General features: G+C 37.3%; 1 long non-coding RNA gene across 1 annotated transcript; it reads left to right on the forward strand.

The window, feature by feature from the left end:
* The first annotated feature begins 3,877 nt into the window (after positions 1-3,877).
* Positions 3,878-77,150, forward strand: LOC139828360 (uncharacterized). Its single transcript, XR_011739873.1, has 4 exons — positions 3,878-3,948; positions 35,355-35,405; positions 45,370-45,466; positions 77,082-77,150. It is a non-coding gene; the product is annotated as an uncharacterized lncRNA (long non-coding RNA).
* The last annotated feature ends 48,588 nt before the right edge of the window (positions 77,151-125,738 follow it).

Raw genomic sequence — 125,738 nt, forward strand, 5'->3', positions numbered from 1 at the left:
ATGCACAGGACAAAAGCCCCTAATACACACATCATTTAAACATTGACAGTCAATGTTTTATGTGTAGCTGCACATGAACATCAGAAAAGGTCCATGAGTTCAATCAGAAGGGTATAACAGGACCATTCTGCTTTTTCCCTGCAGAGATATATTATGTGATGAAAAGCTTACAGTAAATTAAATATCATCTTTGTCATAATACTTAAAGCATCAATTATATGTCTCTGGGTTTCCTACTATAAATGCTTTTATTTTTACTATTAGTTTGAATATTCTGAAGGAAAACAAGAAGTGACAAGAACTTCATGGGGAAAAAAGGAGAGGTTTTAATATTTATGAGGAAAACTTACAGTAGCTTGCAAATTACAATGCAGGTATTTATTCCCCAAAGACACATTGGTTTAAAAGGAAAGCTAACCACTGTCTTGCATTGATTTAAGTGCTTTGGCATGTCACCTTCCCAACTGTTCCATTCGACAGGAGAGTTCTCGGTAGTTGCTTTCTTTCTGAATGTAATCTTCTATTACAAAAATACCAACTGAACCCTCCCACTTGGAATCCGTTTTATGACCCATTTTACTTCACCTCTGAATGGAACTTGACAGGTTTGTGAAATGTACAGTTTCTGCATAGTAACTTCAAGTTCTACTAAGCAAAGCTAAAAACAATCACTAGCACAATGGGACTGACAGTTTTATCCACAAATTTAAGTTCAAAAGGTATGTAAATCCAAAGTCAAAATTGGTACTGAAATTTTATTACTGAAAAGGTCAACCCAAATTTATCAAATAAAAAAATCAATAGTAATATGAACCAGATACATAAAATTAGATCAATGGCCAAATTTTGAGCTAGATTTGGTCTCCAGTTCATATTGATATCACAGTTTATCCAAATTTACACTGGAATCTGCTGAAAAAATAGGCCACACAGAGCTGTAATGTGGTCAGGCACTTAAGCACCATATACATTTTTATAGTCCTCTGCTTCTTGATCACGAAATGCTGTTTCCATTATTAAAGAATTGAGTAAATACAAGACTTAACAGATCCTTGCAGTGCATTCAGACACACACCATGTTCTCCCACCAAAGCCGTTCTTACCAGTACTATTGATTTCTTCCTGTGTTAAGCAAGAGATTGTAACAGCAAAAATACCCATGCTCTAAAATACATTGTGGACACAGCACAGGATTAATATTTAAACTCCTAGTTATGGTTCCTACACTGAATCAGAAAAGATTTTCACAACAGTCAGTAGAGTTTTATTTACAATAGATTAAACACTAGACAGGGGCTTGCATTCTGAGCAAGCCTGAGCAAAGTTAATTGACATTTTCAAAGAAATTGACAATAAGGAATCTGTGTGCCATGATCCTCACAGCATCTATGTTGGGGGTGATAAAGAATTCCAAATTATTTTGAATATTCTAAGCAACACAGAACATATTCTCAAGGGAGGGAGAATGAAGTATATCCATTCCCCATGAACAGAAGTTCTCCATGACAGAGGAACTGATGAGACAACAAACATGAATGAGACAGCATCCTTGCACCTATCAATCAGAAATCACCCACTCGATGAGATTTACCTGCTTCCCATTACCTACAAGTAAAGCTGCTTACTACAACTGCAATGTAGTCTTCCTTCCAAGTTACTTCCATTGCATCCTGCATTATGCAATGTGATTTGGTGTATATCACAGAAAAGCAGGTGAGACTGTTTCTAGTCTACACTGGAAAAGATAGCTGGGGGAAATGGCATTTTCCAATCATCTCTTTTTTAAACAGAAAAAGGAGGGAGAGAGACAAGTTAGGTGTCTCTCTTCAGTGTATCAGTGTAATTTAAAATACTTATCACTAATATCAATTATAAAAGTTTATATTACTATTATGAACACCTGCTTGACATCAACAGAAGTGACACACCCCTCCAATTACTCTTCTTATACGATGGCATATTTATTTCACTCTCATGAGATGAGGTTTTTCTAATTTCCTGTATAACCACCCCCAACGCTCTGTATATCTCCCATTAAATTGTGAACAGGCTTCACACATATTTTTAGATGTTTGAAAACGGCAGGAAGAGCTTTTTGATGTTTCAGAACATGTTCAGTCCCAGTGTCTCAATAGTGTTTGCTTACTAAGTCCTCGAGCTTATGTCATCCATATGAATGGACTTTTGAGAAAGTTTACCATATCATTAACATCTGCCGAAACTGTTGCAGTCAGAGGCCTTTCTTTCTAATGTCAATGCCACTTTGAAAATAAAGTTCCAGGATTCCTCTATGTCTTGGAATATATTTAGAAGTCAATGCCTTATTTTCTATGATTAGTCTGTAACAATGTCAAGCGTGAAATTTAAATTAATGAGTATTTCACTTATTGAAATTACTTCAGCACTTTTGCTACTTTCATTGATTTCTATTTACTTTGGCAACTACTAATACGAAGAACATATTTCTAGGTGTGACTAAACAGACTAATAATATGCTAGTATAGAAGCACCTAGTGATTGAACATTACTCTTAAGCTTATTTTGAAAAATTAACATAATAGGAGAAATATATTATTTATAAAGCACTGCTCATTTCCTGCATTTCAGACAGTGTCACCTTTAAGTTATTTTCTTCCCACTCTCTCCACACTAACGATTGGCCTACACTACTGAAACAAAACAGTAAATATATAACATTACATCTCCATAGAATCAATTTAAGTTTGAACCAATATATTCATCATCCAGTAAATACCATCTCAGCAGCAGATAGTGCTGTAGCTAACCTTCAGGGTATTTTAGCCTCCTGATAGAGGCCAATTTGAAGGAAGAAGCCGCATTTGATTCAGAAGAGGTAGAGACACATGAAGAACTTTCCTTCCCCTCTGTCCTTCCCCACACATCAAACAATCATTTATTTCTTAAAAATCTTTAAACTCTTGCATTTCTTGCTAGTATCTAACAGAGTGCTATCAGTGGAAAAATCTAAAGAGATACTTGCACAGAAGAGAACGCCAAAGCCATGATACTCTGCCTATGTTTTGTTGTTGTTTTTTGTTTGTTTGTTATTTTATTTTTTGTTTGTTTGTTTGTTTGTTTTAAAGAAAAGAAATAGAGAAGAAAAGTGGAAAAGGGAAAACAAGTCTTCTCAAAGGATGCTCAATGTGTTTGTAATGCAGCAGGCGGCTTAGAGGCAGCATTGTGCCTGCCGGAACTCTGTGCATCCTCCACAATATAGGGTTACCCTTGCCCTCCTCAAAAAACATACATTTTTATGTGGCACAGCCAAATCCACAGTATTAAAGCCACATTCTCATGTCAAAGCAACACAATGAGTGAAAAAGAATAGAAACTGGCCTTCAAGCAACCGAATAATCGCCAAAGCAATTCCCCACTCTGTGAAATGGATGTCATATGCAAACATGGATTTAAAAAATAAACAAATATTAATACAGTAAAAGAATATGGAGGGGCTGAACTTTTTTTTTTTTTTTTTGTTAAAGCCAGATTCTGCAACCTCTTAAATTTCCCTAAGCAGCTGTAGCTACACAGATCCTTGCAAAATCAGTTATTCAGTCTCTCAAAATGTTCGTCTACTAATACAGAAACTCAGACAATGACCAGTGTGGCTGTGATCATAAACCTGAATCCACTTGTTCCTCTAGAATTGCGTGTGCAAGTCCAGTGGGCATCACTGGAAGATGAACAGTGCAGCATCACTTATAGTCTAGAAATTTCAAGGTGACAGTCTGTTGATGCAGTAGATTTATGAATTCTTCCATGTATGGAAGACTGTGCTATCATGGTCCTATTTGCTCCACTTTTCAGTTTGAGGATTGACTGATACCTCTTATTTTCTTTTGTTTCCATTTTGCAGCAAAACCTGTTGTGCCTGGAGAACTGCCCCTGGGGATGCTTGACCAGTAAATGTGACAGCTGTGGAAACAGGTCTCAATTTTCACAGTTTCTGCATCTCAGCTTATCTTTTGTGCTTCAATAATTTCTATCAATTTAGTAGATCAAGGCCATAATTTTTGGAAAGGACCAAATCTGAAATATTTCCTATTCAAATTCCCAAATAAGCCTCCTTCCTCCAGACCCTGCCTGTGATCCAAATCCCTCAGTTATTCTCAGACAGAGTGCTGCAGCATGGTACCAGTATATGAGGGACTCTAACACAGTAAGCTACTTTTTAAAAAATGTATGTTTAAGAGCAAAAAGGCCTTTTGTTACTTCAGAAAATATTATTCATATAGCTATGACTGTACAGGAAGAATGACGTGTTCTTATCAGAACTAGAACTGCTTCTTGCTCTAAGAAACATGACAGAGACAAAATTAGAACTTTCTAGCAAGCATCCTATACATGTATATCTGTAAGTGTTCCTGCTTCCTTCTCTGCAACCATGACTACACATGATGGTTTCCACTGAAATTAGAAAAGCATGTGAATCCATTTTGGCTTCATGGTTGCACCTTAGTCTGACTATCCAATTACAGAATAACAACAGCAGAATCACAGAGCCATTCATTTATTCAAAGATCCCCAAAGATCCAAGTAAAACGTGAAACCTTTCCTGATGTTTGCATCCAGATTGGAACTAATTTCTTGGTTTTCACTCATTTATGAAGACCTTCTGAAGCTCTACAGAAATTCTGAATTAATATGCCTCCACAACAGCCTTTTTAGTGTAGAGAAGGATGTGTCTGAGCCTTGCACACTGAAACCAGTCATTAAAGCTGAAGGGTATAGAAAAATACAGTTTCGTGAAGGACGACACAAGCTCTTTAATGAGCTTGTAAAGAATTCTGGATTCACTATTTGTGGACAGTGTCACCAAAATAGGTCAGATTCAGGTCTGATTTTCAATAAATTTCAGCTATAAAGGTAACACTAATAAAGGTAATGCTATTTTTCTGTCATTGATATCCTAAATCAATATTAGAAAAGCAAGTAAATCAAAAAAGCAAGTAAAATTAACCATGTGGTTTAATGGAGGAATGCTTTCTCTCCATTTGATACATACACTCTCACATGAACAAGCCTCGTCATCAGAAACAGACGGCATGACAAGACTAAAGGCGGTTCTGCAAAAAGCAGAACACTCAACTGTGTAACTACCAGCACAGCTTTGGGGCAAGCACTCATTTTCAAGCAATGAGAAAGCGATTTCTTTACTTATTGCACATGTGGGGATGTGGAGAAGAGAACTGCTGTACAAATTGGCTGTAATGTCATTTTACAGGCATATAAGGCCAAAATCAGTTCTTAGTTACAGAAATCTGAATTTACTAAGATCAGAAAAGATAGCTATAGTTTTCTAGGTCTTGCATTGCATTACAAAAGTCTGCCAAAAGCTGCCAGAAGAGCTGTAGACTTTAATGAGAACAGTGAGACAGAATTTCCCAAATTTGATTCTCCTGTTATGTTTGATAGAGAAGCCAGTTGTTGCCCCATACACCATGCTGCCACTTTCGCCTGTACTGATCCCCCCAGTGCTCAATTTTGAGCTTTATGACAAGATTACAGTGAGATTATTGCATATTGAGAAGTATATCTAAGAGGGTAAGGGATCTTCTGATGAATTATGGAGAAACTCACATCGCTTATACTGGGAAAAAAAAAAAAAAGGCAAAAAAAAATGGCAGGTGCAGATGCAGAGGCAAAATTAAGCCAGTCATAGTTGTGCAGGAATACTCCACAGACAGTGCTACACCTGTACTGGGAGGAACCAGCAGTTCTTGGACAAGAGCTTTGCTGTGAGAAGTTACGTGAGCTCACCTGGTACAATGAAAACATGGCTAAACCAGAAGCCAAGGCTCTTTGGTGTCTCAGAACGTATTACTTTTGTTTTTAATGAGCTGTCTTGTGAACTCAGTCCACCACCACCCCAGTGATCCAAGAACAGTCTTCGCTAGGTCCTTTCTATGCCTTCTGACCCTGCAACAGTCATAAAACTAAACACTTAAGTGTTTTGAGAGCACTGAGACAGGTGGCATTGAAGTATAGACACTTGGCATTTTACACCTTACAGCAGCAAAGTCAAGAACCTGCAGTTCATAGAAGTACAGAGTAGACACTGCAACTACTCAAAGTTTAAAGGACAATTTGGTACTAAAATGGTATTAGTCCACCATTATTTTACCTCTCTCACTGTGCTACTTACTTGGAAATACATACATTGATTGCTGTCATTAAATAATTGTTCTGCCCCACACAATGCAGTGTTTTGCATATTTGCTGATGTTTCCCCAAAAGCACTGGGGGAATGAATCATTACTGAAACAATTTACTTTCAGTTAGTGCATGAATGCCTTCCCATAATGCTTTGATGCTTTGTTTGTCCTCCTATAAAAATTATTTATGACCTGAGTGTGATCTTTTAAATCAGAATACTTATTCAGAAATCAAAGCTCCAGTGTGTTAATGCAAGTAGAAGCCCTGCCTAATTTTTCAAAGCCACGTTGAATATTCAAAAGCTAGAACTGAAGGAAAGGAGTTAACATTAATTAATATTTGAAGCAGTAAAATAAAAGCAACAGTGAAGCTAATTTTGCAGGACAATTAATCATGAGTCTTGCTAATTACACATGGGATTTTGCAAACGATTTTTTTCTCAGGTAGCAGAGTAAAAATGATAATCCACTACCCATCAAAATCATTGGCTCCTCACCAATGTCCCCAGCAAGAGCAATTAGTAGGAACAGCAGAGCCCTGGTAATTGCATGTCAAGAGAGGAGAATGTTAGAAATTTAATTGCTCCGAATAAAGACCACTTGCTCATCCATACACCTGACTGCCCAAAACCAATCTGCAAGCCAGAGCAGGTACATAACCACTTCCAGGTGCCTGCACAAAAATAACTCTGTGGGAGAAGTCCTCTCTAAGCAAGACATGCAGTTTCTGGAAGAAAATATCAATATGCACTTATATGCTGAACTGCAGTGTCATCACTTGACTATAAGAACTGGGAAAAAAATATATCACCCACTTGGGAAAAATGTGCATATTCTTTATATTTGTCAAATATTTATTGCTGACATTTTTTGAAGAACTTTAACTATCTTCAGGGTGCCAAGGGCTTCAAATTTACTGAATTTTAGGATCACCAATAAAATGTTTTTAACAAGACATCTCAAGAGGGCATAAAATAAAAAATTACCATATTCATGAGAGCAAGCCTGTAAGATTGCAATGCTATAAACTGGATGTCTATAATTTGCTTGTGGCTTTCTTAATTAAAAAAAAAAATCCAAACCAAACAACTAGTAATTAGAGACTACAGTTTCAGTTCCATTTTTGCACTTTATTTCAATCGCTGACATGTTACTATTACTTTTTTGTTTAATATACCTACACATGGATGCACACAATTGCAAATAATCAATAATATTTAAGTATGTGTCAAAGATCTAAACGATGATGGATATATTTAAATATTGCTTTCCAGGAAATTATTACTTTACTGGTCATGCAGTAACTTTAAAAATGTATAGGTTAAAAGAACCCCCTGCTTTTTCCCTATTTCTTTTTAAGGTATTCACCATTTACTCTCGTTTTTAAAGCAAATGGCTGAATTGCCTTCCAAGTACTACTAGCTCCTATTGTCTTTTGCTGTCTCCTTCCATTTCTGTGTATACCATATTGAGGTGCTAAACCACTTACTTTCTGCTGTTAGCTTTGTTAAGCATTAAACCAAGAGTAGTAGCCTTAACTTGTCTAAATATATTCTTCCCGTGTTCAAAATCACTGTACACTGTTTATTATACCATGACTGCTTGAGAGAAAAAAAGCAGGTCACGCAGAGTGCTGCTTCCTTTCCTGAATTACCAGCAGATCACAGGTGTTTATCAGGCTCCCGGAGGTGATTCAGGTAATAAACACCAGGATGGCAGTTTAAATGGTTAGAAGCTTTTCCATCAAATACAGTCCTTGCAGTCCTATCGTTTTGCATATATTGCTCACAAATGGCAAATTATTTATGCAGCCTCCTTAAGTGGTTCCTTATGGTTTTTGCTTTATTTTTCCAAAGCAGGAACCTTTTGAAGATGTGTGTTCTCATGACAAGGCAAACTATCATTCCATCTGTAAGTCTGACTCATTTCTTAAAGCTCACTGTAGATATATAATGCCAGTGACCTTGTTTTGCCCTTCTGCTTAGCTCAAATGTCTCCTTAAAGAAAGCACCAGTGTCACAGCAGAAGTCACTGTTCTGTGTTTGTACAAGGAGACTAAGAATAAACTGCATGCAGTAGAAACTGACTTTTAAAATAGGAAAAGCTTTTTCAAAGATTTTCTTGTGAAAATAAAATTATAATGGGCACTGACTAATGATTGCTACTTCTAATGCAGGTTTTGGAAATTATAATAGGATGTAAATTATAATAGGATGAGGTTTTCGAAACAAAATGTTTAAATGGAGTTTATTTTTGTCTGAGCAACTTCAGAGATGAATTTATGTAAGTTTATGCTACTATAGAATGTTACTGACTGAGACATATCTGTAGCAATTGCCCATTACCTGCTAATAACTGGAATTTGTTTCATGGTGCTAAATCACCAAGCTCATATTTAATGCCAGAGTTGTCACATGAACCAACTTCCTACTATGCAGATTACCTGCTTCTTCCATTCTTGACAAACAGCTCTGCAATAATCACTTAGAAATTCCTTATATGCAGAGTAGATTTCAGGAGGGATTTATGGTTGTTGAACATAATTTAGCACCAGGATAGAAAGAAGAAAAGCCAGCACAATATGAAGTTTCTAAGAATCACCAGGTCATAATTACTGCACCAGCGGTACGATTTCTGTGGATCTTTTACAATTTTATCAGCTATGTCCTCATCTTGTGAGATAGCACTGATTTCCACAGAAGGGATATGGAGTTGAATGTGTTAGGAAACACTCAGGATATCCAAGATTAGTTTCTGCTATTTCTCTAGAGTTTAACAGATAACCTCAAGCCACAGACTAAAGATTATGGCTGCATCATACGTATAGGCTAAGTATCCCCAGTTTGATCATGGTGGGTAAGAGTAAAGAGAAAACAAGTATTACCATTTCTACTTTTTTTATAATATGAGAATCAGACACACAAAATAAGCAACTTGCCCAAGAACACACAGTAAACCAGCACCAAGCTAAAACCTCAACTGAAGTCTACTAAACACTAAGTCCTACTAACCTCACAACTCACCCCCCCTTTGCGATTGAATCTCACAAATAAATGAACTATTTTATAATCAGTACTTTTTACAGCGTAATGAAAGCTTACTCAGAAGCTAATATTATATATAATGAGGAATGTCAAATATGGTGCTATCCAGTATGAAATGCAGATTGAACTCCACTCCTTTCCTGTTGCCTATTAGAGGCCTCGGCAGTAAGTTCTCTAGCACTGTCCATGTTTTTGTGCCGTTTCAGGCTGTCACTGCAGTAAACTCGACCTTACCTCACCTAAACCTGATCTTACCTCACAGTCAGTGAAAAACTCTCACCAATGTATGTGAACAAAACAGAGGATGGCAGAAAATGCCAGTAGGTTGAAAGTAGACAAGAAAGATTTTCTGTGACTTCAGTTCCAGAATTCCAGACACTTCAGAGGACACTAAGTTTCAGAAAAGGGGAAAGTGGTTTGACATGCCAGCTCTGTTTTAAAGGAAAATAAAACATTTCAAAATGAACTCATGCCATAGGAATGTCCCATGTGCATTAAAGAAGAATCCCAAAAGATTGGCCTGCCCATGGAACTTGTTTTTTTCTAATTGAAAGAAAAACATGAAAAAGTCATTTAACTTCAAGGAATTATGACCTAATCAAAGCCAATGAAGAAATAGGCTATTATAAGAGGTGAAATATATTTTTAGACAAAAAAAGTAGGTTGGATCATTGTAACGAAAAATAAATAAAAACTCTGCAAGTCAAAAATTCAACCTTCATGTAATCTCATGACTTCAAGATCCTGACATCACGAAGTCTTATTACATTTTGCTCTCTTGCATCGACCTTTCATCTTTGATAAAAACATAATATCCCAAAACACCTTAAGCAAAGCAAGTTAAACAACTGGTACTGCATATGGTATGTAAATTACAGATGGGTTAAATAATATACATACAGTGCAGCTGTTTTTTAGCTGGCAAACAGGTGCTAGATTCTGGAATTGCTGACTAGCCACAATTTTAATGACTTTTCAATGAGAGGTGAAATGGGGACCTGGGGAGTCTTCCATTCATGCTTCTCTAGCTATTTTGGTTTTTGTTTGTTAAAAAGTTTCAAAAGAACATAATATATGAGCATATCACAATACTGTTCCTCAGAATATCTTAATCTGAGTAGAAAACTGGCACTTAGTAAACTAATATGCTTAGATACTGGAGAAAAATATAGCAGGTGATGTGGCAGAAGTTTTACACACTTCAAACTGAAAGATCAAGACATATGAAAGTGCTGTGCATCAGAGAAGGTACTTTAATTTTCTAGCTAAGAATTCGCCCCTGTGTATTCAAATACCTAAGAAGATAGCTAAGCATCAAAGACATGAGGTTCTCCCTCTCTTGGGTTTGGAGGAATAACAATGCAGTGTAGTTTCTGTATCTGCTCACAGGTTTCTCTGGTTCATCTCTTAGCTCTCCAGTATGTTATGGAGCCATATTTTTAAGCACTTCAGGGTAGGAGGGTTTGATGTCTTTTTGCCTGCAGAACAGAATGACTAGACAGACCCATAGTGATTACTGCATGGAGCACTAACACTTCTTCCCTCCCTACAAGTACGATAACTGGTGCATTGCTATGCTACAAACTGTGAGGCTTTTCAATATAGTGACCCACAAAACAGACATGTGAAATCTGGAGCACAATTAAAGATACATTGATATTAAGTAAGGATTAATATTTGGTTTGGATGCCCAACACTGAGGTGCAATCTAAAAGAAGACACTGTCAGTAAATTCAGAGCTTAACTATGACCTTCCTTTTTCAGGGAATGTAGAGTGTCGAAGTGAGTCCTATCAAAACCAATGGCCAGAAAGGACTATCAGAGTAGTAATCTAAACTGAATTAAACACCTGAACAGATACTACTGAGCAGGATCATTAACCAAATGATTAGACAAAGCTCTTGGGTATCCTGCTTATCCCCTCAGTTATAAAGAATAGTAAAAATATTGCTCTACTGAGCACAAAGCAAGAAAACAACATTGTTTTTGAAACCAGAGAAAACTCTGACTGGAATAGAAACTTGCTTAAGGTTAATACAATTGTTCAGTTTCAAGTACTTTAAAGTCCTTCTACAATATATCACGGCACACTTGCACAAAATGTCATCACAGTAATCCTGCCTACCCATTAATTTTGTGATCAGTCACCTATCTTAAACACAGTATAGCTGAAAAGGAACTGCAAGATGCATTTTCTGTTCCTCAAGGCTTTTTACCTTGGCCCCGTGTCTGTTTTAAGTTTGCATTCGTGTTCCTCTTCTCCTACAGTCTGTGACCTATTTAGCCTGTTATTTGGCCTTCTTTCAAACACAGAAATCTAAAAAAAATGTACAGTGAGAGATAGAGAAGAGAGACAGGGAAATAACCCCAATTCCCAGAATCAACAGGATGTTGATTTAAGAGATCCAGAAGTTCTTTCCTACCAGACAGATCAATGAACAATTATCTATAAAGCATAGGACTAGGCAGTAGGGTTCAACACCACTCAGAATTATTTACTTCTCCTGCAATTTTAAAAACTATTCTCCTTGCCCTTCAGTGTGAAATATATGTATGGAGGGGCTCTGAAAGCTGAAAATTCACTAGATGAACTAGGGACGAACTAATAAAGCAAGGTCTCTATAACACTAATAAGTTGCAGGGAAAAAACTCACCCTCCTACAATGCACCTGCATATGACTATAATCAATCTGCTGTTCATCACAGTAAATATTGATACAAAAAAAAAAATCCGCCAGAAGTCACTTTTCATTAGGGGATACCCAAGACACAAGACAAAACACCCACTTGTACAACCTGGATGACACTTATTTCAACCCCAGCACGTATCCCAGAAAATATCGTGGCCTATTTGTTCCACTGTGTCCTTGTGGCCTGTGAAGTACCACCTCCAGTCTCCAGTGCACTACACAGATGGCCATATTAAGATAGAGGTTATTATAAGTTGCTTGCATTGTACTCTTTAGAGTTGCTATCTGGGCTAGAGATGAAGCAATAACCTTCTTTCTATTTAGCCATCAACACATGGGTTCATGCTTTCAATAATCTGCCCCACAGCTGTGATTGCTAAGATCCACTATACCCAGATGTCCTGGCAGAAACACAGGCGAAACTAGGATTGGCACCAGATGATAATTAAATAGCAAAAGGAGACCTACAAGAGTGAAGCCAAAGACTGGGGGGAGGGAGGATGATAGCTGTAAGCTGCTACAGAGAAGCAAGATGGCATATGACCCTCTTGGCCAATGAATTCAAGGATGGGGAGCCCATCAGAGAGAAGCCTGCTTCCTTTGCCCCAGCTGCCCCCCTTCACACAGGAGCAAGTACAAGTCAAGCCCCAGGGAGAGTCTTTCTGCACATCTTTGCCTAAGCAAAGAGAAGGGAGATGGACTCATCCCTAGAAGAGACTATACCACTTAGTCTTCCGGCACCAGCTATGAAAAGAGGGAAAAGGCAAGAACTGATGTTTGCTCCTACAGTGACAACTTGACATGAGCGCCCTCATGCTTGCTATATAGGTATGAAGCACTCTTCCCTGAATGGCCTACAACATTGAACTCCTAATGCAAGGAAAGAAACAGCACAGGCAAATGCCACCTGCTAGCCACTTACCTCCTGGCAGGCCTTGCACCCTTCCAGTGATGAACATGCAAAACAATGGAAGTCCTACATGGTGTTTTCTCAACGGAATTACATCAAGTGAAGGGTGAGACTAGCACAGACCTGGGAATTTCTCACTATCCATTTAGAAGAGAATGAGGTCTCAAAAGGCAGACTTGTGGCTGCTCCAGAAAGGACTCAGAAGGACTTACAGCAAGCACTGGACATAGCTTCTCTAGAGTTTGGACAGCAAGGCAGATCACTACATCAGCAAGTGTCTGTGGCCCCTAAGAACACTTGTCCGCGCTGAATGCACAAGCAGCAGGATAATGAGCAGCTTCAGGTACTCCCATGGAGCTGAGTTTGTGATCCTATTCACCAGCTACAAAGAAACGCTCCCAGCATGACTGTGTTTGTTCCTACACCTCCTCCTGCCGCTGGAAGGAAAAACGTGCCTGGAGACACAGTGCAATCGAGCCCGGTGGAGGCGGGAAGGCACACCCCAACTGACATAATGGGCCTGGCTTTGGTGGAATAAGGATGAGACAGCATCAAGTTAGCAGGAAGGCTGGCAACTACAGCCTGCAGAAAACTAAAATACATGTTTTATAAAAGTGTACTTCGGACACAGCTTATCCAGTTCTTGGGCAGACAGCTCATAGTCTGGATCCAAGATCTGAACTTCAAGACCTGGGAGTCTCATGCCTCTTTATTTTTGTTTATATTGAAAGATACAGCTGACTGCACAACAGCGCTGTCAACTTCCTACTTAGTTGTTTGTGCTCCTTGTCTTTGTCAGGGTGAAGTAGCCCAGGCTCTTTTGATGAGACTCGAAGGAATTCCAGATGGCCTCAGCAAGAGACCTCTCTTCTAGCTTCCTATAAAAAAGCTTTGATTCATCTTTATGATTAATCATAAATAGTTTGTTTGGAAATATTCAGTGGAAGGTGACCTAATTGGACCTAATTAATCCCACAGAAAGGCTGGGCCCATGTATGAAGTCTCTCTGGTATTTTTTCTTCTGTTCATGAGGCAGTCCCTGTGTGATGTCTAAACTGTGCACTAGCTTTCAGGGTGTTCCCTTTGCCAACAGCCTCTTCCTGTGAGGACAGCAAGAGATTTTCTGATGTTTGATAAGCTTTTACACATCAGTAGCGAGTGCTTTCCTTCTTGACTCTATTCTCACTGCAAGATTCTTAGCTTTGAAGTCTCCTCTTGCTCTTTTCCCACACTGAATTGCTGTGTTGCAACCTGGGAGGTGTTCAGTACAGCTATCTTCCCAAGAATGACACTTATTTCTGCTCTGGAGCTTCTGCCAATTCATCATACAAAAACATGAAACTGGTCTCCACATTCGGAAATTAGCAGCCCCCTTCACATCTAGAGAACAAAGTAATCCTTCTAACAGGCTGCAGTGATGCCAGGCAGATTGGAGCAACACAACAGAGTTCCAAGACATCAGCCTCCAACACCTGTGCCATGAGCACAATGTGTTGGAAAGAGTTCAACCCGAGTGTGGTGCCAGGGCCAGTTGCACAAGCATGGCACCTGCTATGAACGTCTCTGCCAGGATGCTTGACCAGGAGCCAATACCTTTTTCCAAAAGAGGTGTTAACTCATAGATTCACGGTCTAAACACCTGCAAGAAACAGAGAGTAGATGGAGACGAAAAATGATTTATAAAGTAGATCTACCAAGTGCACTATCTCTCTTAAATCGTGTTTTGCTTGTCTACATAATGTAGAAAGTCTCTGCCAAACCGCTATAGTTCTGTATGCAGAACTCTGTTAGAGAGAGAGAATTTAGTCTTCATCTGTGTAAAGGTGACTGGAGATAATGGAGCAGGTTGTAATAAATTTCTTTCTTTAATTAATGCCTCTGAATCTCAGAAAGGGGAAGTATGCTCTGTAATTAGGTACGTGTTAAGTTTTACATCAGTCAGGCTCTCCACTGCAAAGTAGCATATCTCATCCTAGTCTCAGAAAGAACAGGGTTTGTTTTGTACAAATATATCTGCATCTAATGAACATCATTTATTACTGAGCCTGTGACACAGGTTCAACCACACTCCGTAACACATACCTTTTCTCAAAGCATCAAAAGCTAAACTAGTGTTGTGGCTGTTCTAAAGCCACTCATAGCACCAATACAAATCACCAGTGCAATTTTTTTAACACTGAGAATGCATGGCTGCCCATTTTCCCCAGGAATGATTAAACAGGACATTTGTCTGAGTTGGACCTTGAATTGGTGGAAGGGATGAAGATGGAAGGAAGTTAGTTTACTCAAGGAAAAAGGCCATTGTGTTCTCTGTCAACACTGATGAACGGGAACATAGACAGCTGAGCAAATGCTTCAATACATCCACAGAGCTTCCTTCACCTTACTGGAACATTTCTTCTACTAGTTCTTCACTACCACCTTTACAACAGGCTTTCCCTTTCCACCACTTAATGTAAGACTATCATTCTCCTAACTAAAGTCAGTTCCTTTTGAGACAGTTCATATTCAAACCCCTAAGCTCAAAACATCTCTGTAATAAATCACTGACAAGGAAACCTGAATTTAACCCAGACCAGCTCTGCCTTCCAACACAGACCTTCACACCTATACTCTCAGAAGTTCCCTCCTGACAGTGGCAGTAGCACAGTGCATTTTTTCCCAGTAACATTCATGATATTACTCTAGCCATCATCAGATTAAACAACAAACATGGAATCTATTCTAGCCCCCTTGTTTTGGGCTTATGGAGGTAATTTTTAAATTACTGTAGTAGACCAGCCTGATTCTTAACAAAAATAAAAATTAAATGTTGAGAATACGGTCTACTGCACTGAGCAAATAAAGCCTAACTTCACCTTTTGGTAATAAATTACTTATCTAAGTGCTAAGTATAATTTCATATTAATAATTTATTATTATTATTTATGTTATTTAATAACAGCACAAGCATGGCCAGGAAAGGAGGCACCATGTCCCACCACTTTCTTAAGTGAACAAGTTCCTTCCTCTGAATAAGTATTCCGGCCCAGGGGTGCTTTATGTCAGATGAACTGTCCAGCCCACCTCTACTTTTTGCAAGGCAAGGAAGCTTCCAGCTAAAGGAAGGAACAGTCTTAAATATGAGGTACACAATGGTGTAGACCATAATGGCATCTAAAAGCATTTCCAGTAACAAAGAAAAATCTTTATTGCTTTCTGTATGCTTGTTAATTACATTAATCATGATGAGCTTCAATATTATTATCTATTAATAATCTTGTCTTTATACCAAGGTATAATATATACTACAGGAACTCCATGTTTGTCTTCATGAAGGATAAATGGAGTACATTTTTTTCATTATAGTTTCTGTTGTATTTTCTTCCTACACCCTGGATAAAGTCAATCATGTATTGCCATGAAAAGAAATCCATAACTCATACTGGTTTGAGGTCAGCATTTCCTATTTTGGGAATGGAAAGTTCCACTTAAGTAGAGACATAGAGGTTGTTATATAGCCCTGGTAAAAGGATAGCATAGTCAGAGATCTACGTACTTCAAACAAACAAACAAACAAACAAACACATTATGAATGTTACTATTAACTGCATAGAAGAAATTTTAATATGAAGATTAATTTATCATCCACTGCCAAACAACAGTTTGTATTGGAGTGTTGAGAAGAAAGCTATCTCATGAAACGGTCAGTGCCAATAAAAATGCTTAATACTGCTTTATATAAAAAGTACTTATACTTGCCATCGCCAGAGAAGATTGAGTGAAAGCTACCTAAAACTAAAATGTCAAAGAAATCCTTTGGGGAAAAAAGCACTGCAGAAGAGAAATGGCATTGACGGGGATGATAAAAGGACTCCTGTAATGCCTTAATAAAGAGATCCTTATCCCAAATACTGTGATAAGGAACTTTAAAACAATCAAACAAAAACTGGCATTGGTTTATTTTGGTTTTTGCCACTGCATTTCCATCTGAGTTTGGTATAGGGCATACCTACACTAAAGACCAAAGAAATTACCTCTGTGCTAGACAGCGAATGTGCAAGTAGATGCCAAACAACCAATTTCTCTCCATAATTATTACAATATGTTGTGCTGTGGACAGCTAAGACCCATCTCTGAAAACATGCTCACTTTTCACATTGTCCTAGACAGCCAGGCAGCCCCAGGCCTGCAAGAGAGTCTGAAGCTATTCCCATCATTGCCTTCTCACCTCCCCACCTGATTCTTGCTTCTTCACGACTTCTTACTCTTTCATCATAACTGTCACAACTTGGTTCTTTAAAAGACATTGAAGGAACATCCATGCTCTCTGCCTCTGCTCAGACAGCATGACACAAGGGCTCAGCATGGACTGAGGGGTGGCACTACAATGCAGAAGCTGAGCCATGCCCAGCAGGCAGTGATGAGAACCAGGGTGGTTCAGAATGCCTGACTGAGGCTATGAGGTCCAAGACATCACCTCTATCCTGCTTGCCCACATCCTTCTTCTCAGCACAGCAGGAATAGATGAGATACTCATTTTCCTCATAAAAATGGTTGAGAGCACCTAGAGGTGCTAGGGCTCAGCATCCTAGGCACAGAGGACACACATGGCCTCCCTGCTCTTCAAAGGCACAGCCGAGGTGAGTGACATGAACCCAAAAATCCCAACAGAACCTTTTCCCAGTAATATCCAAGCCACAAGACATTTCTCTTCCTCCAGTGTCCAGTGTATGGTCAGGGTCAGAGAAATACATCTCTTTCGCAGAAAACTGTAGCCCTGAAGCAGTTAGTATGATAAAGAGGGGTGCAGACAAAGGCATGCAGCTGCCTTGACTATCAGAGTCACAATAATGAAAGATTCATACATGGAAAAACATGTAGGCATCTTAATACATGCTAAGCAGTCTTAAGACAGTATTGAATCAGATCATTCTGCTGAAAGAGCTTTCTCAGAACACCCCCCTCTCTCAGTTTCCTTTGCTCCATTCCCTCACTCTTCCCATGTGCAGACATCCTCAAGCCACTGATGGCTGTGGACACCCATCCATTGATGACAGCCAGATGGATGTCAGATCCGCCCTTCTACACCTCCATCTATGATACTTGCTAGTCCCAAATCTTTATAAATGAAAAATTAATTCTTAAGAAAGAGGAGGACTTCTTTCTGATTCTGCAGAAATTTCTGTTTTGTTTTTTCCTGTCCCAAAAAGGCAACTTTCTGATTTATCAAGAGATTTCTACATTTAGTGGTCTTACACCTGGCTAAAGAGAGTGGAGAGATGAAGTAAATTCCTTACAGGCTTTCTATTGCACTCACATTTGGGAAATAATTTTATTTCTTTCCATAAGAGCTTTGCATTTCTGAAACTTCTTAAAACCAAAATATTTGGTCAAGTGTGTTGACAGAGCAGCCAGTAAGAAACAGTTGTTGCAATGAAGCGTATCCACTGCAGAAAGGGCCACAATAAGCAGAGGAACAAAACTGATCTGCCACGTTCCTGTTCTTAAATGGACGACACAGTGCTGAACAAAGTTCAGTTTGGGTTCAGTTTAATGGCCTTTGGGAACTCATTACACAGACTGTAAGGTTCAGCCCTGAGAATTTAGCTCTCCTTCCCCAGGCCTCCATCTCCTGAGAATCCTACCCTCAGTTTCAACCTCTTTGGCATCCTCACTGAGCACTGCTGTCTCTGTGGGTCACAGAAAGTTTATATACAATGCTGGCCAAAGACTACTGGCAACCTAAGACTTTCTGTTGAGTATTTCACACACACATTTGTAGAGCTCATCAAGCTGCAAGAGCTGTCCCTTGGCTATACTACACTCACGGCTCCCAGTCCTGGCCTGCATTAGCACATGTAATGTATGCAATACTTCTTCCTGCCCCAAACCCTGCACCTCAGCAGTGAGACCATCAGTACTGTGTCCACATTTCTCTGCCAGTCAATCATGCAGGTACAGAGGATACCTGTACTGACAGCAGAATCTCAGCCCTTCTGTACTTGCATTGCTGCTGCTGCTGCCTCTGTATGTCCACTGCTCTGCCTATCTCTCAGCACCCCATATTTTTAACTTCTCACTGCTATGTTGCTCTGACTACACAAAGGACTGGCAGCTTTTCAGTTACCAAAATAGTGACATTCCCACTAAGTATGCCTGTTACATAAATAGTTCTCTGATCTCCTTTGTGTCTGATGCTGCTGCCACAGTGTTTATAGTTCACACATGACATTCTTCAGAATACAAGTATTTCCACAGTATTAGAATGTCCAAACACAAATGCCATCTCAATCTCATCTCTCATTTTTATTCAGGCTTTCCTTCAAACCCTTCAAAACCAATCATAAGCACTTCAGAATGGACTGTCTCATCTAAATGAGCAACAGGTCATCTGCACATTAACAGTAACTACCACAGTGGATGCAAACCAAATCACAGAATGCTCTGCTCACCCCAAAACAGGAACTAGACCAGAACCAAATAAGAGCTGACACGGCCGCACAGAAATAAAAGGAGAACAGAGTCACTGCCAGACCTCCCTCTGTACAGTCTCTGAATACTAAAAGAACATTTGCATTTGGGTTCTAGTGGACGTTTTTTTAAATGTATTAACAGTGCTATGTTCTTTTTCAGTCACCTATGTGACAGAATCACATGAAGATCGCTCTTTTTAAGCTGGAAAAGTTATACAGCCCTCCTTAGGAAAAAGAAAAAAAAAAAGTGAGCAGGTAGGGAAAGAAGCCTGTGTTTGAAACTGAAGGAAAGAATGCAGCATTCTCATTCTTCCTTGTAAATTAATTTTATTGCACCTAAATCAAAATGTCAGCATGTACTTTACTTGCAGTTACTTTCATATACTGTATATTATGCAGCTGTGATTTCATGCGGCATTTCAAAAACACATTCCCACAAAGTGTATTTCTAAATAGGAGAAAATGTCACAATTGTTTCACCTGAAGACATGGGTAACACCTCTGGCCTAATGTCTTTCTAAACCATTCTAGCATACAAATTGCTGTACAATTCCATAACAGCAAACAGTAACAGAAATTTCAGAAAAAGTTGCAAGAAAGCCTGAAATGCTTTCTGGGTAGACAAAGAGTGTTTCTTCCTTCTCATCAGATAGATATGTCCTAGAATATGAAAATAACCTCGTTTTTTTTTTTTAATATATCCTATTTCTATAGATGTTACTTTTAAAAACAGCTCTTGCCTGTTGCATTGTCGCTGGAATTTTCAGATAGGTCTTGGAGACCTTGATCGTTTGTGGCTATGAATTTCCATGAATCAGGCCTACATTATCGTGAACAGGACCTCACAGATGCATGTGGCATTTTGTGAAAGAATTGATAGGTGTGGGATGCTATGATGTTTCATTGGCATAGTATTTTAAAAACCTGCATAATGTATTTCCTCAATAGTTCCAAGTGTGAGACCATTAAACCTATATAATATAGCATTAGAGTAAACAATCATATTACTTTTACATTTTTGCAGTATAAAACATGAAAACAGCACATATGCATGCAATTATAGGCATATGGAGGCTAGCTATTTATGTGTGAAATTTGGTAGCTTGTACATGTACAGTATTTTTACTATTGGTCTACCAGAGAATGTTGGTCTATGTGACTGAAAGGTCACTACATTTATATTTACGCTACAGAATGTATCAGGTTTGGGTAATTATGATATCATATCAGATACCACTCTTTTCAAAAGTACTATAATACGTATTTTCGTGGCACGGTCATCAATTTGCATTTAGAGAGTTTTTAAGTTAGGCATTGCTGAGGTTTTCCTTTCAAGTGCCTGGGTGCTGCTAGACACTGCAGGTGCTTTACAACCCGATCTCACCCTTCCATGGACCTACCAAGCACTGCAGGGCGCAATCATGTTCCACTGGCTCCAGAGTAATCATTCAGAGAACAACGGCAGATGCAACAGGGGACACAATAAAGGAGCTTACACAGGGCCTACTTTAAAACCTCCATTGAGTTAAAAATTGTGACATGAGGGCACAATGGTATTTAAGCACCTGGCTGACTTTGTGTTTAAAAAAAAGACATAAATAACACCTAGCTGAGAAAATGGTTAATCCAGACAAATTGTGAATTGAGCGCTACCTGCAGATGAACACGCACCATTAAATCTGAAAGCAGGCTTTCCATCCTAAACTCATTTCCTAATCCTGTAAAAATGTGTTTCGGTAACATCTCAGTACAAAATGGGCAGCATTTAAGTTCTGCAGCCAGTTTCAAAGACTGTTGCTTTTACCTGTGCCAAAAGTAACATTTTTAGAAGTCAAAAGTTGTAGCAGAGATATATCTAATGTAATGTTTATATTATGCAATGGCTAGATAAAGTTTCTTAAAACTACCTCTTCTGCTCCAAAAGAATGCCACTGCATTATGTAGCTACCTTAATGTTCATCCTGTTATATTGCTGGTTGCCATGGCAATATCCTCCTAGGTATTTGTAAGGTCACAAAAAGAAGAGCTAACCCTCTTACTCCCAGAATAACTAATGCAGCTCTGTTACTGGCTTGATGTAAATAGTCTCAGGTGACAGCAAACTGTACATATAGTCAATTACAACTGCTCAAAGGAAATGATTTGTTGTAAGAGCCACTGTTCAACCTCGGTGACATCAATGTTTCTATGGCAACAGTTGCCTCTTGCACTGCTTAGAATTGAGTATTGATCAAACTCCGGCCGGCACTATTTCAGACTTGCTACTTTTCTGTGTGGCAATTTACAATAGGAACTCATAACATCACTGTATATTTCAAGCCCCAAGGAACCAATTTAGCAGACAGTTACAGTAGAATATTAGCAGAGGTCAATAATGGAAGTCTGATTATAGTCCTAGGACAATTATTCAATGCTTTTGTTGTCTGCCCTTTCAGCATTCCACCAGCTATTAAAATTTTCAAATAATAATATTCATCCCCAAAGAAGCTGCTGAATTCATTCATCTTCTATTTTAAACTTTATTTTTCATTGTTATGTTACCTATCAATAAAATTATTCAGCTATATTAGCCAAGCTCTGACCTCTCAGAGGTAAATAACTATTGATCAAGAAGCGGAGCTCTGGTGGTGCACTGCAGGGTTTCCATTAATGGTCTCATTGGCCCAGCAGATAAGGTGATTCTGCAGGAAAGCAGCAAACAGCCCAGGGCTGTTCCCTTGGGCACAGCGCTGCTCTGCGCAGAGCGCGATGGGCTCCTCACCCCTTCTGCCAGCAGCGACACAAAAGAGCCCCCGCAAAATGCCTGTGCTCCAGAAACGGTGCTAAGAGCTGTTCTACACCTCACACACACTCCCTGCCTCAGGGCACTCTCTCCTTTCAGAGAGGATGAGGAAAGTTTTCATGTCACCTGCTTTCCTGTATGAGAACAGATAAGGCATGATTTTTCTGTGTGTGTGTGTGTGTGTGTGTGTGCGTGCGTGTGTTAAATGGCAAAAATGGCCAATCTCAGGATTAATTAAGGATTTGTGATGAGTAATAGTGTTGCAAATGTGAAGAGAATGACGTTACTTCAAGAATGTTTCTTCTTCATTTGTTGTGAAGGGTTGCACACTGAAGAGATTACTTGCTTCTTAATTTTAAAAATGTCACATGCAACAGCCTATGATTTGTCACTACTTTTGCTCCTACAGTAATTTTCTTTTATGCTTGAAATAGGAAAATGAACTAAAATTTTCTGTTTTGTTTACAATAATAAAGAATTTACTATGTTTGATTTGTCTAACTGGATCTATTGACAGGTGTTTGCAGAATTAGCCTATCCATTAACACGATGCACTTTAAAAAACACTTTCCTGTACCTCCCCACTATTTGCAAAATGAGATCTTAATGGGAAGCAAAGTTTGTCTTCTGTTCTTCCACCTAATTTAGTAGGTCAAACCAGAGATTTTAGTTCAGGCCCTTCTCTATGTAAATTGTGCCTCAGATGCACATACATTTTCATTCAAATCAATAGGAGTCAGACATATCAAAGGAGGAAATTATCCCCTTATTGAGTCTTCTTCTCCCGAGTAGATTTATGTAACTCCTACATAGAGATAATGCAGTTAATTACATGCCTCTTCTAGTGCGTCAGTGGGAAAATAGGTTCCAACCATCAGGACTGTTAAGTAAACAAATTCACCAAGAATTGAAAAAATGCCTTTTCTCACCTCCAAAAAGAGTGGGAGAAGCTTCCAAACTCAACAACACCTAAATAAAAAAGGTAGAGAGAATGAAGGCAAAATGAACGGGTCATTTAGGATGATAATAAGACTGTCAGTTTGTCACCATTCTCATTTATCTTGTTTGTCATTGTCTCCCCAAAGAGGGCCAAAAAGATCAGGCTATGATGTCACCAGGATATCCCCAGCAGCTTCCCCAGCTTTTTCCCATTAGGTTCAGGCCATGTTGTTTCCTGTCTCAATGTCTGGCCAAGTTTGGGGCCTGAATGAAACTGGTTTGCTGATACACATTCCAGAGCAGGCAGATGTTATACTGGAACCAGCAGACTGAAAAGAGGTGGAATACTTGTAACTACCTTGTCAGTAGAGGACCAGTTGTAGCAGCCTAAAAGTCTTTAGTGACTCCTCTCTTTTTGCTTAGCAAAGAAAACAAAAAAAGAAGTTGTAAGTGCCTTTCAAGTCTAGTATTGATCAAGGCTAACAGGAGCTTTCCATTACAGCTGCAAAAGTCACTCAAACACGTTCCTGTTTGATAGAAAACAGTCATATGAGTTGTATGGAAGTGTCTAAGGACACTCAAAATGTGGTAAATAAAATACAGAAATAATTTGTTACTGAACATATTGCAGAAAGTGTAGTGCAGAGACTGCCTCACTGCTTTCTGAAAAAGCAGTGTAAACAATTTGATTTGTAAAACAGCTCTCCTATAGTTTGGGATTTCTCTTTTTTTCGTGTGAATGGGCTATGGCAGCTAAAAACTGCCACAGTGTTCAAGTATATTGCCCATTACTTGCTGGAAACAAAGTGTATTAAGCAGAAGCATCAATGCAGCACAGTTTCTATTTTTTTTTTTTTTTTTTTTTTTTTTTACTTTTGTGGGGTTTTGCTTTATACAACCCTTTCTATTGCAAATTGAAGTAAGTTGTACCATTCCAACTGAAATGATTCTATGATTCACTACACGAGGTTAAAGTGGCTAAAATTACAATGGCTTTGTACTTTACATAGAAAATGGGATAGCAGAAAGACTAAAGAAAAAAAAAGTGACAAATTCTAACACTAGTTCAGGGTTAACACCAGCTGTTTCTTACTGGAACAAAAAGCTATATCAAGGCTGAGTTTTTAGGTTATTTTTCCATTCAGGCATAGTTCTTTTTGGCACCCTGAAATGGACCATGAAATGATCAAGTAAGAAACCGAATTTAGTGAATGTAGGGACAGACTTTCAAAGCAGTTCCATGTGGTTCTGATCAATAAGTACATGGTTTATGTTCTTGACTACAGCATCTTGATTTAGAGAGCTCTCTTGTAGCCTAAGACACAGTATTCCTATATTGGGATGAGCTACGGTGAAACAACATGGAGACCATGAGCTCACCTATCTATCATTTCTCACCAAAGTCTCCAGGTTAAAAATACAACACCTCATCCCTTTTATCTTTCTGTATATCACTGTACAATCGGCAGTACTTTCTTTTCACCAAAACCTACTTGATAGAAATCGTAAAATGTGAAAAAGCAGCAAGTCTTTCATGTTGCAGAAATATAAAACACATCAATTCCAGCCTTCATGTGAGCCAATCATCCAGCTGGAAGATACAAACTGTCAGAAGTGCTTTAGACTGCTTCTTGATGGTTTTGAATTTCATTGTGAGCTGACATTACACAATAACCATCGGTATCAGCATCAGAAACTAACGTCAGAGGTTCACCAAGAGACACCACTTCTGGATAAATTAAACTACCCACATGCTAGCAGTTTTATATTTGTGGTATTCAGTCCTGTTCACCAACTAGAAAGAAATAGTTTTACACTGAAAACAAAATCTGAGTTCATATTAGAAAGAGAGAAACCCTAACAGGTACAGCTGTGGAAGGATACACTTTCCACTTGAACAGCCATGCAAGAGAAGCAGTCAATCCTCTATTGTTTTACAATAAAGGTGACTCTTTACTCTGCATTTCAAGCCAGTATAACAGAGATGGACTTTTACCCTTTCAGCCTGTGCAACACAAGCACTATTCTTCTCACCTCTGAGCAGTTTAGAGAAACAGCATTTAAACGTCTGATAAAGAAATAAAGACCTGAACGTCTCTTATATGTTTGCTTGATGATGTATCAGAAAGGCAATATCCTCAACAGCAATAAATCAGAACATCCAACAGAATCAGAAGTTACCTTTGAAACATATTCCAAAACTTCAGCTTACAGAAAAGAAATAAGCAACATAACAAGGGAGCTTTTATATGCAACTATCAAGAAATATGAAATGGGATCTTATGAGCATAGTTGTCAATATCAGACTTCAAATATAGCTGTATCTTGAATTTCTACTGGAAGTTCAACAGATGTCAATTCCCTTGCAATTAACTGCTTATCATAGTACAAGGAAGCAAAAGAAACTGTTGTACCACACATTTATTTTCAAGCATTGTCCTTTTAAATGCTTATGTATTAAACAAACAAACAAACAAACCCAAACCCACAAACATTACGCCACTGCATCTCAGGAAAAAAGAGAGAATCTTGTTGAAGCCTGCCTTATAATCATTCAAGAATAAGCCTTCCCAACGCAAAAGCAATATAAAAACTCACAATTGAAATAACATCATTACTGAATTGTTTTAAGACCAGGGCTGGGGGGTGTGTGTGTGTGTGTTTGTGTGTATGTGGAAGTTTCTTCATCTATAACTAGACACAGTAACAAATTTAAGATGGAAAATCCTTGGGATATTCCATGTATTTGATTTCAAACATATTGTGTTTGTTACAACAAGTCCCTCAGAAATAAAAGCTACAGCTAAGACAATGCAGGTTCTGTAACATTAGAAGCTCCTAAAGGTCCAGCAATCTGAAGACTTTGAGAAAATCTCTGCAAGGCAGTTAGAAAAATCACCCTGATCAACAGATTTTTTTTTCCCCTCAACACTGAACTTGGCAAGGGATTAAGTAGTATCAAGTAGGTTTTTTTAGGGTTTCCAGACAACTTGTTTCTTTTGATTAAGGGATTTGATAAAATAAAATTTAAAACTGAACAAGCTTTCATACGCTAAAACCCCACATTCCTATGTTCCTCACTCTGGCTTTGCTAACATGGGTTAACACCCAATCCACATATTTCAAGGCCAGAAGGGACCACTGTGATCATCTAGTCTGAAGTGCTGCAAAACAGAGACCATAGCATTTCACAAAGCAATTCCAGTGTCTAGCCAAGTAATTTGTGGTTGAACTAGAGCATATCTTTCAAAAAGTTTGCCAGCAAGCTCTAAAGCATTTGTCGAATTTCACTTGCTTGAGTATGTTCAATTAGCTCACTTGAGTAGGCTTTAGAGTTTTCAGGGTCAAAACACCAGGCAAACAAAACTCAGCTGCCAAAACCCCCAAAGTTTTCCATTATTAGTGAGGGAAGGCATTGTTTTGATTCACAAAGTTCTTGGTCATTCTTGCAAGATAGAAGTTTTCTTGAATTTGATTGGATGTGGAATATTTGAACCTTAAAAAAAATCCATCTCAGCAATGGCAAAATCCTTTGGCTGACCTCACAGGCAAAGGCACACGCACAGATCATAATTTCCACAGATTTTGGAAAGAGGAAACACTTGCCAGACTCTCAAAAGTAATCCTGAAAGTGGGAAAAAAAAAAAGGGGGGGGGGGGAGGGGAGCAAAGAATACTCAACACATCTTTTGTCTTTGGATACACACATACAGCTTCCCCATAAATGAAGGGAAATCTCATTTACCTGCTTAGATCATCATCTAACCCTTTTTCACAGACTGAAACAACTTCATTTTATTCTGAATATTTATCTGCCTTCTCAAACTCTCATTGAAGAGGAAGAATCAAGTTATAAAATAGGTTACATTTCAGATAAACACTTCAGAAATTGAGCACAGTCCCAACTAAGTCTCAGCTCGAAGTATAATGGAGTTTCATTTCATTAAGTCAAGCTCTTACTTCTGTAGAAAAGGTTTCACAATAAACATGTCAACTTTTCCTGAAAGGCAAAATGAGGCCAATTTCTTTATGGAAAGAGTAGAAGCAAAAGAAGTACCAGTAGAATGACAAAGTACTGTAACAAGTCAAAAGATAGAGACAGGTTCTGAGTCTAATCCTGCTACCAGTGTGGAAAATCTCTTCCTTTTCTCCATATGCATTTCCAAAGTTTGTTCTGGAAATCTAATTAAAATTGCAAGCCTAATTGTAAGCTTTCCAGAGCAAATCCTATACTTACTGTGCTTGTTCTTGCATGACATACTAGTAAGTATTAGCACAAATATTTTAATGTTGTTTACTATTATGTGTTAGTGCACCAAGACAGATGAGAACAAAAGTGAGGAGGAAGGTGATAAAACCTTCTGAAATAAGGTAATTTGAAACATCTGAAGGAGTAGAAAGCTAAGATACTAAGAAGAAACAGAAAAGTAGGAAGGAGAAAAAGATGGGGAAAAAAGGAATGGTGTTAAAGACAAAAATGCTGAGTGGAGATTTTAAAATTAAAAAAAAAAAAATAAATTTAACCTTGAAGCCAAATACCAAAATGGTATTTCCTGACAGGGGTCATTTGCAACATGTTGCATCGCTGTGCCACAGCAGTAGGATGGATATTACATAGCTTAAACTTCGAAGACAGTGCTTGGCTTGCCAGTATTGAGCCTGCCTTCGCCTTTATTGCTGAAGGAGGATGTCTTTATTTGCCTAGTGCAGTGCATTACACTCATAAATTCCATGCACTCAGCAAGTCAAATTAATGCTAACCTACAAGATACATTAGGTACAGGTTTAAATCAGTCACTTTTTAAGATATACTGCAACATAGTTTCTACCCAGGTTTGCAATATATTCACCATTCAAAATACCCTGCAAACATTCTTCTAGATGCATTGTCTGTTGAGGCATCTCACCTTTGCCAGCAATGTAAAGATGTAAAGAATACAAGATCTGATTTGTGTTGCTCCATGATCCGTACTGACGAAACCACAGGCTGCAGAACCATTCCAGAGCCATGGGAAAATGCACCCAGCTGAAACTCGTTAGTCACATAATAGTAAAAACTACTACTTTCCAGCATGAGTAGTTTACACTTGGATTATGTGACAATGTGAAATCTTTCCAGGTGATAGCAGAAAGAGAAAAGTTGATTAATTATGTGCAAATCTTTAATCATGTATGGCAAATTACGGTCTACTTAATGGTGACTTGCAAATTTTGTCCGCTTCTCAAATACTCCTATTTTACATAAAGTTAAGCATTTGTGGGCATAATCAATTCTGTGCTATAATGTGTATGTATCAGTTATCAAAAGTAATTTCAAAGTTAACAGACTGATTCCTCTAGTTGCAGAGCAACACCTACTGCAATATTTTTAGATGAGAAAGGGGTAGCAAAGACAAAAGGATAAAAAAATAGCAGGGGAAATTCAGAATACAGAAGTTTCCCTAGAGGGAATGCAGGATGTAGACACATTCCTACAGCATGTGCCACTCCTTTGTCAATATTTACCCAGCAAGTGGAATGATAATGTGCAGTCATTATTAAGCTCAGCCTTCTAAAAGAATAATTTCTGGCTCTTGATACAGTTGCTCTGTGTAAATTATGCCAAGGATTGTGTTTGGATTGTGCCACTGGCATAGTTATTTCAGATCTATGTCTTGTTTCCAGATGGTTCATCTGTTTGTTTCCTTAATATCTTCAAGATTCATTGTGTTTGCCACAAATTTACACATTCTTAATGTTGGTTAGTCAGATAAATCTGATCTTAGACAAAGGATAAAGAGCTAACATCTGTAGGTTTTCATGCTAATGCTAACTTAAAAATTTCCCTAAACATTGAGAGCACAATAAAGTTTTTGAAAGATGAGCCAAACATTAGAGGTTTTCTTGCTCATCAAAGATTGTGGAAAGCAAAACAGATCTGCTCAGTTTTACCAAAAGATTACCTTCAGTGCAGGAAGCCAAGACATGCATGAAGCTAGCCATATTTTTCCTATCAAGTTTCAGGCTTTTGTTCCTATCCTTGAAACAGACGGTATTCATACAACAAGGCAGATTCACATAGTCATCCCTTGTAAGCACTTAGTGGCTTTACTACTGCTTTTCTGCAAAAACAGGTACTGCTTCCATGGACAGGGCAAAAGGGTAGAAAAAAACCCACAGGACTCAACTCCAAACTATGTTTTCATGCTTTCATACTGGAACTCTGTAGTGTCACCATATTTTCCCCTTGTAACTTCCATATATTTCTTACGAGACTGTTCACAACAGACAGAAAAGGATCCATTATTTCCACAAGAGCTTTGCATTTTTATCACATATTTTTAGGCACTGGAGATATTTAAAGTGTCTACTAATAAGGACACCATTGTACTGGCTACTGTCTACGTACAGCTTGGATTCCCAAGGCTCATGGTCTAGTTAGGCAATTGAGACAAATAATTCTTAACCCCAACATACAGGTAAGAAGTGGGCATAGGGAGGTGACATGTTCAGGTCAAAAGAGACTGTAGGAGACATTCAAATGGAGCTTAAGTCTCCTGAGTTCCAGTCCAACGTATCTTCCTTTTTCCTAGGTTGTACTACCAAAGGAATAGAAGTGTGAAAAGTTAAGAGCCTTCTCGGATAGACAGGAATATATTCGGTAAAAATGTAGAAGAAACAGCATAGTCTGAATGCAGAGTTTTGTGTTTCAAAAAAAAAAAATCCTGTTGTTTTACAGAAACTCAGGAGAGGGATTTGCATGGCATAGCTGTTTGTAGAAAACACTGAGCCATAAACTCTGATTATCAAGCCCCCAAGTTTTGTTTGCAGTGTGAAGTGACATTTATCCCAAAGTTGTAGCAATCCCACTCCTATTTCAATATTAACTAGCACTAAATGCTGATGAAGAAACTGAGCTCCATGTCCTGGCCCACAAGTCAGAGAAAGGATTATATTGCAGCAGAGACCAGAGGTTAATAGAGGTCGCTTCATAGAGAACTCCTCACATGCTGCTGCATTTTCATATATAGCTCCAATTCAGCCTTTGCTTATCAAGGTAGTGTCTCAAAATTTTAGCAATCTTCATGTCTTCATGCAATGTGTATTACTTTACGGAACATATACTAGCTATGGATTTCTACTCTGATGCTAGCGGCTCTCATAACTTATTTCCCTCTCGAAGCCCTATTACCTTACAGGCGACACATCTACTTGACAACCTTATTCTCCCTAGAGAAGTGCTACTCAGCAAACTATTCTGCCTGATGTGTAATCTCATAACTTTCCTAAACTTGCTACTAACCAGTTACTTGGTATCCAACCACTCAACCTCCTGTTTAAAAGCAACTGCCACTCCTTATCACCAGCTATTTACCTAAGCAGCAACCCCCAATGGAGAAAATCTAGGCTTCTCCTTACTGCTTTTAACAGAGTTTGAAAGTATTTCCATGACCAGGAAGTCTGGTCTGGTGTGGGAGCAATCAAAGAGGTTGGATGGTTGCTCAGCATTATCCAAGACTTTCTATGCAAGTTGCAAAATGATTATAGTAAAAGTTACCAAACTTACTAGGAAAGGTTTGCTGTAGTAGACATTTTCTGGATAATAAGTCTTGCTCTTCTGGTTATAAGCCACTAGTTTCAGAAGCACATTTTAATTGTTTGGGGAGGGGCTTGCTTGGTTTTGTGCTTATACCTAGAATAGAAGGACTTTGAAGTGGAGCTTGAGAATTATATCATTCCGAACTATTCTTTTCAGGTTAAGTGTTAAAGCCTACCCCGACTGAAGAACTGGAAATCCATGGATAGTTCACGTTCTGCTATTAATCCAAAAGTATAAACAACTTTTGCCAGCTGATCAAGAATCTATGGCCAAGTAGCATATAAAGTCAGCTAGGTTATTTCTGCAACTCCTATATTTTTTCAAATTACTAAATCTCAAGTCTTTTGTTGGAAGCACTTCAGAAAATAAGAAATAACTTAGCTTCTTGGAATCTCCATCTCCCAAGTCATACAAATAGTAGCAAATGTTGGACAGGGTTGTCAAAATTTCTTTCATACTCCTAAAGACCCCTTAGGTTTAACAGACACAACTATGTCTTTGATCTTCTAATGTGGAGTGGTTCTGGAATTTTAGAATCCTGTCAGGTTTGTCAGCTACAACAAAGTCAAAAGCTCCAGCCTAGCTGGAGAAGAGTAAACAGTTATACAAGTTAAGCAAAGAGGCCATACACTTGGGTTTCTGTCATCTCAAAAGCTTCAGTCACCCAGACCAAAACCAAAATGCCACACATTTGCAGAATACTTGTGGAATCTGTGCAAACATAGCTTTTTTTCCCAACAGTATTTTCAGGTCTATTTTTGAGATAAAGAAATAAGGCATAAAAATATCTTCAGCCTTTTAAAACTGCTAAACGTTCCTAGAGCTTATTTGTACATGCATATTATTAATCAGTGACATCATTAAGGGTTGCATATAAAGTTACACTTACAACTAAACTGATAAAGTTTTGGGTCAGTGAATGGGAGGTTAAATCAAGTGCATAGTAAAATAATTCAAGTTACAAAGAAAGCTTTGGACCCAAAACAATGAAAATTAAGCTCTCCCATTCCCCTTTCTTGGGCCTCAAACCCCAGGAATCTTCGCTCTGTACTTGAAAGTCTTTTTTTTTTCAAAGCTTAAAAAAAGAACAAGAACTATTTTTGCAGCCACAGAAGCATGTTCACTCTTCTCCAAACAGTACATTTGCAATCCATCAGTTAACACTCTGTGTTAGATAATGAACCATTAACTCTGTTCACCTGCCCTGTGACGAAAATGACATTGCCACTTGCCACTTGAATAAGGCAACAAAAGAAACAGAGCCCACATATGGTTTTAAATATCTATCTATCAGCTCACAGTGGCACGTCACAGCAAGAAGGCTTAACAAATATGCAAAAAACTGTTGTTTAATGGGGAGAAATACAGTAAAATTTTTATAGTGGGGCAGTAGGTTCTTATAGGCAAAGTAAATTACAAACAGATTTTTCAATGACACTTTAAGACTTGATATTAGATGCTTATATACTGTTCAAAAATTAATTTTGCTTGGAATTTCTGTGAGCATTCCATTATTAATAAAGCAGCAGGACGCAATCCTGGCTGCACTCTCACAACAGCAACACCTGATGGGGAAAAATGCTGCTCCACATAATCCTTGCTTTAAAGGTCTCAGTCCTGCTTTCCTTGCCCAGAAAAGCTCTACCTGGGACTGGGTCCTTATGCCACCTGTAATCAAAAGAATGTCAAAGGCTGGGGAGGAGCTGAATTATTGGTACAACCCTGCAGGTCTTCACTTTACCTGACTCAATGTAATTTAACTTCTATGGCATTGAATTCAACACAACCCTGTCCAATAAAATTAAAATTGAAATTCTCATAGAAACCCATTAGAAAAATGCTAGAGAATAATAATAATAATTTTTTTAAAAGTTTACATAGATACAGAATGGTTCTAAGTTATTTCCTATTTTTTATGTCATGCAAAGATGGTCACTTTACTGAACAAGTGACCTTTTTATCCAACACAGTCTGGCTACTGCATCTTTCCATATCATTTACGTATGTGGCGTGGTTTTGATTTCATGAGGAACGATCAGAATTGGGATATGTTTAACCTACCAATGTCATGTAATCTACATCTATCTTGAATTGCAATTCCTACTACTCATCTCATCTTCAATTTCTATATACCTGAGAGTATTGCAGATCTCACTTTAATTTAGGACACACTGAAGCACATGCTTGATTTTAAAAACATGTTTAAGTGCTTTCACAAATAGACCTGGAATGAGGTGTTCCCAGTGAGGATATGAAATGTAGAGCTAGATACAAAATACAGAAGATTAAAGTGCTTTAGGAAAGCTCGCAGATGGGTGATACTGCGTTGCCCCTGAAAAAACAACACTGCTTGACTGCCCAAGGTTTATGTGACCTGAGTTTTCTTACCTTTTAAATGAAGAGTAAAATGTTCTTTCCTACATTCAGTGAATTAACATCTGTGAAAGGAAAAAATATTTCCATACTGACCCTTAGGTTTACAAGTTAGTAATGAAAATTTTCTGATAAAGTCCATCAGAATAAGAAATTCGGCATACCAAAGACAAATCTCATAGACTAACATTATTATATAGTATATTAAATAATAGAGAAGTCTGTGTACCTTGATTGGCTAACAGATGAAATCTGAATAGTGCCTAATACAACATAATTCATTGTTCAGAATTTATGAGACTCATCATCATTTAATTAACTGTATAAATATTAAAAAACATTTTCTAATAAAATTTTATAATTGTAATAAGACACTCCACTATATGAATTATGGAGTATTAATTTACACCCAGTTCTGTTGAAACTGGGTATGAATGAATAGATCATAATTCACAACTTGTCATGTCCTAGTGCTGAAAATAAAAATGCAGACAAAATAAAATGGAATAATACCTCACAGAGACAAATCAGGTAAAATTCAAGTTATTAATATAATTTACTGCTCCAGCCGTTTATTAACCAGCTTCTCACATATTACATGATGCCTAATCTCACAGTCCCTACACATGGAAAATGTCTGCTTTAGCAGTGATGTGATGGTGATGACTTCAGAGATCTTCCCAGGAACACTAGTAGAGATGCTCAGATATAAGAACTTGGCTGATTAGCTTAATGAACAATTTTTCCTAGTGAAAGGACTCCAAAACAATTGATCTTAACAAGTAATTAGGCTGAGTGACACATTTTCATAAATTCAAATCATAAACTGATTTGTTAAAACTACAATTTAACCAGAATGCTTCAAGAATCTTAGTTGAACCAGACAAATATTTCTGATCAAAAAGGGGAGCAAAAAGAACAGAAAACTCAAAATGTCTTCACAGTTTCTAACTGGAAATTTTTGATTTTTCATTTCAAACTGATGTTTATTTTCGTTTTTTGAACACTTTTTAAAGTGTGTACATGTTAAATAAAATATTTCCATTTGTTCTGTGAGCCAGAATGTCAGGTATTTCCCAGTTCTGGTAACAACATGGAGGTGTTGCTCATGCATATTTAAAACACTCAAAATGCAAAAAGCTTCCAGAGGCTCAACTTGTATGAATTTTAGGGATGCTTGAATTTGAATCGAGGTAAGTCTTGAAATCAAGTATCCACTACTGGAATGGCTGATATTAAGCTCCATATAACTCACAATAAAAAAATAGTGATCCAGTCAGTTTTACTAAAGTTCTCAGTGTTCATCCCTTGTCTATGTGCAAGAAGGAATGTTGGAATGCTGTAAATCCAATACAGAGATTAAGAGGAATTCAAGCTTTATTCTGTTTCTCACTGAGTGCAACCAAAGTACAAGGATTCTCTCTCTGCTCCACATGGGCCACAAGAGAGATATTCTTTCAGATGACATGGACTGTTTGCACAATGCCTGTCAAGTGACCCAAGCATCTGCACTGATGCCCAGTGCCTGGACACAGGGCCATCCCATGGCAGACAGCACATCAGCCACATGGGGAGGGCATTGCCTGTTGAATCATAGATAAGTGTGTTGGGGCCCCTGGGAAAGAAATCAGACTGCAAGAACAATTCACATGCCTTGTAATCCACTTTCTACACATCTGAAGCATTCCAAGAAGGGCCTCACACAACAAGCAATGAATCAAACACCATTTTCCGTTGGACTAGATCAAATCATGACCCATAGACTATTAGAAAAGATGCCATGGACCCAGTTTCTCTGAGCTCCATATTGCACTTCCTCTCCAGTCCATGCTATAGTAGTTCTTATGGCATTACACAGTGGCCTCTGCAAAGTCTCTGAAATAACCGGCACTGCTAACATTTACAGACAACTCTGTGACTACTGTAACTGTAAATCTCTATCCCTCTCACCCGAAGCAAAGAACTTGACTCAAGCTAGAAAACTTGGAGGAAGGGATCACATTAATTCAGCAATAACTCAGTTCTTGCTCAAATGTATCTGAGGTAAGAGGAGAGAGAGCAAGAGGATAGGATGCTATTTCTCAACATTGGCTCTTTGTATTACTACAGTGGCTGAACATCAAGGACGAAATCTTGGCCTTTGCAAAATTAGTGGGAAATTTGCCACTGACTTCAATGGAGCCAAGATTTTACCCTGGGTGAGCACAGTTCCCATATGTGCTTCCATAATGAAAATTAGGAATTATTTGTCTGTTAGCATATGGAATCCATTTATGCATTATGAATAAGATTATTATTTAAAATGGAAATGTAAATTAACTACTATATTCATGCAGGCCTTGCACATATCAAATACAGAACATTGGAACAAGAATCCATTATATTTTCTTCTTTTTATCTCTATTAGATAAGAGTTTCAGAAGTTTGTTGGGGAAGAGACTTACAGGACAAGGGAAAGGTAAGCAGCAACCTATCAAATACTTTGCCAAGTTTCATAACGATACAAGTCGGGTTGTTTGGGTTCTGGATTTCCTGCTGCCTGTTTAGTTTAAATGGATCTTTAATGGCAGGTTTTCTGTTTATGAATTAATTTTACTATTAAAAGAAATATATTGGAAAGAATAAAAATGGAGAAAAAGCCAAAAAAGGGAATCTCATCCCTCATGGCTCTGTACTGCCTGACCTTTCCCACCAGAAAAAATATTCTGCCTCTTTGGAAACATGGCTCAGAGCCATCCCCACTGCAGACACGGATTCAAACTGCCTTGGAGTTGTGCCATGAGGAACCTCTGGCTTATTATACAGGATGGATGCCAGACAAACTGGATGAGGTGTGGTTGGGTTTTATGGACCTCCAATTTGAAAGTTATGCTATACATAATGTGATTAGATCTGACTGGAATGTTATTCCTTATTTGCTTTTATTGAAGTTTAATTGTTTCCTTATTCCACTGTCATCTCTCCATTTGACTAACACTTGTGTATCACTGGTAAGATGTAATACTGGCTTTGTCTTTATACATCACTGCACTGTGGACACTTTTATGTTCACTCAAAGAAGAGAAAGAGGGAAAGAGAAAGAGGGAGAAATTACTCAAAAAGCAAATTCCTTTTTAAGATTCAGTCCTAAAGTTTTTGCAGAAATCCTGCCTGTAGCAAATGTTTTAGCCAAAGGAGGATAACAAACAAAAGTCATCAATCATATAAACAGACCTTATTCTCACCAAAAAGCATACATTGTTTAGATGGCTATCACATTCATTTTTAGGCCACACTTGAGCATTCTGATCTGCATGAGTGGATTGCTGCACACATCCCATAGAACTCAGCTTCCTCTGAATAGGTGCAATAACTACACGGTTTGATCAAAAGAAAAGATAAGGACCTTCATTCACAGGTTTTTTATGTTAGGATCAAAATTACTACCATTTAGAGATTTTATATTTGCCACATACCATTCTAGCAAATTAGTTTGGCTAAACAGGCTTCTGAGGTGAATACATTAGCTTGTGCCGTTTGGTGCCCTGAACATGCTATGAGAAAAGAATATAAAAGATTTAAGGATATTCATAATTTCTAAGGTCAGAATGAGTGACTAATTGCAATGTCTTTGCCTAAGTCAAGTGTAAATTTATCTGTGCTCTTCCTACTCGTAGTGATCAATCGGACATACCTTCACATGGCATGGTTTGTCCTAAGGTGCACCACAGTCGTCTGCCTCTCTTACTTTTATATATGTCCTGTTCCATTTTACCTTAAGTTAAGAGCTTGCAAGGATTATTGACAGGTGATTCCCAATGGAAAATGTCTTGGTTTGGCCTAGCACATGCTGTCCACACTTCCAAAACCTTCAAACAGTAAGAGAAGTCTGCAGGCCTTGTGGTTGCACAATTAATCTTCAACTCTAAAGTTTATTCAGGTACATCTAAACTTGGAAACTTTTTTTCCCATAGGCATACATGTATCTCTTGATTAGTTTTTGGTAGAGGTGGGAGCTAACTGGCTCAATAGCTGTAAATAGGCAGGCTTTCCCAAAGGGGAGAAAAAGAAAGCTGATCAGATGTTATAGCACTGGTATTTAGTATTAATAAAATACCCAAACATGCAATTTTCTTTTATAAGAAGACAATAACATGAAAAAGCCAATATATGACTAAACAACTTCATACTAATGCCATTTTTACAGTGTCACTGGAACAGAAGTCATAGAAGAATCAAGTCAGGCTGTCCTTGACTGTGTTTCCTCAGGAAACTAGTCCTGAGTTGGGAGAGGGCTGGTGGGGAGATTACACAATTTTAGTTCTATTCCTATTTTTTTTGTTGTTTTAATTCAAAGATTTTTTTCATCTGTAGCACTACAGAGACAAAAATGTAGGTATTTTAAAGCCAAGCTGTATGGTTTTGTCATGAGTTAACATAATTACATATCATATGGAAAAATCAATTTATTAGAGGTGTTTATATATGACTGGAATGCCTTGTTTTGAACACTAAGTATCAGCACTAGCAAAACATGGGCTAATATTCAGTCCTTGCCATTGCTCAGTTCAATCCCTAATAATATTGTTCCTTGCCTATAATGTCCATGATTGTTATATCACTGCTTTACTCTTTTCCCCAGTGCTCTGTGATCTTGCTTTACTGCCCAACAAAGTAGAAGAGCCAGCAGGAAGCCTTCATCAGCAACAATCAATTCAAATGAATGTTAGCATTCCTATTTCTTGTCTGACCTGCACTGTCCCCCCACTCCCTTCACATATGATTTATTAAAATTATTTTGATTGAGTGCATGTGGACCCCTGCCTTCTGCTGGAGAGTATCAGATAGGTTCAGCTGTGTGTCATAAACCTCATTTTTCAGCAAATAAGAGAAATTCTCTAGTCTTTCTTGAAGAACCCGTCATGGTAGGGAAATAGAAATGTCTTTGCTGGGGCTATGAAGTTCCAAGAAGCCATGGTATGCAGCACAGTGTCAACACCAAAATCGCTACGAGGTCATGGATTTGTTAAAATAAATATTGTTTTCTATCCAAACCCTCAAGAGGCATTATGACAAAGTTTTACTGTTCTTGCTGTCACTTTGCATTAAAAGTCTTAGATCAGTGAAGAAAGGCAGAGCTGAGGAGTAGAGGACAAGTAGGGAAGTGCAGAGACACTGTGTTTGTTCATTTTTGGTGGCAGAGAAAAAATACTTCAGTGGCTGGACAAAGCAGAAGAACTGTAGATTGAACTGTAAACAATGAAGTTCTGTCTAGGCCTTGAGTGCACAACAGACATTAATTGCCCCATGTGGGGCCTCCACACTCCCCTGTCCCTGGGCTCAGAAGCTTCATTTAAGCTCAGGCCTGGGCACCGGCTCCTTGCCCGAGATACAGTGTAGGTCTGCTTTTCCCCACACCTGCACTGGAACTGTTGCTTGACTTGCTCAGACTGACTTTTGCCTTGACTTGTTACTTTGCTGTTGCCTTGTTCAACACTTGATTATCAATAGGACCTGTTCCCATCACCCTGCTCTGCTTTGCTGGCTCAGGTGCTGTATAACTTTAGCCTGTCAGCGAAGTCATTGTCTGGCCTCTATTCTGACCACCTCTGGCTTCACCCTTCCTGAGGGAGCATCTGGCCACCCCTGCAACAGAGAAGGGAGAGCTCTCCTTGGGGAATGCATCCTGGAGGAGAACCAACAAAGGAGTGCTATATATCAGAGAAAAGGAAGAAAAAGAACTGTACTTCCCACTCTTTTTCACTGTCTCCGGTCCCTCTTTAGAGACAGAAAGATCTTCCTGTAAGGATGTGAAACGTGTTTCATGAATTTCTGAAAGGAAGGCAAGGGCAATCATAGATTCTTGAAGTCTCCATATTGCTGGCTTTCACGCAAAAGAGTTGCTGGCAAACTGCATGGGAAAGCAAGTAGTAAATACATGCCAAGAAGTAAAAATAAAGATAATGATCGTTCAGACTTATTCAGTTTCCATAATATCAGAAATTTTAGCCAAAGAAACATCATTACTCACCTGATGTAGGATCTCCAGAGGCTTATCAACCTTTTAACCAAGTCTCTGTCAGATTTAACCATAAAATAATTACCAGAATTCCTGCATGTAGAACAACAAAAAACAAACAAAAACAAACCAAACCAAAACAAAAAAAAAGCAAAACCAAACAACAACAACAAAATCCACCAGCAACAACAACAACAAAACACCCACAAAGAACAAACTACAACAAAAAAGCCAATGGGCAACATGATTTGAGGTTCATTGCTCTCTCACAGAGGGAAGTGAATAGTCAGAAGATGTCAGAAACTGAAGCTGTATAAAGAACATATTCTTAACTAAATGACACCACATACAAACTGTGAAGAAGTCTTGAACTTGACAGTGTTGATAGTTCTGCAGTTATATTGTTATACTGAACAGGCTGACCATAAGTGAGCATGAGGATCACCATAGCTTACTATAGATGAATAAAAATAAGGCCCAAAAGATGGAAGTGATGAGAGAGCTCCACCTCTTTCAGCTCAAGCAAAGAGGCTCTACTTCTCTAACTGATGGTAGAACAGAAACAGAAAAACATTCAGATCACTTCTTAAGATAAAAAAGCAGTGTGGGGGAGGGGGCAGAAACTGCTTGAGTCTTTTGGCGCAGGTCAGGTCAATAGAATTCTCTTCCCAAAAGATGTGGAATGGTTGCACAACTACTCTGAAATAGCTTTTATAGCATATGGGAGCTGTTCTGAGGCTTACTTGCCTGAGGGTAGATGCTTAGGCTGTGGATTTCCACTGGCATGGAAATACTGGTTATGTCTCTCCTGGCCTGTCCTCATGACAAACATCCTACTATACATTCAAGTGACACTTTGTTCCATTCCATTATTTTGTAAAAGTCAAAAGCTTTGACCAGGATGCAGAAGGACTCTCTATTTTCATCCCTCTCAGATCTTAGCACACAATCCACTGGAAATAAAGAGCTGAAATTATTTATTTGCTTCTTCTATTAAAAATAAATAAGTTTGCTACTGTTGATCTGTCAGTCATTTTCTCTGTTAAATGTCAACATACGTCTGAGGTTACTAAAAGTGCCATATCCACGTAAGTTTTAAAATAAAAAATAGAAGGTGTGCATGTTTAACAGACAGCTGTGATGTATTTCCAGCCTCCTTAAATTAGCCTTTTTCCTCTCTCCCCAGATTGTTCTCTGTTGTTGTTTTCACTATCACCTGTCATTACAAACACAAGCCTTATTTCCTTTTTCACAGAAGCTAAAGAATCTCGGTTAAAAAGATATAGCTTCTAAAAACAGTACTTGCAAGGTGTACACAGTGCCTGTATTAAGAGCCCAGCTATCCAAAGCAAGAACTAATGTAAATGGCAGTGACAGGAAGATCCTTCTGTTCCCAGCTACAGCCCCCTTTTCCTACAAAGATAAGTAAACCAAAATGTTTATTATTGTTCTGATCAATATTTATTGCAAGAGAATGTTGTTCTGAGTGCACACTGCATATATAGCGATACAGCTTAGACTGTAAAATAGAAAACAAACAATTAAATAGCCAAGATGCTCATCTTTCAAAGAAACATATAGGAAAGATGTTCTAATACATTCTGTCCTCTGCAGCCACATTAATTGTTGTTTTGAAATAATGGAGATTCCTGGTAATTCCTGTGTAAATTCTTAACATATTCTATAAAACATCTGAAGTGTTTATCAGCTATGAAGGTGTTGCAGTGAGGTCTCCATTCATGCTCACCTGCTGGGAATATAAACAGTTCTGCATACGTTTTCTTAAGCACACTTATAGTAGATTTGTCACTCTGTTTAGTTTGTCTCGAACCAAGAAACATTGTCCAAGCTGTTTCTCGTGAACCAAGGTCATTTTGAGGTTTAGGACTTGCCACATAACATGCTTGCATTTGTGCTTTCAATTTACTGTGTAGTGATTTTAGTACTTAAATATTAGGCTATCTCAATATAGTTGTATGCATTCCCACTCTAATAATTCAAATCAGTCGGCCATATATTGCTTTTTCAATTTCTCCTAAAATGATTACATTTACATTCTACAAGTTCTTTAGTGGAACTCACAATAGCAAGAGATTAAGTAAAGAATTTGATACAACTAATGAAACAATGAAAATGAAATAATTCCCTCAAAGCATTGCATTTTTAGCAAAGTTTGTTCTGTGGTAAAACAAAAGTACAGCTGTCAAAAATATGGCAGCCTAACCCCTTAACAAATTTCAAAAATTCCATCTGCAGGCAATGCCGTGCAGATAAACAGATGTTGCAGAAGTACAAAGCCCAAAGAAGAGAAAATGGTTTGACAGTTCTAAGGTTAATATGTTTGAAAAAAAAAAAAAAAAAAAGATAACATGTTTCTCTGATGGAGAAAGACTGTGAAATGTAACAATCGCTAATGTTTATAAATAGTTATTGAATCACTAACACACAGTTAATACCTGTCTTCAGTATTGCTTTGAGTTTCCTAAAGAACAGTAAGTAGATCAATTAGAAAGGACTACAAGTTCAGCATCTTTCTGTGTAGCATTAGTTGTTAGTTTAGCTGGAGAAGGTCTCTACGCTATCTTTAATCTGCTTGTTGGGTTTTTCTTCCCCTGTGCAAGAATTCCTCTCATTAAAACAAACTCTTTTGAAATATGCAACACTGGCTAGCTTAGTCCCACTTGCTAATGGTTCTGAATTGATTCTTAATTAGTTGCAGTTTTGGTCAGAATGCCATTAAAACAGCTGAGTGCTCCAACAGGCAAGAAGGAACTGGCTGCTCTGCTGTGAGCTGCCAAGGCTGGGGGTGAGTGTGCAACCACCACAGCAGCTCCGCAAAATGCAGCGAGATTCAAATCACGCTCTGTCCCTGGTTTGAACACAAAGCTTCGTATGGTAATTTATCCATCTATAAAATATGATGAAGAAAGGCATCCAGATGCTGTTAGAAAAACTGCGTTCTTCCAATAATATTCTAGTCTCTTTGTAAGGAAAAGAAAGGATACTGATTCAGAAGAGTATGAAGCATTTTTGATAAATCACCATTTTTTTTTCTGTATAATTTTATTTGCTATATATTTTCTAATCTTCTGTTTATATTCTAGAAAGCCTCTGGGAAGCTAAAGATTACATTTTCATGTTTTTCTTCCAAATGACTGAGTATTTGCTATGAACTGAGACATATTTTTGTTTATGAAGGGAATCAGTGGTCATTGCACAGCTATTGCTCTATGATTTTAGTTTAATTATAGAAAAGTGAGATATGAAGAAAACATGCTCTTCTAAAGCACTATCTGGAGCAAGTGCCCCTGTTGTTAGGGGACAGTGATGTCACGTGAGCAGCTTTTGTATTCAGCAGTAATAATTCACTGCCTGCATGGGGGGATTGATCCCAGCTCTGGTATCCCCAAAGGAGCTTCCACTAGGAATGGGCTCACGTACTTTGATCTGCAGATTAACATGAGCAGGATCACAAGCCTTTGTCTCTTGTAAACATCGTATGTCCCTAAATTTGTATCCAGCAAAAGGCTGAGTCTTGTGTTTATTTGAGTAATGAATTGCAGTAATTAATGCACGCATTGATTCCTCTACTGACTCTCTCCTAAAGGCCATTTCCATTTTTAATTTATAGAAAATGCATACGATTCCTTTAATCAGAGTACAGCCTGGAATCTCAAATAAACACTCACGCAAAAATACAGTAAATAGAAGTGAGATTCCTGAGCAGAATTAAGGTAGGAATTTAGGTAGACAGAAGTTGTATTCAATACTGTATTAGAAGACAGCTACACAGCAATGAGTATAAGAATATGCATTTGGAATTTTCAGGGCAGATCCAACCCTGTGATCTGAGAAGCACAAATCTTACTCTTTCATTGAACAGATCTCCGCTTACTTCAGGGCTCAGTTTAGTCCCTAACATATGAATGTATATTTATGTCACATATTCCTATTACAAGGATGTTTTGATGTTATCTTTCTTTCAGTCTTTTATGGCTTTTGCATTAAAAAAGACCATACCATTCACTAAATATTCTTGAGGGGGGAAGATTCAAAGGAACAACACGTGCTTCCTTTGACTATTTCTTATTTACTAAGTGCCAAAACTGTACTCAGCATTGTACAAGATGCAAAATGCAAACAGCCTTTCCCTCATAGTCCTTCAGACCCAAAGCAGTTTCTAGCATTCCATATATTACCCTCATCTTAAACTGGAGCATTCACAAACAACATGGCTTCAGAACAAAGCAAAAATCAAGTGCAAACCAAATAACACAGTCAAAAAAACAATTAAAGAAAACCCCAAACAACAAATTCTAGCATATATTTTTAAATTCCTGCAGTACTTTCAGACATTAAGATTATATTTTTCCTTACTCAGGAAATGCATGTTTTGTATCATACAGTTCTTTGTATGTATTTTCCACATACGTATTGAAATGCGTGTAAAATACGCCTGGGGAAGTATGAAAATACAGCATTATAAATACACAGCAAGGCAGATGATGTGCTGAGGAATGCAATCTAATATTTTTCTAAAACATACAGGTAATATAAATTAGAAAATACCCCATGGCATATATGCAGCATAAAGGACACAAAAAGAAAGACTGATTTGGAAGCACACACAAACTAAAGGAATACCTGATTAACCTTTCACTGACTCCTGGGCCACGTGATGCAAAGCTTGCCTTCCTCCTAGAGTGATGGCTTTAGAAGAAGATGTTAAATTTAACCTCTGGCGCAATGATAAATTGACAATAAAAAATTCAATGGCTTGGTAATTACCAATCACTTTGGACATCGGCAACATTTTTCAGTTCTGTCAGTGCTCATTGGCACAAAAGCTTCAGCTGAAATTCTCTCGATCTCCCTCTTTTTAACTTTGTTTTCATGATGCAGATTAAATCTGCCACCCTATTACTGATTCATTTTCCTAATTTTTCATGTCTGCACCATGCCCCAGCTGCACTAGGCTGATAATTGTGGAGACCAGCCCTGATGATTAACATCAGAAGAATTAATTATGCCTGCCATTAAAATTCCAGGTTGCACATGGTGATCAAGAAAAATTAAGTTTCTCTAGGCCTCTAAATCATTTCACCTTTGAGGAGAATGATAGTGCCTCGACAGCTAAACTGCAGCTTGCGTTCCAGAAAAGGTCTAAACCACACACCCTTTGTGTAATTCACTAAATGCCTTCCTAGTTATTCTCGCTGGTTTATTCCACTTGCTAAAAGGATTTACTGCTCTCCAAATAAAGACAACTAAAGTATCAAGCTGATTGCTTGATTCCAATATAAGCCACCCTTTATCCTCCTTTCTGAGACTCTTTGGGGAGCATCTGTCATATTAAATTCCAGATTAAAGCATCACACAGAGAAGGAAAGATCAGGCACAGAAGTAGTTTCGCAGAATTGACAGATAATTTACTTTTGTCCCAGTTACAAACTGAAGGGAAATTATTATTTTAGTACTAGGTAAAGATAATGATATTTCTCAGAAATAAATTGATAATGAAACAAAATCAGATTCCCAAGATCTTTAGGCTAAGTAGTAATGAGGAAGGAAAAGCCTGTTGACTGACTCGTTTTGAAAAAGATTTTTGCGTGGGAAACTCAAAACGAATATGTTCTAGCCTAAGGTATGACATTTACTAGAGCCATAAAGAGTAAGATGATATGCATTCATCATGTTCTGCTTCTACACTATGTTTCATTTTTAAATTACCATAATCACGTATATGACTGGCTTAGCTTTAGAAGACTGTGATGAGGAGTCATATTTTGATGAACGGATGTAAATATCTTGTGTCAAATGGTAAATGTCACTCACTACCCTACGAAGAATATGCATAAACTCTGCAATGTATCTGCTTCCCTTGTTGTGTTTAGGCAGCACCACCATAGAAAAACTGTTCAGATGTGGATATTCTTGTTAGCTTTTATAGATGACAGATTTCTAGAATAAACTTAACAGAATCAAACCAAAGAGCAGCACAAGAGCAATTATCTTCCCCTATAAAATATGATATAAAATGGGAGGACTCATTGCATTTAGAGATTAACGTCTACGGGAAGTCATGTGCATGGCGAAATAAGAGGAAGACCCTTCAATTTAAAACTTAAATCCTTGAGTTTAACACGAACATCACAGCTATAGCTCAAGCATATTGTATTCTATATAAAATAGGCCATTTAGAACTTGTGAGGACTTTATTGCACTGTCTCACAAATGGTAACTAGCATAGTATTTGTGATTAAATGAACATTTATTGTATGTAACAGTATTCCAGGAATGCCATAAAATGAAGCATGAAGTCATCCATTTAAACATTTTTAAAACATGTCTTAACTGAAAGCTTCGAAAGTATCTCCTTACAAGACTTTCGGCTAAAGCCAAAACCTTTTTCTTTCTCCCCCAGGACACAAGTGATAACTCAAAGGCACCAAGATTTTTGGCAAATCACAGATGTCTCCCGAGAGAGTCAAGAAAACAGTCAAAACATTGTCAGAAATAAGGTGAGAGAACTCTGAATATACTTACTGGTCTTGCCCATTTCTAACACCCATGAAGACAAAGCAAATGAAGTCCTAAAATGGGAAGACATGATGAGCAGCACAAAGAAATGGGATTAAAACACTGGTGTAAGATTATCTCAAACATTTTCTGAGTTAGATCAGTATTCAAAACCATAAGTTGCATTATTAGCAAGCATGGCTATCAGTCAAAGTATTTAAGCGATAAAAAGTTTATCACAGATTTAATTTTAAGACTTAAAAACCCCAAATCTAACAGGATGGAAACAAACTGTACTGATGTTTGATACCCTTAAAACTTACTGCAAATAGATTTACTATGTAAATACATATAGGCGGTATCAGAATCACAATCAGCACAGTATGAGTTTTGGGAGAAGATTATCTTCACTGACTTGGGGCTTGAGAATACCAAAAAATAAAATCATTCATCTTGAAAGTACCTTGAAGGGTTATTCTGGGATTAAGCTTTAGGTCAGGTAAGACAGGGGTTAACATGTTCTGTTTCCCCTAAAGTAACCAACAGCCTTTGTCCAGTTTAGCCTTAGTAGTTCACAGATGATTCTTGCTCCTACATCTGTGCACACAGCACTTCATCTACCAGTCAACTGAAATACAATAGATGTTAAAGAGTATAACAGCCCTAGCTAGGGCTCAAGCCACAGAATTAATACCTGGGTCATATCCAGGCTTTCTCATTTACGGGAACTTAAATGTAATATTTGCCCAATTATTGTAGTGAACAGACAGAAAACTTCCATTAGGTTCTCACATAAACTATTTTGGTTGTAAGAAATTTGAGTTCTGAATCTCTAAATTTTGGCTAATGCTGATTTCTACTCAACACATTAGCACAGGGTGAAGAAAAGAGGGGAAGGGAAATCTGCTTGCAGAAAGAATTTTACCTAAGTACAGAAAAACATACATATTGTCGTCTGAAATCAGAGAAAATTCTGTCAGAACATTCTCAGGATGTTAATTCTTTCAGACTACTGGAGCAGCTATGAGAAGTGACACTGCTTCCTGTCAAAAGTGAGATTCACAACCTGGCTTGCAAGCCCCCTGTAACATGTTGATGGTTAGGATGATGAGCTCCAAATAACAGAAATAAGCCATGCCCCATTTCCAGATAACTCTAGGCAAATCGAAATTGAGATTTCGTTATCAAAGGTCAGTGGCTCTGTATTAGATGAAGAGGTCTCTACCATTTTAAGAGACACAATTGCAGTTTTTAGCTGCTCAGCCTTATTTTTTTTTCAAAAAAAACCAACAAATCTCATCCTTCCTACGTAAGCACCATCTACCACCACAAAAACTCCAACATTTTGCATTGTCATTGATGGTCATCTTCTGCCATCCTTTATCTTGATTTACTTTGCCTGTTCATTCCAATTGCATGATTGGTGAAATAAGTTACTACTGGACATGAGTAGAACTAGGTATTTAATCTTTCATTGCTAATTCTCAGGACCACAGCTGATCCAAAGCCTTTGTATCTGCCATCCAAATTTTTGCTAATGTGGTTCTCTACAATATCACATTACAAACTTGTGTTAGATATACAATGTGCTCACCTTTGGTATGCAAATGATTCCAACAGCCATCTTGTGTACACCTGTCTGAAGGACAACGAGGTCTTCAGCCTAATCTCTTGTGCACTTTATTTTCATGATCTTTTCGGCATGATTACTATTCATTGGTTTGACTATCCACTTGAATATTGTCTATTAATGGATTTTAATTTCATTTATTATGTATTTTCATTAATGTGACCATGAACTTGGACTCACTGTGACAGGCATTGTAAAACACAGGGAGGGTCTTTACCCAAAGAGTTTGCTTTCCAAGACAAGAGGACTGAGAATAACAGACCAACAGAGGATTCCTTTCAAGCAGAATGAGAATGATGTCTGTCACTTTTTGTTACACACAGATTGATACAGCAAGAGGTGCTTTTAATGGGGTTATTTCTTCTGTGATATATTCCTCCCTTCCATGTTATTTAGGTATTTCTTCATCTGCCAAACCTGCGTCTACTTTTTCCATGCTGTGAATGTGAGCCATGTCATCTCCTAGTCTTCAAAAACTGCTACCACCACAGGAAGGTGTGAGAACACATACAACATAGCAAATAGTTAATTTTCATTTGCCATGTGGTGTGTGAATTCCTGAAGCCAGACACAGGCTGCCATGTTTCCCTGCAGCTGGTACGGTGCCTACCACTTAGGCCACATTAGCCAAAGAGCCAGAGGAATGCACGCCTCCAGATCAACGCCCCACAGCTTCACCTGTCAAACAGACAGGAAGCAAACTGGTAATGCAAGACACTTCTGCACCAGGCATGTATCCCAAGGCAGTTGATGTCCCTCTATCCCCACATCCAGATCAGGTGGACCTCTCATGCACTAAAGTGCAGTAGATTGGCAGGTCTGATTTCAGCATTTTCCTGTCAATTTGCTGTACTTTCAGAGCTGTATCAACTCGCCAAAGATCAGAGACAACATTCCAATTTCGTGTGAGAATCATGGAGGGAAAAATAAGATGAATAACACACTTTGAAGGGTAACAGGCTTACAACTATATAGAGATGTTGTGTGGGTGCCACTAGACATATCTATCTTCTATATGAAATAAAATCGCTTCATAAATACAGGAAGAGAAGAAAGACCTTTTTCCTTAATTGGTGCTGAATGAGGTATCAGTTCAAGAACCCCAATCTTGCTTACAGGAGTAACTGGTTCCAAAAGATACCTTGTGTTTCTAAGGACAAAGCATATGACTGAGATCTGTAGAGTCAGCCTACAAATTTGTAGAGTAACACAGTAACGCAACTGCTAGTGAGGAATGTGAAAATTCAGGGAGCATTATACAGTTTAAAGTCATATATGATAAAATGTTCCAGGATTGTAACACTGTTTTCTGTGTTGCTGGGACACTGCAACAGACGGGTTTGGTTGCTTAACTCTGTACCCACTACTGGCAAAGGAACCGCTGGCAAACCCTCATGCTGTGACCTGTGTGTTCCTTCACCACAGGCTGTAGCATCTGTGTCTCTAAGCTGATACGGATGGTATTACGTCTGCTGTCTTCTCCACATGCTGTTTCTTTCTGAGCAACCGTGCACTGGACTACTGCTCCATAATGTACATATGAACAAAGACACAGTCAAATGCAGTGTATGCAGTTGTGTTTATTCTACTTAATACTATCGCATATTGTCTCTTTTTCTAAGGAATTGATAGCTATGACTTTTGAACACTAAATTACTATTAAAATTACCAATATTGCTATGTAGACCCATTTACTATTAGAAAGTTAAAAAGAACAACTAATATTTTATGCACACAAGTTCTGGACTTATTTACCCTACTGTTTTCAATGAAGTGTGCCCGTTTAAATAATTCCAGACTTGTTTCTAGTTAACTCTTAAACAAAGAAAGTAGGATGATTTATGTATACATCTTCAGTTCTATGCTAATCAGATCTGGGCTCAATCTCCCCTTCTCTCTGTCACTGTAATTTGACCTACACAATATCTGCCTAAAATAGAATACAATGTATTCAGCACATAGTTATCTATATGTAAATCCAGAAGCACGTGTACACTCAAACACATATCAACAAAGTTTTGCCACATGTTTTTATGGGGCATTTCCTATTATTCTACAAACTCCCTTAGGATGCTCAGGTTTCAGGTCCTTTCCCCATCACACTGCAGCAGGCCAAGGAGCTTGCCTGTCCAGTGCAAGTCATCAGAAGACACTTCTTCCACACCAGCCTTGTGGTGTGGAAACCGGCCCATGCAGTTTATGGCGCAGCAGCCCGTTACCATTTGAGGACCAGGGATTGCAAGAATGTTCTAGCTCTGTGGCTGTCCTGGAGGAACAGACATCTTTGGGGGTTGACAGAACTATGAAATTGTCCTAAAGAGAAGCTATATGAAGATAAATTCAGAATACATATGAACAAAAATTACTTTTTAATACAAGCAACACTTCAGAACACCAAAGTGTACAGGGAAGAGAAAGAAACAATGGAGATATCTACCTGCTAACAAAACTAGTTGCAAAGTTTTCATCCTACATGTTCCAGCTGTTAAACTGTCAGATACATTATACATAGGCTTTCATATTACACATCTCTTCCTAACTCTATGTTCACAGAAGAGGACCTAAATTTGTAACATACATTTTCTTTATTTTCTTTCATCACTTAAATCCACGTTTATAACCTATTCAAATTCAACCTTTTCTCAAGGGATTCTCTGTCCTGAAACAAAATAATTTTAAGTCTTCCTGCTGACACATCACTGTCTGTTTCCACCACCTCTCACCTGGCACATCCAGGAGAACTCCTAGCCAACTCGGATGGTAACCAGAGCTAGCAAACACCATTCCAGTGTTTGCTAATGTCCAAGCAGACTGGCAATTCTTTCAAAGGCAGATACCAATTTCTGCAAGACTGGGTAATGTTTGCATCCCAGAACAAAGGTTTTACCACACAGTTAATCTTATATTCCAGATACACACAGAACTTGCTAATTACATTTTGTACAATCATATTCAGGTTCATGAAATTGCATATAATTTGTCAGAGGCTGGGTCCTGGTGCTCTAAGTTCAATGGCTATAAGTTACTTTTAAGAATATGATTTTTCTACCAGTAATAAATTTTACTAACTTGCTGTTACCACCTACATAGGGGAATCATTCAAAATTTTAAAAAGTAAAATGGTGTTTGTTTTGGTCAGCTGATTTTGTCAACAAGATCTGGTGGGCTGACTCACATAAATAAAAATTTGGCAAAATATTCCCAGGACCATTTCAGTTTCAGCTCTCCAAGGAGGACTTTAGAAATAGCAAAATATGAATAATTTTTATTTTTCAATATAAGAATGACCAAATTGGCAAAAAAAAATCACAAGCATTTTTACAGAATTATACTTACAATATTACATTTTGCAATTAATGATATTGCTTTGGAAAAAAAAAAAAAAGCACACACGAGAAATAGTGATTAATAAAGTTCAAGTTTGTTACACTTACGTTTGATGAGGGCCTGCTAGCTTGGTCAATATTTCATACCTACTGATTTTCCTTTTCACACACTGCTAATCCAGGCTCCAAGTTTGGAGAGCAGGACACTAGCTTTAAAGAATCTTCAATTCCTTCCATTTTACAGTGTAAGTTATGTTTCATTTTAAAACACCTTAATATTGAAAAATTAGTAACCATCCTCCATATGCTGTAGAATATCAAAACGAGCAAACTGATGTCAATTTAATATTTTCTGGTTTAAAACAGTAATTTACAAAAATCTGACATTCACTGTCAATCCATTTGTTTGCTGTGAAGAAATCCACATGAATTCTGTACTAATAGATCCTTACCTGACCTTCCAGAAAATACAATGACAATAACCTTTTGCCTAAATAATACTTTTTCATATTCTTTGCAGTGACAGTAATAGTTAAAAACATCATTTGGAGTGAAAATAAATCTAGAAACTTACAAAACATCCTCACATTTTCTGCAGTGACTAGGCTCACTTCCTCAAGGGATTGAGGAGAAAAAAAGACATGTTTCTCATGGCAATTTCCCCTCCTTATCCTATACTCAACATAACCAGTAGCAGTCAAAGGTCAGGGGACAAATAAGAGCTACTCAGCTAAGTGAGGCTCTGCAAGAGACAAAGATGAATTGATATAGATGTAGGAAACTGTAATGAATGAAGAATTGAAAAGATGTTCCCACTAGTCTGGCACCTGTGACAGAAGACAGAAAACCACATACTCTACCATCTATGTCGAAACTGTTTACAACATTTCAGCTAAGACTGGCTAGAAAAAATAGTGCGACATCTCTTCAAAATCACAGAGTTAAGCATTTATACACAGGTTTTGCTCAGACATGTAAATTCCAGATTGTAGGATACATTGACAGATAGGTCATATACTTGAAATACAACTTTCACAGCAGGTTCTGTGTTGAAGAACTGGATCTTTACATGCAGACGTGCTCTAGCAATCTTTCCGCAAGCAAATTCAACTGAGGACCAAAGTTGGAAATCTCATATAGTCAACCTTTTCATGAAATTTACAGCACTTCATGGTTTTGATATGGTAAAAATTCCACAGCTCCTTTAAACTCAAAACAGTTTGCCTGAGAGACAAAATCTTGCAGATTCAACATTGTCCAAGTTTTGATTCCGCTTTGATTTAATTCAAATAACTTCACTCTTCACTAGCCAATATCTTATTAGAGCAATTCTTTACAGCCCTTTTTAAGAATTGCCTCTTTCTGTGAGTGGATTTGGCTTCAGTAACATAGGGAGGACTCCAAATGATAAATAACCTGAATATTGAACAAATGGCAACTTTTCATTCATACAAAGCAAGAAAATTTGCCCCCATGGGTTACTTTACTGGGAATTCCTTAAATCAAAATGTGGAAACTCAATATTGTGGTACATAAACCATAAGCTGTATTGATCATGTCTCTTGTGACTGGGCATTCCTAACATGCTAGAGATATAATGCTGCATGGGGCAGATTTCCTTTGACTCTGACTTACGGGTGCTCAGCATCTAAAAGTCACAAAATCCTGTTTCTGCACACATGTATCTCAGAATAGAATGTGAAGGAATTCTCAAGGATCTTCTTTTTCTTCAGCTTTTCTGAAATCCTGGTCAGGTATTTAAGAATTCTGAAGGAAATGAATGGATATACTTTCCAGTGGAGAAGGTTGCCTGTTTGGCATAAACTGCAGTAACAGTACAAAATGCCTTCTGATAAGAGGCCAGTGTCATGTTGTTTTCTGATCTAGTGCAACACTAGTAATCCATTCTTACATATTTGCAGAACTTCGCTTTATATCAATCTGAGTGACTATTTACCTGTCATGTATGGTGTGATACTGAGTAGATGCAGAAAAGGACAGCCAGTGGAGGGTGAAGGAAGATGCCAAGATTATAAACCAGTGTTCATACTTACAATTGAGCTTTATTTTCATGAGAAGCTTCTCCAGCACAGACACCGAGAGCTCCGATGTTGTCCACTTGCACCTATCAGACAACACCCACCCTGGCCCATTCCTGTAAATTCTCCTCAGTGACATGTTTTATTGCCACAATGACAACACAGGATGGCTATTTATTTAATTGCATGGAAAGCCCAGCCAAAGAAGGGTGTCTCAAGTTTGGCATGTTAGTTTCCTGCTTGTAGATTTACAGTTTAGCACCATTTGGGTTTTCAGAGTCTCCTTGTTAAAAGTGCGAGGGGCCCATTTCACCAGATGAAGTACAACTGCTTTGCCTGCTTCCAAGCAGCCAAAATCCCCCAAAAGGCACAGAGCAGAAGTGCAGTCTGCTTGCAAACTGGTGTGTGCCACCCCTCCAGCCACTGATTAGTATTCGACATATTCTCCAAGCAGAGTTCTATTTCAAGTTCAGTGTTTTCTCTGTCCTACCCTTTCCTTCCCTTCCCTTCCCTTCCCTTCCCTTCCCTTCCCTCCTCCCGCCTAATTTTGTAGACAGACAACCATAATACGCAATAGAAGCATAACTCTTTAAACTGAAAATGTCATCACTTAAGAATACAAGAGAGTGGTATGTGTCATGTATGTCTGCAAAATGCAGTTGCTGTCTGTTACAGTCTGTAGCAACTTTTAAATCTGTCATCACAGCATGAATTTCATATTAAGCTCCTTCCCAGTGCTTTAGCCAGGAAGTAAAGGGGGGAACATACTGTATCATTTATGGGCATGCTGGTGCTGGGTCAACCATGACATCACTCTGCACTCCGCTGAGCTGTAATGAGGTGAAAAGGCAGCTTTAGAACAACATAGCACTTTATTTATTAGGAAAATTTAAGTGTGTGTGTATTTCAATTTATGATAAAACTGAAAACAAAGGTTATGGACGATAGCTCTCCTACAGCACAAAGTAAGGGGGGGAGGGAAGGCATTTTGTAGATGGTGAAAGATTTAATGCATGTAAAGCACTGAAGACTGAAAGTTCTGGGCAGGCTAAAATCCTGTACTGACAGCCCAACCAATTAGAGATGGTACAGAGTGCGTTTTGCTGCAGTCAAATTATACCAGATACTTTGATCAGAGGGTGTCACTGAAGCAAGAGTCTAGGTGAGACGAGCTAAAATCTTCAAATTCAACAGGACATAGGCATATAAATTCAGTACAGAAGAAAAATATACGGTGAGGGTTGGAGACTGTAAGAGCCTTCATTGCAGAAGGTTCCCTAGAAACCCACAATGCTTTTCTAATAACAATGAGAATCTGGGCAGTTCATAGCACCTCTCCAAACCAACGCTTAAACATAAGATGGACGATTGTACTTTGCAGTAAGGATTTTTTTGCTCATAGCTGGAGACGGGACAAAAGAGGTACAAAAAAAAAAAAAGTAGAAAACCGTAGTGTAAAACAGGTCTCATCAGACTTGCAATTAACTCATTTTGTTCCTTTTTTCTCAACTAAATCTTCTAGTGTTCTGTTTCTACAGTTGGTGAAGTTATTTTTTCATGCTTAAGTAAACCAGTAAGGAATATATTATTTTTACTTCTGGCATGGTACCAGCAGTTGGCTGTTTCTGGAAAGCACTGCAAAACCATCACTGTTGCCCTATTTTGAATCTTGCCTTGCTTCCACAAAGGCAATCCCACTGCCAGTTGATCACTAGCCGGGTAACCCTGTCTTCCTTGGCACGCACAGGAACCCCCACACCAACAGTGTTCAAAAAATACTTTTAAAACACTAAATGCAAGCTGGAGGTTTTCTATCTGTATGATCTGAACACAGTAAGTACCAGGTTTATGCTACGTATTTCTAGGCACTACTGTCATACAAATAATAAACAATAATTTACATAAATACACTGCTCTATAGAATTATATAGAGAATTATATCTGGGTTTAAATGTAAAGTTCGATATTGAGATTTTTTTTTTCTATTACAAAATGTTTCTTTAACAGCTCTTGTCCCAAGATACAGATAGCCTGAAATTGGTCTGTAGCCAGACGAGCTGGGGTTCTAACCTTCCTAAATCTCACAGACCTGTAATACCGAGCAAATGTCTGAACAGTATTTGGCAGATAAAAACCCATCTGGAAGAGCCAGTGTCAGCCCCTGAAAAAGGGGTATTCTTTCTTTTTTTAAATCAGTGGTAAGCTGATGCCTCAGTATGGTACTAACGTACAATGTACTGCTGGAGTTACAATTTTTCAGATTAAACATAAAGCTACTTTTCTCAGCATTCACAGAGGTTTAAGAAGCCATTATATTATTTTCAAGGCAACTGTGTTATTACTGGACAAACTCTCACATGGGGGGATTAATCCTGAGGAGTATATTTACCTCAAGAAGGGAGAACTGTTTTTTTGTTTGGTTGGGTGGTGTTGTTTTGGTTTTTTTTTTTTCATTTACTTTTATTTCATACATGTATCAGGCAAATGTTTCAGACATTTTTAAGATCATGTTTCAAAAGCTGATATTATACTTTCAGAAAAAAGGGATGAGGTAGGTAGAACAGATTATTTGTATATGTTATCATTTCTGAAAAAAATATCCAGTAGATATCCACTAGCATCAAATATTTCGTAAGTTGCAAGTGTTACATTTCCAATTATGCTCTGCAATGTATATGGAAAAGAAAGACTTGAATAAATGGGGCAACTCACTCAGTAAGCAACTCCTCAATCTAAGTGCAAGCAAAACCTACATATCTTTCACTCTCCCTTTCTTCTTTTGATTTTTTGGGTAAGGTCTATATTGTCTATTTTTTTTTCTCCCCATTCTAATCAGGTTTGATCTATCTACAGATTTTCTTGCTTAGGAAGAAAGCAATGCTATGAATATAAAGACTCTAAGCCCACCACTCATTCTTAAAATATCTTTGTCTGCCTTCTCAGTGCACATTTGAAAAAAGAAGTTCTGCAACACTACCCAAGGAAGCTATTAGTTAAAATATTTTAATTTAAATTTGACTTGTAAAGCATTCTCTCTACTTCCCCTCGCATGTGTTACTTGTTTCAAGTGCAGCATGAACCAACAGTAAACATTGTTTTCCATCTCGAGCTGTGATGGAAAGCACCTGGAAGACAAGAGATGTCAGAGAGAATCAAAACCAAGATTATACAGCATGAACCAAATTCATTCTTCATATGTTTTCTCCAATGCTGACCTAAATTGAATTACACTGTGAGTGAGTCTGGCTCTATCTGCATTTCTTATTAGATTGCTCACTGTTAGCATCTGCCTTTTCATTATACCTTGTGGCCTTTTCTTTCCCATTAATAACCTCTCCATATGCCCCAAGTTCAGTACTTCCTCTACGGAATTTATTTTGTCATCTATAGATTCTTTTTCAGTATGTGAAACATCTTCATAGAAGACAAGAAGCATAGTCTGTAAATTATCCTCTACTTTCACAATGCTCTTTTCAACAGGTATCTTACTATATTTAGTAGTTCTGTTTCTGTCCCCCCCCAGTCACACTGAGTAGCCTGGCACTCCCCATGAATCTACAGTCTTCAGAAATGAATGTCAGTCTATGAATCCAGAATGAGCTACTCTTGAGCATTCAATACAGCTTTGGTTTCCCTATCTCAAAAAGTTGTAGCAGAATTTGAAAATAAAAAGAAAATGGCAGCAAAGACAATTGGGACTTGGAGTGACTTCTATATAGAAATTATGAAAGCCCTGCCTCTGTAAAGACATGAACCTAACTATAAAAATCAGAAGTTGCATGAAGAAGCTGAAAGGTCTTTTCTGACACCAGAACTAGACAGTATCAAATGAAAACTGTTCAAACAATGCACAGTTACACCAACAAAATTAGACACAGGATGTTCGGAATGCTGAAGATTCAACATGAAGTTTAACAGCCGTTGGATATTTTCATTAAAGAAAAATCCATCCATTATTATTAAACACAAATGTCTCACCTTTGCTTCATGAAATCTTAGAGCCATACATCAACGAAGACTAGAACAGAGAGGCAATTATCACTATGTGTTTGACCTAATCTCGTGCCCTTCTGTAGGCAGCTATTAGTGGCCACTTTTGGAGGAAGAAATCTGGGCAAACTCCAGTAATGCTAGCAGCAAAATTTTAAAAATCTCATCATCTGACACAGTTTACTGCCTGTGCAACAAGAGTCAGTAAGAAAGGATGTGTACTCCGACCCCAGCTGCTCCAGATTTTCAGTTAAAACACTGAACTGAGCTCTGGATTTTAACACGTGTATCTCAGTCAACTTTCTCGTGTGGCAGCAGAAATGTTCAGTGAGTGAGGAAGCAGTGGACGGCTACTCAGCAGTGCCTTATGCTGCTGTAGGAAGATTCACAAATGCTCTTCTGATAATGTCTGTATCACCTGCATGTCATACTAGGTAGCGGTTTGGCTCCAAAGTAGGATGTTTGTCCTGCTTTCAGCCTGCTCACTAGGTAACATCGCACACCCTCCACAAATACTTCACCTACATTTTTCTGTGTTCACGAATCAGATGGCTCTTTTCCATTTTAATCCTCTAATATTTCTCACAGTGCCTTATAATCTGGACAGAAAAAGCTGAATGTGAAGAAAGAGACAATGAAACACAATGCAGGAAGGTGCCAAATCAGTCAGAAACCCCCACCCTATCCACCCACAATCAGCACCAGCTGTAGTCCAATTAAACTTAATCTAGTCACATGCTCATGTGTTCCTCAGAAATTAGAGGAAATCAATTCAAATGCTAATGAGAAAACCTATAATTTATTATCTGCTGAGGAATGCATGTTACATTAATTTTAACTGTAAACAATTATTTTTATTGCAAGATTAATTACACCACCTTATACAACTTCCTTTTTCATATTTTTTGAAGGAATTAGTCTTCTGCTACTGTTTTGTTGATCTGTCACAGTATTTTAAGCCTCAAAAAGTACAATTAATTTGGGAATACTACAAATGTGGTTTTCTATTCTTCTGTCAAAGGAAAAGTGGGATGAATGCCTGGGGCAAAGTACAGAAAGATCCGGCTGAAGCTCTTGGCCTAAACAAAAGTACAAGAGCTGGAAAACAGTGCATTTCTTATTGGAGGTCTGGAGCTAAAAACATAAGGTGAAAAAAGAGCAAGTCCAGGTAAAAGCAAAAGTAAATTTTCATGGCTATTGGCCAAAAAAGAAAAAATAAAATTTTGAGTTAACACAAAAAGTCATTCAGCTAGCCAAGCAGTTTGCTTTATATTCAGTAGCTCCCTTTATATGTGATGCTTTTTTTTGCTCTGTACCTCAAATTAAAAAAAAAAAAAAAAAAATTCAACTTCATTACATAGTCAGGAAGTTGTAAAATATTTTATCAATAAAACACAAGGAAGCAGTGGCAAAGGAGAAGCATTTCAAGAAAGCCTGTCTTGTTTGCTGACCAGAAGTCTTACTGTTTTTCTATAAAGTATGTGTACAGAATGAAACATCTGCATTATAGCTGAAGTTTATTGCAGTGATACAGGGGCAGAGAACAACAAAAATAATCCGAACAGTACATACTTTTCAGTTTCTAGACTTTTTGTTTGAAAAACCATCTTAGAAAATGTCAGTGATAAAATGCCTTATCCAAAGCAGTCCATTATTCTTTTTATGTGTCTGATTTTTAACACCAATAAGAATTCAGACACCCTTACCAAAACAAAAATCAAAACCAGAAATGCATTCGGATTTAACTTCATGGCTGGACAAGCAAGACAGGCCATGCAATGTAGCAGCTACATTTCCCACCAATTGCTAGGAGTTTCCTCAATACAACTAAATCTGAGCCTTGGGTTTTTGGGATGGCTCTGGGGCTCAGGTTTTGGGGCTACAACTAAATATGAGATTTTTTGACAAGTATTTTAGCATTACCATTGGTCACATTAATTTATAGGACACATGACAAATGTAGCTCTCCTCCTTGCAAATCCTTTGCAAAACCGATTTTCACCTTCATTAATTTATTAACTACTCATAATGTATTTGAAGAAGACTTTAAACATATCTGACTTCGTGTATATTTTTAAAAAAAATTTACACTTTTTATTCTTGTCATGTATCTAGCAAATGCAATCACATTTCTGTTTATAATAAATAGTTAGCACACTTTTTAGCTGAAAAAAATAAAAATGTAACATTACAAATAACAAAACTCGAAGAATGACAGATAATCCTGTTCTGCACAAATAGCCTCGTTCACATGCATATAGTGAGGGAGATAATATTATACACAACCTACAAACTGTAGTGCAAACAGAATACATTACAGTAAATATTCACCAAAAGCATTTGAAGATGAGTTTCAGAAGGTTGGACAGAATGAATTGCTTGTCCCCAAACTGTTTTTCTAGTATAAAATCAGATCAGTATGTTATAGAGAAACAGGGGACCAGGGAGGTTACTTAGTGGTACAATGATAATCACTAGAGTTGTAAGAGTGTCTCTAAAGACAATTTAAGGAGAAAATGGAGCCAAAACTCTAATTCTATTAAGCAAAGAGCTGTAAATAAAAGTCATTAAGTTGTATATTTCAAAATTTCATAGTTCAAAGTCAGAAAGAATTATTAGATGCTTCCAACTAGCCATCTGTTAATCAGAAACCACTAAGTTTCATTCAGATGGCCCACACTGATTCCCAAAATTTCTAGTTACACCAAAATATTTGGGCTCATTGGAGTATTAAATTACTTGCTGAGGCAGAAGGTAGAGGAGCAGAAATAAGAGTCCAATAGGCAAAGCTTCAACACAGGCAGGAAAGTGATGAGGTGAGATATGCCCAAGTGATCTCAGCAAATGAACTCTAGCCCCACTACTGAGGGTCTCCCCCATCTGAGCTGCAGGTGTATTCCCTGCCAGACAGCAGCCAGGCTGGCACAAGGATGTGAACAAAACAAGTCAGCCCCATCCCAGTGGTTTCTCTGTACAACTCAGAACTGTAGAGGAAGCTGCAAACAAACAAAATCCTTGGATCTATAGATTTAATTGGATGTCTGGGGAAATTCCTTTTTGATTGACTGAAGCTTGAGACCTCTTTATAACAATTGTCTTAATGAAGAGCTGGCTGTGTCACAAAATGACGCAAAAGCATTTGAGAGAGAGCAATGCAAACATTTCAGTTCTTGCTACAATCTGCAAAAGAAAATATTTACAAATGCCAAGGACAAAGAAGATAACTGGAAAACTCCGGCAATTCACTTTCACTATCTCTATAAACACACAAGTATTACAATTTCTCATTGAAGCTGGATTACTACATTTTTTAAGAAGATCTAATCTCCTTTCCTTAAAAAACTAACTAATGGTGAGTCCTCCACCTCACCTGGCAAGCAGTTCCTGCATCTAATTACTCTCACAGCTTCCAGCCATTCGATCTTGTTATGCTTTGTCAGCAGGACGGAAAAGCCCAATTATCACAATTTTTCCCATGGAAGGGTATCTGTTGCACTTCTTGACCTTATCTTTAAGAAGCTGTGTAAACAGAACATCTTGCTTCTTTCTTTGAAGAATAAGGCTTATTTTCTAGCACCTGCTTAATTTTTCATGGCTTGAATTTGAGTTCTCTTACACCTACTTCTTGAGGGGCAGACTACAGAAAACCGCACAACCTTATTAGTGATCTTGCCAATATTGTTTGTACTTCTTCTATGGATACTTTTCTTCTCATACAGCCAAGGAACCAGAACCCTTTGGCTCTTCAAGGTACAATATTGACAGCTCATATTGAACTAAATATTCATAAGCTACTACATTCTTTTAAGACAGAATTACTGCTTGCATTCTTAACTTCTAGGTACAGTGTATCTTGCTATACTAAAGCAAGTATCGATTGTGATACTAACATGCAACTGGAAATAACATAACTGGTCTGTGACTATGACACTAGGTCACTGAGATCCATTTAACAATTGCGCTTTTTCTTTATTGATACTAATGTTTGTCTCATCTACAGACTTTACCAACTAAAGCTTTTCAGCATTGTCTAGTTTGTTTGTTTGTTTTTGGTTTTGTTTTGTGTTTTTACAAAAATACTAGTATCAAAACAAGCCTAGGTCCCTGAGGAACTCCACTGGAAATAAATCTGCTAAATTAATCTCTCCCTATACAGGAATATATTTTGATATCTGTCATTAGCCTATTTTAAATTCTTTTAAAAAGTGTTCTGTGAACATAATACAAGTCTTTTTTTCTAATCAAAATGGATTAAGATGAAATATATGTACAGACAATTACAAATAATAGTCAGCTTAACACACGTTACTTGCCCATTCTACTTAAGAAGTAAACCAAGTCAGCTAAAGCAAAAGTGGTTCAGCTGGGACAGGGGTGTCAAACTCATTTTCACCCAAGGCCACATCAGCCTCACGGTTGCCTTCAAAGGGCCGAATGTAATTTTAGGACTGTATAAATGTAGTAGTTAGGACATCCACAATTGCAACAGGCTACACATATGCAGAATCACTTAACGTAACATACCTGAGGTGTATCTTGGCTCAGATTGCTGCTGGAATTTACCAACCACATTCAACCACACTGAAGACATTCCACAAGTGCAAGACTCTGCTTGGCTTAAGTGGTACCAATGACGGAAACATCACATACGGCTACACAGGATGCTTGTACAATCTACCAAAGAACCTGCTCACTAACGATTCGCAGCTTCCAACTTTTCATGGTCTCCTTCCTCAGCCAAAGCCCAGTGGGCTTGCATAACTTTTCGTGTACAATGCTGTGTTTTCTAAAGATTGCACAGACCAGTTTTCTGGTCAGCTGTGAAACATTATTTTTCAAAGCTATATTAATTGAACAGGATTTGTCTGGTAGATTTAGTCTTGTTTCTGATTTACATATGTCTCAATTGCAAAACTTCTGTCAAAAGCTCAGCTGTCAAATTTGTTTATACTTATTGGATGGCATTCAGATACAAAAGTTATCTGTAAACCTAAAAGGAAGTAGATGATTACACCCAACGACTTAATTGCTCTTTTTCCCTTAAAAAGAATTCATAGTTTGGAATCTCACCTTTTGGGTAAATGTGTGAACAGAAAGCCTGAATCTTTGAGGGTCACTTACTGCTTATCAGAAGCCATGATGAATATTTGAGTAGCTGTACAGCCTTAGATGTGACAGTTACCTGTGTACTGCCAGAGCTTCATCACAGATAATGTAAGCATTCCCAGTACAAACTCAAATGTTATCCTACATGCAGGCTGGTATCAGACCATCTGTGAGTAAAAACATTTGTGCAGATGAATTCCTGCTGCATATCAGCTGATGAACATATAGATGAGTTTCCTCTGTGTAAAACAAACTCTTTCTGACTAATCAACCTTTGCATCTTGACACTTCAGTGGTATAGTATATACATCCTTTCAGCTCTGCCATCAGAATGTAATAAATCTTCCTGCTAGTGTCATAATACTCTTCTCAATATTTATAGTTACAAAAATTTAACTCTTGACTGCATGTTAAAAAATGTAGATTAACTGTTAAAGCAAAAATCAATCTGAGGGGTCTGATGATTTAACAAACCGCAAAAGCATATAAATGTATCACAAAAACTTTGATTGATTTATAACTTTGTAATCCATCCCTTCTCATCTATTATCCTGTAAGTACTATATTAGCAATCATTAGTAACAAGACGAGATAGAACACTGACATCTTCCTGACATAATATGACCGTAACTGGAATCTTCTAATACACAAATGCTTTTACCTGGCTATTAATAGTGCCCTTCACTAAAGATGGACTGGTATTGCCAGCAGTATTGAACGACTGAAGTTTGCTATCAATCCTGGAAGTGTCTGCTCCGGATGGTTGTACCTACCGGAACAATAGTGGAGTGCCAGCCAGACTACTGTATTACTGTTCTTACCCATACTTTCATTTATCTCTGTAGAAAGACAATCATTTGAAATTAAATCCATAGTAGTAAGGCAGGGGTGGATGTTTTTCAGGATCTTAGAATCAGAATTTGAATCTGATCTCCATGAAAAAATGTTTTCATTTTACTACAAACTCACAATTCTCCCCTGTGCACAAGACTTCAAGATTACAGGCACGGGCTGGGACTGGTAGTGGTGTCAAACAAAAACGAAGAGCTTACTACATAACAACTCTATGTACCATCACTACATTACCACTTTTTCTAAGGGTTTAAATTGTCTCTAAAGAATTTTATACAGGATGAAAGAGCGCAAAGTCTCTGCCAAAAATGCATACCAGGCAAGAATGTCACTAACTTCTTTTAAAACAAATTGTAAGAAAAAAGAACTCTCTGTCACTTGCACACTAAAAAGGCAGTAAAATTGTATAGATAATGTACACCATGGATGTCGGTGGTTTAAGCACTAGAGTGAACAGTTTGGGCGACTACACATTTTGTTTCTTCCTCCCCTTGGCAAATTTTTGGTAGGTGACACTTGTATTCAAGCTTTTAAAATTCTTTACAGAAATAGATATTGTGAAAGCCAGCCTAGACGGCAAGTTCTCCCAGGGCAATTCATGGCCCTGCCAGATGGAATCCCCCCTAGTTTCCTCATATCTCTTATTGCTGTACATTTTCGACCTATAAATGGACGCATTTCATTGCTAAAGTGCCTACCCTGGGCCAGTTTCATATCTTCTTTGTACTACTGTAAATCTAGTACAATTCCTTTAATGATAGAGGGGTCATTTTGCATTTATGCTTGTGTAAATCAAATCAAACTTTGTCATTTCTGTCTGCACTTTTAATACTAAATATTCCTGTTAACTTCACTCTTGGTTTTAGCTGTATCAGAAATCCATAACAATGGCAATACAATAGCTCGTAACATGTTTAAGAGATTAAGTAATACATGGCATTATATAATACGGTCTATTTCATATGCATTTATTGGTTTATGTAAGTAATTCCTAAATAAATTTCTGCTTTACCCTGCTGAGAGCCCAGTTGTGGATAATTCTATGTCAAATTACAAGATCCGTAATTTCTTCAAGAGGGTTTTGTCTACAGGATCAGAATTGTGAACTGGATCTTTTTGGTCAACTTTTTGGTGACAATGAGCCATTCCAGGTTCAAATCTTTTGTTGAACTGTCATCTTACGCTTTCATAAATGGACTTAGTGTACACCTGGAACACTGCAACACATTTAAAACATAATATTTAAATACAGGAGACCATCTTTCTGCATCTGAGTGATTCACCCTGAACCCTGCATACAGTCACCTTCCATGTGCATATCATATCCTTCACCCATAGAACAAAAAAGACATCTCTGGGTACTCTAAAATACTGACTTTTCCCCATTGTTCCAGTGGGCCAAGGAAGTCTTATGGGGAAATGAATACCAGAAATTGCTGACAGGAACAAACAGTAGCTCCTCCTTCATTTCTGAAGATTAAAACAGCTTCAAGCTAGATTATCATTTTTAAGATCCTCCTTCATGTCCCTAATGATATGGGGGAAGTTGGAAATGTCACTGCAGAAAACTAGTATGCAGTTCATCAGTGTCACTCTACCAGCAGTAAGAAGAGGGGTGAAAAGGACTATAATCCCACTGAAACTGGCAGTAGAGCTTGCATAGATCCCAGGGGTTAATTAAAAGTGTCAGAAAATAAATCAAATTGGAATTTGGGACCAGAAAGAACAAATAGATGCATGAGACCTCTTTGGATATTTGCAAGAAGCTCATACACCTTCCAGTGTGAATACATGACAGAACAGGATCGGTCAAGAAAACAGCAAGTTTTGCCTTGCAAAGGAAGATGATATAAATCTCCTCAGTGAGTCAACACAACTCAGAGGTTGCCTTCTTTAAATCCAGAATCTTCATCCACCTCTTATTCTCAGGTCCTTCCTACTCAGGCCCAGTCAGGGAATATTTCTGGATTTGGCCCAATCTTACTATTTATTTGTTTCATTTCAGATAAATAAAAATCAGACAGGCAAAACAGCATAAGGCACACACTCATGCTCAGCTCCCATTTTGAAGGAAGTGTCATGTTCACAGTTGCATGTTAGTGTATATCGTCCACTGGGTGAATCTGTAGTATAAACTAATCTGTAAGAAAACTCTGTGTCTGTAACATTTTCACCAATGAGCACTTCATATATTTCACCTTAGCCCTCAGCAATCAAACCAGCAGCTGAAAACTGCACACTTGATTATCTATAAAAGACATTTCTAAGCTGCTTCTATAGATGTGTTTTCCTTTCATTGTGCTTTCTTTCTCCCAGAGAGCACAATGAAATAGACACTTTTAAGACTACTTTTTAAGCGCTGATTGGTTTAATCATTAAACTGTCACAAGCCTAAAATAAAATTTTATTAAATTACCACGATAGTGGAGACCCTGGCTCAAACCTGAAGACAACTAAGTATATTAGTAGCATTACTGCATGATTATTCTTAGCAAATTTACGAGACTATCTTAAGCATCTGCAGGAGCATTTCACCCTTCACAAGTGCACATTAATTAGCTAGTAGCTCATAATATATATTAATATCCAGGTAAGGATTCCTTAAAAATTATTCCAATGCTTGTCTTACTCATGTAAGTAGCCCCATTAGCTTCTATAAAACTACTCCTATGAGCAAAATACAGTTCATGGGTGTTTTCACATGAAAGGTTTGGGCATCCTTGGAAACTTTTGAACAAAATTTACCTTAGAAATAATCAGTGATCTGCCAGTATGTCCACAGATCTTTACACCTGCAAGTGCTGGCAGAATCAGGGGCCTTTATTCATCATAGTAGAACACATCTCTGTTTCATTCCTAGTCCAGGTGTTCTTTGCATTTTGAAATTCCTTAGAAAATACTACTTTTGTGAATATTATCAAGTTTTAGTTTATATAGTGAGTAAACCATACTAATATTTTAGTACTCTATTTCCACTCCACAATAAATGATTTTTGGGTAAAACCCCATTTGTGTTATGTTATAAAATTGGAGATACATATATACAGGCAGATACATAGCCCATTCTTCACAGATGTTTCTATTTTTCTTTCTCCCTTTTGGATGACTACTAAGTGGTTACCTAACACACCAAGAATCATTTTGGAGGGAAAGAATTCACTGTTTCTAAATGGGCCGTTTTACGTGCATGAGATTCTGTCATCCTCAAACAACCAGTACATAAATGCTCTTATTTAGCTGATTGAGACACTGTACAGATTGGAGAAACTTTAATTAGCACGAGGACAGCACATTCCACTCCGTTGCTTATGACAGTTGCAAGGAAAAAATTAGTAAATTTTAAATTTACTAAAAATATTTGACACATAGTTAAAATAAATAAAGGCAGTGCTGTCTTACTGTAGTCATTATAGACCTGATCTTGCAATCATGCAAGTGCCAGAAATTCTTTCCTTCTGACTTCAGATCTTTCCAGAAACTGCATCTATGTGAGCACACTCTCTGGGTCTTCCATTAATTATGGACTTGATCTGCAAATACCAACTCACCAAACACTTGTTAGAACAACTTATCACCACTTATGAGTCATCCCTACAAGAATTTACAAGGTTGGATTGCAATTTTATAGACATAATTGCCACAATCAATGAGTACAGTAACTCACTCTTCAATGTTATTTCTCATCACACTGCAAAGCTTTTCATTCTTTAACACCATACTTCAACAGACAGGACTAGTAAAAATGGTGTCAACAGAGAACTACAAGTACTTAAGAATACAAACCAAAATATTTTGTATATTTACATATGAAATGTTGTCCTCTTCCAGCCATGAAAATTGCCCCTTCTGTGTGAATGTTAGGCCAAGAGCTGGCCAGGCATGAAGCACCACATTCTAAGAGTGATGCTTTCAGGGTTTGTGTGTGCATATGGCTGTCTGTAGGCCCAGATACCACACAGTCCAAGGTCACAAAGGATGTCTGTAATAGAATTCCCTCAGCTTACTCTAAGCACAAGCATACCAAAGATGTTTTCTGTTTTCAGCTGAATTTCAAATCATGTTTAGAAGTTCTTTTTGTTCCAAAGGCTAAGGTAGCTCATTCAGGGCCATCTCAAGCATGACCACACAGTATCCTGTACTCATTTCCTCCACAGTCTGGACCCAGAGACTATAAGAAAATCACCTCAAGCTCTAAGTGGAAGGCTGTTAACTGTTACACTTCTCTAGAACAGCGGAACACTCAACAACAAATTACTGTTTGCCTACAGAACACGGACCTTCCTCAGCTCACCCAAATGCATGGAGCAAACTCCCACAAAGAATAAGGACCACTGCAAAGCACATGCTGTTACATTCCCAGTGTAAGACACATGTCCCTAAAATTATACCATACCAACTTGGGAATTTTAAAATGAAAACTTAAATCTCTAGCAAACCAATACATTCCATTGGACATGCTTCTTCCCTGGGGACAGGATGAGAAAATGACCGACATGTGACAGATATTAGTCACATTCCTTCATGAGCTGCTGAGCCCAGAACTACAATAACATCATTTAAGAGCCTAAATGTAATGAAGTCATGGAATTAAACCAATGTCTCCTGAGAAACCCAAGCAGAGAGTTTTAATACCAAGACAGAGTCTTAATATGAAAATATGTAGAGCAGAAAACACCTGTGTGATGTCTATTGCATGTGACTGCAATTCACCACACAAAACACATTTTAGATATTTTATACATGGAAAACAGCAATCTGCCTTTCCTACTAAAATTAACAGAATCTAAATGGGCATTTACTGGCTTCATATTCATAACCATCTCTTCAGAACCATTCGTTTTGATCACAAGACATTGTTTAGACCTACATGCAGGAAGATTTATGCCTAAGAACAGCAAAGACATAGATCTAACTTAAGTCTGAAGCAATTTATTTTTGCTTGATCTGCACGTGCTTTATGCACAGTCATGTTTAAGAAATGCACTCAGTGAATCCTTTCTGGAATATAATATCCAGAAAAGACCAGGTCACTTCACAAATAAGAAAAGGTACTTTATTCAGGATCACCTTCAAACTGACTAAACCTAGAAACCAGTCACAATATCAAGTCTTCCTTAAATTAACGACTTTCCGTGCTATCTCCATTATGTTATGAAAGACTGACATATTGAGGTCTCTTAAGTCTAACAATTGCTGTCCCTGGATTTATGCTACATGCAAATAAAATTAAATTTCATATTTAAAATAAAATGTATTGAAATACCACAGAATGATTTCTGTTAGTAGCAGGGCTACTGGCCTTTGGAAAGCACTTTCCCCCTCTTACTTCCACGTCCTCACACTTTTTTCCCAATGTTCTCCACTTAATCGCCCTATCTTTTTGCACAGTCTCCCTATGAAGACATGCCACACTTTATGGTACGTATACCTGATAAGATATACGCTTATAATAGCCTTCAGTGCATGGGTGATATATGACAGAATCACAGAATGGTTGGGGTTGGAAGGGACTTCTGGAGATCATCTAGTCCACAGGAATTATTGGGGTTTTTGAATATAAATATATAGAAGAGAAGTATCACCTAAAAAAGTCAATTGTATGGCATCTAAGCAGAGGGTGTAATTCTTTGACCAGCTCTAAACAAAACGAATTCACGGATCTGTGTGAAGTTTCAGCCTATTGCCATTAAAATTAATCTTACAATTTAAACAATAAGTTATACTTTATTCAGGTCATTCTTGCCATACTAAGAAGTTGAGAGTATAGTTGATAATATCAGGGACAACAGGAATCATGGCATCAGAAACACAATTGTTACAGTGGCAATAATAAAGTAAAACTAAGAAAGCAGCGGACCAGAATCAAACTTCCATCTCCAAATGTCACTGAGCTTTAAATGCCAGTGAAGTCTATACTTAAATTCTGTGGATAGCCCTCATCTCTGGCCAACCCAAAATCCCAAGGATACACAGCAGTGAACCTTAACTGAATGTGACTCCAGATACAGCGGAGAGCAAGAAATGTGTGGCTTGCTACCATGTAACATATTTAAATACAAAACAAAACAAGTGATACACCAACAAATGCCAACAATAATACTAAGGACACTTATGGTAAGGTACCCATCCAGTACTTTAATTGTATGCCTTAGTTTTTCTGGGGAATTTAAAAAAAAAAAAAAAAGGCAAACAAAGCTGAAACTAACTAACTTTATTAAGTGGAATTTCTAGGCTAAGCAATAATCACAAGCATTTGAGAAAAATAAACACAAGAACCAGCAAAAGGCAGCTTAATATATGTTTAGGGGAAGGGAGGAAAGGAATTCTACCATTTTGTCACTTTCTGTTTTGAGTTATTTAACAAATGCTGGGATAACTGCAAAGAAATCACCAGGATGCAATTATATAATGACACCATGCCAGCCTCAGTAATGCTAGAGCTCGAAAATAAACCCAGAGCTCCCTCTCAGCCTGAATAGTGTTATTACACACTGTTAAAAATTATTTTCAAGCAAACTTTATCACTTAATATTGATATTACCCAACCACTGAAAGGTCCAAAAGGTATTTCTGTTACACATCTTCTGATCATTATAGTAAGGCTTTTAGATTTCTTCCACTTTGTTGTTTCTACAGTCTTTGAATTTTTTCAAGTCTCTATTTCACTAATGTCAGGTCTCCATATCAATTTCTTTGGAGCAATATCTGGATTTTTATATGAACAGAACAGATTTTTATCTGTGGCCTATTCAGAATATTTTAATGAGATTTTATGCTGCTTATGAGGCATAATTCAGACTATGAAAGTTGACGTTAAGCTGCCACTATTGACTCAGCATCTACATGTGTGATTCTAGTATACAAGAAGAGTTAATAGAACAAGTGTTCCAGATAAACAGATACTACATAGATTGTGCATTCAGTGAAGAGCAGATTACAGAAAATTCCCCAAGTTCTCAAGGAATAACCAGCTGGTAGCTATAAAACAAAGAAAATAAAGTACTTTGTATGAACTGCATAATTAAACCATAGACCTCAAAAATATATATTAATCCATCATTAATTAGATAAATTAATGACAGATAGTTGCACTGATGACTAATAAATAGTGCTGTACAATAGTACTAAAGAGCTTCAGGTTTATCACTTTGGACTTCATATTGGCACACAAAGGAGAAGGCAGACGGCAAAAAGTACTAAGCAGAAGGCCAGAAGATACATAAGGGAGATATTGGGATACAGAAAGAGAACTCAAGTGGGTTGGCAATAAGGAATCAGCAGAAATCTTGTGGCAGAAGGTGTAAAAACAATGACTCACATTCACAAGAATACAGAATTTTTTAAAAGCTGCCCCTTCACTCATTTTTTTAACCCAAAGATAGCAGCTGAAGCATTGAACAATGAGAGGACAGAAAATAAAGCTCTTTGAGAGCAGTTACTGAATGTCAAGCTCAATGAAAGTTGTGACTTTTGTATGGTATGTTAATTCTTTTATTGTCTCTTTACTCCATATTTGCACTCACCCCTTCACCCTGTTTCATTAGGAAAGCATTTGAGAATGAGAGACAACAGTGGATTAATGTACCTTTACCATATAAAGAAACACAGTCAAAACACACAAACTCTAAATTACAAAGCACGTATTTATTAATATCTCTCTCATTCATTCTAAAAATCAAAAAGTGCTTCTCTGAGGTCTTTTAATCCAGTTAATCGTTACTTCATTTGGTGGTGGTGGGCCAGATAACCCAGTTAAATCTGTAGGTCTCTAAACTGCCACTTAAAAATACCTTCAAGGAAGCGACTGGCTCTTCTGCAGTATTCTGGAAGCAGCTGAAGGATGATATTATATCATGGTGCTGATGTTCAAATTATAATTTGGCTCTGTGGACGTGAAAAATTTTGTAAAAGTTCTCTCTCATTATGTCAGGTTATGCTATCTAAACATATTGATTCCTGTAAAATAGTATAAAAAATAATGTAACATAATTTCATCATAATTTTGGTTGTTGTTTAAATAATAAATAGGCAGTCTGGTTTTTTATTTCTTCTGAAGGGAAAAGCACACTGTAATTCTGAGTGCAGAGGAATAAGTCACTGAACATTTCTCAAAGAAATTACTGAAATCACATACCTACAGAAATCACATAGCCTACGGAAATAGGAGAAAATCAACTATTTAAGGCATTCACCTTCATTTCTTCAGATATGTGTGAAGGGAGGCATGAGCCTGATCTGTGAAACAAGTAATGAGATGAAACCTGCACGTCTCAAAATCAACCAAACAAAACCCAAACCACATAGTGAGAAAATACGTCTCCTCATGCACCTACAGTTATCAATCACTCTTCACTCTCTAGCTTTCTTTCTCCCTTACTGGGAACTCAAGAGTCCATTCTTCCTCTAGGGAATACTAACTGGTTGGGGTAAAGTCTGCTGGACTTCCACTCAGAAACTGGGATGTGAAACAATAGAACAGACTGTAGTGTCCAGAATTGGGAACTGAGCCAGTAAGAGGAGCTCTTGCAACCAGCAGCTGTAGGTCGGATTCACAACTTATACTTGTTTTTTTAATTACTGTTAAAAACATCATCCTATCTCTTTCCCTCCTTGCAAAGATGTTGTTCTGGTTTCCGCTGGGATACAGTTAATTTTCTTCCTATTAGCTGGTATAATGCTGTGGTTTGAGTTTAGTATGAGAATAATGTTGCTAACACACCAATGTTTTAGTTGTTGCTAAGCAGTCAAGGACTTTTCAGCTTCTCATAATGGCCTGACAACGAGCTGGAAGAGGAGGATGTTCAGAGTGATGGTGTTTCTCAACCCAAGTAACCGTTGCACATGATGGAGCCCTGCCTTCCTGGAGATGGCTGAACACTTGTCTGCACTTGGGAAGTCGTGAATGAATCCCTTGTTTTGCTTTGTTTGCACAGGCAGCTTTTACTTTACCCACTAAACTGTCTTAATCTTAACTCAAGAGTTTTCTTGCTTTTACTCTTCTGGTTCTCTCCCCCATCCCGCCAGGGGAGGGGAATGAGCGAGTGGCTGCATGGGGCTTAGTTGCCAGCTGGGGTTAAACCACAACAGGTGTAAAATAATTGCTGGACTTGAAAACCCATAAGCTTCCATAGGTACCCAAGGGACAGACAGAAATGCAGACAACACACTCCCCGGTGTGCCCACTGCTTAGGCCTGGGCCAATGGGTGTAATAAAATGGATGTAAGCATGCACATTTCTTCTGCTGCTATCAGTATCAATCAAGGAGGGTTGGAGGAGGCAAGAGGCAAGCACCAGAGAGTTCATGACACAGCCAGGCTGCAGACCACAACCTTCAGAGATAAGGCAGTTAGGATCCCTCTGTCAGGCTGGCCAGCAGCTCTTTCTCTCACCAGCTGACATTTGCCTGGAGTCTGCGTTTATAAAAAGCCGTTGAACATGCAAAATCTCTTGTGGTCCTTGTAATATAACACATTTTGTCAGTCACAAAGCATTGCTACTACCTCTTTTGTAGCAGCCCAACCTTTCTACTGAAACTCATAAAGAAAATATAGAAAGAACAATCTCACTTTAAATGCACGGTCTAATTAGCTGGTACCTGAGCATAAGATTTTAACATTAACAGAAAACTCAGTGAATCCTTAATGCTGTGTGAAGGACTGTCATTTTCAGGTGCAAAAAGCACCAGGGAAATTTGATTACAATTTTAATTAATACCAGCAACTAATATCATTATAAAAACACATCTATTTATACAACAAAACATCCATTCAGACAAAGAAATTCCCACTGGTAACCTTTTCCCAAATATGTGTCAGCCGTTCATTTTCATTTTGCTGATGTTTCTCTTCTCTCTTTGGTTAACACATTCCTGGTTATGCACTTTATCTCATTTTCCAATAAGGCTTCTATTTACGGAGAATCACAGCCATTTTCTTGTGGATGGAAATGCTGCCCTCAAGCTGCCATTGTAACCTGAAGCACGGATGCTTCATTGCTTCAGAAAAGACCCCAGGGACTCTTATTCATACACATATTTATCTTCTTCGTGATGTACAGGCAGATTTCCATTGTGAAGAAAAGCTGTGCGATTCCAAAAGGCTGTGCCTTTCAGGAAACAAAGGTTTGTTCAGGATTAAAATTAAACTGCAGGATTTTGGGGAAGAGAGAAGGAATCTTACCAGAAAAGCACTTCAGCTACCTTAAGGAACTGGACAGAGTCAGATCATGGGTTTTGCTGTATTCCTTCAGACTAATTTCATTTCCTTTCAGATGCCTGTTCCCTTCCAGTCCCCTACCTCTGTCCTCTAAAATCTGATGGTTTTCAGCTTCATTCTTGACCCTCAGCCATAATCCTGTTATGCTCCTGCACACTACCCAGAATGTTCATCAACATCCACCTTTTTAATAGCATTGTTAATGATTTGAAGGGAGTAAATCACATTCAAGATAATAGTGCAAAAAGTTAATAGACATTATTTTTATGATATCATATACTAATACACTAATTGTCAGAACAGTTAATTGAAAAGCACTAAATATTTTATTATTCATATTATATTCTTTCTCCATTTGCCATTCATGCTTCTGTTTATTTTTTTTTCTTCAGAACTTTTTAACTTACAGTTTAATCCTAATTGATCTTTAATAAAAATTGCACCCTACTGGCATCTAATCATATCACTTTAAAAAAATATTTAAGAAACAGAGAATTTTGGGACACTGCTATAGATGAGATGAGGAACACAGATTCTATTTCAGTATCTAGAAAGCTTGCTGTAGAAGGAAGTCCTATTTTTCAATCATTTTTTTAAAAATCAGACTCAAAATTATTGTCACTCTGAAGCTTGCAGACTCATCACGACAATCAAGCTTAGACTCTTAAAGGGACAGAACACTTGCCAGCCCAGTGATACCTCAAGGCCTCTATTTGTCTCAACATTGTACAACAGCTCAGAGGATGATTTAAAAAAGAAACAGAAACAAAAAACAAACAAACAAAAAAAACCCACCACACAACAAAACCAAAACAAAACACAAAAAATCACACCCCCACCACAGTGGGATCAATCTTATGTCAAGGGTTTTTTACAAAAAGGTCATCATAGTTGGTACTTGTTTTATGTGTAAATTTATGAAAACCAGGTGTTTTGTTTTGTTTTGTTTTTCTGGCAGAGGGTTTGGGGCTTTGATTGTTAGAGATTTTGCCTTTTATGTTAGTACTTTGAAAAATGCAGGGCATACCCGTTACACAGCCAATGGCTAGTGGTGTAATACACCAAAAATTATTAATTGTGTTGTTTGGTATTTATAAATGCACCCAGGGGCCTGTTTAAGTAACAGACTTGTTTCTTTCATAAATAAATGTACTGGCTGAAACAAAATCACTGTTAATTCTGGTTAGGTTTTTGTGAGGAATGTTTGTTTTTGAATTTTGAGTGAACTTAACACTTATTAAAATATTGCATATGCAACTTAGAAGGCAAGGAAGGGGCTTTTACCATATTAAGCAACATTTGCTATACTACCAAACCCCTGTGATAACCATCCTGTCACAGTTTTCCTGCAAGGAGTGTCCCACTAAACTCTGTGATGGTCCTGTAATGGTTAATATAGTTACACACACAGTGACATGAAACTGATGCTAAATTAGCAAACCAGACACTCAAAGGTTAGTAGAAAGCTCCACAAAGTCTGTGATGATCCTTTTAATGAGATGACTGTATGCAGTATTTTTCCACAGATCCCCACTTCATTCAGTAAATTAATACTTATGCAGTCTTTTCTCTATATGCTCTGCAGAACATGTGGCCACAAGTACAGTATTTTTCAGTTCTATATATGGAACTCTCTAGAGTTCCTCAACAGAATATAAACACATTTTTCTTAAAAAGCAAGAACAAAGTCAAATGAAGTAGTATTATTATTTCGCGTGGTACCATTTTGTCATTTTCCTGAAAGGAAAATGAAGAAGCGGGAAACAGCTACCAGTTACCAAAATATCACCAGTAATTTTGGATGTTCATAAAAAGCTGCTAATACCTGACTCTCAGATCACCATCCATAGTACTTCATAACTTTTTACATTCAAAACACGATTCCTTTTTTACGTCCTTTGCAAGTGTTCAGACCTGTATGTCTTTATCACTTCACTCCTTCTGGGAGGACTATGTCAGCCAGTGCCTGAGCACATAATGAGGCTCTCTACATTGCAAAGATCTGTCCCCAGGACATGAGATGCAGGTCTACATGGGATGGCCCTCTGTAAACCTGCAGACCTCTTCTGATATATATACAACATATTGCAAATAACTGCAAATAATATGAAGGTTTTTATTTTCCCTCTGAGATTGTAAAAGATTTCTCTCAAATGTAGATATGAAAACATAATGAAAACATTGTTCTTCATTTGCACGTGGGTGCATGTTTTGGCATTTTTAATACCTTTCCCCAACTACACACAGAGCCACAGTTAAGACAGATCTCTGATGAAAAACTGAGCCATGAATTTTCAGATGTGCGGAGCACCTTCAATTCCAGTTGACATCGGCTGGAGCTGCTGGGGTCTCAGCACTTCTGAAGCTCTGCCCTTAGTTTATAGATTGCCACAGGCGTACTCGTTCTTTAATGAGCAGCTAGCATTTGATACACTTTAATGTGATAAAGGCACAGATGAGCGAAGCAGAAAAGAAGATGGAGAGAGTTAAATTAAAACTACTCAGAAAACCTATTAATTCTGCTGTTGCCATATGCCTAGTCAACCCTGTGTTTGACATTGCTCAGTTTAGCTGATACATTTCAACGGTACGTATATACTGCACATAAAATGTATCCATAACCACCTCTTCCTCTCACATAAAACACCTTGTTTACCTGTGTGGAAGTGCAGCTTCTGGTACAAGACCTTATGTTCATTGTCAAAGTATAACTCTTGTACTCAATGTAAAGATGGCGAAGGCTAGAAACCACAGAAAAAGTAGTTCTCCTGGGTAGCTGGGGAAGCTGTACCACAACCTGCAGCTATGGAGACAGGTGTGGACCTGGAAAGAGCTCACTAGCTGGTTCCACCACCGTAGCCTCCACTCTCTGCACTGGAAGAAGGCGATGGCCAGTAGATTACAAAGGAAGAACAATCCCACTCTGTCTCAGAAGATTTCTTTGTGCAGAGCTATATTACTGTGCTCATTTTCCAACCCATCAGTTAAATCTTTCTTTTTTGATATGCATCTTGGGACATTTTATGACCTTACAAAATGACCTTCCACTTGCCCAAAGCTATACTGTACATTCAACACTACCTTAGCCAGCCAATCCTCACATTTCATTGTCAATAACTCAGCTTGTATTCATTTGTATTCACTTGACTCTCACGTAAGAAAATGTTGAACTACACTGTCATATAATAATTTACTAATATTTAGTAAGAAAAGCCAATCAGTTCTATTTCAGACAGTATCATGTATTCTACGTGAAAATGACAGTCTTCTATCTTTCTGAGGAAAAGAGCCCCTCTCATTATTATTACAGCACAGGTTGTGCACTTCTCTGAGGCTGCTGTAGTGTTTCACAGATAAGGCATGAAAGAGAAATCTCAGCAGTTCCTCCAGAAACACCATCAAAGCTGTCACACAGGACTATCCCCAAGATGAAATTCACTCTAGTTCTGAAGACAAAACAATTTTGACAGTAGCCTTGAATATTTGGGGATTTTAGGAAAGACTTGGACTGGGTGCTACATTTATTATCTTATGGAAGAGCAGGCCAGGAGATGAGTTAACAATTCCATTGTGGTGGAACAGAACAAAGTAAATATTAACAAAAAGTGCAGGATATTTGCTTTTGTGGACTGAGTTTTGAAAGCACTTGTATAGTGAACCTATTTTTGTTGATTTGTATCTAGATAATACAAAACTACATTTGATAGGTTCAATTTTGAACCCACATTATAGCTTAAGAAAATCATGTCAAGTTGTGCTGATAATGTCAGCTAATTGGTTTTCTTAGTTACTACTGCTGAATAGAATTCTTAGAAAGGCAAGAGCTTCCATTCATTCTCAAGAATGAACTCCCAGAGACAGTCTCTTCTTTGAAGTCCATACAGACAGCAACCTGATAGATATAAAGCAAGCCTTTGATGTAAATAGTCAATGTTATGACTTGAATGTCACTTTCCAATGACTATATTCTCACCATGTTCTCCTAGTATAAAGACTAAGCTCCTGCCCATTTACACTAGGTAGAATGGCTGCTTTGCATCCTTTGAAGCCACCAAGCTCTCATATCAGCCGCTCCACTGGCACAAGAATTGAAAGCCTTTAGGGTAGGACTAATAGGTCCCACGGGGCTGTCCTACAGGTGTGTCTCCTGCCTCTAGACTTGCAACAGGCAAAGTGCAATCCTGGCACTTTAAGATTCCCACCCAAGCTGGGATCATTTCAGAGTCACAGCTCAGATTTCTCTTTCAAACAGTGATCCATTTAGTGCTAACAGATCCATCTGTGCTAACTATTTAAAAGAACAGAATGCTCCCACTTAACTATGTACTGAAAAGATACTATGCAGGCTTAAAATGCTTCACTAGTGAGTTCAAAACAAAGACTGCCTGAAATAAAAGAGCTATGAGGGTTGTCACCACCTTGCTGAGCTTCTAATGCAGCAACACCCCTCTCTTGTCAGATATCCACAGGTGACTCTCAAGAAGAATCCAAAATACAAGCAACTTCCTATTTTGTTTCACGATTGTCCTGAAGAAGGTCAGTATCATATGCTGAGATGACGAAGTCATCAAGATTTGATGAATAATTTATGCATCACTGTCTTGATTCCTTATGATTAAGGGCATGTCAACGTAATGCTATAGTGCATAATGATAATCAGGATATACAACTGGTTTTGCTTGGCTTTTCAGATGCTAATTATACTTTCCTCAGATTTACAACTGAAGTTTGCCTTTCAGAATGATGCTTCACCAGTATGTATCACTCTTCTTCATTATTGTTTTTGCACAACACTTATTTTGTGAAATGAATACAAATATGAAAATGAAAATCAGGGAGAACAATGCTAAATAAAAATAGTTAAGTAGAGCCTTTTCAGTATAAATTGACTCCTTTTTTAATCTCACCAAGAATCTTAACACTCATCTAATGAAAACCCAAAAATAGTTTCTTAAGTAAGGTAAACAAAGGCACACAAGCTGAAGAATTCCCTTAAGTCATAGAAGTAGGCAATAACAGAAGAGTAATGCCCATAAATAGTGACTATTGTGATTCTTAGCTTTAACTACGAAGACTGATGTCCTTGATATTAGTGCAAATATCAAAGAGACTAACAACTGTAAGAATTATTCTGTGACAAAGGACTAGTGCTGTCAAAGTAATGATATTACAGCAGTGTATCAAGACAAGAACAGCCATACCAAAATCTATCTAATCTTCCATCCTATCTTTTGTTATGGCCAATAAGGATGCTTCGGAAGCATTATATATCACACACTGGCATTTCTCCAGTATAGTTTTTCAGTCTCTAGCAATTTGTACTTTGGGGACTTTCTGAACCAAAGCAGTGAATTTATATTTAATATTTTTCTCTCAGAAATTTGTTTTTTGAATCATAATCAAGGTTTTGCATGTTCAATACCAAACCCAAACACTGAGGTCAGGAATTCCACTGCCTGCTTTTGCGAGAAAATGGATTCTTGCTGTTTGTTTCAAACTGAACACCTGCTAGCTTCCTTTAGATTCCTGTTCATATCAGGATAATGCTATTTTTATTCTAATTAGTATATAAGTTCCTCATACTTTAGAACATATCAACACAAGGGTAGGTGGTATGTTTGTTTGGAGTGAAGAATCTATTTTGGCTTTTACAGAAATGTTATGTAAATGTTATGCAAAGCCTGTGTATCATTGTATAATTAAATAGTTTTCCAGTATTCATTTACACAATCAGATAGTGCTTTTCTCATAGACTCACCACCTTAATGCAATTGTACATTATATTTTAGAAATAAATCAGAGCGCATGTCTATAATACAGTTTAAAAGTAGATCTGCCATTCACATAGATATATGTGGGCTTGCTTTGAACTATCTAATAAGACAGTCCCACAGCACCACAGCAACATGGGAGTTACTACAGGCAAGCCACCACATATTTACTTATGCTCTAGGAAGGTTTTGTAACCCAGATTGAACTTTTTTCCCAGGTAATTACAAAATTATTGTCTTCTGAGGAATGCTACAGGGATGAAAACTGAATCAACCCTATGGTACTAGAAATAACCAGATTAGGAAATAAATATCTTCAGGCATTTTTGGAAAATGACAATATGCTCTGTTGCTGAGAACTTAACAATCTCTAGAAGCTATTGGTTTGTTTATAAATAGAATACTTAATAAAAAGTAATGTTTTGGAGGAAAATATGCTGTTTGCTAGAGACAAGTAAAGGTTTTAAATCAGGTTTTCCTTTTCAATCTCTGCTCTTAACAGTGTGACATTTGCTCCAAAGACAGCACTCTAGTTTGTGTTACTGTCCCTGGGAACTACATGCCCCAGAGAGCAGTCATTAATGAAAAAGTTTTTAGAATATATTCATGGTAGTTAATGCAAAAAAATATTATGTCCTAATAAAATTAGCATGGCCACACAAGTCATTCATCACTCCACTATAAGGGAGTTTCCCAATAAGTCACTCCAACAACATAAGTAGAAAATAAGTACATACATATACGCATACATACATAAGAAGTTCAGAGGTTTTCAAAGCCTTCTCACTAAATATGGTTTATAATGGAACTTGTTGCTAAATTAAAGTCTGCTCCCTCAAGGGCTCTTATGTCTCTCTCAAAATGTTTTTAAAGCATTTTACTCTTCAGTGGATCACTACAACGCCATGTAAATAAAACTGATTAATAAGAATTCAGTGAGGAGAGAAAGACATTTACCATAAAACCAGGAATGCTTTGAGCTCTGCAGAGATTCCTTTCTGCCACACACAGCTCAGCTGGAAACATTCCTCCAGTCCCAAAATGCACGTGTTTTCAATTACTAACTACAGATTTTATCAGAGTTTAAGTTAATTATTTTATACCTCTGAGATGAAAGCAATTCATGTTTAAAAACAAATGTACATATCTTGCTATTTTAAAGCAAAAATATTTGTGCTTCCCAAGAATGGGCCATGAACAATTTGGAATGATTTTTCACTTTTAACATCTTTGTGATAGAGAATCTATTCCTCTCTGGTGGTTTCTCTCTCTTATCAAGTCTTCACAGCATAATGAGATCAAAATTACATCTCACGGCAGTCTATTACACTCTTGTTATTTACAGGCTTTTTAGAAAAAAAAAACAGCCCCTGCACTAGCTTTTGTAAAAATGATCCAGTGTGCATTTTCTACCCACTGCTGTTTTTAATGTCCAAACTGTACCAAACTATAACAACCCAAAGGAAATGAAGCAGTTTCTGTCAACATCCCCAATGTGCCATATGAAGTATACATCCCGTGTAATACTTGAGATTTATATGTTAATAATATCGGCTTGTATTTAATAAGTAAATCATATATATTGTTTTATACAATGAAAAGTATCATCACTTAGCACATATAAATCTCTAAAACATGTTACTAAACTTTGTGCCAAACCCAAAATTATAACAGTGAAGAAATGTTATATTTTAAAAACTCAGTATTAATACATATAATACCTTGTCCAACAAATCAGTGTGTTTTGGTCTCTCTTCTCTGACAGGAAAGTAGACCTCACATAGCCTAGAACTAGCCAATGGAAAACTTGTCCAGCATTGTTTTTAAAAACTGCACAAACGCCATAAAAAAAAAGATTAATAAGAATTAATGATGATTCTACTTCCACTGCTGAAAGCTTATTTTCTTTAAGGGCATTTGGAAAATAAATTCTTCATGTTTTTGAAGTAGAAGATAGGAGAGGTCTGTAAGATGGGAGAAAAAAAACACAACACCACGACACCAACAACAGAGACTGGGGTTCTATTTTCCTCTCTTGCCATGGAATTGCCACACAGCTGCAGGCAAGTTCACACCGCACGCCACCTCCTATCAGTTTATCATCTTTGAAATAGGATGGAGAATGCTGATCTAATTTAGTAAAGCACTGTGAGATTTACATTTTAAAAGTGTTATGTATGAGTGTAAAACAGACAGTAAATATCCTAAAGAAAGGGAATGACTCATCAGCAATGGGATAATTTGTGGTGAACACTCAACACTTCAGCTAATTTGTTGCAGAAAATAATAAAAAACCATAACAAATATTATCTGGCCAAAATAGGACTAAGCACAAAGGGCATCCTGGAAATAATTTCTGCCCTTCTAGTTTAATATAAATTGTCATGTAAATTAAGAGAGCTAAAATTACACCAGCTGGGAAAGGCAAAGGTTTCTTTAGTTTCTTGAGTGACCCTCAGAAAAGTCTTCCCCACCTGATTAACTGACATTGTGTTTGTTTTGTGGACAATAAAATGTAAAAAGTTTTCCTTTTCCTGTCAGCAAATGATGAATACATGTGGAACAGATTATTTAATACCACTAGACCACCAGGGAAGAAGATTTAGGTGAGCGGCAGGAGAACTGTACCATTTATTTTTATTACTATGCATTAAAAATTACGTTTACAGATAATTGTTTTTCTCCCTCCAATAAACCAAGATAAAAAAAAGAAAAATCAAGGAGAATATTTAATAATACCAGACCACCAGGGAGGAATTTTAAAAGTCGATTTTTTTTATTGACAAATTAGATTCTCTTTTTCTTTCTTTCTTTTCTTCTAAATTTTCCAATTATTATTTAACTACCATTTGTGGAGAGAAAATTTGAAAATAGAATGACAAAATGAGTTTTCAGCTGGGGGAGTTTCACACGGATTAAGTTGTCCCTTTATAAGCATAATTAGCAAATTAAATAGTCCCTCAACACCAACAGTTTTATAACACCTGTGTAGCTGCCCACATGTGATATAATGTTTAGCAGATGTAAGTCCTCAAAGGTCTGGTCAAGCAGTCCTATTTCCTACAACACTTTGTCATTCCTGTTCCTACTATAGTCCAATACTCCTGCTATCTGTTTCTGTGGGCGTGTTACTGGGTATAAAGTTGTTAAACTTACTTCACTTTCCTGCCAGGAAAATTGCATTTTATATAAACCTCTGTTTTAAATTCCTAATTCCAATGTGAAACTGAAGGATTGTGAGAAAGGTCATTCACTTCTGTGATGCGCCTGATGCTAGGAAACCCCCAAAATACTGGAAATATAAGTAATCAGTTTGCTTATGAGAGAGCTCCAGATGATTTATCTATAAAAGGAATTTGGGGCTAAATTCTCAAGTCAATGCTCATTAGCTAAACAAAGCTGATATGGGCTTCAAAGTCAGCAGTGACTTTGCCTAAGTAAAAACAGCAAGCACGTCAGGATCTGATACGCATCTGAATGCCTCAGATTTACAAAAAGAAAAAGTAATTGAGCCACTGAATGTTTAGCTATTTGTCTATTACAGTATTAAAGGAACCAGATGTTAGGAGAGGACTCTATGCTATTTCATAGTGCTGGTCAGGTTCACACTCTTTTCTGTTTGAAGAAAATAAACAATTCTGCATGCACAGCAAGGCCATAAAAACATGCAGTGACACATGAATGTGCAGTGAACTTTTTCAAATGTGCATGGACTTCTTGAAATATAAATGTTGGCTACTCAGCAACCATGTACAGCTCCTACGATCAGTACTTGGATCTGCATTTGCTAGTTAACAAGGTGGCTATAGAGGGCTTTTTCTTATATACAACTTTTAAAAGAAACACATATGCCTGGAAGCCAACATTTGCTACATTCATTTTCTGTTCTATCCTGTTTGTTTCCTCATCAATCACCACACCAACCAACCGCTAGCTCAAATGTGAGCTACACACTCTCTAGGAAGGGCTTACAAACTTTCCTATGTTGCTCACACATGACCAGAAGACTCAAGCAACAAAGTAGGAACGGCCTGCAGTGACATACTGCTCATCATGTCTGTGTCTCATGAGAGAAAAGACCTACTCTGAACTGCTTCTGCTTTCACAGCCAAGTAGTCCTGCCACTGCTGCCCAGGAGAGTGCATGGCACAGTGTTCATCACTGCCTGCTCTTCTCAGTACCAGTAGATGTTCCCAGAAGAGAAGAAAGCCTAATAAGTCCAGTTCTAATGAGTACAGTTAATTTCTCAATTCTTACACCACTCTTTCCCAGACCTGGCTGCAGTCTTAACCTCCCACACAGAGGAAACTCTTCAGACCTTTCCTTCTTCCTCTTTCCCTCCTTTCCCCTTCCAGGACACTCAAAGGGTTGAATACCAGCTTCTACTTGGAAGGGAAAAGAGTATCCCCTGAAGGCTGAAAGGGACAAACAGAACCATATACCTGGCCAATCATCAACCACAGACTCAATAAAGATGTGCACCCTGAAACCTTCTATTTCCAGTCCCTTTTCCCTCACCAACTCCTTCAGAGCACTCGTTGCTCTTACATGCCTAAGTTCTACGGCAAAGCTCACCTTCACACTGTGGAGGTGATTTCCTATCCTTTTTCAAATTGAATGCTATGATTTCTCCAACTCCAAAATCTCCAGAGCTTTATCGATGCCCTAAGTCTTCCTTCCTACCTACAACATTCCAACATTCTAAAATTCTCCCTCTGAAGCCCTACTGACCAATGTCTGCTTTCAGATCCTCAGCAACTGAACATCCCCTTCCCCTGACATCCTTAGCCTCCTCAAATCCCCGCCTTCATTCTGTTTCTCCCCCAGAAGTCTGAAATCACTTGAAACTCTCCTAGAAAGTTTAGGGAGGTTTTGTGTGGTTTTGTTTGGTTTTTTTGTTTGTTTGTTTTGGGGGTTTGTTTGGTTTTGTTTTTTAATTAGGCATTTAGATTTGATTCTAACCTTCCTGTACTGAGGGTAAGTCACTAAGTTTGTGCCCCTTTCTATGCTATTTTCAGCTGTAGCTGAGTGGACAAAGCAGTAAAAATACGCTTGTTCACGAGCCATTCAGTATTACTCTATCCCTTTGCCAATAAATATGTTTAGTATCATAGTAATGGAGTTAAGTAACAAACAGAAGAATGTTTCAAACAAGGTCTGAAACAAGAGGGAGAGTCAATGAAGCAGAGGAATGGAAGTTACATATGCATATCAATCACAGAAAATGCTTAGTTATGAATATGAACAAGAAGGAAAATATTAATTTCTCTTCCCTCTCTGGATATTATTTGATAACAAGCAGCATTCAAATATTATTCAAGTTCTCTGACAGCAGCAACAAACTGATTCTTAAAGGGACACCTCAAATGCTCTTGCAAAGTCAGGTACAGCTACTACAGCCACTGGAAGCTGTTGTCACCTGCAAAGTTAAAAATTAAAAAACAGCCAAATCAAAAGGCTGGGCTCCTCCCAAACAACTACAAATCCTAGGGCACAGAGCCATGAGGTTTTCTGGCTCTTTAGGTGTTACAAGGGTTCAGTTTCACATTCCTCACAGAGCAGCAGTCTCCTCCTTACTGCTCACAGCGAGTACAAGAAACAAACAAAATAAATGCAAATCTTTCTTGCCAAATAAACAAGCAAAAACCAGGTAAGGCAAATAGCACGCATGTCACCCGGAGCAACATCTAGCTAATGAATGAAATAATGATGATGGACAGCAAACTCATCCCTATTCCCAAGGTAAATTCTCATTCACTAAAGAAGTTAGTAAAATCATCAATGTCTTTATTACATTTACCTTACACAGCAGTTGCACTCTCCCTGCTGTTATATTTTTTTCCTTACTACTTCAGTAACCAGTAGTTATTCAGAAGTGTAGGCACAAATATCAAAGGAGAAAAAGCAAGACATGGTAAATGGGCTTACAAGATCATTTTATCCAGCAGTTGTACAAAGTGGATAGTGAAAATATTTACAATGTTGACTCTACTTCCTTTGCCCCTTGTGTTGAAATGCAGTGTCTTTCTTCGCACAGGAATGGCGTTGCTAGTACTTTAATTTTTGCCTGTTATGTGGCTGAACATGAGAATAAGTTCTGGTACTGGAAATAATTTGTTTCTGAAATTTTAATGCTAATGAATGTACATTTATATAATATTCATGATGCTTTTGCACTTAGCACTTACAGTTCTTTATGATTCAAAAGCACTTCACAAACAAACACAAAAATGATACACAAGGGTCACTCACATTATTCTCCTTAGAATATCTGCTTCCTGTGTCACACCACAGAAGACACTTTGAATGGGTCAAAAATAACATGAGTGAAGTATTACAGTTTGGACTGAATTTGGACCTAAGACACCCAGACAAAGGCATCTTTCCCTGCAGTTCCCTACAGAAAGTGTTCTAGGTGATCAAAGCCCTGTGTTAAATATTTCTCAGAACAAGAGTACATATACAGAGCACCTCAATACAGACTTGTTTCTGAGCACTATAGTTCAATATCAGGAAATAGTACCAATGACTGACAACTTGCTTCACACATTTCTTTCAGTATTGTCCCATTTTCCTCCTTTGGCAACATTTGTACCATGAGAGACTTAATTAATGCACAAGCATAAGAACTCTTCTCACAATTTTGAACTTAGTTGGATATAGGTAGGCGAAGTTCAAGACAACTTTTAATTGCATGAATAAGCAACATCTCTCGGCCAGTTTTGGACTCTATTCCAGCGGAATTAAAAGTATTTATTTCCCTGCTAAGGCAAAAAAGTATATATCTTAAATCCCAATTGCCAATGTTTTCTTTACCTGCTACTGTGTTCCATGCAGTTTGGAAGCATCCATCGCATTGCTTTCTCTGGGAAGATATTAGGTCTCATCTGTAATTTCCGTAATGCAGTACATGTAAAGGAGTTTGATTTATGCATGCTGCATGAGGAACTCTAGCCAGTTCAATGATTTGTTTTCACTGACATACAAAGGAAACAATATTTGGTAAATTCAGCCTCTTTTCCTTGTTTCACTGTTTCAACTTTATAATTGTCAGGAACAGCTGTGCACATTGCCAATCACCTTCTCAAAAACAGGCCTCCAACGAACAAAACATCTATTCTCCTACTAAATTTGGTTTTAATTATATTATGAGTAAGAAAAAAAAATGGCCCAGCTGTTAACACTGACTCAGAAAGGCCAAAAGGAGATGTAGAGCAGACATTAGGAAATACTTCAAAAAATTCTTGTAGTTCTTCATGCCTTAGTAACAGATATTTCTGACTTTGAATGAATTCCGAAATATTCTGAGATGACATATTAAACAATAGAATCTGGCTACTATTTTCAAATTTTAATGCCTCAAATTCTCCTTCAAAAAACAGTGTATTAACTCCGTATTTGCAGGTAAATAAGAAGTTATTTGTCATGATAACTTTACAACTTTGTGTTTCACCTTGTCTTGCCTTGATTGCTGAAGGTAATAGGGCCTGCTTTATTATGCCCATAAATTGAGTCAATTGACTTATCCTTATATCCTGTTTCCTGAACTTAATGAGAGATTCTGCATCATTAGAAAAACACATCATCCTACAACAGGATCAAAAGCAAAGGAAGCCTGATAATAAGTCATTTGGATTTCAGAGAATGTTCACAGGCAAACTTTCAGTGTTTTGACCTGAGCTAGGAGAAGCTTTGTAAGTAAGTTTGCTGATTCTTGTGCTTACTTTGCAGATGGCCCAGAAAACACAAGCAAAACTGAGCTTTTTCTGAATGTAAGTTGCATTCAATTGAGTATAAATTCCATGTGCTTTGTATGAAGAGATAAAAAAGTTCAGAAGTCCAAACAACCAACAGAAGAAATCAAAGAAACAAATTAAAGGAGCTGCTTCCAATAAAGTAATGGATTTTTTTTCAACTTTAATATCTTTTCACTACCAACACAAAATGTCCCGTATGTGTTAAATTGCCATCACGATATTTGAATGTAAAGACTCCCATTTTATAACTGCAACAGGAGGACAAATCTCTTAAATCCCAGTAGACTGAGTCATTTGGCATCGGAGCACACAAATAGAGCACCAGTACCGCACCTGGGTCAAAGGATTCACTGGCCCACTGTGGGTCACAGGAGAAGTTTGATGTGTCACATGGCATGTGACATGTTTTGTCAGTGTCAGTACCCAGAGTACATTCTGCATTCCTAGCACCATTACAGGTTTTAAGCGGCTCAAATACAAAACACTGCTATTCTTATCATCTAGCCCCTGCCCAGAAAATAGAAAAAAACCCCAAACTGAACTACAATTTTGTAACCAATGCTCAGATGTTCTCAATGCATAGGTGCCCACAGGAAGTTGCTCAGAACTTTCAGTTGTTGATTTTCCACTTGTCGCCAGAAATATGCTTTTATTCACACACAGATAAAGTCAAAATTTAAAATGGGAATCAGAAAGAAAGACCATATTTAATAGATGTTTTCATCAAAGCTGGAAAAGAAACAGTGGAAGTATTACAAATAAAGTTGTTTTCATGTCCTTTTTCAGGTCATCTCTGTTTTTTCTGAATAGGAAATTTATGAAACTTCTTGTGCAAACATTAAATCAAACTGCACTCTTGTTTCTTCAATATGATTTGAATATGCATCTATAGTCCTTTGAAACCCTGTCCTCAGGAGTTTACACGTTACTAACAGGCATTGTTTATTTACTGTTATCTTCAAAGTATAAGGAGTAATTTACAGACAAAATAATGTAAAATTTACATAATATCATAATGAAAATAAAAAACTATCTATTAATTAAAGGTTCTGACAAACTCCCTGAACTAGAGAGCCTGAAGTTAATAACAAATGCCATTTTTTCATAGTAGTAAGGAGTGACTGCAACAAACAGTGTGGTATACCATACCTGACAATTAAGTAATATTTACGCCTGTTAATGATAAATTTTCAGCCTTAATTCTGTCTTTGTACTTGGGGGTATATACTAACTCATTATTACTACCTATCTTTTCTAGAAAGGTGATTATTTGTTTTAGAAAAGATAATTTCTATTTTGATTGAATTCGGTTATGAAATAAACAATCCTGCAGTAGAAAAGCATTAAAACTGCTATTTATTTTGTTTTGAATTAATCTAAAATAATGAGTACGAAGGTTTTCCTGCAGTATGGAGTTTTATTGTCACACGGAAGTTCCAAGACAATACTTGTGAGACTCAGTGATCTATAATATTTTTCCACTACAAAGCACATACAAAAGAATTTTATAGGCATGTTATCAATACCCAGCAGCAGTAAAGAATATAGTGTTGGCTGGGTCATGGAGCAGTGCAGGAGACTCCAATCTGCAGACTAATGACTTCTCTTCAGTATGCATATTATTGGCAGAGTAGACCACAATGGTCAATTGTGTCAAGGTCTACTTAGTGTCTCTAGAGCACAGATTCTTTATACTAAAGCTCTCCTGTAGAGTTGTTACAGTCTCTCAATCAAGACTGTTTCAGATCAGCCACTGTCCTGCAAAGTTACCATGTTCCAGTGGACCAGATATATTTAGCATCTATTTAGGTGTTGTATAACACCTCTCAACTGTAACAATCCCTGTTCTCTAAGAACTACACACTACAAATATATACCGTGCAGGCATATTTTTGCTGTTATTCCTTTAGGCCATACATAAGAGAGACAGAAGTTACAAGACAGTGTAAATGCTCCCTTGGCCACAAATACTTTCAGTAAAAGATTACAGTTGATTGAGATGTTGTTCCTAGCCAAATAAACATTAGTAAATATATTATTTGTGTGCCCAAATGTTACATAGGCTTGTTTCTTGACCAGTTTAACGGTGCTGTGGTTAAGGTTAATGACAATTTTACATCACGCATCACATCCATCACACAGATGGCTTCACTTTACTGGGCAGTTTTATAATAGCAAAGCCTATGTCCCTCAGACCCAGAGTGAATCCATGCAGATCATTCAGATACAAAAGGTGAATCATTTTTTTTAAGTGTTTAGTCTAAAATTAAATTACTACAAATTCCAGTGAGCAGGTAAGAGTTAATCTTTCTTTGGAGAGGCTAAGAGCTTCATACGTATTGGCTGTATCAATTAAACACAGAAATGAATACTGAGAAAAACAGCTGTAAAACTCTACTGCAGTCATTTACACACAACAAAATCTGAAAGTTAGGCTCAGAAATTTACTCATGGCCCTTAGGAAACAGTTGTGCAGAAGCACTCTCTGCTGAACTGCAGAAACAAACTTCTACGTAGAACTCCAAAGACCTTTCCAGGATGTCACACATGTCCCATTGCTCTTCTGATTAATTCGACTAACTACAGGACAGGGGAATCTCAGCTCCAGCCTCTTACTTCTTCCAGGATCCATTAAGAAGATGCAAACCCTGGTATCCTCTGGAAAACTGGAGAGCATTGGCTTTCCCTAGAGGAGGTTCATGTACCTCCTCTGTGTTTATATATTCATACGTGAAGCAAACACAAGCCAGTTATTTTTGCAATCATCATACCAGGAACCTTCGAGGAAAATAAATGTGCTCCCTGTTTGTCATGACAGAATACGATGTAAGCTGTGTAAGCCAATTTCACTTGCTTTCAGGAACCCCATTCTTTGTTCATCAGACAGCAGGAAATTGCACATGCAATGCAAAACTACGAACTGTGAATATGAGTGGTGTGCAAAGGTTCATAAATCAGGCCTTTCTTTATCAGAAATGCCAAACATACTGTATTATCTTTATGCCTTTTTCTTTTCTTGGAAATACTTTACGGATGTTTAAAGCGTGTGGAAAGGAAGAAACTCTCTAAAACACTAACATTGGCAGGCATTCAAATTGCTTTGTAAACTTACTGTAACGAATTGTAAAAGCCTCTTAGCTAATATTATGTGGAATTTTATATACTACCTCCCAAAGGTTTCAGAGGAGAATTTTTGAAGTAGAAAAAGTAAATTACAAGTTTGCTTTTTGTACTGAACTCTGAAATAATAAAATCTGGGATAAGTCCTCCTCAAATAGATCTGTGTTATCAAATCTATATCCAGCTTTTGTGAAAATCTTCTTCATGCACTAATGTCTTTCTAAGTCCTTCCACATTGCTTGACACTTTCTTTGGCTTTATAAATGGTCATGGATGAGGTTGTGCTGGTGAAGACATATCTATTTCAGATTGCTATGGTCAGCCCTAGAAAGAGACTGAACGGGGGAACTGAGCTCAAATCCATAGAGAGCCAACACACAGAATAACTGGGTAAAGTTGTTACGGTATTACTAGCCAGATCAACCGTTACAGTTTCGATAAAACTGTTTTTCAGGGTTTGTCACTTCACTGCTAGGTATACTATGTAATAATATTTGCCCGATAACATAAAAATCTGATGACCTATTAATGAATATTAAACCTCACGAACAGTGAATTTGATATGATAATGAGAAATACTACTAGCTAAACTAGCAAGGACCACTCAGCTGAGGAGAACTTCCAGCTCTGTTTGATAAATGCATAAGATTCCTTCTCTTTTCTAGAAGCAGGAACCACTTCCCCCTCTACTATTTGCAAATAACATCCTTTTCCCTCTTCCTATATTGTATATATAAAAGCATATAACTTTCTACTATTTCCTGGAACATAAATGTTGCTTGTAAGTGGCACTGTTCACACTCAGAAAAACTACAACGTGTAGTACTCCTTTTGGAAAAACTAGTCCTTTTTCAGTCCAGAAATTTCAGCAAAGCCAATCTAATCGTTTTGTTTTTATAAATTACTTCTAGCTGTTTTCACAGCTTTGTTTTCACCTTTTTCCAACTAGATGATGCCAAATAACAGGTGAAGAGTTCCTAGTAACACAGTACAAAGCTTTCACGTTAATTACAAGATACGCAAATGTTGCTTTGCCTTAATTTGAGGGTTTTTCTTAGCCAAACAGACATATTTAAATCTCAGCAATATACTCTGGATATCCTTCCTTTGGCCTGATGGCCTACAGGAAAGAGTTTTTAAGTACCAAGAGTGCACTATAGTTGTCCAAACTTCAAGTACGGACATGAGACTTGTAACAGTTTTTATCATCTTCCAACATGTGCCAAAGAGGAATACATTGAATATCTTGAAGTGTTGGAAAAGGAGAGAGAATGTGAATCAGTGCCTGAATTAGGTCCTGAAGCAATGGGTAAATATTTGCTTTAAAGAACAGCGACTGAAGATTTATATCTTGTTTAAATAAACATTCAAACCAACTGTACAAAGGACTTCTCCCTCATCTCCTTAAACTGCATCCTCTACACAGAGGCGTACCTTTCCCTGTGAATTTCCTTTGCTCCATTCAGTACTCCTTCTCATGGAAACACTGCACATATCTACATTGGCAGTGTGAACAGAACAGCTTTCCACTTGCTGGGAAAGGGACAGAAAGGGAGTTGGCTCAAGCGGTCACTAGAAGTCCCTTCCCAGTGCTCTGTTGTTATTTCACCTCTCAGTAGAGGAGCAAACTAATACTCTGAAATACTGATGTATTGACAGAAGACTGCTTGCAGACATTTTCTTCAGTGGATAGAACAGTCTCACCACCATCATTATCATGAACACTGCAGTAGTATCAAGTATGACCAGCACATCTTTCATCTTCCCTAACCGAAACTATAAAAGAATATTACCTCGTTTTTCAAACTGTTGACATCATTTGAGAAAAGCAAGTTACCTGTTCTTTAAGATCCTTACCAATTGTGTAAGGTTACCTTTTTTCACAAAATTTTTCATATGTTTCCAATTTCTGCAGTTTACTGAAACTTCAGATTGGGAAAAGAATAAAGCACCTTTTGTCAGCAGTAGAGGTGACTGGAATGTCTGCCTAGCTTTTGGGGGGTTTTTTTGTTCATTATTTGGTTAGTTGGTTGGGTTTGTTTGTTTGTTTGTTTTAAGCACCTACCATTTAAGATATTCCAATCAGAAACTTTAATTGCACTCTTGACTTTGGTGGCTGCCTTCAGCACTGGATGCTCAAGCTTGCCATACTTGGTAACTCACAAAAGAAAAGAGAGAGCAAAATATATAAAAAGACAGGAATAAAGTAAAGAACAGCATCTGTACCAGAAAGTAGTTCAAGGAACAAAAAACAGGGGAAATTCAAAATCAAAACTTTCTAAATGGAGATGTCCAAAGTGGTCATCCTGATGTTCCTAAATAATAGTTTTGCCTCTCCTGCCACAGGTCAGACATAGTGAGATAACATTTTTCTTAAATGTCACTAGATTATATTCTCAGTTGTAAAACATTTTAAATTAAATTCCATTATTTGAAATATCATTTTGCAGTATTTCCTAGTGCTTTTACTTTTCGCACATATATTGACAAAACTTATAAATAACTGAAGAGTATTTCTTCAGGGTAAGCATTTGTTTATTTGGTATATAGTGTGTTATCCCTGAAAAGTTTGTCACCTTCTCTGAGTCACGTGAGGCTTTCTAGAAACTCACAGGAGAAAAGCATTTTAATAAGAGGACAAAATACATCAGTTAGCAAAAAAAAAAAAAAGAGAGATGGAGAGATGCTATACATATAGATTTAGCTTTTTACATTTACAGTGTTCCTTTAAAAAACCTCCTGCTCACTGAAGAACACAGGTAGCTAAATTCTTAGGACTTCTCTGTAAAAACTGTGCAAGTATTTATTTAAAGAGTTATATTTAATCATTGTATAAAGTTTAAAAAAACTATGTTTTGTGTTAAGAAAATTGAAAAAAAAAGTCCAGAGAACCCCACTGAACAGACCACCAGCAGAAACCAGCTGTCGCAATGGCAAGCCTTACAGAGCATCCATACAGCAGCTAAACACACAACCAACTAGCAAGCTACTTCTGGACAGCAAGCCAGCTGGATTTCTGATGCTTATCCACCAGGGAGCCAACGAGATGTACAGCAGGCCGGTCACAGTAACCACATCTCAAAAGCCAAAGAGACAAGGAATGAGGCAGTCTGTAGAAATGGCATTTGAGGAGCTAAACAGAAGGGAAGAAAGCCAGTCAGCAAGACACTTGGAAGCTTAGGCATGCCAGGAGCAAGCCACTTTGCGATCCAGACAAGCAGCCAGAGAAAAAGCTGGCTGCCCATTACGTGATGAACAGGGATACCGAGAAGCTTGAGAGCTTGCCAGGTCAAGAGCTTGGAGAGCCTCGAAAAGAGGTCACACAGCTGTTGACAAGCTGGTTGATTGGTACAAAACCTGGCAAGAAAATAAAAGCTCACCTCCCTGCCTGCTTTCTGTTGATAGCTGTGACAGAATGAACATTCCTGTGGAACGTTTTTGTTCCATCAAACAGGCATCATCCCATTGGAAAAAATTCTGCAAGCTCTATTGAAGGAACATTCTGTCTTTCTTCTAAAAATACCTATTGGTCATAAAAGATGTTACTCTCCTGGGTAACTAACCAGTCTGTAGGACTGCTTAAGCTGTTTTCTTCCCAATAATGGAAGAAATACCTCAGCCAAAATTGAGGCATTGACACAGAAAATGAAGTTCTGGATTTCAGCTCTGCTGATCTTAAAAACTGAGGGACTTTTGAGTAACAGATACACGAAAGCAGATAACTAAATGATGCAGTACTACTGGAAAAATATCTAAGAACAACTGGGACAGAGCCAAGATATAGCTCGCTACAAACATGTAAGTCTCCACCACTTGTATTTTCTAATTTCTAGAATATTACCTGTAAAGAGGCCTGGCTTGCATTTTGTTGCAGAGCAGTGAGGATTGAGTTAAAATAAAAAGCCGTTTTCTGTCAACTCTTCAGCAAAAACAATAGGAACATTTTCTGGCCAAAGTCCAAGGTTTTCATGCTTTCCTGAACCAAACAAGTATATAATGTTAGCAAGGGTGAGAAAACTATTATTAATTCACTAGGAACAGCTATTTAAGTTGCAGAGAGTAGCTCAGTTAGGTAGTTATACTTTTAATACCACATAGGTTTCACTGAACTCAGCATCAAAACGTGATAAGTGCAAAAGGAGCCCAGTGAATAAAGACAGCATTATTAAAGACTGCTGAACAGATTGACTGTTACAAAGATACTCCTATATTCTTAAGGTAGATATATTTTCCATGCCCTTAGCCAAAAAAATCAGTGGCACTGGGGAGGTGAAAGAAAGAAATACACTTATCCTTACCTTGGCAAGAGAGGGTGAGCTGTGTTCCAAGCTCGTATTTTTTATTTGCATTCTGACAATCACAAACACTTACTTAAGCTGAAATATTGGACCATAGCAGAAATTTTAAAATATGATTTTTGAAACTTGAACTCTTGACTCATTTACATGAGAATCATGACATTGTATCCCTTAATGCTAAGGCTTGCCCATTACACTAATCCTATCCTTGTGGTGTTCAGTTGACCAATCCCAGCATAGAAAGTCCCACCACACAATGTAAAATCAGTGATAAATTACTTATCTCGCAACACCATTATAAGCCATAGTGACAAATAACACATCTCAAGCTATATCAACCTTGTATTTCTCAATATTAATTTACGTTACAGTTCCTCAGTTTAATTCATGTTTTGTCCACCAGTCACTGAGCCCAAGTTCTTTTATTTTACTTTTTTTTTCTCAGCTTCTTGCAGCTTTGAGCCGAAACTTTTAAACTTTCTATCCACAACTACCATTGTATCCTGGATTACATCCAGCCTTTTACTAACATCTGTCAGGTTCATATTTGTGGTTGCAATGGAGTGGAATAGAAAATAGAGATGGATGGCAATGGATTAACCCTAACACTTCTTTATTACACTGTAGTCATTTTATATGTCTCCACTGCACTGAGTCTTACTAAAGTTTCCATACGTTATCTTCCCCTACATTCTTTATCACCTAGTTAGAGAAGGTAAAATAATTCTTTTCACTTAATGAAGTAAGTGTTAGATCAACATTATCAGTGACATGACTAAGATGCTCAAGTCTGAAATGTGACCTTTTGCTCATTCCGCATAATTGTGCACGATCTGTTTGAAACATACCGAAGCTCGTAGAAGTAACTATGAGGAAAATTTCTGTCTGCAAAGAGTAAGAATAAAATCTGTATATAAAGATTTTATTTTCAAAATTCCAAAAAGTAGTACTGATAAATTCTCACTTCTACCATGAATTCCACCCAAAAATCTCACTTCCTTTTATAAAAATTAATTAATCCCTATGAGGCAATTCTTATAGACAGGAACTAAGGAAGATGATACTAAACAACCCACACAAGTCAAGCAGAAGGCAGATCTCCTGACATTTTGCTTGTTTGTCAAATTCAAAGCAAGGAAAGAAGAGTGTAGTTCTTTGATGTGCTAATGAAAACTATTTATTGCAACAGCCTGGTTTTTATTATTATTTTAATGTCTATGTCTGCAGAGTTCCAAGTGCAGCTTTTCTTCAGGGAAACTCAGTGGTCACTGAATTCAATAGGTGTTTTTATGCAGCCCTTTTACTTAATAAGAAAGAAATCCTTCTTTGAGTGTGTTGTGTAAATAATTGGGGGTTTTTACCTGAAGGAGTCATAAATGTGGAATATTTGAAAACTTGAAAATTCATTAGCTCCTATTAATCTCCAGAAGAGTCTCTAAGCTTTCCTTTTCACAAAAGTTTTGTAAGAGGAGAGCACTTGTTAAACTTGCACAGATATGGCACACAAGATGGACATTACAACGAATTACAGCTGAGCTGTTTATTGACACTGGAAAGAAATGAACTTGGAATTAAGTTTTTTTATTGATTATATTCCATTTTGAGCATAAAGGTAGGAAGTAAGGTAACAACCCAGATCACAGAGTATAACACATGATTAAAAAAAAAAAAAAAAAAAGATAAAAAAGACCCAAGAGGGTTATTAAAAAGTATTTTGATATTTTAAATTGTTGAGTTTCTTTCAAGCTCAGTAAGACACTGACTTTTACTTTCACGAAGCAGTTACAGAAATACGGCTTGGCCTAATGCTCCAAATCAATGTACGCGAAAGACAGAAATTTTACAAGTGCTCAAAGTTGTTTTCTTATATAAGTGCCTACAGCACACAAAGTACTTTAGTCAATATGTATACTAGATTTTTATCTAGAACCAGTTGATTGGAAAGCATATTCCTCCTTGAATTTTTTCTTATTTCATGATTACCTTGTTTGAAACACAACTGCCAATGGTGCCTGAAATCTGCCAAGATACAGTGACAAAAGTAGACACTAAAGATTGTCTAATTATCATTTAAAAAATAGGAGAGTAACCAAACACTACTAAGCCAATAAGTACAAAAAAGAGCATAAAAGAACAAGAAAAAAGCTGAATTGTTTTAATTTAATTAATTCTGATAGAAAGATAAAGTAGTCCTGCATCTCTAGGTTAAAAGCCAATGAAGCAGTTAATAAATTCTGTTCCAATTTGGGCCGCATGCTACTTCCCTCATGTCTTGCCAGGAAGTAAATGTCATGGATTTAAAAGACTCTGTAAATGAAATGTAGACACTAGCGATGTCATTGACTATGTTTTTAAGCATTTCTCCCTGTGATAAATACATCAAATGAAGAGCTGTTTTTCCTAGCGATGGTCAAGCTGATCTTGTTGATGTATTTTTGAAAGTACCAGACAGACATGGACATCAGTAGGATTTGCAAGATTAGTAGGAAGGTACAAGTAGGACTCTCCAAACAGGAGAAGAGGTCTGAAGCCTACATAGCATGGAAAGACTGGGTTACATGAATTTCCTCATGCTCACTGACTGTCTTCACAGAAACCAAAGTACAACGCTCTCTCAACCCAGGAAGTCGTGAACACATGAAAGTAGTTTGTGGTCTCTCAGCTTACCCACAGCACTTCAGACAAGTACCTCCCCATTCCATTGATGGCCCTGTGCAGCAGGAAAAAGTGACAAATTTCAGCCACTAGCTATGCCAGCTAACTGCCATTGCCTGTGCAACTCCTACTGCCATCAATATCTAATGAAACTGTTCCTGGACTGAATTTAAGGAACACCAAACATGAGAGAGCAAAGTTCCCAAAGAAAACAATGCAGAACAAATGGCAGCACTTAAAAATTTAAAAAAAAAAAAAAATTGCTTTGTGAGATTGAAGCATTCTTCCCCTATCAGCATGTGAATGTACAGATAGAGTGTGTGCACACACATACATTTGGAAAAACAATATCATGGCTCCCAAATCTATACATTTTGATAAGTTTCAAAGATTTTGTTTTAAGTTGCAGAAATCAAAGCTCTTCAGCAGTCTGCTCTACATAAGCTTTTGTGAGTTCCATGTGAGGCTATGTTAAGGAGAGGAGCACGGAAAATAAAAATTGCTACTGCAACAGCAGTGAGATTTGGAGAAGCTCAAGCTGTGATCCTTACAGAAACCTGTGTAGTCTCTGCACTTCTCAGAAACTTTACTAGATTGATTTTAGCACATATACCAAGTGATCTATCTTTGTAAATTATTTCAGAGCAGAACTGACAGTTGTGCCCTTCACCAGTTACACAGACTACGATTATAACACAAAGTAGCTTTATAGGGTCTTAGATTAAAGAAAATAGATAGATCTTCACAACTATAAAGCAAGACAAGTTATTAAAGGAAACCTCTTACTGGCCTTCCTATCAATGAGTCAGCTAATATCTAGGAGCACCTAACTTCCAACACATTCCTCCTTCAAACTGCAGATTTGTTATTCTTTCGTTATTCACTATTTAGAACAAGAATATTTCAGCTGCCTACTATAATCTATTTCATTTGATGTATATGGTAACTATCACTAGTCGTGCTTTGGTTGTAAATTGATGAAATTATTCCAAACTTGGGAAAGCCAGCTCTTCATCATTCTCTGCACAGCATTTTCTTTTTCACAAAGTTGGGTTATTGCCAGGAAGTCTATCCTCTATACAGCATCTGGCCTCCAGGTTCTCTAAACCAAGAACCAGCCAGGCAGAATTAAAATAAGAAGGCTGATATTTATGAAGTTCTCCACATGTAAGTATTGCTTCTTCAGTACATCTCTGCCATCTTCCAAATATGACAGAAAAGAGAACACAGAAAATTTGGAAATATTTTTTTTCACTGTATTTTTTTAACCAGAATGGGTGTGGCTGACTGTCTTCAAGTACTTCGAACAGCAGCAGACCGAAGTTTAACCATAGTCATGAGACAGACCAAGGGTACACATGGTTTTAGGCTGGCATTATTCATAGTTCACAGTAATGGGGATTGCTCTGTAAATATTTATCTTGCTAAAAATGCTTCCTGATGCTTTTAACACCAAAACCTTAACTGAGGGAGGCTGCTATGGCAGTGATGAAATTCTAGGGAGGTGTAATTTCTAGCTCTGTTGTCTGTAATTCCTCTGCTGACTTTCCTATCGCTCTTCACCAGTGTCATGCCAGTCAAAAAGAAAAAAAAAAAAGGCAAGCACAAGATGAGAAGTTAAAGTCAATGATTATTCAGAATACATCTTGCCATGCCCTGCTATTCTGCCAAAACACTTGGTGAAGCAACACAACAATTATTCATCGAAGTTACACCCCATTTTTGGCATTGGGGGCTTTTCTTTTATTATTTTAATTGAATAATTTTAACTTTAAGAGGTGCACACACAGAATGATTGAAGTAGAAAGGGACCTCTGAAGAACAGCTTGTCCAACCCCTGTTCAAGCAAAGTCCCATGCAGCATGTTCAGATAGTTTTTTAGTATCTCCAAGGAGGAAGACTCCATGACTGCGCCAGGCAACCTGTGCCAATGCTCATTCACCCATTCACCCACACATTCAAACAAAATCTCCTGTCTTCTGGGCTCCTGTTTGTCCCCATTCTTTCTTGTTCTGTTACCATTGAAAAGAACTTGGCTCCATCTTTTCACCTTTCTTTCAGATACTTATATATACTGCTGTAATCCGCCCCCAGCTATCGTTTCTCTAGGGTAAATAGTCCCTGCTCTCTCAGCCATTCCTCCAGTCCTGTAATCATCTTAGTGGCCCTTCATTAGACTGTTTCCAGCATGTCTGTGTCTCTCGTACTGGGAGCCCAGAACTGGACAAAATATTTCAGGTGTTGCCTCACCAATGCTGAGTAGAGGAGAAGGATCATCTCCCTTGTGACCTGTTGATAACACACCTTCGAATGCAGCCCAAGACACCAGCAGCCTTTTTTGCTGCAAGGGCACATTGCTGGCTCATGTTCAGCTTGGTGTCCACCAGGATCCCCAGGTCCTTTTCTGCAAAGCTGTTTCCCAGCTGGTTAGTCCCCAGCAGGTACTGGTGCATGGGGCTATTCCTACCCAGGTGCAGGACTTTGCGTTTCCCTATCTTGAACTTCATGAGGTTCCTGTTAGCCCATTTCTCCGGCCTGTTGAGGTCCCTCTGGATGGCAGCACGACCCTCTGCTCTATCAGTCACTCCTCCTAGTTTGGTGTCATCAGCAAACTTGTCAAGAGTACACTCTGCCCCATAATCCAAAATATTAATGATAACATTCAACAGTATTGGGCCCACTATTGACCCTTGGGTTACACTGGTATTGGCCTACAGCTGGACTTTGTACTGCTGACCCTCTGAGCTCAGCCTTAAGTTCCTATTTACATATGAACTAGTTCCTGTTACTAAAGACATGATCTAAATAACACTGGAGGTAGGCAGGATCTTTCTTCTGCAGAGTCATGCAAAAAAGAGCACCATCATAAATCACTGAAAAATAAAACTTACTAAACCCTCTGAGTAGTGCACAAATTTGCGTATTAGTGTTATGAGATATGATGATGAAGGTATAAAAGACAATGATGCATCACCAGTGATGCATACTTAGTCTGAGAAAGTGGTTCGTCTTTCTTGCATGAATTTTTAAATTTGCTACAGATCATTTCACTAAAATGCAAGCAGCACTTTGGGAATAAATCTAATAGACACTGTTTTGCAACCATAAACACTGGTTAAAAGCTATTTTCAGGTACATACAAGTAACCTGGGGGGCTTTTGAATTTCAAACTAACACTTAAAAAGCATGTTATTAGGAGTCACAAATTCTTAAAGTGTCTTTTTAAGATGAAATTATTATTATATATTATTAAAATTAAAATTGTTAATATTATCAACATTTTATATATATATATATACATAAATTAAAGGTATCTCAATATATTTGCTTAAATACTTCCCAAAATGGTATTTCTATCTTGTCAGTAGAACAGGACTTTCACATTCATTAAGATTCTACCTCCACAAATGACATCTGGTAATCAGTTTTTCAGTACTGAAAGAATGAGTTAGCACACAGTGGTAATGTGACATGTAAACTGCTCATTCTGCAGCGTAACTGAACTCAAACTGACCCAGTAGTGCTGAAATGAAAATTTACAGCTTCCAATCAGAGTGGGATTAGCACACACTGTGTGCTAAGCTCTATTGCTGAGTTTACAGTTAAGACCTGAAACATTCACAGTTTTAAGATTTACCTTTGGACTGAGTTGAATTTCACATATAACGCACATGCCAATAAATATTTATGGAAAGTTTAGTTAATTAGCTGCCTGGTCAAAAGAAAGCAAATGACAATCATTATGCGCAGCCAAGCCACCAAAAAGTAATATAAACAATTAAACCATGTATCTCCTTCCCTTTCAATGGAAAATGTGACAGGATCTATGCATTTATTCACTTAACATTTCTACAGAAGGAAACACAATTTGCAATAGGCTTTGCTTCAAGCAATAAATAAAGGAAACATTTCACAGCTTAGTATACATGTACAAGACTAAGATCAGGAGGCTATACAAAAAGCATTACTTAGGGAATTTTTTCTTTTGCTGGTTGTGATAGATGGGAAAGGAATTACTTCAGTTGCATCACAACACTTAATGATTTCTTAGTGAAGCAGAAACAGCAAATTCTTTTTTTGAAGATGCAAGTAACATTCTCCCCAGTGTTGTGGATTACTGTCTAACCAGTAATGATCATTTTGCATAGGGCTTTCCCTACTAAAGTAATGTAGCTATTTTTCGCAAATGTATTGTTCTGTAGACCTTTCAAACACAAACACATGGACATGCACATGAAAAAGATCTGGGGACTGCAATCATTATCTTCCAGGTCAAGAAATACAGGCCTGAACTTAGGAAAGAAGCCTTTTACTGTCCCTTGTGGAGGCAGGTTCCTTATCTTTAAGCCAGACAGGCTTACAGGACAAAATTACTTCAACATACACATTAATACTCTGATCCTGATTTGAACACAACTTATCCTTAACTTGTGACCTTCCTAAGAGTCCAAAAGCAACGTCAAAACCAAAAACAAGTCCAAAATCATTTGTCACCTTTGTTGCTTTCAACTACTTCCATTCTATTGGGAAATTAATTCATAACACTGGTGGCATTCATTCATATTCCATGTTAATAGACACATGAAACCGATAGCATTTGATATTACTAGTAATACTAATAAGGATTTTTTAGGTTGATACATTAAAAAAAACAACCCACACCAACTACCAGTCACTCAAGAGTATAAAATCAAATTCAGGCATAGCATGGTATTGTCACTCATTAGTTTTGATGACACATGAAATTTTACTTCTTCTCGGTTACATGAAGAGCAATAACACGTTCTCATGAACACTGATTCTTTCTTAAAACTCCATCCTTAAAGAGACTACCACTTTCCACAATTGTTATAATTTCTCTTCAATATAAACAGTATTTCATTAATCTGAGCAGCAGAATTTTAATGAAATACTTTCTCACCAACATCTTGCCAAACTGAATTTCATCTTTCCTCATTTCCTGTATCTTTGACAAAGACAACTGTGCACTTTCCTACACCTCTTATACGATATCTTTAGCACAAAATGACCAAAAGTGTAAGACTCTCTACTTGATTAGAAATGCTGCTGGATAAATTGCTGCTACACAATTATCAACACAAGTAAGCAAGTTCGGTTTACATTTGGCTATGACACTGACTGCTTTCCTTGCTACCCGTAAAAGCCCACAGGTGTCTATTCCATATCCTCTATGATATATGGTCAAATTAGATAATCATGACCATTTCTTTTAGCCTTCAAACTCTATGAATCCATTTTACCACTGCTATAAACCTGGAGAGTTACAGTAAAGCCTCCTGACTAATAAACTCAAACACATGCATTTCATTCTCTTTTGATACATAATAAGTTATTATGTACTAAAGAAACCCAAAATTAATACTAACTGAAATAAAGAGAGCTACAAACATAAAATTTTGATATTTTATCATGTTTTCAAAGCTACTTCTTCCCATATGAAATGTATCCCAAATAGCAAAACTCAGCACTTTCAAATTGTGTTCTTTTCTCAAAGCATTTTGCTAGACTTTTACATCATGATCATTTTACAGAGTTGAATGAACAGAGCTCAATTACTGATTCCTACGGGAAGCGGCTTCTATTCAACTGTGAACAAGTAATAACTCTATTGAGCCTGAGTTCTGATGAGTCGCTCTGCCTTTTCTTTTTTAACTGGTTATTTTTGCACAGCAGTTGCATACTGGGCCCTTACCAAACCTGCACAAACACTTTAACATGGGTACCTTGAATACTTGCTCTTGCAAGTTTAATCAACACCTTGTCATGTGCAATCAAATTTGTTTTAAAAGGATCCAAATAAACACCACCATTTAATTGTTCATGTTATCAGACAAGCAACTCTGCTCATCTAATAAGAAGTGTATATTTGTGTTCCTACCCTCTTCATTGGGTTAATGGGGATTCAATATATTTAGAGCTGGAAGCTACTTCTCTAAGCTTCAACATTTGAATGAAAAATGGGTAATTCAGCTACATCTCCCTTGGCAAAACAATCCATTTAATCACTGTTATAGTTTGTATCCAGACAGCAGGTTTTAATCGGAGTATCTATCTACTAATTCTAAATAGAGGAAGTAGCAGGACTAGAGAAGTGAAAGAGATTCCTTGTATCATTGCTGAGTCAGTTTATTCCTGTAACTATCCATCATAGCAAGAGAAGCAGCAGGCAGATGCACACTTATTTCAGAGATTACTGTTTTCCCTGGGGATTCTAGTGTCGGATCCGGACATTTGTTCCAAAAAAAAAAAAAGTTTAGCATCTGTCCTGGTGTTGTTAAAAACAAGACCAGTTATCTTTAGTGATTTTTCCTTTCAGCTAAGTTCTTCTAAATGACTGCATGTTTTTAGGACACTGTCCTCGAAACTGATAAGAGTGACCAATGGAATGCTGAAGAAGCTCACGTTTAGATTTATTGCTATGACAGCTAAGAATTCTGATAACATCCCATAATTGAGGGGGGCATGTTTGCAAGAAGGGATGGACAGAACAGGTGACTAAAACTGACCAACTGAGTATTCCATCCCATAATTGTCATACACGCTATATAAGATGGAGATCACGAGGGTCTCGCTTCTCTTTGACTGTGGCCAGCATTTAGAGAGGAACCTGTCTGTCTGCCTGTGATCTATAGGCCTCAGGCCCTACATCCCTGAAATACAGTTTCCAGTTTGCTGTGAAGGTCTACCCATGACTTCTGGGTGCCTGCCCTGCGGCTGCTGGAGCCACGCCAGCTCCCAGCTCCACCGCCGCTGGAGTGACGTCAACTCCATATTGGGCATTCAAGATCGGTTTTGTATATTTTGTATATTTTCTCTATGTATTAGTGGCATTAGTAAAGCCTTTAAAACTTTTCCAACTTGCAAGACTCTTTCTAACTTGAAGTACCTGTTCCTTATCTTTCTATCACCTTTTATGGTGGGTGGGACTCACAGAGGGCATCTGCCACAGTTTATTGTCGCCTTGCTTTAAACCTTGAAAACATCTTTTGTTTCTCTCTGTATAAATGTGCAACTATTTTAGTCTGCCATGTGGCTATATCCTCTAAAAGATGTTATGGGTTTGGCACTGAAATTATGGGTTTCAGTGACAGGTGGAATAAGTCACATGACTTACACAGGCACTTAAGTTACATTAATGTGATCATATCTCCTTGTCTTGTACAAATATAGAGTAGGTTTGTGAATAAGGGTTTTCAGGACTGGTGTTTTCTTTTTAAAGTCTTTCCACTATACCCACCATCTCTGATCCACCACTGGATCAGAGTGTGCTATGCAGTGATGTGGTTATCAACAAACATATAGCTGCACACACATACATTCATGCATCACATTATTACTCGATTCTCTGATATTGTAATAAAAAAAAGTTAAGAAAACCTAAAAGCAACCATTTTAAAGTGATTTGCCTCATCCAGACAACTTTAGACCAAAAGCTTAGTTTCATTCAGGAATCACCCCATGGAAGTGCTTGTCTCTTCCCACCATGTCTGAAGAGACAGTCTAAGTACTGTACAGACAATACAGGCCCAAAATCATGATTATTTAGAAATGTTTGAAAAATTCCAAGTGAAAATTGACTTGATATCTTTTTAACTTCTAAGAAAATGAATTGAGCATAATAAGAAGATGGTGACTAATAGGGAGTCACTTTACTTTTAGTGAGGATAATGCTCAATGCACACCCTCATACCTACTCAAGCAAAATATGAAAGCTTATTTGAAGTCAATACAACTGCTCATATTGTCATTTTAAGCATATCTTTATGAATGTTGTTAAAGAAGCACAATGTTTAAGACCATACCTTCATAAATGAAATTAATTACAATACTGTTATATATGGAGGTATGTTTGCATGTATACACACCCATATGTTTATATATATGTAAGCATACACAAACTTTTAATTATAGGACATAAAAGCACTTGGCAGATAGTATTTAGAACCATGATATCTCCGTGGCCTAAGTTTTACTCCCATTGTGAATATGTTGATTTTTGAGTTGCACTGGCAAATACTCAACAGGAATGTTTGCTATTTTTAGGGCAGATCATAATAGCTGTGGCAGGACAAAACAAAGGTAGCCTGGTATCCTGTTCCCAGCAAAAGCCAATAGTAAGTACCTAGGGAAGAGTATTAAAACAGAGCAATTATACAGCAATACTATCCCTGGACATTCTTCCACCTCCCAGCAATTTGTGGGAGAGATTTCCTAACTAGAGGTAATATCTCTGTTTAATAGCCCTTGATTGATTTTTCTTCCACATATTTATCTAATTGCTGACTGGACCAAGGTAAAATTTAGCTTCCGCAATGTCTGGTGACAAAAATTTTCATAGCCAAATTAAACTTTTTGAAAAAGTATTGCTTTTGTTTTAAGCCTGTCACCTTGTACCTTAATTTCATGGCTCCTCATTTTTGCATTAAAAGAAACAATCAACTCCTACTCCTCTTCTCTCTGCCTTTCAAGGTTTTACAGGTACCTGTCATATTTCCCTTCATTACCTGTTTTCCTAGCTGTAGAACCCTAATCTATTTAATTATTTCTTTTATTGTCATTGTTGCCTTATTTTATGAGTTTTCTGGTTCTGCTGTGTGAATTTTAGCTGAAGGGGTCAGAAATGCAAACAAGTATTGAAGGTGTAACTGCATAATAGTTTTAGCAATGGTTGATTCCTATTCTTTTCTTAAAGATTCCTAATATTTTATTTAGTTTTACTATTACCCAGCATTTAACAAATGTCCTTATAGAGCTAGCTATCATAACTCTGGTATGATGGTGTTATCTCTCTCTTGAATTATAATAATCATTTCAAAGATCATCCCTGCATATATAAAGTTGGAAATGCTTTATCCCCATGTTAGCTGCTTTACTTTCATCAGTATTTAATTTCATCTGCCATCATATAGTCCAGTCTTTCAATATAATGTAACCTTTTACTACGATATTTCGTTTTTAGTAACATGAATAACAAACTTTTAGTTATACATAGAACCACAGATGGATAAGTAGGGGCAATACATAAAGAATATTCAGGTTCTTAGAGAGGTCAGGCATATGAAGATGAATAATCAAGTCTAAATTAGACACAGGTATCAAGAGTTGAGTATGCCAATTCTGGAATCTGAGATTGTTCTCAAAAAAACTTCATTATACTTCTCAAGACAGTCCTTTCTTGTTTATTGATTTTTGACAGCCAATGAAACTGCTTCAGTCAGTGCCTGCTTCAGCTGATCAGTATAATGTAACATAAGCCTTTATAAAACCTAACTGATTTATACCAGCAGAAACAGATCCTGATACAGACAGGGTCCCCAAATTCTCTTCTCCTCACGAACATATAATGTACAGTATTTTAAAAATTCACAATTGTAAATTGCAAATATTTATAGCCAATTTCTAACTAAACTATCAGTCTCTGAGGATCTGATCTGTCCACATCTCGTATGAGATCAGATAAGTATTTATTAATAAATGGATATAATACATTTCTGGACTTTCTTCTACAGATTTTATTTTAATTTTTCTAGAGAATATAACCTCAAATGGGGTTTAAAAAATCCCTATACTAACTTCTTTCTGGTTGCTGCATTGTTTTTTTTGGTTTTGTTTGGTTTAGTTGGTTGGTTTAGGTATTTTAATTTGCTTTTTGGTTTGTTTGTTTGTTTCGTTTTGTTTTTCAGAAAAAAAAAAGGCAGAAAATATTCAATATTTTAAGGCAATATTCAGGAAGAGCATATTTCATGTTCACAGTTATTTATCTGATACACTCACATCATAAATCTGACCTTATAATCACAATGGAAAAAACATCAGATGAAAACTCAGCGGCATTTTCCTTGTTTTCTTAGATTCTAAAGAAAGATAAATTACTTTTGCATAACAGTATTTAAATCAAAGACCCTTATTGTCAGACTTCCCACAGCAAAAAGCTGCTGAGCCTATTGTTTTCAATATCCTATAACTATTCTCTTTTTCCCGTAAAATTAAAATGTTCAGGAAGTGGTCCCAGTGATTCAGCAAGTGGTTTCTTTCTCCTACAAATTAGTGTTGAAACAATGTTTCAGCAATGCTAGGAAAGCATTTGGTTGATGATGATACCATTATCTGACTGAGATTAAAACTGAAGTTGCTACTGATCTGAAGCACTTCAGACCCCAAGAAATGAAAGTATTGATTTTAAAGGCTTTGTATCAGGTTCCAAAATAATTCCAACTTTCACAACACTTTAATGTCCATACTGCAACACGAATAACTTCTTATTCTGTCTATTTCTGGGTGTACGCCTGCTCAAAAATGTGTCCCTCGGCATTTACTATTGGCTTTTAGTGGTCACTAGTTGTACCTACAGACCGCTCTGCACTAGCCTGCCAATCTAAAAATTTCAAAGGTTAATACAACTGTAAACTGTTCTCTGCTTAAGTTTTCTATATACTGTCCAGCCCTATTTAAATGGTATAAAAATGAAATGAGAATCTGACCTACTGTGTTGGTGCCCAAGGGTGCTCCTTTTCTCCTTTTTTTCTCCAACACCTGCTTCAGAATCCAACAGTTAATTAAGAGGTTTGATTCTCTGTTACTGTTTTCCTCAAAAAAGCAATAGAATTGTAAGATAAATATTACCTCTTCACATTATTTATCATTTATGTTACAGGGAAAATAAATAGTTTACTTTTCAGTAAATGTTGTACTGTAACCATTAAAAAAGAAAGCAGAGGTGTGGGTGGGGTGGGGAAGGCTGCTAGAGCCCTGGTGTTGGAAACATGTCATTAAGGCATTTTGCAACTATATGCTATTGGCTTTTTCCCTCTAAAAAAAAAATCAATATAGCAATGCAAGTGAATATTTTCTAACATAACTACCTTTTGACCTCATATTTTTCATTTTCTAAAGTTTCAGTCAGAGTGTAAAAAGCCACAGTCATAACATGAAGTGCTTTTTTTTTCTCCTTTGCTTCCTGAAAGCAATAAGTGTGCACAGCATTTAGAGAAAAGGTACCATTTAAGTGACAATACAAAGGGACTTTTACAGTACTTTAACAATAGTGTTAGAAGTGAACAAGAGGAAAAAGTGAACCTTGCCACTTGATGACGTCAAATGTCCAATAATTGTATGTTTAGTCACTTCAGTTTGCTTTGTTATCATCAGAATCAGATTATATGGTCAAAGGGGAAATAATTAGCATCCTAGCCGATAAGGGTACAGTGATAGGACAGTGGAAAGTTATGACAGTTGACTGGATTCAAGCTGAGAATTGTTTCACTGTGGAAGTGTAGCGATCTCCAGAGACTACTCTTCAATTGAAAATTATTTTCCTGTTTATAAATATATATCACTTGAGGCTGGGTTGTTGGAGTTTTTTTGTTCAAAGTTATTATCTTTTGAATTATTTGACTTACTTAAGATGACAGCTTTCTCTCTGAATTGAAATCCAAAGCCATTTACAATTATGTAGTTTTAGTCGCTTTCTGACTTCAACAATTAAAAATGGAAACATAGGCATTTCATTGAGATGATTTAAATTTTACTTCTACAGTACCAAGGCATCAGTTTGCTGGAAAAACAAATCTTATTATGGGAAACTTGAGTGTTAACTGCCAGGAAATAACCAATTCTACATCTCAGCTGTTGACAATTTGCTTTAAAAATATAGCAAAAGAAAAAACATTAGTACTTATCTGTAAACATGTTCTATGTACTTTCACTAAAAATAGTGCATGAATTGTTGAAAAAAATTCTTGGATACTATTGGACAGATTCTGCACCTAGCTACAGAGTACTGACTGTATAGGCATAGACTTACACATAGCATAATAGTCATATCCTTTTATTCTTCCTCAAATAAAATCAAGAATGAAAGTTGTGCAGTCATTTGCTCCCAACATTTCTACCATTTCCCAAAAAAACACTCCACCTTAGCCAACTAACTATGGGTGTATAAGCTTGTAGATAAAACAAATGAAAGACTGTTCTGTGATTTAGATAGAATGAAGAAATGGAGCTTCAGATCTAAAAAAGCATGTACATATAAATACATTTTGCTGCACATATACCTTGCGCCTGATAATAGCGTTCTGTTATATGTTATAATAAGGTGTTGAAGTAGTTTAATCTGGATCTGCAATGTGTATGAGAGACAGGGCTGGTCCAAGTCATCTCAAAGCAAACTCAGGAGTCTACCCTCCTTCAGACTCCCAGGAGGTGAACACCATGAGCCTTAAACACAGACAGAATTTTTAGTGTCTTGTAAAGACCTGAAAGGATCATGTTTTCACAAATATTCAAAACCCTGATAATAAAGAGTGCACGTGCTGCATTCACAGAATTAATTGCATATTATTAACGCTTCATACAATGCTTACCAGACAAATGCCCAATGGAAATATTGCTTTTGATTTTTAGCTGTTAATAATTTTTCCATAAGACTCTATTTTCTCCATATTCACACACCTAATAACTACAGTGAATCAAATTCAACACCAATTTGCATCCTGCACTACTCTGCTGAATTGGATGGCCCAGTTCCAGACCTGTTACAACCTAATGTGGCCAGCAGAGTTCCATATATTTCCATCAGGACTGGATTCAACCATTAGTCTATAAACAGCTCCTGCAAGACACATTCATATAACATTTAGTCGCTGTAAATAGCTAGATAAAAATAACTGTTTGACCCAAGTGTCCTTTGTGGATTAAGTTTTGGATAGAAACATTTCCTCCCATTCTGTTTGTGATTGCTTGAAATAAATAGATTTTTATAGTTTGTGTATGCGTGCAGAAAACCAATTAAACAAAAACCAAATAGAAATAAAATCTACAGGCTGTTCCAAACCACCACCAACATCGATTTCATCAACAACTATCCTTCATTTTAGTGAGTATATTCCCAGAAATACCTTCAGGACTCCACAAGTCTCTTCAAATCAGATTCTCTACTTAATATGCTCACAGTCAACCACGAAACAAATAACCCCTTTAATGATGCCTGGGTTGTTGTTTCATAAAGCTTTCCTTTAGTGTTTGACATCTCTCACTTCAGATCTTTTTATCTTCTTTGCCACAACCACAAATATTTGACAAATTATGTGTGTTAAGCTATGTAATTAACAGAATTAAAAGTCACTAGAAAAAGAATGGATGATTTTTTGAATAAGGCGGTTGAAACGTGCCCTAAAGGTTTAGATGCTATCACTGACTTGAAGAGTCCTTATACGCTGGGCAAGTCACTCATAGCAATTTTTTTGTAAGTGATCACCAAATGTGTTCTTCATGCATGACAGGAGTAATGGAAATCAATGGAAACATTGCTTTGAATGTGCTACTATAGTGCATGTGCTGTTATATAATACAGTGCTATATAATACCAGAATCTCAGAAAAAACAAGCTAGTACTGTCACACCATGCTCCTTGAATTAGTAGATTCTTTTGCTTCTTGCTTCTACATGCCTGAGTTTTGTATCTGTAAAATTGAGGTAATGGCACTTTATCACCCAAAAGTTTGGTTAAAATAAATTAATTATTATGAAGTACACCAGTGTGATAGCAATGAGCATTGTATAAAGCTCAAGAGGGAATCGGTGTTCACATAAAAAATTGTAGTAATGTGCTGCAAATAAGTGTGCCTATTGAACAACAAGGAGAAATTAAAATGGCTTATTAGCTGAGTATAAACAAACTGTAACCTAGAGCAGGCTGCTAAAAGGGCAAGAAATGGTCCAGGTTCTGGCGTGCCAGTACAAAACCACCCTGTGAAAATAAAAGGACACACCTTGGATCACAGACTGCAGCCTTTCTGCTTTTCAGAGGCAGCCACTTAAAACTCCAGTGAAAACTGAAAGAACTATACACATGCAAAGTTTTCATATTTCCAAACCAGAAAACACCACATACAAGACCACTTTGCCTTTCAGTAAAGGGACTTTTTAGAGATGGAACTTACAGCTGTTCCTTTTTCAAGCTGGTCTCTTTTCTCTATTTTCTACATGTGTACTTCTATAATATATTGGCTACTGACCAAATCTGGCACTTGGATAGGATTTCTACTTATTCTTGAAAACTTGCCAGAAATACTGAAGTCAGGGGAAAATTTACTTCAGAACTTAATACAGCCTGTTGGATTCAGTGTTAAGCAACTAAAGGTTTTCCCATGCAGAACTCCTATATTTTTAAGAATCCTTTACACCAACTTGCTAAAAAATAATTAACTTCCATAGAATCTCTTCTGTGACACTGAAGCTGAGGTTTTAGATGGCAGAATCTAGAATTTTGTATTATATCTAGTACAAAAAAGGGGAAATCTTGTCTACCCTCTCCCTGCTTGACCTTTCACATCTGAGCTCTTGCATCTGGCTGCATGATCCTGCCTCCTCCTTCCTATCAGCTCTGGTGCTTATTTGTTTGTTGCCTCAGTGGGGCTATCAGTAACACCCAATTCCTCACCAAAAAACTATCCTTAGTTACAAAGAGACATGGAATAAGCATTTCAGCTGCCACAAAGTAAGCAGTAAAAACGCACAAGGAAGAGGGAAGAGAAGAAGCTGACATGGAGCACAGAAGAAGAACATCTCTCTTTTGACAGGGGTGAACTGGTCCTGCTACACCTCACTTTGTTTTGCTCTTAGGCATGTGGCCACCCCTTACCATTTTGTCTCCAAAGATGAAATTTAATAATATCTGTATGCAAATTTAATTATTTTATGACTAAATGTATTCAGAGCAAAACTAAATGAAACCTAAAACTAATCTCCAAGAGAAAGAAAACATTATGAACCATAGTTTGGCTTCTGGTTTTTGTGGTATGTTTTGTTGGTTTTGTTTTGTTTTTCCAGGAAAGTCCATGGCAAAACCCCAGTTTCTTGGAAAGGGTTATGGCTCTGTTTGTTCCAGCAACTGCATTACAGTCTTTACTAATAATCAGATAAAAATTCTCCCACAACTTCAGGATAATCCACTTCCTGTTCATCTGCAGCAGAGGACTCAGGAAGAAAGCCGGGCAGTGGCAAGTGCTTTAATATCAGTATTTACACTGTTGCTCATCTCATTTGAAAGTCATCTCTCTGAGACATCATAGCAAATCATATTTTGCTTTTTTTGCATCTGAATTTGTAGAACCTATTCTATTTTGTATTAAGATTGCATCCAACTTCCATTGGCTGACCCATCTTTCAGAAACTATCATAATTGTTTCTATTATGTGTTTATACACGTTAAAAGTTAATAGTATATTTTATACATTGTATACATATATACACAAACCCAATTCAACAAATACTTAGGACAATTTCTAAAACCTAGACACTCATTTAGGACAAGAAATAATGACCTGTATTCCTCACAAAATGATAACAGTTGCATTAAATCTTGCCTTCAGTGACTAAACAATCTGCAGACAAGTCTACTCATTTCATAGCTCTTGATTTTGGAGCTATGAGCAGAACTTCCCAGTCATGCCAAGCCATCTGGTCTTTTTAACCAAATACAGTGCGAAAATGGACGTCGCAAAACATTACTGAATGAATCAGCACATTCCTGTATTCCAGTAACAGAGCTAGAATGGAAAAACAGGCAACATAAATACAAAAATGTGTTGCTGTTTACATCATCAGTGGGTGAAAGCAAAGAAAAATAATCTAGATTAATATAATGCTTTTGAAAACCATAGGAAATTGCACATTGCAAATTACTACTGGTCTTAAATTCTTAGGATTTTCTCCTCATTGCTATAAAGAACTGTTGCTACTGTTTGCAGCATGGAGGCTGTTTTAGGTAATCAATATATAAAAATAATACATTAATACTAAAACCACATATATTGTAGGTAAAGTGCTCCAGTTCTATAGTCAAGAAAACTGGGTACAGACAGCAAAATAAATCTGACACCACTGAATTTACCTGGTGCCTTTTTTGCCTCCTGTCTCTCAGGGTCTTTTACACCTTTTCACAGCAGTAGATATGAGACAAAATACATATGACGTCCAATGAACAGATCTGATGTGTTTCAGTTGCTAAAGCTCCTGAGTGAATGGGTCAACACATAAAATGGAAAACAAATGCCAAATGACATAGGAAAGCATACAAGGAAAATGTCATCTGTGCCTGAAGTAGCTGGTGCACTCATCATACTACATGACTCAAATACTACTGGAAGAAAATCACTAGAAATTATCCTGTCACAAACAGAAATAAGCACAAGGGACTGAAAGGAGCTGGATCATCATTGTATCAAGGGGACATTGAATATTCTTCAGTTACATTTTCCTATCTAACGATATGCTGGTTACTCAACATTATACCTCGCAAAGCCATAGGGCATGATGGCTACAACAGCAACTAGTGGTTTTGAAGGTCTCTTCACAAATTCTTTAAGAGGAAGACCTCTGTGCCAGTGCTAATGTTTGCATAATAGCATATAGCATAAGAACAGAGTGCTGTGGAACCCTGACTCCAATTAAGTAAAATACCATAAGGAAAATAATTATAATCTGTTGACCTGACTAAAAATTTAAGAACTATTTTCTTTTAAAATGTACTCTTCACCTCAAGGTCCAGATTCTAAACTACATAAATGTCAAGAAAGAAAACTTTCTTAGAAAGGTAACTGTGATAAACTAGAGAACATGGACACTGAACTAAATGCAGTGTAGAGCAAAGATGAAAAGAATTATAGAGAACAGATACTTATGGTTAGATGAGAGTCATGCTGTTAAGTTTGTCAGTTTCAGAACAGCATTTTTTTTTCAGAATTTTAAATTCTTTAGAGATTCAGAGAATTTAAATACTCTTGAACACCACTGCTGCTAATTTGCTATTGCATTGTTTGTGATACTAATTGAAGTCAAATTTTCTCTATAGAACACCAATAGGAGATAGAAGGGTAGGAGATCCTCATTGTAAAACTCTTCCTTTTCTGTTGGGAGCTTTTAACAGTGGTTCATTCTTGGTACTTATTGCATATCATTATTCCCTTTTTTTTGGTCAGGTTTTTGTTGTTTTATCAAATATTCCTCAACCACAGGATTCTGTAGGGCTTACCTGAAAATATAATTCATTAAAACTGCTGTATCACATTTACAGCTATTTACAGCAAATAGGCTATACTGGATACATGTTGATTCCTTATTGATTTTTGACATATTTTTAAAACATCACAATTTTAATAAATGGGTAAAATATTATGTTAAATGTTTGATGTTCAAATATAAATTCAGAACTCTTAACAGTTGATAAGAATTCCTTGCAACCATATGTTTCCAGATTAAGAACTCACAGTACTTCAATTAAATTTTACTAGAGACCTTCAAGGCAAAATATCGTTACTTCAGCCTTCACTGATGACATGGAAATTATGTACAGATCAATGGGGCACCTAAAACCATACATACAAACTCACTCTTCCAGCTGGAGTCTCTTGGCTGGACCAGAGTTGATTCAACTCAACATAGATCCATTCACTTCAAAAGAAGGGCAGTGATTAACAGTACCAAAGGGTTTGGCCATCTTGTTCTGCAATGATGACATTGATGCATTCATTAAAATAAGTGAGCAGGATAAATTTCCCATTTATGCATCAAATTTGGCTGGCTATTCTGTGGGACATCCTAATTATCCTTGCTTGTGATTGTAATAACAATTTGTTTATAAATAAATGTGATCTGACACATTCAATTTGAACACAGATGAAAGCTGAGCTGGATACAGATCTACTGCAAAAGCACTGCAAAATACAGAACTTCATTTGTTTTGAGCTAGTTTTCTGATGCTATTTTTACTCACTGTGATTTACCACCAGTATCCTCTGGGTGATAGTTAAGGAAACAGATGCTGGGAATCTCTGTCCCTTCAGTTCCTGAGAGGAGAGCTCTGACTCACATTTGTGCCTAGTCTCTCCTTTGTACTCACACATGCGAAGGGTGGTTGTGTGAAACTTCAATTACTGCTTGATTTCCAGTTTCTCATTGCCAGTTTCCTCAAAGTTTCCACTTACGTATTTTACAGCTTTACCAGTTTCATTTGAGCAGCATTTTATTACACGTTTCCCCTTCCAAAACCTGAACTGTGTGTTCCCAGGATAAAGTTAAATTCTTTTATTTTGAAGTGCTCTATTTATTTGGGATTTTCCAATGAAACTGGATAGAAAAAATGTACAAATCTGGGACAAAGTTGAAATTAATTTTTAACAGATGTTTTAGTCTGAATTTTTCCTCTGCCACTTTGAACAAATGCAGATATAGAACTATTAGAACAGAAATAAATACAGCCCATGCCTGTTTATACAGCTATCGCGGAACTTTCTGTAGTCTGTATGCAGATATGAACAGGCTTGCTGGCTGTCATTGCTCGACTGCAGTACTTAGTATGGCTCAGGAAGAACGCTTCTAGATGGGGTATGGACAAGACAGCAGCAGTGCTCCTCACTAGGGGAGAAAAGGTACATATCATCACAACCTAAAATGCAATTGCTATTATTTTGAAAATGTTGCCCAAAACACGGCCCTACAGTAATGAAGGAGTTAAATTACACACTTTGTTTTATTCATAGAAGATTTCTATTTGCCTAGAATTAAAATCATAGTATAGTTCAGAGAAGAGACCTAGTGCCATTTAGCAATGAGTTGCCCTGGCTGAGTTTCCAGAAGAAATAGTCACAATATAATTAATCTGGTGGAACAGCTGGATACACAGACTGCAATTAATTTTGCTCTGAATATTAACGGTTCCACAGCAGTTGAAAATAAATGATATCAGTCAATAGATTTTTGAATTAAGTAGGATGTGGGCAATAAAGCAAATTATTGTTGATATTGTAAAATTTGTTTAAATCAACTGAATGATTACAGTAAATCCACATACTTAATAAATCCATACTAGTACTCGTTTACACAGGAAGAAAAAGGAGATTCACATTTTGACTTCTAGCTACAGAGGCAAGAGAAGTTTTAAATAAACCACCACACTACTTCACTCATGAAACTGAACAAACGTGGACTGTTTACTGTTCCGTTGTTCAGTATGTAAATAGCATACCAGAACAGTGCATAACTAATATCTGTACATTGGAAACTTGTTTATTGATCATCCAGAGATATAGGCAGTATCTCTTTAACAGTTTCTTTCGGAGAATATTTCTCCAATAAGAGACTGACTTCTAAGCAGATGGTCACTGCACAAGAAACAGTTGAACAGTGGCACCCAGAGGTGAAAAATGAACTGATTCTAAAGAGTTCTTCCATTTGTTGTAATCTATTTTTCATCTTTTCCTTCTGTCATTCCCATCTTTTCTTTTCCAAGTAACAAATGCCAGAGGGGGGAAAAAAAAAAGTTGCAGTTTGGAAGAACATACTCTAAAGCTTAAAGAAGAAAGCTCCTGCTTTGCAACAACTATTATAGTTGGGAACACATTTTAGAAACACATTTTTCCTGCATAGCTTCTCTAACAAAGAACAGGATAAAAATAACCATGGAAAAGCGCATTCTTTCAGATGCATCTCCTTGGATGGAATTCTGAAGCCACAAAGCCTTGTATTCTCCCTAAATTCACTCACTGAATTTATTGTGCAGTCTTATAACACAGAAGTTGGTGGATTTTAGGAAAAAGGCATGGGACCACCCTACTAATAGAGTTATAGTTAACACAAACCGTCCAAACTGTCTCAAATGCCTTGACTCCAGATGTCTGGTAAGACCTATTGTATCATTTTCCTAAAAGCATCAGGCTAGGAGCGCTGTGACAACCTCCTCAGTCTCCTTGGCCAGTATCTGTTTTTATAAATGCATAAACACACATATGTACTATATGCATGCCAGATATTTATTTCACAAAAAGTCTAATTAAATACAAAGAAATAGTGTGCCTATCCAGCATCGGTCTCAGGAAGGCCCAATGAAATGAGGTCAATTGTTTTTTAATTTAAAAGGCCATACTTTTGAAATTTGCAATGAGTGCCTACATCTTTCAGTTGGAGAGAGACTCTGTACCTGAGCTGAGATGCAGCAGACCACATCCACACTCTTTAAGGATCCTCCAAACAACCTTTCACTTCAGGGACCAGAATAGGAAGGGCTTTTGGTGAGCATTGGCTCAAAAGAGAAGAGAAAATGAAACAAGAAGTTGTTTTGCTTGAATTTTAAAGACAAAGTTTATTTCTGTTAAATGGATTGGGTGAGGTGTCCAGAATGTTTCTGATTATTTTCCCTAGTAGCAAGTCCTTTTGTCTGCTCTGCTCTTCATGTTGGTTGTTATTAGTATTGTTATTATCATCATCATCTGTCATTATAATAACTATTACTATTTATTATCATGTAAGGAGTAGTGGTAATGTCGTGGGCAAAATACTCAAGTTCGCCTTTCTATATGTGCATCTCCAGCCCAAGCATGAGGAAGAAGTTTCCTTAAACTCCAGAGAGAGGCATATATAGCCACACATATCCATAAATGCAATCAGGATTGCATTTAAACTACTGTCCCTAAAGGAAACATCAACTGAGGTCAATTTCCAACAGTTTATAGGGTATAGAACATTTCTCCACATCCACCTTTCAACCAGGATTTTAAACAAATATATAAAATCAAATAAGGAAAGGAATTATGGTTATATGCAAATTGTATCCCTCTCCCTCCCCCCCCCCCCCCCGCCTCCCATCCCACCTTTATTTTTCTATCTCTTTGTTAAGATCGCAACTAATTGCGGAAAAGATCTGTTGCAAAGGCTGCAAGGCACTGACACTCTGCAGGGATATAACATGCCTAGCACACTGCCATGGAACTGATGGCAGGGCGCAGCTCTGCTGTGAGGAATTGAGCAGACAGTAGTACCGCTTTCAGTACAGCGATCCCATAACGATCGCTAGCAAATGATCACATTATAAGAACTGTACCGAGTAACGTTAAGTTTATTGCATATTTTGTCTTGGCGTGAGCACTCCCCATCCATCACAGCGGTCTCCGCAGCCCCGCCAGCCGGCGCCGTCCCCAGCGCGGAGGGGCGGCGGCCAGGCGGGCCGCGGCGCCCCCTTGCGGCGGCGGAGCGCGGCCGTGGCGCGGAGGGAAAGGCCCCGCCCCCGCCGGGATTGCCGAGAAACGGCGTTTTCCCGCAAACGATCGCTGCGGAGCTCGTGTGTATCGCCGGGCAGGCCCGTCCCCGTGCGTCATTTGCTGCGTGCGAGAAGGCGCAGACAGAGGCACTGTTCGAACTTTTAACGAACTCCAGCAGCAGAACAACTCTTTCAAACGCTTCATACAGAACGTGTCAGTCTGATTATTGTGTCATTACACAGATTTTTGCCTCAGATATCCAGAAAATATTTTAATGATCCTAATTACAGTTATGTTTGGTGGGTTTTGTGTTCAGTTTATGCTCTCCTTGTACATACAGGCAGGGGTTTGGCTATATTGTTTTTGAATTTTAGGTTCTAGTTCCCAGAAAATGTCACCTTAAAAGTGATCTATTCCTTTTGAAACAAAAGTTACTTAAATGCATGGCTGGAAATGTAAAGCTTAACAACAATGTTTAGGCTACAGTTCCTCTTCCAAAATTGTGCTGCAAAGAAGGAGGTGTAAAAATAAATAATATTTATTGCCAGCCAATAAATAAAGGTGACAGCTTATAATTCCATAAAAATACGTTGAAAGAGGAGAAACATTTTGTGGATGGGCAGAATAGAAAATCAGTATATATTTACTTCTACAAAAAGTAGAGAATTTTCTGTGTTCTATCAAAGCACAGGTGTGCTATACGGATGAAAAAAAAAAAAAAAAAAGGCAAAAGAATAAAAATATCAGACCTATCCTTAACAATAAAAGCCACTTCGAGAGAAGTTGAAACAGAAGCAAACAGTCAAACAACCTAATTGATGGTCTGTTTATCCAACCTGATTTTCCACCACTCCAGGGGCATATAGAGGAGCTTTGCATGAAGTATAATTCTAGAAAAAGCTGTCCAGCTTGACTCAGCAGTTGGCAAATTTCTTCCAAAATATGAAGGATTATATCCCCATTTAAAACATTGAATCTAACATGACCGTGAATGTCATTATTCCTATTGCTGGTTATTACCTTGTTTGAAGTTTGATACAGGAAGACATCTAGATTTCTATTAGAAACTAAATACTCTTCTAAGAAAACAGTGGATAAAATGGAAATCTGCAAGAGGACTAACCCAGATAAAATATTGCACATTGCACAGGTAGAGCACAGACCTGAACAGGCTGTGCCCTGCACATGCGAGGACATCATTTCCATTTCTAACTTCAGTGACTCTATGATTAAAAAGCTACAGAACACTTAAACAATGTCATTTGACGTAATTAAACTCTACCAGCACCATACAAGCAAATTAAATGGTATGTCTGGACATACAAAAGTTTTATAGTAAATAAGGTAATTTTGCAGGCTTTGTTACTATTCAGAAAAACATACTAAGCAAAGATCATTACATAAAACCTAAAATTTGAATTCGGATCTACATTGGTAGATTCTCAGCTTATGCATTATGTAAATGCATTTAAGTGCATTTATTTAGTAAAATCAAGTGATAGTTTGCTGACCATCTGATTCTATCTAACCATTATTTTCATAGCTGCCTGAATGTAAAAATAAGTTCCATTTGATATATAATGTTTATATTAATCCTTTTAAACATTTGCTGCCTTTCACCCCATAGGTGATCCCTGCAAAATGTGTCAAGTGATTTACTAAGGTGTGACCCAGCAAAGTGCAGAGACAGCTCACACCTCACCAGCTTCAGGAGCAATTAAGAGCTTCTCCATGCACCTTCCAGGATCAAACTCTGAGGATCTGACAATCCTTTGGGACGATGGTTTTGTTCAGATTTTTGTATGCTAACATTCTTTATCGTGCCTTCATTTTGCACGAAGGTCAGGTAACAGCTGTATCCATAACCCTTTTACTGAGCAAAATTTTCAGTTAAGGCAATACAAGTTTGAGTAAGAAAGGAATGTGGGCATGAGATAAAGTTTGTCACAGCTACCTGCTACGTGGCAAAGATTACTTAAGAATTTCACACTAGAAAGATTTCACCTGAAAAAATTAAAGCTATCATAGTTAATAGTTAAAAATTAAATATAGCAAAAATATTTACACTATAGTGAGTGGTTCATAGACCTAAAACTAACATTCACCAATCCTATCTCTGTTTCTTTCTCGAGAATTTCACTCTACTACAAATCAATATGTAAATCAATGGAAAATATTGGAAAACATAAATCAATAGTTGTTATTTTACTACCAAAAAGAAAATCCATTATTCTATTTTTTCTTGTTTGCTGTTTGCTCTTATCCTCCAGAATTTTCTCTTTTTTCTTTGATATTTTAAAATCTGGTTTTAGGCAATCTGCTAAGTAACAGTGGCCACAAAAATCTGCAAGGCATTTGAAAGGATCCAAAGGATTTACCTGCATCTGATTGAACTGACTGACTCAGTAAAATAGTTCTTTTTGAAAAATATATATCACTTTTTAGAACACAATGTAACAGCACTCGGTATTATAACAAGTATTCTAATTTGAACACTAGTAAAAAGACAACACAGCATTCTTAAATTCCGGAAAAAAATGGGTTGTTCTTTCAATTGTGTCTTTGCTAACAATTTGGAAGCATCCATTGTATTACTACTGCAGTGTTATTGAGCTAGTTTTATTAAGGCAAATTTATAGCAATGTTAGAAATTAATACCACTCTTATTTCCTCCACTGCCTGGCTTTATTGAATGCCATGGGGCATATTAATCAGTAAAGCCAAGTAGTGCATGAAATAAAAGTATAAATTAACCTGTAACATGAATGTAAAAAGGAGCTTAATAAAATAGAAATAAATAACACTTTAATGATAATCAACCCTTCCTGGCTTAACCAAGCACATAGTGTAATAATGCTAAATAAAAAAATTAAAAAAAAAAAAAAGTATATTTAAATAAAGTTTAAATGATGATGCAAACAACAGAATTTACAAAGGAATACTTACTTCACTGTATTTTTAAATACATATAAGACTGTAAAAAAAAAACACCCTTCTAGCCTGACATTCTTTATATGAAATTCCTGTCAACTTTGGGAGCAGGCCCACCCAAGACACAATGACTATGAATGTGAGAGTGATTTCAGAGCAATTTCGCATTCTAAGAGTCTATGCATTTACACGTAACGAAAAAATAAGTCTTTGCATAGTATATTTTGTACACAGTAAGATGTATCTCCAAACATAAGCTGAAAACAGAACAACCTTTTCAAGCCTATTTCACACAGGTGAACTGCACACAATGCATATAGTGATTTATTAAGGGCTTGACCTTGCAAGTGTGTGAAGTCATTTTAACCTGTCCTTAAATTTATGTTGTCAGTTTTCTAAAGACAGTGTATTCTGTGGTATGATAGAAGGGTTTTTTCTGAGGAAATTCTCTTCTCTCCAGGGCCCAAAAAACCTCTGTCCAAATCATTACTCCCAGTACACAGACTGATATATGCATCCTTTGCAAAATCAAAGCTGATTTTATAATCATAAACCAGCAGACACCTCAGCTTTTCTCCACAGTTACTGCACCTCCAGAGCACATTTGGCCACGTTGTCACATATAATAACCACATATATTAAAAATACACGTATCTGCAAAAACAGGACAAAAAACTGGCCAAAATCTGCAAGTACTACAAAACATCGACATGTATGCTCCCTCTGCCGGCTCTGTTGCAGAAGTTAACTGTGAACCACACCTGCTGTAATCACTCTGCTACCAACACCACCAACATAAACGTCACAACTTTGCTAGAAACATCAAGTAACAAGAAGAAAGGTAGACAAAAGTAACGGAAACTCTGCATGAGTGACTGCACACAAAGCAATATGAACTTGATACTAAAGCAAAAGTTTTACAAATACAAACATATAATATGTGTACCAGAAGTGCATTGGAGTTTATTGTGTCACAGTTGTGACATCATTATAGAGATATACTAACATCAGATATAGCCAAAATTTAAAAGATACTGTAAGCTATGCTTGAGACACTGCTTCGGTGGACTTGTAATGCTGCAACCAGTATTAATTTAAATTTTTCACATTTGCAAAATGTATAAAACAGGGTTGCAGCCTGTTTACCTTCAAGTGTATCCAGGGTCCAATAGAAATGGTTAAGGATCTTACTTTGCAGAGAATGTCATGGCACTGAACAAGAGGTAGGCTTAGCATTTAGTCCAACTGAGGTCCCTGCACTCCTGGCTGATGTTTGCCAGGAGTTCTGTCAGCTGATGAGTTGAACCATCTGCAGCAGTTCCCTGACAGATGTGGCCAGCTACCATACAGGGCCACTACATATTCTGACGCAGAGCTCTCTGTGGAGAGCTCCAGCGTCAGCATTCTGAGGGAAGGGCTGAAAATGCCACCACCAGGTACTCAAATCTCGTACCTCTTTATAAATTGAAAAGCAGTTTTGGTTTGGTTTGGTTTGGTTTTTTTCCAGAGGGCCTTCCAAACATATTCCTTTTGACTTCAGGAATATTGTGAATCTCTTTTCCCAGCTTCATCAGCCATGGTGTCAAATCCAGTCCCAACACAACATCAGTAGATGGATGCAAAGTAATTATATGACAATCCAATTTAGGCAGGTTTTTTTCTTCTTTAAAAATCAAGGTTTATGCTTAAAATCTGGACTTTTCTAAGCCCACTGAGCTTAATCTACTATAAAGATTAAAAAATGCATAAATTTCAGAGAGCTTTATGAGATGCACAAGGGTATCCAGTTTAGAATACACTAAGCGTATACTGTCTCAGTGTTATTATAACCAGATGTGTTCTACAGTAGTAAAGAAACTGTTACATTTATATCGTACCAAGTAAACATGCAAAAAATAAACCTCAAAATAATTTTTAAAATATGTTTTAAAATGTTTTTTAGAATTATCTTTTTGTATCATTTCTGTCTTCTGCATACAGTATTCATTCTGGACAAGAAATAAATTTGCCATGATAGCTAAAGGACTGCCAATCCAAATGGATATTTCAACAGAATAAATATTTGTCACTGTGTTTAGACCATTGAACTCCACATTATCCTGTTTGGAAGTCAAATATTTTGGCAATTTAATGTCCGTGCTGACAGCACTATAGTCATTAGTCCAAATAAGTGACTTTTTTTTTAAATGACAGTGGAATTCCAATAAAACAAAATAAAATAAAATATTATAGCATAAATATAGTGTTTCAGTTACATACCACTAGGACATTTATGGACAATTATTTAATTTAAAGCACCAAGAAGAGAAAACTGAACCTGGAGAATGCCATTAGTTGGTCTGAAATTCAAAGTATGCACCTAATTTTCTGCAACTGTCATGTCTGGGCAATATGTGATAAGTTCACTGAAAAACTAAAACCTTATTGAATCAACAGTTATGTAAATGTCAAGAGACTACCAATTTGCAGACTATCCCAACTCACTTAAGTGATAAATAAGGAAAGAGCATGAAGGACATTATAAAACCCACAGTTAAAAGAAATCATTTAAGATTTGTACTTGCATTTTAATATTTTAGGAGACATAGCTTTCTTCATGTAAATATTCCCTGTGGTATTAAATTAAAACAACTGTCTCATAACAGCACATGAAAAAAACAGAAAGTGCACATCTGTCACAAATACATTGTCTATGGGAAGTGGACAAAAAGGAAGTACATGATGAAACTATGACAGTATATTTCAAGTAGTTACATGCAAAGAACCAAACATGCACCATGGGCCCTTGACATTCTTTCACACCTATTGAAATACAATTTATTTTCATAACAGAAGACTATTTCTTGCATAGGTTAATATCTCAAGCATCTTTTTAAAATAAATTGCTTGTGTGTCTAAATAAGTTGATCAAATCTTATACAATCTTATAATCCTTGGATTATAAACCTCCCTGTATTTTTACACCAGTGTAGCCATATGTGTTTGATCGGAAGTAAAACTGTGACAGCTCTGCTTACTGCCTGCAGCTGTCACTAACACTAGATCTATCTTCACAAATATTATTACAAGTGTGTTCATCTGAGATGTCCTTATTCACAATAGCTGACCTTCATGGCTATGTCTGACATTTAAAAAGAAAAGTTCTGCTTTACAACCTTTAGTATGCCTTCAGTTATAAATTACTTGTAGAGTATTAGTAATAATAATTGATTTTAGCAGTAAGTAATAGAGTTATAAACAGCTCCTACTATTTAATGAAAGAAATGCTTCATCTTCTGGTTTTATTTATTAGTATTCAAGAACCTTCCACAACCTCGCTGAGATCAGTTATTGCTTAATTAAACTAGAAAAGATGGCCTGTCAATGACCCGTTGTTCAAAAAAACATTAAAAAAATATCTTTTTACATTTCTTCACAAATGTTCTTAAGGTTTGCTTATTTTTCTTTTCTGCTGTGAGATTATTTGAGTACAGATAATGCATGTGAATGGTTTGAATTTTCTTCAGATGTTAACGATATGCAGGCTTTTCATTTTAGCGTAGTGCATCAGTTACAAGTAAATATAACCAATGAAGAGTTTTACTCTGTATTTGCCACACTAGAGCTCTCCTCAGTGTTCATAAATTAATCAATTGCATAAAGCATCTAAGCATCTTTCCACTGCTAACAATGAAAATCTACTGCATTTTTTAAGAAATTCAGTTTTCTAGCAAAGTAAAAGAGCATCTACAGGTCCATAATGCATAAGAACTGATGTTCACACATGAGAAACTAAGGACTAAAAGACTTCACTGGCAAATAGCCTGATGAATGATGCAATCAAACTCCATCAATAATGGCAGGAAGGTTTCAAACAAACACCACCCAATTAAAATCTGACTGGAAAATGATAGCAGCTGCTGGTTTTATTTTGCCTTTTTTGTCACAAAGTAATGATAACTGACAAATAAAACTTAATGTCACCGTATCATGATGCAAATAAAAATATACTGTACAATTACATAAATGTCAAACTTGAGATGCTGTCTATCATCTTTCACCACTAGCTGGCACCACAGCTTTAAAAATGTAGTGATGTGGCTCGTTTATATCTTACTAATTAACACGACAGATACCTAATTTTCAACAGAAAACCATTATTCAAAGCAAATGAGAAATAGTTGGCGTTAGAAACTAAAATGAGTCTGATAGCAATATTGTCAACGATGACTGGTAAGATACATCCTGCAAAGGGAAATGGATAATAGTTAACAGATTCAGAGCTTCTTTTTATTAGATGAAAATAAACGGTACTGTGCACAGATGGGAGAGTCTGATATTTTTGCTACTGGCTGGGAGATCGTAGAGGTCAGTATCTTGGATTACAAAGCCTCCCTTACCAGGCTTTTTATCCCAAATAAACTCAAAGGCCACTTCAGGTTCATTCCCAAAGAAGCAGCTTTATTGCATGGGCTAATAAATTTCACAGGGCCAGTCTCCTTCGCTGGCTTCCCTTTTCTCACTAGAGCCTGCTGCTTCCATTGTCTGCTGCTGGAGACCAATGCCCTAAGAGGCAGAGACCCAGTTTCCATTCTCCAGTGGTAGCAGATCAGACATCACAACAGACTTCACTGCCATGTCCTGCTCTTATTCTTTCAGACTAGTCACAGTAGGCTGACGGGACATATGTGTTGGCACACAGCCCCACACATCCAGACACACACACAAGGTTCAAAGCAGGGGAGTTACAAGCTAGTCATCTACTGCACAGACTCAGAAGAGACAAAAAAAAAAAAAAAAATTGGGCAACTGTTGGAAACTAACTGTGAATTTTATACTTATTTACAGGTGGGACAAGGAAATCCATAAATGTTCACATACCAATAAGTGAGCACTGTTAATGTACAAATACATCATATTTGTGGCCAATCTGTCAGCTGTGGTCTGAATAGACACTGAAATACTTCTATAACGTAGTAACATCCTCCCTAAAAAGAAATTCAAGCTTTCTCCTGTTATAGGGCAGGTTCCGAGTAGCTGTCCAACCAAAGTTGCTCTGAAAGATGGGACATACGGACAAGATTTCTGTATCAGTAACAGCCATCACCTCAACAGAATCCTGCTAATTTGGCTGTGGCATCATTAAACATTATCACTCATAAAGTTACATGTATTCCTTTTTACAGTCTTCCATAGGACCAGAGAGAAGATAATGTACACTTTGAACAACAGTGCCATACATGATACTATTTGCATCCTACAGTACCACTGCCAGGCTAGTCTCCAGTCCACTCTAAGTACTTCCCTGCGTCCAGCTGCACAGCAGAGCAAAAAGGAGCTCCTGTACACCAGTGCCGAGGAGATGACATGCGCAGACTGCACCTGTGCTCCCAGGATCATCACTGATGTCATGAAAGTGCTGTTGGCTAAAATGATGCGACCAGTTCTAACAGATTGATTTACTTGCTAATTTTATCTTGGAACAGAAAAGAATAATTAAGAGGGTACTTCTTTCTCTTAAAAAAAGGCCATCTAAGGAACACAGATTAGGA

This window comes from Patagioenas fasciata, chromosome 7, assembly GCF_037038585.1.
Source record: "Patagioenas fasciata isolate bPatFas1 chromosome 7, bPatFas1.hap1, whole genome shotgun sequence".
Lineage (NCBI taxonomy): Eukaryota > Metazoa > Chordata > Aves > Columbiformes > Columbidae > Patagioenas > Patagioenas fasciata.